Source organism: Pyxicephalus adspersus, chromosome 1 (genome assembly GCF_032062135.1).
Source record: "Pyxicephalus adspersus chromosome 1, UCB_Pads_2.0, whole genome shotgun sequence".
In the NCBI taxonomy this organism is placed as follows: domain Eukaryota; kingdom Metazoa; phylum Chordata; class Amphibia; order Anura; family Pyxicephalidae; genus Pyxicephalus; species Pyxicephalus adspersus.
The window spans coordinates 85,461,911-85,606,089 of NC_092858.1; the positions used below are offsets into that span (position 1 = coordinate 85,461,911).

Sequence of the window (144,179 nt, forward strand, 5' to 3'; positions counted from 1 at the left end):
TATATTTTAAAATGAATAAATATGCTTTATCGATAAGTTAAAGTGGAACAACAGTCAGTGTGAATTTATGTATTAAAATGTGACCACATACCTGTTTATTACAGGTAAACTTCAGAAACACAGATAAAATGCATGTCAGGGAACGGTTTTACTTTACTTGCCATTTTTTTCTGTCTATCCAGTACTGAAATTTACGTTGCTTTGCCACACAACACAGCCTCATCTGATAGGACAGGAGATTTTATTTTTCTTATCGGCTCTAGTTGAGCTGTGTACACTTATCAGATAACAGTTGTGTTTGTCTCAGGTGAAAAATCTGACGTGTAAATTGGTTCTCTGATGTAATTTATTAATCCCTATTTAATAAACAGCGCTGCATAATATGTTGGCGCTATATAAATCCTGTTTATTAATAATAGTAATATTATTATTATGGCAGGAATGATGATGAAGACAGCACAGCAGGTTGCTGCGCAATCATCTTCTCCCTCTCCACAGAACACAAGAGAACTATGTGTACAGTGCTCATTTGTTTATCCGTCACTGGAAACAATTATTAAAGATTGTTTTCAGCAGCCATTCTGTAAAGTCCTTTGGATGTCTGTATGGAACTTTACAGGCCTCTTCTCTGGCCTGGGTCTGGGGAGTAAAACCAGAAGCCTTAGGTCATTTCATTGCTTTATTTTGCAGTAAGTTTACATCTGTAACGTCCTAAACTTGGAAATGCTGCCAATGGGTCCCTCCAGAAGATCTGGTGACACTGGAGAACATGGCACTGTTTATTCTGCTGCAAGGGATTCTACACTGGAGACATGGCATGGATTATGAAGCTTCCAGGGATTCCTGACAACCACTATTCGCCACTTCTTTGACATTTACTGTTCTGGTAACCTGACCAGCGGTTAACAGCTGATTGTTAAAAAAAAAAGTATTTTATACTTCGTATAAAATTTGTCTAAACATCAATGGACAATGGATTGACGTCTACGTCTTTCTCTGAATGTGTCATGAAGACACAAACAATAAAGGTTGCACCCTGTATATAAACAACCAATGGCCATTATTAAAATATGTAGCAATTTGTTATCTTTAGATATACTCCAGTAGGAGATCACTGCTGATGAGAGGTAGTCATAGCAGGAGACATTAATAATAGCTAAGATCATGCAGAGTCTAGGCCTTCTCAAGTGGCTTGTCACAGATGCTGTGAATGCTCCATGTAAATAATTACACACTTACCAGGCTCCTTTTGTATGGTCAGCAAGCCAGGGGAGCCTTTTTGTATCAGTCTTGCACACTGGGGAGGATTCCATTGTTATATTATCAGCCTCTTCCTAATTATCCACTTTAATCAATAGAACCAAATGAAAGACTTTAATAAAAAACAGCTGTGGTGTGAATAGAAGGGAGGAGAAAATTACAAAACTAAAAACAGGAGATTACAGCTTTTTTTTAAATCATTCCTATTATTTTTTTTACCTTTATGGTAAAAGTATCATTATTTATATTGTTTGTGGACCTGGTTTAACTTAACTTAACAACTATTAACCTGTATGTGTCCACATAATTTGAAAAAGATCTGTTCACATGATTAACTGAAAAAAATGTAAAATCAAACAAAACAATGGAAAAGAAAAGGGGTAAAAACAATCTTGTTTTTACATTTTTTAATTGCAAACCTGGAAATCTTCAAGATCATGTAAGTACAGATACTAGTAATATGGAGCTCAGCATCCCCAAAAAGTGGTATTTCTGTGAACATAACATAGAGATTTCCTGATTAAAAAAAAAATTTTGGCACAGGGTCAATTTAGGCAGTACCAGTAACTGCAGAATTACAGTGTAGGGTCAGAAGTTATGTCAAAATTTCCTGTTAACAAAGCCACAATTGTAGCTGGTTTGGGGAAATGTGTCTTAAATATTAGCATGACTATTTTCTGCTTTTATCTAAACATCTATGAATATTTACTTATTTCTTACTTATAACAGGCCTTTGCAAGTATAACCAAACACGCAATAGTGCATGTCTTCGTCCACTATTCAAAAATGAGGACTAAACCCCTACTTTTTATTTGTGATGCAAGTGCGATGTGCTGGTAAACTTTGTGTTTTTAAGAAAGCTCTACAGTGCTTAAAACCGACCTTCAAAACATATTCAAAGTATTCATATTTTCAAAGTATTCAAAAAACTATTATTAATAACACTGGTCAACAAACATTTTCTTGCCAAACAGAAAAAAGTAATCTTAGGTTATGTTTGATGCACAGATTACAAATATGGTATTGGTTTTGTTTTCAATATTTTTATTAAATTTCCAATTTTACATAGAAAATTACAAAGCTGGAATGATATCATACAAACATCCAAAATAGTTAGTCAGAACAGCTTATGCATTACTAAAAATGCTGTGAGAAAAAAAATGTGGTAACATTCATGCACTTAACAAACACAAACTAAAACCAAACCAAGTTTGCCCAGGATACAGTAAACAAAATACAATAACATTACAGTACAGTGGTAGCACCTCTGAACTAAGTAAAATAATGAAAGAACCAAACACCCATGACATGTCACCCCCTCCACCACTAGTCCAGTGTTACCAGCCATTCAGCGACATCTGAGGCATGGAAGGCACAGAATACTACAGAGAATCTCTGAAATGCTTAATGTCAAAATATTCTATTTTCAGTATATTTACAGAATTAATCACAAAGAGGTCATTGAAAAACTCTATTTGTATGATTTCCTTTAATTCTGATGATCAGGACAATCACGTTGAAGCTCCAGCAGTAGTCTCTCATCATGTGTCTATCCCATCTGCCCTGATACCTTTCTTCCATCGCCTTTATATCTTGATGGAACCTCTCCTTGTTCCTCACTGAAATCGCCAAGGTTTTCTGGGCATTTTTGCAAATGGCTATGGAGATAGTGTACCTTTATGCTCATAGTAGCACCCAAATTTGTAAAGTTTAGGAGCAAGTTTTGTACCAGTTCTTCATAATTTTGTGGGTTTATGGTTACCCAAGAAGTTCTTGACAACCATGACATAGCTGTGCCAGGCAGAAGCTTCAGTATCAGTCATGTAACTTGTGAAATTTGAATCATTTTTAAGTTTCCGAATCTGGGGTCCATCAAAGATTCCTGCTTTTAATTTTTCAGAAATAAATCCTGGGAAGAATCCACAAATGTATTTGAAGCAATCACAGTCCTTGTTCAGAGCTCTAACAAATTGCTTCATTAATCCCAACTTTATGTGTAATGGAGGGAGAATGATTTTTTCTTTGTCAACTATTAGCTCGTTAATGATGTTCACTGCACCTTTTTTCATGTTTTCCCTTGGAGGCCATGTCACTTTTTTCCAGTGATCCTGCTTTGCTCTACTATCCCACAAGCAGGTGAAACATGGGTACTTTGTGTATCCACTTTGCTTTCCAAGTAGGAAGTTCTCCATTTTATTTCAACACATATGGACCATTAGTGCTCATGATAGCAAAGCTTTTGTAAGACCATTTTGATATTTTCATAATCTTCTTTAGGTTTTGTTGAGTGACCAATTGGAATTGATGCATAGCAGTTACCAATATGCAGTAAAACAGATTTCAAACTTCGAGTGGAAATGTCTATGAAAAGCTGCCAGTCTTCTGCTCGGTATTCTGGTACTCCCATATGGGCTAGTAGTCCAGGGATGTTACAACAGTACACAAAGTCTCCATCTTCACTGAAATATGGTAGGAGTGTCACCTCTCTTGTCCTATAAACCGTTATTTTAACTTCCAGTCTCAGACCTTTTCTTTTAGCCTAGATGCTAAAAGTTCAGATGCTTGTTTTGACAGACTTAGGTCACATATTAAATCATTGAGCTCTTCTTGGGAGAACTGCTGGTTTGATTAAACACTTCCTTCATATTCACTTCCACTGCTAAGTTCTGGATTACACTCCAAACCCGGTATATCCTCCATGTAGGATACAGGAATATCAGGGAGTGTACTGAACACTGGTATGGGAACATCAGTACCATGCGGAAGAGATCGTCTTCCTGATTCCAAATCAGGGTACTCCTACTTGTTTTTTTTTGTAGCAATTGAAACCCTTTACATTCACAGCACCAAAACAACAATTATGATTTTTGGGCTCTTGCCATACCATAGGTACACCAAATTTCAAACTTTTCATTCCATTTTTCCAGACGTAGACACTCTTTACAAGTTTTGCATCAAACTTCAGTGTAAATAAAGATTGATAATAATATGCTGTGTTAACATTTGTTGTTGGTAAAATCGTCTATTCTGATTCCTGAATCACAAGAATTAGAGCCAATTCAATGAAACTGATGTCATTTCTGGATTCAGCAGATTTGAAATACACTAAATATTTATTAAAAAATCAGTGGCAAGTAAAATTTTTTTTTTTGAGCTGTGTTAATATTATTCAAAAACCTAAAAGCAATACATCAAGTAAGTAAAGATACTAAGCATTTTTAAATGCTTCATGCAGGGCACACAAGTTTCTATGGATGGATTCTCAATCTTGCACATACACTATTACTACCACTTTTCTCTTTCATTTCTATTTTCTAACCCGGCAAACCTTCCCTTTTGTCACCTTTATGTACCACAGAAATGATTGCATGATTGATGTAACTTCAAATTCCTAGCATATGTGCTCCTAGTAACAGTAGGACCCCACTTGCATGGAACTTTACCTCTCCTACTGGCAAATGTAGAAGCTTTTCCTTTAATTGCTACAACCACCTAATCTGCCAACAGATTGCCAATATGACACTACCAGTAAGGAGAAGTTCAATCACATTTGTCCCTGCTATGCATCCTACAAGACCCCAGCAAAGGAGATTAGCCCAAATGTAAAGGATCTCACCTGGGAAGATGATTTTACCAATGATCCCATGTTAGCTCTTCAAGATGCCAATTTCAACCCAAAGATATTCACAAAGCTGACCTCAAGGTGGAAGTTATGATTTGCTATTCGCCATGATGTTTTTTTTTAACTTTTGCCACATTTAAAAATTGCAAACATATATTTTCACCAAAAACATCATTTACTTTTCATAATATATTAGCTCACAACTTGTTTTTCCTGCATTTTGAAGGCTTGATTGGTAAATAATTGGGGCCATTTATCATCAACCCTATCAATTATGGATTCTTTTCTTTCCCCAATTATTAGTATAATCCAAACTATATTGCACTTAAGGGCATTTATTGACTGTTTCTTCATGTCATTGGTATTGCCATCAAAGGAAACATATTCAACCTATGTTGATAATTGTGTTGTAGCAAACATGCTTTTGAAAATAGGGATTGTCCTTTTGATTACTTCCAATGATAAACTGGAAAAATATTAAATAAAATATTAATAAAGACATGTTCATTAAGGATGAAACTTGACTCATTAAAAAGTGGAGTTGAAACAGTTCATTGGGTTGATTCCAAGGTTTTATAATCAATCGTTTTTAGACGTGTGCATGTTTACATTATGATTTTTATTGATTTTCTTTGGTTTTTAGCTGGGATGCAGATTAGTTGTATGGATTTTCATTTGAGGTTTGTGTGTTGTTAAATCTTGTTAGTTGATTATCAGCCTGCAGCACATACACATTTTATGGGGAGAGATAACAATTTTTGGTAAGCACAGAGAGATGCTCTCTGTTTTAACTGGAAACAGGAGACACAGTTACCTAGCAACCAGACAGCTAACTGCCTGCTCTGATTTCATTTTGCTTCCTTTCCATCAGATCACATTACTAACAAATCTGTTTGCCCATTTCATATATACTTGCTTACATGTCTTTAAGAAACAGCAACAAAATATTTGGCTTTAGTATTTGAATGGCCAAACTAGGATGGATTTTGGCAATTTATTTTGTTAAGGTTGTCATACATGCCTAATTGGTTATTTCAAAACAATCATATCCTTAAGTTATCCTTTATTCCCATTTTTTTTACATCCAATAAAAAAAAAATATATATATAGGATATTGAATCACAACTTGATTTATGAAATCATCTAACCCAGTGTTCATTAACTAGAGGTTGCAATGAGATATTTGTATCTCTCAGGTTAGTTACCACTGACACCAATGATCTTTTTGACTATCTGTAAGGGTGGCAATCTTCCCACTGGCCATCAATTTAGGAGGCATTCTTCCTACTGACCTTCATGCTAATATACTGTGAGCTTGAGATATGGGAATTATAGCAGGGATTCCCTGAAGAAGTCTTGAAGACCTGAAAGACCCTGACGTTCCCCCATGTTAAAAACACTGAAACACTACTCTAAACAATCAGTGTCAAACTTCCTTACATGAGGAAGCTTACCTATTAAAGATTTACATTCACCCCCCTTTTAAGAAGGCATTACTCTATCTGAGGACACCTCTAGACCCTGAGAGTTTAGATGTGAGAAATCGATTAAAGTCTGACGGTTGTTATTCTGCCAGACCACTGATACCACAGACCTTTGTTAAAATGCACAGTCTATAAAAATGGAAGGTTATCCACCTACCTCCTCCAGTATCACAGAGACAGGTCTGCCATAACGGTCATGTAAAGAACTACAGTCCTGTGTATGTTAAACTCTAGTTACTTGGGAGTCAAATGAAAATGTAAAGGCAATTTACAAGGCAGAAACTATCTCTTACCTCTAAGCTCCAAAAGTCATCCTGGAACAAACTAAAGGGAAATAAGGTCTTAAAAAATAATATTTTTCATGTAAACCAGCGAGTATATATAATTATCTGACATTAAATGTGTAAACTGTTTTTCCATTAGATGGGTGTGGTTGGCAGTAACAGTAACAGGGCTTTCAAACAAGCCAAATCTCACATATAATGGTCCTTTTAAAACCAGACAACATGCATGTATGTCTACACATACAAAAAACAGTTGCTAACTATTTGTAATTATTGGGAAGCCCAGTTTTTCATTGACCATTTCTAACTTTTAGTTTAGAAATACAACATTTTTACTTGTAGTTTGTGATACTTCAATCAGCCTAATGTCTAACAACCTCATGCATATAGGCTATATGATTGTTACAATCAAATTGGTTGTTATCCATATTAGCCTAAGGGGCTTCAAATATGGATAAGTCAAATGGTTTTTATGTGAACCTTTAATTGGACAATTTAAAAAAAAGGGTGAAGCACCTCCTCTTTCTGTTGCTGTGGTGATCAAGAATGAATGGGAGCGCTGAGCCTCCAGGGATACCTATGTCACGCATTCTGGGAGGCTCCTGGCTGCTCTTTCTGCTCATGCCCAAGATCAGGCATTTGCAGAGGAGGCATTTTCCTACACTGAAGGGGAAAGAGATGCCGATCTCACACATCTGCAGTTAGATTGGTACTCTTTTCTCCCCTTTACAGCAGGGTACATTACTTGATATTGGGTAGTGTTGGTGTTCGAATTTGGGTTGTCCTTATATCCGACCTGAATATGGCTGTTCGAATTCGGAAAGCCCCAAACTGAAAAACATGGGATTTGACATGGGAGCAAATTCGTGTGTAAAAAAATGTGTTAAAAAAAATAGGCTTTAATGTTAAAGTAAATTATTAAATGTGTGTGATTTGTGTGACTAACTTTTATTTTTTTACAGGTTATCCCACAATGACAGCTCAAGTGTCATCAGGATTTTCCTTTCGCCAGCCAATCACACAGCACTAGAGGTGCCCCCATTTAGCCTCCAGTGCCCGGGGATACCGTGGGACTCCTGTGTTCTTGGATAGAGAATCTTTATCCAAGAACACATACTATAGTTACGCTAGGGCTGCAAGAGCAATCAGGGGAGCGGAGCTGTCAGCTACACAGTCCGGAAAAAAAACCCAAATTTTCCCCACATTGACTTTAATGGTGTTCGAATTCGACGTTCGATCACCCAAACAATAACGCCCTATTCGATCGAATAGCTGTTGAATTGAATAGTGAAATATTTGACCACTATTGATATAGTGAGGTAGCCAAAAGAAGAAAAAAGAAGCTTAAAGATGGTGCTGCCCAACACCTGGAGGGAGGAGAATTTCAGGACGACACGGGACCTGATCAAGGAAATCCATGAACTTGAAGGTGTGATTTTTTTTTTCAGTTTCATTCCGCCCTAAGTAAATTCTGTATCTATTGTACAATTAACAGAAGAACCAAATATATTTTTTATTGGTGTGGAAGACAAAAAACATGTGTTTAACCATTTCTCCTTTTGAGAGTACAAACACCAAGACCGGTTGCTACTTGCTTAAGGATTTATGCCTTTTGTTTAACATTTTATTTAAAAAACTAATAAATGAAACAGAACATGGGGGAAAAATGCTAATAATGTATGTTGTACAAATCAAGAAATTATTGTTGGTGTTGCTTTTAGAATGGGGAGCACTCTCATGGGGTTGTCATGGATGTAAAATGCAACTCCCACACCAATTACACTTTTGTGGATTATAGTCAACTAGATTTTTTTTGGGTACTGCAGTGTGAAAACATCAGTAGGCAAGTTTTGCCTGAGCATAACAGTCTGTCAGGTTATTAGTAAAATTTTTATTATTATTTGTATTTTATTATTATTTATATAGCTCCAACATATATCACTGTGCTGTACAATAAATAGGGTTCACTGAATGACATAGTAACTGGATTTGGCATTTGATAGGCCTTACAAGATATATACATGAGGCTTTAGTTGTACTTTTAGTTTTGTGAACCTGTTCCACTATTGACCTCTCAATACACTGGGAAACAATTTTCAATTCAATTTTTAGGCTTATTTACACTAAAATTGGTATACTGATTCTGAAAGTGCAGTTAGTTTTCTTCTATCACGTCAGGTTTTTTTCTTCAGGTTTCTCATTGTAAGTGCCTAAACAACCCTGATTCATTTTGTTATATCTGTAGCAGTTTCACCATTCCCAGTCAAAGGTTGAACATCAGCACATTTGTAGAGCAAGCGTATCTGGCATATTTCAAATTAAACTTGGTGATCAAGATAAGTCTTGGGCCCCTCATAAGGTGTGCAAACAGTGTGTCGAGGGTTTACGGATGGGGACATAGGGAACACGTGATAAGATGCCATTTGGTATACCTATGGGTTGGCGAGAGCCATGAGATCATTTCAGTGACTGGTACTTTTGTATAGTGAAAACTTCAGGAAATAAAAAGAAAAATAAATGTAACATAGAGTATCGTAGTCTACCATTGGCTATACACCCAGTGGCCCATTTAGTTGAAATCCCAGTACCGGTTTTCGTTACACTACCCTCTCTTGAAGAACATGATTATGGTGATAAACTAGGTGACAACAATGATGAAGAGTTTAAAATTGAAGAGGACTCTGTTCATAAGGGATTTGATCAGCATGAGTTGTATATCAGCATTCAAAGTGCAGCAATATATTACAAATCAAAAGTAGATTGAACATGTACAATTGTATACATGTAAAATTCATCATAGATTGCCTGCTGGCCAAATTGGGGTGGGAAGTGTAGGAGACTAGACAATTGATTTCTTTGTGAATAGAAACAAAGTATGAAAAAAAGGTGAATGTTGTTAGCTGATGCGTTTCGCCTATACTGGCTTCCTCAGGGGACTTGTGAACATCAGAGAGTAAAGTTGAAAGCGTGTGCAAGGAGTTCAAAAAGGAATCAGTACCGCAAGTGATTAATGAAAGAACATCAATTCCAAGTGGGGCGGGGCGCCTAATGGTGGTGCTGTTGTGAAAGCAGGCTGCTTTCCACACAACAGCACCACCATCAGGCACCCCCTCCCCCCATCAAGGGAGCACTGACTGACTAAGCATCAGAATTGATGTTCTCTCATCAATCACTTGCAGTACTGATCCCTTCCCACAAGTCTCCTGAGGAAGCCAGTGTAGATGAAACGCATCGGGTAACGACATTCAGCTTTTTTTCATACCTTGTTTCTATTCACAAAGAAATCAATTTTCTAGCCTCCTACACTTCACACTCTATTTTGGCCAGTGGTAAACAATCTTTGATGAATTTACATGTATACAATTATGAAATGTAACATTGTACATGTTCAATCTACTACTGATTTGTAATATATTGCTGCACTTTGAATACCCTGTCTTTTTTCCTCATCTTTATTTATTTGATCAGCATGAGTTGAGTGATTTGGCACATGATTTGGGACTATCAAAGAAGGCTTCAAAACTCCTAGCATCAAGACTGCGTGAGAAAAACTTACTTGAAAAAGAAAGGAAGGTATTGTACTTTCGAACAGAATTTTAGAACTGAGAGCGGCTTTGTGTATTGCCATAACATACCTGGTTTAATGGAGGAATTGGGAATTCCAATCCATAACTTAACTGATTGGCGAATATTCCTCGATAGCTCAAAGCGCAGTTTAAAGTGTGTCCTCCTTCCCAATGGCAATATATTTGGGTCAGTCCCAACTGACCATTCAGTTTCTCTTTGTGAAGAATATGCAGACATAAAGAGAGTCATTGAGTTGTTGCAATATCACCAACACAGTTGGGTAATCTGTGTTGACCCTAAAATGGTATGCTTCCTTCTTGGTCAGCAACGCGGATACACCAAGTATCCCAGTTATCTGTGCATGTGGGACAGCAGAGCTTGTGCGAGGCTTTGGGTGGAAAGGAATTGACCTCCAAGATCTGCCCTAAAACCAGGTGATCCAAACATTCTACATGAGCCACTTGTTGATAGAAAGAATATTATATTCCCGCCGAAAGGAATTGACCTCCAAGATCTGCCCTAAAACCAGGTGATCCAAACATTCTACATGAGCCACTTGTTGATAGAAAGAATATTATATTCCCGCCGGTGTGTATGATGGTCCACAGATTCGGCAGCTCATCAAAGATGAACATTTCATCAGGACAGTGTCAGAAGTTGAAAAGAATGCTTGGATATCATTCAAAGCCGAGAACTTTCTTAGAAACACACAAGCAAATAATTACACAGAAATTGTCCAGAAACTCTTGGAGAGCTACAAAATGCTTGGTTGCAGTATGAACATCAAGGTGCATTTTCTGCATGGCCATCTTTCTAACTTCCTGAAAAACCTTGGTGCAGTCAGTGATCAGCAAGTTGAACAATTCCACCGGGATTTGAAGGTCATGGAAGGATGGTAGTCTCTTCATTTCTGGATCCACCACCCAAAAATTAGTAAAAAACAAGTGTAAGATTTAATTCAACAAAAAATGTGTTCCCAAGCGTATTATTGCCAGTTTAATGGTGAAAGGAATTGACCTCCAAGATCTGCCCTAAAACCAGGTGATCCAAACATTCTACATGAGCCACTTGTTGATAGAAAGAATATTATATTCCCGCCTCTGCACATGAAACTGAGTCTGATGAAGCAGTTCATTAAAAGTTTGCCAACTGAAGGAGACTGTTTCAAGTACCTAATTTTGGCATTTCCTAGCCTGTCATTTGGAAAAAAGGCCGGTGTGTTTGATGGTCCACAGATTCGGCAGCTCATCAAAGATGAATATTTCATCAGGACAATGTCAGAAGTTAAAAAGAATGCTTGGATATCATTCAAAGCCGAGAACTTTCTTGGAAACACACAAGCAAATAATTACACAGAAATTGTCCAGAAACTCTTGGAGAGCTACAAAATGCTTGGTTGCAATATGAGCATCAAGGTGCATTTTCTGCATAGCCATCTTTCTAACTTCCTGAAAAACCTTGGTGCAGTCAGTGATCAGCAAGTTGAACGATTCCACCGGGATTTGAAGGTCATGGAAGGATGGTAGTCTCTTTATCTGATATCTCTTGCTGATTACCCTGAAATACATCAGTGCACAATACATTAGCCCTGCACTTTGGCTCCAGTGTGCACTGACCATAGCTCTGAGCACTACTGAATGTGATGACCACAGAAAGTTTTGACCACAATACCATGGTTGCAACATAAAGTAGACACTAATAGGCACATGTTCATCTTCGTATACCAAAAGTATCTTCGTATGCCATTTTGACAAAAATGGAGGGTACCCTGTATCGTAAAAAACTGGATGTGATAGCAAAAACTGGGTTCATGTCTGGATCCACCACCCAAAAATTAGTAAAAAACAAGTGTAAGATTTAATTCAACAAAAAATGTGTTCCCAAGCGTATTATTGCCAGTTTAATGGTACCTTACCCAGACAATCTCTCCTTGGCTACTCAAAGCTCTGATTTCTGTTTGTCTGCCACCACTCTAGACCTGCCAGTAGAACAACAACTTGAATCTACCAGCCCAGACCTTGGCATGTGAACAGATTGTTTATATGCTTCCCAGCTCTGTAACTATTACCTAGTATCCTGTCAACTGCTACCTGGGATTGACACAAGGCCAGTTCCTCTTGGGAGAGAAAAAAGGTGCACAACTTAATGCTGGTAACCTACTACAAGTAATATGAAAATCCACACTTTTTTGTCACAAAAGAGAAGGAATGTTAGATTTCAAAGTATAGCTTGACCATCTCTTAGAGTTTCTGCCATCCTTGTACTTTGCCACTGACAATTAACAAACTAATGCAATAGGAAGTAGCTTTCCAGGGAAAATTACTTCTTTTCAGCAAAATCAGTATAGGGACAGCCTTCTTAACTAAATATTAGTAGTTCAGTGCCCTTAATCTGAACAAAATATGATCCATGCATTTCCAAAAGGGAATGTGTTATCAATAAGCTGTATATTAGTGGCTGTACCACCAAATTTTTGGAAGCAGCCCTGCTGGATTTTATTGTCTTTTTAGTAATCTGTTGTATAGTTTATCTTCTTGATAATACTCTCTTTATCTTATATATCTTGCTGATTACCCTAAATTACATCTGTACAATACATCAGCCCTGCATTTTGGCTGCAGTGTGCACTGAACATAGCATTGAGCACTACTGAATGTGATAACCACAAAAAGTGTTGATCACAATACCATGGTTGTATCATAAAGTAGACACTAATAGGCACATCTTCAAATTCTAAAACTATCTATATATTGCTCTTTAAAAAATACTCAGACAGAAGATTTAGCAGTGGGCAATAAAAGTGTATTGTCAGGAAATGTTGTGAAATCTCTCCGGTACAAGTAAGAAATCTCTCAGTTACCAGTAAGGGATTCAAACTTCTAATAATTTCTTATTACCCTTATCATATTACACATCATTTTGCTACCACTAACTGCCTCTAAAAGGAGCTCGCATCCTTATGCCCATATTATAGTGATCTCTCATAGTAGTCATATAAATATATAGTCATATCTCCTTAACATAGTCCAATTTTGGGGATAATTACCTAACAATATGTTTATGTAAGGAAACCAAAAACACTATGCAGATAGTGCTTTGGTCAGATTGGCCTGATTTATTAAAGATCCCTATCATGTGTGAATCTGGAAGATCCAGCAAACGTTGAATGTTTTCTTGAAAACCATTTACTAAAAGTTGGCAAATGTTTAAATCCTGGACCAGATCCAATCCAGGATTGCTGGATAGGATTAGTGGAACTCATCTACAAAACTATGTTACCAAGATATATAGCCAGACTTGCTCAATATTTTCAAGGAAAGTCACCCCTGTGTCAACACGTGTTGATCATGTCCAGTAGTGCAAGACTTCTGGTCTAAGGTATTCAATTTCCTCTCTACATTTCTTAATATTAGTATTGTAGTGTAGTCTTAAGTTGTATGAGGCAACCATTGCCGAGCCGTATGCTTCTGTATTGTTTACACCATTACAACAGTCACCCCGCTCCGCGAATACGTATTCTCATCTGATTGTTTTATGTTATTTTTTTCTCAGATGATCTGTTAGGTAAGTGTGACCTTAACTTTGTATTTTCTTTATCTGTTATACTTAATGGCAATAAATAGTTTCATAACTATCATTTCCTGTTTGGTCTTAGATTCGAATGAAATAAACCCATAATGAGTGAGAAAAAGCAAACTAATATTTTACATTTCTTTAGTATTACTAAAGATAATGGAACTAATGATAATAGTAACAATAGTAATACTTCACTTAACCGTGAGCTGATCAATGAATCAGAGGCTACACAGTCCGCATCAGGCACTATTAGGAAGATCATCATTTTACAATTGTATTTATCGTTTTAAAAAAATTCATAGTAATGGTTCACAGGATTTAAAATTATGAATTTAGTGGTCTGTGGGGACCGCTGCTCTAGACTATGTGACATGGACTCTCCCTCTCCCCCCTCTTGATTTTCCTTCCCCTTAGAAGGTATTATCTGTACATACAACGTGGTCTGGATCATTTGCACTATATACGCACACGTTTTTATTACTCTTACCTTCTAATAAAATTAAACAAAATTGTTCATGAAATAGAAACATTTCAAATATATAATTTGCTTTTCAAGGAACGTCACCCCTGTGTCAACACGTGTTGATCATGTCCAGTAGTGCAAGACTTCTGGTCTAAGGTATTCAATTTCCTCTCTACATTTCTTAATATTAGTATTGTAGTGTAGTCTTTAGTTGTATGAGGCAACCATTGCCGAGCCGTATGCTTCTGTATGGTTTACACCATTACAACAGTCACCCCGCTCCGCGAATACGTATTCTCATCTGATTGTTTTATCTTATTTTTTTCTCAGATGTTCTGTTAGGTAAGTGTGACGTTAACTGTGTATTTTCTTTACCTGTTATACTTAATGGCAATAAATAGTTTCATAACTATCATTTCCTGTTTGGTCTTAGATTCGAATGAAATAAACCCATAATGAGTGAGAAAAAGCAAACTAATATTTTACATTTCTTTAGTATTACTAAAGATAATGGAACTAATGATAATAGTAACAATAGTAATACTTCACTTAACCGTGAGCTGATCAATGAATCAGAGGCTACACAGTCCGCATCAGGCACTATTAGGAAGATCATCATTTTACAATTGTATTTATCGTTTTAAAAAAATTCATAGTAATGGTTCACAGGATTTAAAATTATGAATTTAGTGGTCTGTGGGGACCGCTGCTCTAGACTATGTGACATGGACTCTCCCTCTCCCCCCTCTTGATTTTCCTTCCCCTTAGAAGGTATTATCTGTACATACAACGTGGTCTGGATCTTTTGCACTATATACGCACACGTTTTTATTACTCTTACCTTCTAATAAAATTAAACAAAATTGTTCATGAAATAGAAACATTTCAAATATATAATTTGCCATTTACGCTGCCCTATTTAAAGGACTAATAGAGATGACACATGTTCCTAAAGTCAAAGGATAACATCTGTCCTTTAATGAACCATCTCTGTTTGTCTAAAACCTAGCATGTTCTAGAGTAGATGGGGGAAGAACAACTTAAAGACAGGATGCTCACAACACCAGTAAATATTTCTCAAAATAACTGTGCATATTCTAATAAAGATTTGACAAGTCCACTAACTAATAGCAAAACTTTCTATCACATATTCTAGCTTGCTGGTATAGGAAAGGAATAGCCAAAAACTAAAGTGATAAAGTGAAAAGATTGTGTTGTGAAAAGGTCAGTCTTATTGCTGGCTGGCAAAGTTCTTGGTATGATTTATTCGTAGTATGCAGGTGACCCATTTATTTCTTTGCTAAATGTCCATTGATAGTATGTTAACAGACATGTGTCATGCAGGTAGTTACGGTATAGTTACGGTTTAATAAGACTCTTTACAGCCTTTTTATATTTCAATATTTTTATTGATTTTTAAAGTACAAACAATACAGAAAGACGAATACTTCTCAAATGGTTGAGAACAGCCATAACAAGGAAGTGGTTGACTTCAAATTTTCCTTACCGTTTTTTGAGCAATAAGACAACTAACACATTTTCAACTTTCCTAAAAACATTGTGGTTAATAAAAGATACCCCGATATAAAATTCCATTAAATGTCAATGCTACTTAAATTGCTGGATATATATTAAATATTATTTTTGTTGCAATATACACCACATCTTGTCTTTTTTTTTCAATACCAATCCATAAGAAATATCCTAGCAGCATGCAGCAGCTGCTTTTGCTCCTGACTTGTCTCATATAACATCTCTTCTCTCTTCCACTTTGAAACCACAGGGTGTACAGATAAAAGAAGCTGCTTCATTGGCCTCTTCCCTGGTTGCTATGGAAACAATATTCCTTTTGTGAGGAGGTGTGTCTCTGGTTGCCTTTGAGTTGTCAAGCAAATGAGAGATGTGCTGATCCCACATCCCCAAGAGGCTTCTACACACTATTAAAGGGGGATATCGATATGCAAACCACTGAGATGTTCAAAGAAAAATTATCCAACATTCAGCTTTCCAAAATCACTTTCACACATGAAGGTGCAGCGTATCAGGCTAAAGAGCCATAGGGGATATTGAGTGAGATTGAGCCTGGCTGGAAATTTTTATGGTACAATAAAGAAAATGACATGTTTGTTACTTAAGAGAAGCAGCAAGACACAAAATGATGGGGGGAAGCAGTGACATTAATAAAGAATGACTACAGCTGTACATTTGTAACATTTTTCATGTTGCTCACATGTACAGAAAACTCTTTCTCCCGGTTGCTATGGAAACACAATGCCATATAATACACTGCTAGATAATACTACTATACCAACCATTCCTGGTAACAGGGAACTTGTTCTGTCTGTCATGTCTTTGTCCTTTCAGACCCAATCACGCTTTATGTCTTCTCAGTTTAAAAAAATGGGGTCAGCAAAAAAACCTTCCATGTGGCATGAATACAACTGGATTTAATAATATTAAAGCAATATTTCTATTGTGTGAATTCCTGGCTGAGAAGACACACATAGATGAATTATTCACCCCTCTTCAATGTGTTTTTTTTAGAACATTCTTTAATTAAATAATATAAGAAAAAATCAATATAAAAAGGAAACAATTCAATAAAAGAGAGAAATGTACATTTAACCAGAAGCTGTCACAAGTTATATTTGCAGACATCAAATCCCAGTCCACAATCTCCACAGACTTAAATGAAATACCTAGGAATTTCTTAGAGCAAGGGCGGATATATTGTGACGCAGGGTGTGCAGCATGAGGGCCCCTGGACAGCCCTCAGCCAGCGGGAGGGCCCTTGCAGCAACCCACACGGTCATTGAGCATGTACTGCGAGCTGACGACTAAGGAGCAGTCGCCCACCGGTGGTCTGCAGTACATAACATCACAATAGGGAAGTTCCTCCCCCTTTGAGTGACATCCCACCCCCCGCACATGCGCGGTCCCAAGCTGATAATTTTAGTGGTCCACGGGAGGTTGGAGACCACTGGCATAAAGCACACAACACTGAAAACATATTACATACACAGCACAAATAAAAATAACAGTACATACAGCACAAATATTGATACATAAGATAAAATAATGCTAGGGTATACATGAGAAATGCAGGTTGTGTAAGCCTTTCATTTTCTATGCAAAACTAAAAATGCTTTGGCTATATATACATCCTAATGGAAACTTCTCCTGCACCAGAAGTGTCAAATTATTAGTCTCTTGTCTTGATATGCAACATATAAAATGCTTTGGAGTATATTTGTAAAGTAGTAAAGTTGTACAGTAGTAAATGAGATTAACCAAGCAGGCCCTGGTTGAGAACCAGTCACTGTCATTAAAGGCATATAGTCCAGGTAAATTTACCACCCAAGAATGTTTGGTGTATGTTAGGTTACCTGCTGTATTAAAAGTATCATTTAACTGCAATATAATTATTTAAAAAAGTATGTGAATAAATAGGCATTTAAATAAGTAAATACATAAATGAGAACCCTAATGATTGAAGAAAAAATCTGCCTTTGCAACGTGGTATGTGTCACAAATTAATGATGAAATTAACATTATTTAGGCCAACTCTAGCATCACTCTCAGTTCTGTGGCAGTATATGGCTCAGGGTTTGCATTCACATGTACTCAATGATTGTCCAAACCAGCTTTTCTCAACCAGGATTTCGTGGAATCATATAGTACCTTCAGTTGTTTCTAGGGATTTCTAGAGGGGTTTTTTTTTTGGAACTGTGGCTGATTGACTTTATAGTTAATGATGCCTGCATATTTCTAGGACCGGAGCCATGCTGAAGGGCTAGCTGCATGACACTAATGATATAAATGTGTCATTCTAGTCAACACAATGAAGCATTCTTTCCACCACAGCAAGATACTTTTTCCCAATGCCCCTAAATAATTTGGTTTTAGCAGGGGTTCCCCAAGACCTGAACATGATTTCCTTAATCTTGGATGAGATTGTTGATTTGACCAGGAGCTGATATGACTAGTGTAAGGTTCTTGTTTTAACAACTTGATTAGTTCCTTCATTTTAACAATAAAGTCATGTAACATTTCATTTGATTGATACCCATGTAAGTTGGATACTTTTTAAATTGTAAATATAAACACGAGAAACACATTATTTCAAAGTCGAAAAGAGAAATCCAAATGACTTATTTTCTGTAAATGTCATCTCTAATCAGCAGGATTAAATTTAGATCTGTAACTTTTGGATGTCATCTATATTAACAAAATGATGTTTGACAGCAATTATTAAAATCATGATTGCTTTAATTATTGCCTTGCTTTCCCATTCCTTTCGCTCCAACATTTGCTCACAAGCCCATGGTAAAACCATGTTGAGAATTTTTTTTTAATTCCTTTTATTTAGAGGAAAATATGAATATTAAACTTTTAGAACAAAACTGTTATTTGTGGTTTTATTTGCTTTTTCTACAGTAGTCTAATAAATGGTTCACATATGCCTTGTCTATTTAGAGAATGTCCAGAACTCTTTCTGTACCAGCCAAAAAAATATACATCACCTAGGGCTCCATTAATTTTTTCAACTTCTCCATTTATTATCTAACATTCCCTCGTGGGAATCTTTCAGGTTCTGGGGTTTCAATTGCAGTAACTGATTCCCACCAGGAAATGTTTGAGGGAATATCAAATTACCTGTTTTTTTAAATAGAACCCTTAGTCTTTCTAAATATATTTTTTGTTTTTATATCTATCGATCATTATTGGCTTCAGTGCCATAATGTTTACCTCCTACCTGTAAATGGCCTCACATTTCTCCTTAGAATCAAGCAATGTCCAGGTCTGTGGAGCCCTACCCAACCCCAAATCAAGGATAGATGGACCTTTTTATGGCCTTTGTAAAGCTGAGCAGTCATTCACAAACTCAAAGCCAACCCCTGTAGTCTTTTTATGAGTGGAGTGGTTTTTAGGTCAAGTGTGGCTGATTACCATTCAAAATGTGCAAACAATACTCCTTGCCAATCTCTCTCTATATTCAAGTTATAACAGTTTTTATACAGCAATATTTATGTGGGAGTTTAATTCCTAAAGCTGGCCTTACAGAGAGAACTCTGCATGACATAAAACATATAACTAGACTTGTAAAACATATCAGTAAGGTTTGGGTAGATATTTGCAAGAACAGAGTTTGTCTTGTAACTATAGTGACAAGCTAAAAAATTGTGCCCATTTTCCTACTGTTCTCTGTTAAAAGTGATGTTTTCTTTGTTCTTGGTCCTTGTCTGTAGTTACAGTATACAGCCAGACAAGCTGAGTACAGATGAAGTCATATTTCCACTGGCATGAGTCAGAATACAACAGAAAAATAGCAAGCATATCAGATATTTGTAAAGTTGCCCAGTGTTCTTGCATAATAAAAAACATTTTAAAATACAATAATATTAATATTAAACATTATAAATATTTTAAAAAAGCTAATGTGTTGAAAATGCAGTTGTTTTTATTATAGAATAAATAACAATAGGTATTTTGCTGGGGTAAAACAGGGAACACAGAGGAAATGACCCCCTGCACAGGAAAAAAACGAACTATTGCTGAAGATATAGTAATCCAACCAATAGGATGGAGCCAGGCACCATGGCAGGGAAACAGTGCTGGCCAGTTTCTAAAGATGTAGCATTTGCCTTTTAAAACATTTTGATCATTACCATGTTTTGAGGTTAATGCCAAATTCTAAACAACAGCCGCATCGTAATTATTTATCTCTTAGCAGCCTCATAGAGGACTAAACCTGCAAATCTTTAATGATGTTATCATCCAGCTGCATCCTCTTGTCTCATTCTCCTGTTTCCTGATATACACAAGAACTGATATGTATGCCTACCCTCCAGTGTGATCATGGAAACATCTGCGTCCAATAATCTGAGATAATAATAACTGTGCAAACTATGACAAAATGACCTAACACAAGATTGTTCAAAGTATATGTAAACCAATGTTTGGAATGATATTTGGAATTTTCCTTTTTACATCTCTGATTTCCGCCAGGTATAGGCTTATCCAGTACAAAGCTAGTACAATATTGTCTATAAATTATATTTTACAGGCTTTTAGACATGAAATTTCTCAGTTGGGGACTCAAGGTGCTGGAGGTGCTTCCAGCTGCCAGCAAAATTTCTACACTTTGCTCACTCTTGGCTAGTGAAACAAGTAGCTTGAATAAGTGGAGTTGGAAAACACAGGAGTTTGAAATCAAAAGGAGTTGAATCTTTAAAGTAACTACAAACTGTGAATAAACTTTTATAACTCATTATAACTTAATTAATATATATTGTAACTGGGAAAATGAGTGGCAGCAAGGCAGAAGGTTTTGTTCAGTGCACAGTCTGCCATATGTATGCACAAATGGAGCAACAGCTCCTAGTTGAATACTGCTGTGACAGATGTGAGCAAGTCGTCCTTCCGAAATTTCAAATTAGAAATCCAGAGAAGCACATTGCAATACTAAAATCACTGTATCACATTGTGAGGGGTCTCCTTCTCACTGAGCACAAAGTTAATGGCATAGATGTGGAGGGTGAGGTTATTCGGGATGAACATGTAGGGAGCTGGGTTACTGTAGTTAGAGGGAGTGGTAGGGGCTTACTAGAAAAGCAGTGCCAGCTCTGTGTTTGAGCACCCTAAAAATTTTGTAAATCTATGTGAAGATGTGCAGGTGGCAGACCCAGTGGTGGGAACCCTAGATGTTACTACTACCCCTAAGACGGGAGATCAGCCCATCTAGTAGGGGTGGAGAAGGCAATGCAGGACAATTGGTTGTCATAGGGGATTCTATGATTAAGAAGACTGATAGAATAGTTTGTCGTCGGGATTGCTTCAACCAAATGCTTTCTCCCTGGTGCCAGGGTTCAGCATGTGGTGGACAGAATGGTCAAATTACTGGGAGGGACTGGGCAGGATCCAGCTGTCTTGGTTCATGTTGAAACCAATGACAGGATATATGGAAGATGGAGGACCCTTAAAAATCAGTTTAAAGAACTAGGTTTCAAGGATCTCCAAGGTTATATTCTCTGGAATATTGTCTGTGCCATGCAGAACAAATGCAGAGGGAGTTTAGACAGCTAAATGCATGGGTTAAGCCCTGGTGTAAAAGAGAATGGTTTGGGCTCTCAGAATACTGGGCTGACTTTTCGTTGGGGTACAACCTGTATGCCAGAGATGGTTTGCACCTAAATGAAAGGGGGTCTGCTGTGCTATGGGAAAGATTTAGGTGAGTGGTGAAGGGATATTTAAACTAGGACAGAGGGGGGTGGGACAGTTAAATAAGGTGGCAGAAAGGTTAGTCAGGAGTCAGACACTAGTGAAGGGTGGATTGGGGATAGTTTGGGGGATAGATAATTGTAAGCAGCTTCCCATGTTACACAGAAACATTGAATTGCACAGTACTAATTGTACTAAAAAACAAAAGGATTTGGCAAACAGTGCTGGTAAAGGTAGCAATGGTTTAAAGAGCCTGTTCACCAATGCTAGAAGTCTGGAAAACAAAATAGGGGAGTTGGAAGCTTCAATTAATAAAGAGCATTATGATTTAGTTGGTATTGCTATCCTTGTTTTGTTCTTCACATTGCTGGGCTGTCAATATTCCTGGTTATACTCTTTTTCGTAAAGACAGAGTCAAACGAAAAGGTGTTGGTATCTGTCTGTATGTGAGAGGTGATCTGAAAGTGAATGTGAAATAAGAAATTGGGTGGAGAAGTTATGGGTGGAGTTGAATATGGGGATGCTTAATACACAGTTAATTATTGGAGTCTGCTATAGGCCCCCCAGTGCTAAGGTAGAACTAGAGAATCAACTATTAGCACAGATAATAAATGCTGCAAAAGCTGGCATGGTTTTAAAAATGGGAGATTTTACCTACCCCTACATTGACTGCCAGTACTGGCACTACAGGTACAGCAAAAGGGCGGAAATTTATGAATGTAATACAAGACAATTTTATGGTACAGTTTATAAAAGCCCCAACTAGAAATTATACTTACATCGCTTGGCATCGCTATTTGTTCACCAGTTCAGCAACCTTGATAAATGAACAGACTGTTGGTATATTAGAGGATCTGGAAACGACATCCCACCCTTAGTTTTGGTAAGTCTTATTACTTTCATCCCAATCCGTGGAGAACCCCAATGGCAGATGAATTTGATAGGTTCGGAACTTACACAAAATTTGGGTTGGGATATGTATGGGAAGGGCTTGTAAAACATACAACAGTCTGGGCATTACATGTTTTGTATGTTGCACCACTTTGAAACAAGTAAAGGCTAGCTGTTTCCATTTCTGGAGATCCCTCCTGTTTTGGTTCAGCCGAGGCAAAAAATTGAGGTCAACCGTGTGAGACAGGTTAAACGGGATCTGGACGTCCAGATAAGATATAAAAGTTTGGCCATTTAAAGGGAAAGGAGGGCGTTAAGGCCTCTTGGGTAGTTCTAGGGATGGTGATATTCAGTGCCTCCGACTTTTGCAAATTTATCTTGTAGTTAGATTATTCAGCAAACCTATGTGGCTCCAACCAAAGATTGGGAATTGAGGTAACGAGTGAGGTGACAAAAAAAGCAGGTCAGCTGCGTAGGCTGCGACTTTGTGTTCCATTTGTTCAACCTTCTCTGCTATACCAGGCGTATCCAGGAGCATTTTATTAAGCCTCCAGGAACTAGATCTGGGAATATTATTACGCGTAAATACTTAGAAACATCCAGAGAGGGGTTAAGCATCAGATTGAAATTGCCATCTAATTTTATGGTGCCCTGAGCAATTTCGGACAGGTTTGTGAGTATTTGTTCGAGTAGAGACAACTGATTGGAATTGGGTAGGTAAATGTTTACAAATGTGAATAGTTGATCACCGACACCGACTTGAACTATGAGGAACCTACCCTCTGGGTCATCTCCCAACTGAGAGAGAGACCAAGGCAAGGAGCCATCAATAACAAAATCATTATAAATATAACGGAACTGCTCTTAGGGAAAAGGGGAAGGAGAAAAGGAGGGGGGTGCAAGGTTGTCTACAAGGGCCGTTCTTCATGAATAAAAATGGGAGAGAATATTGTCCTTGTCAGGGTCTCCCCAGGCAGGTGGCACGGGATCACCAAAGCACAAAGTCTAAGTGACACCAGATCTTCACCAGGGCACCCTGCAAGGGGCGATGGACCAGTAGCCTTGAGGCCACTGGGCTCCTTGCTGCTGAGGGTCACCCTACCTGAGGAGGAAAGCAGGTGTGGAGAGAGGTGGCAGACCAAAAGTGTATTCCGGGCACAGGTCTGAGCAGGCAGCAAACAAGCTTGGTCAGGGTCCAAACACAGGTCAGGGCAGGAGGCAAACAAGCATAGTCAGAATACAGACATGGGTCAGGCCAGGCAGCAAACAAATGTAGTGAGTGTCCAGGCAGGGGTCAGGGCAGGCAGCAAACAGGCAAAGTCAGAGTCCAGGTACCGGTCAGGTCAGGAAATAGCAAGAGGAACAATGCAGAGTAGCAAGGTAGCTGGTTCAAAGTCACAGCACCAGCCTCCATTACTGCTGAGACTTAATACCCTCTGCCTCTTTAAGAAACTCCTGCCTGTGCTGTGTCAGTGTGAGCAAGACTGCCCACAGACATGTGAGACTAGGAAGTGCTGCATGCTAACTCAGGCAGAGACAGAGAGCGAGTGCTGCACTTGGCAGCTTGATGAGGCAGACATGTTAAAGACACTGCAGGACAGTTTAGTGGTGAGCACCCCGGGAACCTACAGATATTGTGACAGTCCTCAGAGAACACAGAACAGAAATGTTAATGTTTTAAGTCTGTTCTACACAAACACAAAAAAACTAAACACTGAAAAATATATTCCAATGGGTAATAAGTTTAAGAAGCTAACATTAAACCCTATGTGGCTCACTGCTAATGTAAAAAGCCATAAAGAATAAGAAAAGGGAATTCCAAAAATATAAAAATGAAGGATAACCTTAATCATTTAAAAACTATAAAGAATATAACAACAGATGTAAAAGGCAGATAAAATGTGCAAAACTTCAAAAAGAAAGACAGATTGCAAAGGAAAATAAGGCAAACCCCTTTTTAAAAAAAATAAATTAATAGCAAATATATAAGATCTGAGCATGTAGGCCTTAAAGGATGTCTCTGGGTTGGTAAATGGGGATAAAGAAATGGCGGACTTACTAAACACTTTTTTAGCCCTATGTACACAAAGGAAAATTTCAGAGCTTAAGTCAAAAATTCATAATAGCAATGTTACAAAATTAAAAATTGATATGACTGAGAAACAGATGGGCACAATTAAGGTTGACAAAGCACCAGGACCTGATGGATTACATCCATGTGTCCTCAAAGAGCTGAGCTCAGGGTTCAGTGTTGGGACCTTTACTGTTTAACATCTCTATAAATGATATAGAGTTTGGGGTTAAAAGTACCAGTTCTGTGTTTGCTGTTAACACCAAACTATGTAATGAAATTAAGTCCATACAGGATGTCTATAATCTACAAACAGACCTGGATGCACTGTTTGATTGGGCAGCCAAGTGGCAAATGACATTTAATACTGGGAATGTAAAGTTATGCACTTGGGGGCTTACAACATGTATGTTTCATACTGTCTAGGGGGAATACATTGGGGAAGTCAGAAATGTAAAAGGCTAAAAGACTAAATAACAGCATGCAATGCCAAGCTGCAATATCTAAAGCTAGCAAAATACTCTTCTTGTAATAAAAGAGGAATAGATTGCAAAGATGGAGACATTATCCGGCCCCTGTACAATGCATTGGTCAGACAACATCCAGAATATGCAGTCCAGTTTTGAGCACCAGTTCACAAAAAAACATTGTGGAATTGGAGAGAGCACAGAGAAGGGAAACTAAACTAATAAAAGGAATGGAGGAGCTCAGCTTTGAGAAAAGATTTTCTGAACTGAATCTATTCTCCCTTGAGAAAAGACGTTTTAGGGGGGATATGATCATCCTGCATAAATATATAAATAGTGCATATAGATAACTCTGTTCCCAACAAAGAACTAGAGGGCACTCTTTGAGTCTGAAGGAAAAGAAGTTTAAGTTCTGGATAAGGAAGGGATTCTTGACTTTAAGGTCTGTGAAAATGTGGAATAGGCTCCCTCGGAAAGTAGTTTCAGCAACTACTATAGAAAGTATTTTTTCAACCAGACTTACTTACTTACTATGTAACATCCTTTGGACTTGTCCTGCGATTGGCCCTTATTGGCAAAGGCGTGGTGGACTTTGTTTCTCTGCTATACCTTTTTCTTTCTTGGTATCTGTCTGTCTTCTGGGTTTGGTTAAGCATTTAGCAGGGAAACTGGCGGTGATAACGTTCCTGCGTGACTTTTTTTATTATGCCCAGGATTTTAATATTTTATACATTGGAAGAGATCTTCCCCACTCAACCTGGCTGCATGGAAGGCACTAGTTTACACATTCCTGTTCCATAGGGTTTCATATGCCAGTAGGAGTCAATTTGCTAAATTTAATAAAGTATGGGATTTTTGGATTGAGTCCATAAATATGTTGGCCAGATAAATAACAGGTTTGACTCATCCTTAGGTTACATTAATGTTTGTTGGGTAATTTCAGATGATATGGAGGCCGGGAAGGGGTGCTACTTATGTGAATGGCACTATGATTATGTGTGTGCTCCTGCAGGAGGTCATGACCTGTCCTCATTTTCTCTACTATTCATTACATATGTTAGTGTTCCTGTATCTTTTTATTTCTCTCTAGGTTTGTATAATTTTCAAAATTGTGGGTGGTGCAGAGGTGGGTGGAAGGGGTCTAAAACTTAAAATATTTAGGTTTCTTTAATATTGCTCCCATTATTAGAGTTTTTTGTTTGGGTATTGCCTTTATGTTGTGGTATTTTATGTTACTGTATATTATTAAAACCTCAATAAAAAAAAATTATGAAAAAAGTTTAAACAAGATTACAAAACTATTATGTAAACTTTATTACAAAAATTTAAAAATTAAAAAGGCATTTTTATTATCTCTTTACCTTTCCTTAAAAAAAACCACCTGCTGAGCCTGCCAGTAATGTACTTCTTCCAGAAGTTTTTCCATAAAAGGTGACATCTCTCAGTCTCCCAGTTGTGATTCTGTATTGTCAACACAGTGTTATCTGTCCCTACTGCAATATAGGACCTGCCTGATCACAATGAGTTTAGGAAGGAAACCCACTACAAGAAATGCCATGCATTTGCCCTGCAAAGAAGCAGCCGCAGATCACCATCACTGAGATGCCAAAACAGGATATATAAAGTATTTTATTTTGGAAGATGACGATTGTTTATGTTACACAGTGCTTTAGCAAACTAAACATGTCTTAATTAAAGTTTACATCTATTCAGTGAGCTTAAATAAAATTTACAGCCTGTCATAAAAAGTGCATCCTATCACTAATACTATTTAAAGCTTTTTACTTCATGGAAATGCAATGTGATCTGCTTAATTTACTTAATGATCAGCTGTCCTACTATAATGTAAATGTTTAAAATTAAATTATGTGCTATGGCAACAGCATGAGCTTGGTATGTGAGTGATTGTGATATTATGCCACTACTGCAATGTCATTTTAGGACATACAAAATATTCCTATTCTACAATGCATAATACACCAAAATCTCCAATTATATGTCTTCAAAACATTTATATTATTTAAAGCATACCTAAACTCAGGTTGAGAAACACTGATTTACATTATTTATACATTTACGGCGTTTTTTATACAGTGCAGTTGCAATGCTGTACATGTACCTGGTTTAACAGGCATTCATCAGTACAGAAGGTGTGTTTTGCTGGGAACATCCCCAATCACCAAACATCACCAAAGAAAGCTGGATATTTGTAAGGTATTTTGCCAATATGCAAAGGTGTAAATGTATCATTAATCTTACCTTTCTTTGCAGCTTAACACAGTTAATTTGGAGCGTATACCACGTGCCCTGTGTTGGGTAACTTTCCTTGTCTTCTTCCTGTATAATCACTCTTATTCCAACTTCTAGTACAAGCTAATTCTGATTGCTATGAGAAGCCAAGGTCGGATCAATCTTCTGCAGTGAATCAGGTGCCAATGCACAGAGGCAGAACTGCTCAATATAAACAAAAAAGGTCACATATTCTCTCAATCGTTGGTTTATATATACTTTAAAAACAATCTTGTTTTAGGTCATTTTGTCACAGTTTGCACAGTCGATCTCCAATTATGGGATGCAGATGTTTCCATGATCTCACTGGAAGAATTGACAATATCACAAAGAGAAAGTCTTGTTTGTCCTAAAACAAAATGTGACGACAATGATGAATAAACAGGTTTATAACAGAAATGTAAAAAAATGAAAGACATTTCTGTTGTTTACAGATACTACACTGTTTCTCAACAAGCAAGAGTTGTGTGTGCTAGAAAGGCTTAGCAGGGGGCCAGAAAGCAAAGTGAATACTCTATCCTAAAAAATTTGATCAATGTACAGTTTAGTTCAATGTACACAGTTGAGTATTCTATTACAAACTGGTTTAGTGGGGGGCAATGGAGAACTGGAAGTGGAAAATATTAGGTACAATGACAGTAAGTGAGGGCATATGAGTTTAATAGCAGTCAATTGGGAAGTGCATGGATGCAGTTGCAGTGCAGTGATTTTCAGTGGGGACATATGTTATGTGTGCTGTATAATTGGCAGTGGATAAGTGAACATCGGAGCATTGCCTATGAATGGAGAAGTGAGCAATTACAGTATCAGTGCAGTGTTGCACAGAAGTACAATGTTGATCAGCTAAGAAGTGCTTGGATGCAGTGTTGGGCACCCAAGAAAGGCGTAAGTGCAGCATTGGTCACCCAAGAAGTACATGGGAGCATTATTGTTAATCCACGATGTTTGTTGGTGGTGTAGAGTTGTTAAACTGTGAAATAGATATGTATAATGTTGGTAAGGTAAGTGTGTGAGTGCAGTATCAGTCAATCCTAATGTGTGCCACTTCCCCCACCTTAGATTGTAAGCTCTTTGGGCAGGGTCCTTTCCTCCACTGTCATTGTATCTGTCTGTCATTTGCAACCCCTATTTAATGTACAGTACAGCATATTATGTTGGTGCTATAAAAAATACAGTTTAACATTATAATTTATTAAGAATATTAATAAAATTAATATTCTAAATCTTAACCTTGGTGATCTTTGGTGAAATACACTGGTGCAATGTAAGCTCTGGATAACAAAAGCTTTACCTACTAGTATTATGAATGGAGTCTGTGAAACATCTTTTGATCTTCTTTAAATGCCTTAGGGCCATTTATCATTGTAATGTACACCTGTCATGAATGCAATGCAGTGATTGCAATGTTCAGGTTGCATTTAATGCAGATGTTTCACACATTTACTGGAAAGCATCCAACCTGAAAATATTATAACTCACAGCTGTATATTTAGTAAAAAATCTGAAATATAAACACATGGATAAATACAGAAGATCTAAAATCATTGTAAAAAATACAGGCAATAGATCTGACCAATATATTCAGCATTTTCACCCTGGGTATTGCATGAAATCTGATTTATGGTTGCAGTATAAGTGATTTAGCCCAAATGTTTGCCAGGTCATTGTCCATTTATTCATAAACTAGGGAAAATCTGAAAAAGCCTGCAAGGAGTGGCACAGTAACTGCAGCAAAGCCTTACATAGATTACCAAGGTTTTCAGGCAGTGCCCCCTACTGGTGAAACATAATGTGTACACAGTCTCAGGATCCAGCAGATACAATCTTTTCCTCCCCAGGTACTCTTTAAAACAGAAAACAGTATTATCGTCTATGTTATGCAATATTCACAGTTTATGTATAAACAGTATATAACAGTAGTACTGTATATAAATGTATCAGCTTGTTAACAGATTTCTGATTTGGAAGATGTAATGGGATTTGATTTTGAAGGTGCATTATTATTGTTTTGTCCTTTTACAAAGATTTTCATTACAGTTCATTTCTTTCAACAATAATTTATTTATCTGGTTTGTTTTAATGAACTTTTATATGGTAATATAAAAAGTAAAAAAAACGTGGAATGTTCCCCTGGTATTTTAGTAGTGTAATGAGTCACTATTATTTATCCTGGGTGACTAAACTATCTATACAATAAAAAAAAAGAAAAATACATAAAATAAATAAAGAAAAATTATCTAATGCCCAACTGTTGACATATCTCTAGTTAGAGTTAGAGACTCTAGTATTTAAATCAGTTTTCAACACTTTGGGTTAGTTTAAGGTACTAAGGTGCAGTTGATGCAAGATGGACTTCATATCCTACAGTGAGTAAATCAACCAGGGTTTTAGTGGAACCCTAGGGTTCCTTCAAAGCTTGTCAGGGGTTCATTGAGCCATGAGCACTTTGTGCTTTTCAGGTCAGTTTAACTGGTCTTTTTGGCTACCGAGGCACATTCTTCCTAATAGCCAGCAATCTAAAAGAATTTCTTCCTACTGACCACCCCACTAATTTGTACCGGAAGCAGGGGTGTAGTCGCAAAAAAAGAAGAGAGGGCACGATATGTGCCGGCCCCACTACATCCCGGCCTGTGTCACTCAGGGGAAGACACCTACCCCAGAATGATGTCATGATACCAGACTCTGCCCACTCATACCTGAGATGGGAGAGTGGGCCAATTGTATCCAGAGACACACCCTACCCACTGCCCAGAGCCTTCGATCAGTACGGGGGACATGGTCCATTGTTCTGGCCGGTGCGGCCTCCGCGGGGGATCAGGGGAAGGAGCGGTCAGAGCCGCAGACCACCAAAGACTTTGTAGAAAAAAAAATTGGCACACGTGCCCTCTCCCAAAAAAGTGAAGGCACGGCATTCCCACCCATGCCCACCCCACTACACCCCTGACTGTGAGTTGTACATATGGTAATTATGAAGGGCACCAGAACCTAAGACCAGAACATTATTTTAAGCGTTCCATATGTTAAAAAAGGTCAAAAAAGGCGGGCATTACAAGTCAACAATGTAATTCAAAATTATCCTTATTGGTTCAACAGGGATCAAAAGGAGCTACTCATATTATTGTCTTGTAATTTGGCCAAAACCTTCCTCTTTTTTTTATATTTAAGGACCTTATTTATTAAATATCCAACGGAAGAGTTGCAGAGGCATTCTATATTGCTCCATAATACCCAAGCAGTTTGAACATTCCTTTTACAGCTTTCATGTCCAACATATTTTCTTTCAGTGCAGGACTAATTTTACTGGCCACTATATGTCCTCAGGTATTTTAATAAATAGGGCTAATAGTTATTACTCCTAACCAATTTTAGTAATACTTGTATGGTTGTCTCCCAGATAGAATGGTTTGTTCTTGATGCAATATACAACCAGTTTAATCTAGAGAATGCTTTTTATCTGTGTGGTCTCTGGCATAGCCATGCTCTGTTGTGTCTGCCTAGGCAATGCCATTTGTATGACATTGCAAAAAGAAGGCTATTGAGTGTGGTCTATTTATTTTTATTTATGAAGGAGTCCATCATAAAGACAAGGATATAAATTATGAGTTAGTGTGTGTAGGTGATGGAATACCATACCTGCTTGTACCTTCACTGCACTTCTGAAAGTCAAACTTTTCTAGATTGGCAGTGAACCTAAAGATAGGTGCTAAGCCCGGCTGGGTGGAGCTGCTGTTACCAGTCAGCCAATCCAGACGGCAGGGATAGTTGTCCCCATCTGCCCCCTGGATCACCCAGCTTCATTGATGAAAGTGTATCCTTGCCAGCCTTGGGGAGTTTTATTAAATCAGTCCCAATGATGGATCATCGCACAGTTGAGCTGGTATAGTAATGTTGGATTAGAACTTGGATTGGTAAGAACACCAATTTAAACCCAGAAAAGGACAAATCAATGTTGCAATCGACTCTGACCAGATGTATCCAAATACTTCTATCACTGGCCATTCCTAAAGTCGAGACCATAGATATATACGAAAGTGCCAATATACATTACAATAGAGGAGAAAATGTGTGAAACAGCAATGCAGATTCCTGTCGGGATTTGTGTTTCAGGCTGGAAGAGTGCTCATTCCTGGACTAGTTAATGACCATAGTTGACAACAAGACAAGATGAAAAAAGAATAAAGAAAGCAAATAGCTTGGGCTTAGCAAAAGCCAAGCTAGGTGGGTTTAGGAAAGCTATTGTGGAGAATTCCCCAGTGTGGAAGACAAAAGGTAAGCCTAACATGCAATAATTAAAGCAACACAGACATTTTACTAAAATTCTGTCATAGTTTTGACCATATTTAGAACATACATTTTGGTAAAATACCATTTAGAAAGTCCAAATATTGTAACATGCCAAGGTAGGAAAAAATAGCAGATAACATGATGCAAATAAATTAACTTCTGTCTTTTAAAGATGTATTTCCCTTATTTTCATTTATTTTATTTTTTTTATTATTTCCATTTTAAATAATACCATTGCATCATATTATTTTAAGTATAATATCATCATGCTGTCATACACTTTGACAATAACTATAGAAAGGAGGCAATGCACTTGTATTGCAGTACCATTGCAGCGATTTTAATATTCATGGCATGACATAAAAAGCAAATCAGCTAATATGATGTCAGTTCTATATTAACTTCTTCTAGTCTGCCTGCCAAGATTTTTTGGCACAATCACACAGTCAGTCACCTGTCACTGTCTTTCCACAAGCACTTCCTCACTAGACTTACAGCAATGGAAACACTTTAGCGGCTTGTCACAACACCCATTATAATCTGTGTAAGGGATAGGAGCACTCATAAAGGCTGAAGCAGGAAAGGACAGCATTATAAGCTCTTATGCCATTTACCACAAAATATCATCTGCCAAATGGAGCAACTTACTCACTCTTTGCCTATTTCAAATACATCAGCAGTTTGACAAGGGCTTAACTAGAGTTTCTGCAAAACATTTGATTGCTTTGGGACCCAGAAGCACTTGAGGCCCAGTATAGTCTGGCTGCATAAAGATGTATGTATTAAAAAAAAACGTTTGAAAAATAAGCCGTTTCAATAAATAGAAGACATTTCAGACACATTTACCAGACTACTTTAAAGCCTGTGAATATACTACAATGTTAGCTTTGCTTTAGAAAAAAAAAGTTATAAAATAGTTATTTTATATAGGACTTCACCTCATTACTTCTAAACTTCAATTCCTAAATATGGTTTATTATTAATAGAAAATAATGATTTGTCTATGATACTAATCATCCCATTCCATAATACTTGCATTTCTAGATGTTATGTTATGTTTCTAGATGTTTATTTCCTGCACACACACAAAGTGAAGTAAAGGAGAAATGACCAATCAGGATCTGCATGTTACAGCTTAATATCCATGTACATTATGTCAGCTTCACTGATGAAAGTGTATCCACTCCAGCCTTGGAGAACTTTAATAAATCAGGCCCGCACCTCATGTAATTCTGTTACACAACATGCCTAATGCCTCACTTCTACAAATAAAGTATATCTGTGCATGTTTCTCCTGTTTGCAATTATCTAATCATGTGTTAGTAAAAATCAGTTTTAAAAAACTATATATATAAATACATAATTGTACATAATTAGATTTTGCAAAGAGAAAGTTATGTGAAAGTTCACTAATTTGCAATTTATAGCTATACTTTGAAAAGTGAACAAGCTCTAGTCTTATCAGTAAATTAACCCTATTGACTCCCTATTGACTCCTAAACTGTGCAGGCATAGTTACTGAAGAATACAAGTTATCATATCCATATACCAAAAAGTGACATGCTTTCTGCTGGCCACACTACAATCTTGCTGCACAACATGCTAGGTTTAGGTTGAAAGGTAATTAAATGAAAATATAATAATTACGATAATTGAATATAAGAAGAAGTGAATTTAAGGTTTTGGTCCATTTTTTTTGCAACCCATACACATTAAATTTAGTTGTACAATTTCTTTGTACTTTCCCTTGGAGTTATAAATAGGTATGCAGTAAACATGCCTACCTAAACAATCCGTTCACTTATGTAGGTCCTTGTACCAAATCCCTGTTGATCAATTGAAAGGAAATTGTACAATAATAATATAATGTGTGCTCTCTGTTATAATCTTCCTTGGTCTAGCATGAAATATTCCATTTATCAATGTTTAATACAGCCTCATCCACAAGAAGATTTTTATTCGAATGTGAGCACAAATATGTGTGGCCAGTTGTTTTAGACAAGGTACAAATAGTCTGCCAAGATTGGGGACCCCCCTGATAGTATTCTCTTGGTTTGTGAATGAAAGTGGACCTAAATGGTAAGATGTAACCCGCTCATGTGTGTCATGAAGTCAAGTTATATCAGTTCTGATATGTAGCCCACCCCCTCAGCCTTTCTCTGCTGCAGCAGTCCTGTGAGAGTGCAGGTGTTGATAGGAGAGCAGATGGTGAGTGGGAGTGGTTAGGAGTGTGACATAATTGGTGGGAGTGGCTAGGAGTGTGACATCATTGGTGGCAGTGGTTAGGTAGTAGTATGCAGCTGGCTGGGAATGGACGATCCTCTTATCTTCACAGCCCCAGTCTATGCTGACACCGAGGAGGCCGATGAGTGACACGTGTAATGTGACTCCACTAATCAGCCTCTTCCATTTCAGCTTCAAACCAAAGCTATAGAGCTGAAAGGATGGTACACTGGCATCCTTTGTGCCAGATCCTCTCAGCTCCACTGTCTAAAGCTGACAATAAAGAGACTGATTAATGGAGACACATTTCATGTGTCACTCATCGGACTCCTCGCTGTCAGCTAGATGGCAGTTGCAGAGCTAATAGGATCTTGCAGTGACAGCCAGCAGCACAAGTTAGCTATACATCTCCTGTCATTCAGCAGTAGGGACAGCGAGTGCTGGATGGATTGTGGGCTTTAGGCAGCATACACAAGTGCAATAATTGTTGTTGGAAAGGGTCTTTTACAATCCTTTCCTACAACAAAAGACTACACGATGCATGAACAAGTTCTGTACATACAGCACTGTTCTGCTTTATGGAGAGGGGAGAGGGAGAGCGACGGAGCGGCACCCCACTGCACTCTCTCCACTTCCAGCACGATCGTTCCTCGTTCAACGTCCATGGATCTGCCAGAACAATCGTCAAGGCGAGGGACAACGTTGTACACATGCCAGATTCTTGTCCGATATCAGCCCTGAGGGGATTATTGGATGAGAATCAACTGATGTGTGTAGGTAGCCTTAGTCTTATACTCATCACTGAACCCTGCAAAAGTTGGTTAAAAAAAAAAAAAAAAAAAGATTTATTTCTCTGATGTGTATTTGTTTCTAGAGCATATTTAACCCTTTATTACAATGGGTAACCAATGTGTTCATTCCCCAGGATGTGGGGGCAGATAGGGCTCTAATTAAAGGAGACTTCCAGATTCCAAACAAGCTACCCACCCACAGACCATTGGGACAGGCTGGAGTCTGGTTTTTGCCAAGGAGGGGACTTCACACTTTTTGCCAGATTCCAAGGAACCTTTTATGGATACAGGGTATGAACTCACAGCCCTATTTCCTGTCTGGGAAGGTCCCAAGGGTTGACCCACTGTGTTTTTTTTTTACTCTGGACAGTTTTCAGGCATAAAAATGACGGAAACAACTGCTTGCAAAGAACGCTTACACAACCATTTGCAAGCGGCATCAAATCAGATCAGTAGGCAAGCAATGCTGCTGCTTGTTAAAAAAAGGTAACAAATTAACCAAAAAAAAAAATATTTTAAAATTCTTTATGACCATCCTAATTACTGTTTTCATCTCATGAAACTGATGTATCTTTAATTTACTGTCCTTTTTTTTGGAATACAATTTGAATAGCATTTGTATCATAGTACTATGAGGAGAGTTATTTGTTCTGTAACAGCTTTATCAAAAACTTCTTAACGCAATTCACCATTCATGGCAAGGGCCCTCTTCTCAATTGTGACCATAAATACTGTTGTCATGTGAGCCCAGATGAGGGACAGCTAGTTATATGACCATGGACTTTGTAAAGCGCTAGGTAATATGTCAGCATTATATAAATACTGTGTAGTAGTATAATAATTTCCAGGGTTTCATTAGTTCCTTTCATTGAAAAAATCCTCAACTCAATAGCTCAAGCTTAAATTTCAACTAATTAAAAAAATGACTTTCCCCTTATCAGAGAAGCTCTTTAAGATGTTTCAGTCAACTAAAGAAAGCAAAAAGACTTTCACCTTTTGTTTTCCCGTCCTTTTAGATAGCCCACAATGATCTAAGAATAGATTCCATTGCTGTAATTTTATGAGTGACTGCCGATAAGTCATCCACTCCTGTGTGTACATTTCAGCTAGAGATATGAGGCATGTAGACAAATAGGTTTTTACTTAGACATCCTGCCCAATTTTCGCCATCACGCCTTAACAGCAAGAAGCAGAATGATGTACCCACTATACTATTCTATTGTGCCATTCATCTTGCCAAACTTTGTTTACAACAGCCTGGTAAAAACTTTTGGTCGACACTCAAGTCCAAGCATATGTACGTATTTACGTGTTGTACTGAACTTGTACTGAAGTACAAGCATTTGTACATGAGTTTAAGTGCCAGTAGATGTCCATAGTTTTTAGTACACATATATTATTGACAGAATTACTCTGTAGTAGCTTGGATGGGTAAAGACCAACATTAATATACATAATAATCCAGTACAAAGGTCAAACAGTAAAGTTTAATACTACAGACAAACACCATAATAAAGTGTATGACATGACAAACTTTCTTTTAATAAGTATTACATTTTTATTTTGATACAAACTTTTCTGAGCCAATCACATTCCTATACAATAATCATACTTAACCCAAAAACGTGCTTGTAACTAAGTTTTACTAGTGATAATAGTTACGCTAGTGAGTGGCTGGAGAGAATGGGTAGTTATCAGTGACACATACAGAAAACAATAAAATGGGTTATTGTTCTAGAAGGTACCACATACTCATGTCCTGTATCATATAGATATAATCACCAGCCAAGTGGTATCATGACAAAGAAGTCATACACATAAACACATACACTGAGCAATCCTGAGGACCATCAAAACGGTTCAGATAGTTTCCTTGCATTGCAGCCCTCCACAGTTTATTTTCACTACAAAGTGCATACTGGCTCACAGAGTGACAAGTAAAATAATCAATCGTTTGGATGCTTTAAACATCCCACATTTCACATTAGAACTACATTAAAACATTCAGGTATCATTTATTTTTCAAATTATTTATTTTTTAAATTTGCATTATTTGTGTAAAAACATGTGACTAAAACACAGTAAAGTAAACCCAGTGGTTTGTCTTTTATTTTTTGGCAGCTTCTTCAGGTTTCTTAGCATCCGATGTGCCAATCTCAGCGCGGCTTTGGAAAGTTACTGGAATAGTGATCTCTGCTGACTGGATTGCTGGCTTTGGGAGTGGTGACTCTACTGTCAGAATACCATCCGGGGAAAGAGATGAAGTCACACTGGCAATATCTACACCTGGGGGAAGACTAAAATAAAAACACATCATGATTCATTTCCTTAAATTACATTGTGAAAGCATAAAACACCTACTTTTACTCACATATACAGTAACTGTTTATTGACTACAGTTATATAGCATGTGTATATCCCTAATACATAGAACAAACATAATGGAATATTTGAAATCAAAAGAGAGAAAGGCAAATACATTTGTACCTAAGACAGCAGTATGGCGTGCATGCAAATGGCTGATTCATAAACTGACAACGATTGTGAAAGATGTCAAAGGTTAAAAAACAACAAATATACAATAACAAATATATATATATATATATATATATATATATATTTAGAAAATCAATAACATCTTCCTCTAGTTTTATATTATTAATATTTTTAAAAAACATTAGATTTATAACTATGGTAAAAACAGGGTTTGCAAGGGCCCAATATGTATGGTTTGCCTTGGTTTGAATCATGACTCAAGTCTATTTGGAGTGCTAATCTTATCAGGACTAAACCGCATCTGTTGTTCCCTTTCAGTTGCCTCTCTAGGCAACATGTGTCAGCTGATATCTAGTAACATGACGCAAATAACAATATACTGTATATGTTCATATATCATTAGACTTGATGACCTGAAGGAAATACATATGCTACAACTGGCCTGCAAGGGTCCTGGCTGACTGGAATGCAATTTGTCATTTACACTTTTGAAATTAATGTATTTACTGTGTGTATATACAATATATTTTACAGATCAATATGACAATGAGACACATTTTCTGATTGTTCACTACAGCAGTTTTTCTCTTTAGGAATGAAAATATTTATTATGGACATCTACTCACGTGTATTTTCTTGTAAAGCATCTTGAGATAAATCCGTGCTCATCTTGTTTCTCTTCGTGTTTTCCTGCAAGAAAAGCATTAAAACAATTTATGAATAATCAGTATCCCTTTATGGTAAATAGTCTTTGTCTAAATGAGCTCACATGCTACGTGGCATTAAGGTCCATCAGTTATGTTAATGGTGAACACTTTCAGCTAAATGATTTAAGAGCAAGCTAGTTCTGATTATGATACATCTCGTAATGCACTATTAAAGGGAGGAGAACAAGCCCTAGGGATATCATGAAAATGTGCAGTGTTTAATGTCATTGATGAATATTTTGAAGCTATTGAAGTTTAACAAAAGGACAGACATGCAGAAGGGTTTTTCGGGTAATTATATTGAGTCAGATATTTTTTTAGAATAGTATGAATCTATGATATTTTTACAAATGACATTACTTCAGCGTACAAAATACAGTTAGACAATTACGACAATTAAAAAACTGAGTAATCGGAATATCATACTATACAGATGCTTCTATTAATATGATGAAACATTCTAATTCAGTCCATAAGAGGTAAAGTTACTCGAAACAGTACACGTGCGATCTGTTAGTCTCCTATTTTTCCCAACGTGTTTCGCCCTAATGGCTACCTCAGGGGAACCCGAGCCTGATATACTATTGGTTAAAATCATTTAGTTATTGTTCAGAGATGGTGTCACATATACAGTATCTCAGGGATTTTTACAAAAACTACCTTGACTGAGATGATCTTTTTAGCAATAAAATATTCTTTTTGTGTGTGATCCCTTGCTACTTCCCCTCTATTAATTAGTTACTGGCTACTGATTAGTTTTAGAAAACATTTTTAGAATATTTTAGCATACAAAAACATCTCTAACCCAATAGTTTTGATTTTTTTTTCTTAATTTAAAGTTAGAACAGAACAGAAAATTGCTAATGTGATAAGCATACAAAGTTTTATCAGTCCTTACAGGAAGAAACTTAACCAAGTTATTATAATTGGGCACAACAGGGCAAGGAAGTAGAGAAGGTTTTATACATAGAAATAGAAGTACTGTATAGCATAAAATGATTTTTGTATGCTTTGATGAAGAAGGATAATGAATGAAAATGGTGTGTGAACAAGAGGGAGCCATGGTCATTTGCTTCTAAAGTACATGCTGATGGAACCTCCAAATAATATGAGTTGATTTGAGGTGTAGGTTACCTGAACCCAATGTATTTGAATAAAAGTAACCCAGAGAATGGAACAACTTTTTAACTTCCCATTTAAATATGTTGTGAAGTTTTTCAATTGCATATTATTTTTTACCTTTTCAAGTTATTGTCCTATATACGAGGTAGGTAATTTCCATATACTTCTAAAATGTACTGCAGTCATTTCTATGCATATAGATTCATTATTACATAGATTAAATATAGGAATTTGGATTAGTTTTATTTTGTTAGTTTTGTTTTGGAATGTTTGCTTAATTCATATATAAATATATCACATGTAAAAGCATTCTTATTACGTATAAAATGATGTGACCCTTGACATTGTAATCCTAATATAGAATAGCAGAAGTAATATGAACTACTGCAATCTTTATTTTTCCAAGTGGGTTAATGTTTGTATTGGAATCAGCTTTCACAAGCAGACATGAATCCTTGTGGGAGCAACATTAGCCTGGCCTCCTAGGTAGAATTTTCAGGTAGGGTTTCAGAAGGATATCAATAAGGTTTAGACTGAGGTTTAATTATGTATACGTTCATTAAAAATCTTGGGGCATGTTTTTAAAACATTATTTCTACATTTACTAAGTTGCTGTCACAAATTTAAAATAACCAATAGCGAATACTGTTTTTTTTGTAACCTTCAACATATGGCCTAAACATAGCCAATGTTACAGTCACTGGACCTGGATTACTTGCTCTATCAGGTGTATACTTGTTTCAGATTGAGTGCAAAATGTATGTGGACCCTTTTGTAAACTGCTAGCTCATTTCCCTTTGGTTGGCCATCAGTAGCTTGACAGAATCCAATAATATACACATTTTTGGGTCTTTTGTTTGCCAAGGTTGGATGGAAATGACATACAAGCAGAGCTGGGTCAAATTAACCATGATCATGTTCATCAAAAAAGAAATGTAATATTTTTTCTTTGCTGTTCATATGACTATACCCCAAAAAATGTGGATTACTAAAGAACAAGATCATTGTGGTTATATATGATGTTCACTTAGCAAAGTGCATTGGAAAGAATTTTAACCTAGCTTAGTACTGTACATCTTTAGTGACTTTACCCATCCTGTTATGTGCAGGCAAAAATCATGTTTTCACTTTGCCAAGTGTAATATATATATGTACATATAATATATATATTATTCTAAAAGAAAATAGTCTATGTTGCCTATAGCAACTTTCCTGCAAACAGTTTAGTAATGGTTGAATGGTAATTCTATGGAAAGATGCTGTTTGATAATGTAGTGAGCCCATGGCTTAGGAATTTCCTCCTGGTTACTTGATACATGAGGCTTGTTAGATGTCACCTCTATGTAAGATATAACATTATGTTATGCACTCACACCCACTGTTCTGCATTCTCTTCTAAATATTTCCCAAAATGCTAGATGTGAATTATTATAGAAATGTAGTGAAAATATCAGTGTTTCAATGCCGTTGTTTTACATATTGATCTGGAGAATGAAGTGAACAACTGTGGTCTTGTTCTACAGATTAGTAAAACTGAAAGTCAGTTTCAAGCCAATGTCCAATAGTGCTTATATCATCAAGTTGTTACAAACAGAAGTCTTTTGCTCCACATACATTATATACATTGCAACAAAATGAACTGCACCATTCTGCACTGTCGACTGAAGCCAACTAAAACATAGTATTAATATTTAATGTGCTGAGACAGTGCTATCCATTACAGAAATCACAGGGGCTGCAGCTTATGTTTCCCTATTCTTCCTCCATGGTGGAACATGCAGGAATGCCAATAGGTGACACTTGAACTAGTTTAGCCATCATGTATTAGAGAGCAGGGTCCTACCATCTTTATATTACTCAAGATAATGTCTATAATCTAGGTTAAAAGACAATTCAAACATTTTTCTTTAAATATTTTACCCCAGAAAAACAATTGAAAAATTGCTTTTAGTTGTTTGTTTAAACAATGTCCTATTTTGCTTTTAAATAATAAATGCAACTAGTACAGCAAATGATCTTTTATATTTATAAATTCTAATGGAAGATGACATAGAAAAAAATCATAGCTTCAACAGAGATCTTTCCAGCAATGTGTATATTGAGGAGAAGGACCAATGCTATAAGCCTATTTAAATAAAACTTATTATTTTTGATTTTGTAATGTTCTCTGACTTGAATCTAAGACTCACAGCTAGAGTGTCACTAGGGCTGATAAGGACCATAGACGCCTCTGACACTAGAGGTGTAAAAAATTGTCTGAGCATGTGGTTAAATATAGCTCAATAGTGTCTGTGATCTGTTTCCTTCCATTAACAGAAGATAAAAAAAAAAAAAGATGGGTGAAAAATCTTCAAATAGTATTCTCAGGTAATCTGCTCCATTCAATCATTGCCCACACAGTGACCCTGATTTACTAATGGAGTATGGCAGGTTTTTGCTTATCTTAGTAAATATGCCAAAACAATACTTACTTTGCAAGGAATAACCATTTGTGTATAAGGAAAATGAGAAAAAAATATATTTTATTTTATGTTATTTAATAACAGGGAATTGAGAACATATAACTTTCACTTTGCAAAGTACCAAATCAAGTACCAAAAAAATACAAGAAAATTGGATTTTTCTTTTACAATTGGATGACTGAAGTCTGCAGAGCTTCACTTCCTATTTCACTAATCTAAGAGAAAATACCCTTGCAAGGTGACAAATCACTTTTTTATATGAAAAGTCCTTTAGTAAATCAAAACCAATGTAATTTGTTTTCAACCTTAACATAGTACATATACATATACAAAAAAAAAATAAGCCCAACATGGTTGCATATGTATTAGGTAATCTGCCTGGATTTGGAAATTCCAAGTTGGAATTGGTATTTTTTAATGAGCTGTACCATATATATATATATATATATATATATATATATATATATATATATATATAGAACAGCTCAGCCAATTCAGCCACCAAGCGATTACAGCTGTCATTGTCTGGCAGCCTACTATAGTTGTCAATGACAAGTATCAGATCAAAACTTAGATTACTCAAATTCCATGCTCCGAGGTCAGAATAGCTTTGACTGCTAATATATATAAAAAAAATAAGTTGCACAAAAAAATTACAGGATAGCAAACCTAGAAATGTTTACAGTTACTATAAATAGCAATAAAAACAATAAACTGTTTACTTTACCTGACCTTTTTTGTATTTAGTATACAAAAAGTCATAAATAATAGAAATAGGAGACATTTTTTTGATAAGCACATCCACCTACCTGTGATTTCCACTAAACCATCTCTTGTTTTGACCACCAGTTCCTCTGGAGAAAAGTGATTGACATCTAAGCTGACCTTCCAATGGTCAGATGTTTGTTTGATCTCTGAGATTCCGCTGCTGAGTTGACGACTCAGTGCCCTGTTAAAATCGGGTACAGTTGCCCCTGCAGGAGAGGCTACGGCTGGGGTAGTAGGGGGAGCAGCATCCACTGACTGGTTGGGAAACAAACGGACATACCCTGGCCAACTGGTGCTAGGAAACTGGTACCAATCTTCAGGAATCCTTGGCATACCAAAAGACTGGTCAAACAGTCGGTGGGTACCTTGATACCAGTCTCGGAATGGATCCCAGCTTGGGGTGCGAAGGAAAGTAAAGGGAATTCTACGCTCTGAAGACATGGTTTGGTTCTGTAGGTCTGTTAGACAATCTGTCTTTGCTCTGTCCAGGCTTCAGTCTGTCATTGGCATTTGGAAGGTGCAGCTGTTTTATGGAGAGCCAGGCATTTATTTTTAGAAACTCGAAAGTGTGCGCTATTACTGGAGCTTTCACAAGTAGTTGTGATGGAAGGTTCTCGTTCCTCAGGCATAACAATGCAATGACAAGTCATTTATGAATATTTATGTATCATCAAGCAGAAAAGAAATATTCCTTTATAAGTAACTTACATTTTTGTAACTAAAAATGACATAGACACATTAAAAGGACATGTTGGCACAACAGCTCTTACTTTTATATGTCTATAACAGTGATGTACTGTATTAATGCAAAATATGCAATAGTTACTATCTTAATTGCTGACTGTCGAAGGTATTACAATATCATTAGAACTTTACTGTTTAATGTAAATTGCTTCTTTGTGTTCTATGATATTAGTGCCTAAAAGACTACATTGAGGAAACATTTCACTAGTTTTTAAATGCTTGGTTGTTGAAATCTCTAAATACAGCATATTCTATTAGCAAAGGTATCTTAGATTCTTAACCAGTGAAGGCTGCTAATATCAATTCAGTTCATATTGTAGACCAGATAGGCAGATGTTATTAAATCTGTGAATAAATTAAAAACTAGGTAGCGCTAAGAAAAAGAAATGATAATTTCCCTATCTGAATATTGAGGAAATAGTGGGAGGCAAGGTAACACACACCTACCTAGAACTTTCTGGACCCTCAACCCTAGGAGGAATATCTCCCACATTGTGCTTCCTTCTGCTATGCTGCCATTACTATGGGCTTTTGGCACACAGATTTTTCTTCCAAAACCACCAGCTTACATTTTCTCTGGCTCCCTGCTCTATTACGTGACAGTGCACCGGGGCAGGTTATGTGGCCTATCATTATTCTTCTTCTTTTTCCCCCTGGTATTCTGGGGATTAAAGAAATAGAGAACGGAGAGGCAACAGGGCACAGGCAACCAGTAGGCAGCAAACAGTAATGCATTTCACATCTCAAGGGGTCATGGAGGTGATAGCAATGCCCCTGGCTTCATTACTTTTGCATGCCTTCCTATGAAAACCTAATAACCTTGCAGCCACATGGTATGTACCCTGTGGTACCACATCTTACCTTAGCTCTGTTCAAAACTGTGGGTTGTGGTGAACCGCAGTAACAACCGCACCACAGAAAACTGCCTGCAGTACATTACAGCAGTATTTACTTATTAGTACTTTCTTATTTTACAAAGATTAACCTTACCATGCCTCAATGTACATCAGTGCACAAAAAACACTCATTGGTCATTAAATGTTTTCTCATTGCATGCCATACAGCAATTAGTTATGATAAGGATGCTTAATAGATACATATCATGGTAGAATATGGGTGATCCATCAAACCTGGAATAGATGTGGTCGAGGATTGAAAACATTTGCCTAATAGTAACAAAGGATTTTGTACTAAATCCATTCCAGGTTTGCTGGATCACCCGGGATCTGGTGGCAAGGGAGATAGTCAAAGTCACATCACTGGAGGGAGTATTATTGTCTTTAGGTCCACTTTAATATGCCCAGAGAGCTAATGAAGGTCTGCTATCCATGCTCCCTAAAGCAGAAATGAAACTTTGCTGCCAGTAATCTAGGACTACAATATTGTGAATATTTGAACATTATGGCAGATTTACCTGCCAAAGCATCCCATTATACCTGCAATGTCCCTCATTGCTCTTTTGCTGTCACTGATATCTTCTCCCTTCTTCACTGTCTCTTCTTTCATAAAAATTTGCAAAATTATTAGCACTTTTAAAAAAAGCAGGTTGGATCCACTTCATAAGCCTTCTGATAAAGCTTCCCTTCCAGGCATATAGAAAATGTGTGCAATCCCCACCCCATGCCACAATGCAAAGCTAAATTCCTCAGCAACATATTACCAGACCTAAGGTTGTCATGTAAGCTGGGGGATAAATGCGTACCCTATTGTAACTCTGGAATCAGAATCTGAGCAAAAGGGAAGACAAAGGGTCTCAGAAGGGGGTCTGCTATAAAGCTGTAAAAATTGCTGTTTTTAGTGCATATATGACAAATGAGCTTTTATTGACATTTTAGTTTAATGTCAATGTCCCATTTCCTAATTGGATGAGGTCATGGCTTTATAGTGAGCTTCATGCACATTGTAGGAATGGCTGCTTCTTTATGATGAAATAGATACTTCATACTGTTCCTAAGGGAAAACTATAAAAAATCCAATAGTAGAATGTATTGGTATTGTATTACAAAATACAACACTACAGTATGGAGAACAGTACACACTACATAGTGCTGGGGACCCGAGGGGACATATTAGGACATAGCACAACGACGTATCACCAATACAGGTGAAACATAAGTATACCTAGTAATATTAACATTATCAACATATTCTACATAGGTCATATGAAGAGTCATTAAAAGGCATAGCAAGAAAATAAAGAAAAAGACAGTGAGGAACAATCGGAAAATTAGAAATTATAGAGAAAGAGAAGAGAGAGAAGGAAAATAAAACAAAAGAGAAATGAAGACTTTATTAGCATGAAGTTGGAACTCCTTGTGCTACTGTATATATCCAGGTACTAAATGCATGACAAATGTAATTTATTTATACATTTTAAATTGTATTGTAAATTAGCAAACTAAGTGTCACCCAGTTAGGGTTTGGATTTACTTATTGTGGAAATATCTAATTTACCTAAAATGCTAAAGCTGGCAAAGGGCATCTGGCTGCAGTGATCTGTACTAGAGCATAATGCATGTTTGTATGATTCACATACAATATATAATAATATGGGTTTGGTGTTATATTATGTCTCCTATATACATTTTCTAACAACTTCAGTCTTTAAAAACTCAAACCAATAATTTTTTTCTGATGCTACATATACATTAGGTCATAGCTGAATCAGAAAGTTCGGTCATGTGTGAGTCACGTACCCTACATAGCCAGCATTCCATCCTATACTCAGCTGCTACCCTGTCTCATCTCAGTCACTGAGAGAGCACTTAATAGATCTACATGGCTAAACATAAAAGAAAAATGTCAGCTAACAGCAGTAGAAAGACACTAGTGATGAGTCAGACCAGACCAATCAGCAGATTGAGAATTTGTCAATCATACTGAATGTACTTTATGTATACAGATTCATACACTTTATGACTCATACATTGTTTAATTTCACTCCAATTACAGATCTACATGACATATTTAGGAGGGCCACAAAGTAATGAATCAGCAATTTTCTGGATTTGGTCATACTAGAAGACATCCTTACATTTACTAGACATTTAATAGAATTATTGAATGTTATATATGTTTAGATAAATATATAATTAGTAAAATTTAAAATACATCTATAGCTCATTTGAAACAACAATTCTCATATAATGTTCACATGGAATACAAGAGTAATAACAACTAATTTCTTGGCAACATTAGAGCCATTTCAGACCCGTGGGGAGCCACAGTGTCCTGTCTCTATCTCGATCCCAACCAACCAGGTTCTGAACTATGTTCTGCACATGGCTGCAGCAGTTCTCAAAAGTTATTTTTAAAAAAATTGGGGACACAGCCGCATGCGAAGTTGCAGTGTGGTTTGCCACTGTGGATGTAAAAGGGCCCCTGATAGAAAAAAAAATTTTTTAGTTTTCTATTTCTAATAGTTTTCTATTCACCTTTCTACTCACCTTCTGGTGAACAGAAACTTTCTATATATTAGTCGAGACACAAGGGTTATTTACAATAAAATAATAATGGAGAAAAAAAAAACGTTTATGTGGTTCCCCTTTGTCACACATATTTTAAAACTCAGAAAATAAAAATTGTAAGACATGAAAAATTTTTAGTTTTCCAGAAACTGACTACAGCAGCTCCAAATCATCTCAAAGAAAATATCCCAAATACACTGCCAGAAAATCAATGTCATGAACACATTTAGGTATCCAAAAATGTCATTTTAAGCATTATTAACTTGTAATGTACTCATTGAAAATTCATCCCTGCTTATAAAGCATTACATAAATACAATTGTTTGAGTGCGTTCAAGAGATGGCTTTCAGCCTCTTGCAATGGTTGTAAAATTATATCTTGCTAAGCTGTATTCTGTGAATTGTCGTCATCAAGTAACCACAGACGTCTGATTATGTTTGGACGACAGCAGTTCAGAACAAAAACTTGCATGTGTATTCCTTTGGAGCAGGTAAGAGGGAACATCAACAATACGTTTTCTGATCTGTCCCAGTGATTCTTCTCTCCATCAGAGATTGGTTGACTAGGGCATTATTTAGGGTTACAGTAAATTACATTTTATCCCCTGCTTCGAAATTCTTTTAAATTATTCTAAAGGCACTATACTTCTGAGCTAGCTTTTTTAGTAACAAATGGGTGATGTCCAATAGAAAATAAAATTACAATAGGAAGCCAGAAATTTTCTGAATGTGCTCACACTCTCCTAAAACAAAGATGCCTGGATTGCCTCTTGAATAAAGGGAACTAAAGGGACAAATTTTCTGCAATAAAATAACCCTACCTGCATGATTGCAATTTTTAAAATACACTCACCTGTCTCCAGGTGCTGCTACTTTCTGTCTTCTCTTCCTGGTTTGGATCTATGGCCATATTGATTAGCTGGGCCAGATGTACAGGAATTTAGCCCCAGGGGAAGTCAGGATATGCTGGGTATGCTGGCATCCTGCGCTGAGCTGTGTACAGAAGAAGAGAACCATCAGGCAGGTAAGTATGTGTTATTGTAGCAGGGACATTGCCTGGCACTTTCTGACAGACCGGCCTCATAGCAAACTTTTAAAGTGGAACTTCTGCTAGTCAGGGAATAGGCATAGTAATTATGGTTTTACTCTTATCAGCTCTTGAAATATCAATAAATGTATTCAGACATGTGGTAAGCATACAGTAGTATGTGGGAATATTTTGGCAAGACAGAGAGATAGCTTAAACAATACTGGTTTTCTTGCTCTATCATCCTACCCCAAAAAATGGGTAAGGAGGCCATCTAAGATGTAAATATGTTTTCATCTACAAGAAAACGAGCAAAACATAATTTGTAATAAGCCAGGCTGAGAAAGTACACAGGATTTCTGAATCCCTTTGATGTGTTGACTCTGGACCTTGTCAAGTCAAGTCAGCAAAGTGCTGTACACATAGACACATAAAAACTTAACACAGGTTATCATATTGTTAATATGTTCTAAACAGTAATAATAATATTCATATGTATACTAGAAGAGTATCTGGTTTTCTGTCAGTATAATAGTTCTATAATTGCTTTCTTTCTGGCATTAGAGTCTTCAGGAGCCCCCCTTCAGTTTAAGAATATTCATAGTTACTCGCTGTGAAGCTATTTTAAGAAGTGATGGATACTTGTAAAGCACATTGCTAACAAAGAAGAGCAACCACCTGTCTGCCTCTTTTTATTAGTCTGGTGGACTGGACTGACAGTTACAGACTCGAGCTGGGAAATTTGTTATATAAACATTAAAGTAAACTTGAAATTAAAGTTGTGTACAAAGTATACACTGTTTGTAACACACAGGTAAGTGCTTTAAAAATAAAGCACTATATTTAGATAGTCCGCCCGCCTAGTTCTTTTTACTGTTTGCAGCACATACATAATAGTGTGTGCCATGTTTAGCTATATACATGTTTTCTCTCTCCTACTTTGATCCTTTGTGGTATTTTGGTGCTGCTGATCTACCATACCTCTGTAATATCTGTTGAAATACTACTTGTAGTCTCCTTCAGAAGCCCAGACACCAGGGTAATAATGTAGGATCACAACTGAGAGAACCCTATAACAGGAAGTGCCTTCACCAGTTATTAGTAAAGTATGAATTTGAAATATATCAGAGCTTTTATTGATTGGGTTTACTTGGTAGAAGGAAGATCAGCAAAATACCCCTTTCATGCTGTCCCATGTGGACTTCCCAGGCAAACAGTGATGGATTTTTATTGCATGAATCCTATGCTGAGATAAATACAGGGACTGAGATTACTAAACAAAGTATTTTCACCATTGTGGTCATCAATATAGTGACTGGCAACCCCAATAGCCAACAGTGAGGGAAGAAGAGCAGAAAGGGCCAGGCCAAAGCTCAGACAATACAGCTGTGGTTGGCGTTTCAATAAAAAAAGCTAACAGGGTACTGGGTCATTCTACAAATGAATTAGGAGCTTCTTGTTGCACTGTTCTCAATAAACAGTACATTTCAGTTAAGTTTTGTGGGTTACATAATGTACAGACTGCATTATTACCAATGGGTTAAATACAGCACAGCACACAAAGCTCAGAGCTCTATGTTATACATACAGACTGTAGAGGTACACTATAGGTAACATGTTTATTGAGCACACAATGTGCATGATTCTGCAAAATGTGACTTATAGCACAACGTAAACTGTGCAGTGGGCCAGATAATGTAACGTCAGACACTGGGCCTGGTTTATTAAAGTTCTCCAAGGCTGGAGAGGATACACTTTTATCAGTGAAGCTGGGTGATTCTGCAAACCTGGAATGGATTTTTGTAAGCCATTTGTTTTCAATCCTGGACCAGATCCATTTCAGATTTGCTGGATTACCCAGGCTCACTGATGAAAGTGTATCCTCTCCAGCCTTGGAGAACTTTAATAAATCAGACCCAATGTGTATAAGACACAACACGTGTAGTCAACACCCTAGAGTATATAATGCACAAAATGTTGTACACAGTGCAATAGTGCAGAGTATGTAACGTACAACACAACTTAGTGCGTAAAGCAGGCCAGAGTGTATAACCCTGCTGTCATGATTTATTAAAGTTCTCCAAGGCTGGAGAGAATACACTTTCCTCAGTGAAGCTAGGTGATCCATCAAATCTGGAATGGATCTGGTCCAGAATTGAAAACATCTGCTAACAAACAGATAATGACTTTTAGGAAATCCATCCCAGGTTTGCTGGATCACTTAGCTTCACTGATAAAAGTGTACTCTCTCCAGCCTTCGAGAACTTTCATAAATCAGGGCCATTATCTCTTTTTTATACTTTGCCAGGGTTGCTCTCTTTTGGGTGTTTGAGTCAGAGGAAAGAAATGACTGGCCCTTTTTAGCATAGCTGTTACTAATATTCTCAATTACATAGCAATATTAGCAATGGTCTCATGCTATTAATCATTGTTCTCTGTAAGATGTACATTCTGTACACTCTGAACCTAGACAGGCTATTAATATTCTTATTAGGATCTTCTGATCCAGAATGCTCTATACTCTTCTGCCAAGCCAGCTTATTTATAGTAAAGTCACTGTCCAACATTAATTTACTGGAAGCTTCTAGATGGCCAACCAAAACCTAGGCATCAGCGCCATCTAGTGATAGGAAGAAGGCAATCCTTCCACTCAATACATATGTGCTACAATTCAGTTCATATTTCATACCTCAGTAATTTTCATTAGTCTGTGATTACATATAACATTTGATTAAAAATTTTCTGATGAATAATTCACAGCTAAATTCATATAATACATTATAATATAAAATACCAATATATATATATATATATATATATATATTTGATTACTCTTCTAATTCACTGCTCGTGCACTTGGTCACTTTATCTTCAGCATATTTAGCATTAAAACACCATGAAACTATTACCCATGTTTTTTCATTTATTTTTCAGTTTCAAGCTACCAAACATGTAAACTTTTTATTAAAACTCATCAAAACCACTGCAGCCCCAGTCAAAAGGCATTTTACTGATTTTGATAATTTCATTTCTAAATCTTGGGGACATCCATGGTTGGCAGATTGCTCCCCAATTATTTATATATAGATCCAAATCACTAAAAAGTGTAGGAATAAAGATCCATCCATGTGGTGCTGTCAATGTTCCCTTAGGTCCATGCTGGGTCCTAGCACCACAGTGAATTATCAGCGATATGAAGATATCTCAGTTGGTCATTCTTGGGGGGATATCTACCCATGTATGGACAGAATAACAATTTCCCCCACCACAGCATTAGGTATATTGTATAATCATAAATCTTTAGTGGGGATATCCAAATGTTTAGGTCTCAGGACAAGAGAATTGATGTTGTGCAGAGTCCATACATGCAGAATAGGAACAGATACAGAGAATTACATCTGCTATACAAGACAAGAGAAGTTGTACTGTGAGATGTTGATACATAAAGAATAATGAGCTTAGGGGTTAGGCACTGGAAAAAGGATTGAGTTAGACATCAAGAAATGGTGTTGGGGTTCAGATTAAGTAGCACTATGGGATTTTAGCACTAAACATGCAAAAATCAGACCAATGGGTCTCTCCTCTACATGCAGCCCTATCCAGTACAGTTTGATCCCAGTTTTGATGAGTGGTAGAACCAGAGGCAACTAATGCTAGACCTCTGTTCATGGCGGTCTGAATCTGGATGAATTTTCATTGCTTACAATGGGTCCCTTCACTTATGGGGCCACTATGGCTGAAATAAATTCTTGTAGCTGTATAAATGCCAGTAGTATAGTAAATCCTTTCTATTAATTCACAGGCATGGATAAACCTTTTCCTCCACATTTCCATGCACATTAAACTGTCCAGATATCTGATATAAGGTATTGATGGTAGAAGGATCTCTGTATACAAAGTGTACACGTTGTCTGTAAACAGTGTATTACATATTGTACATTGACAGCCATTGCTGAATGGTCTCCACACAGGTGCAATGGTTATCAGGATGCCAGTAATAGAGTCAGCTATAAGTGGCGGGTCAGGCACCTGACTCCCCTGCCTGCTCACCATACCCCCTGCATGTACCTGTTTGCACCTGCCCCCCTTGCTGATTAATCCAGGCCCTCCACTTGCACCTTGCCCCTTGCACCTTGCCCCTTGCTTGCTATCCCAAACCCAACAATTGCACATGACTATGGGCTGCACCGTGGCTCAGTGGTTAGCACTCTGGCCTTTGCAGATCTAGGTCCCAGGTTTGAATCTCTGCCAGGACACTATCTGCATGGAGTTTTCTGGTTCTCCCTATGTTTGTGTGGGTTTCCTCCCACATTCCAAAAACATGCTATTAGGTTTATTGGTTCCCCAAAAATTGACTTTACACTGTATTAAAGACATATGACTGTGTTAGGGACATTAGATTGTGAGCCCCTTTGAGGGACAGCTAGTGACATGACTATGGACTTTGTACATCGCTGTGTCAGTGCTATATAGATATAGTGTAATAATAAAAATGGCTGTTGATGGTTACCCAAGACCACTTGACTTTACTTTTGCAGTGGTGGAATTTGAGGTGCTCAGTACACAAAAATTCTGACTTGAATCATATCTGGTCAAGGCAGTTAGGAAATCCAACTAGATTTGGTGGCCAGATTGACTGAGCCCTAATATACCTGTCAGTGACAAGTATTGTAACGTCAGATTGGAACTTGGATTGCTCAGTGTCAAAACTGTACAACCAGCATTAACTTGAACTTTTAGACATGGGGGTGCCCAAAAAGTTTAGATAACGGGGCCCAAAAATTTCTAATGGAGGCCCTGTCACAAGTGTTTTCAGAATAGAGTCCAACTCCTTCCTTACCAGTATGGGACTTACAGATTCGGGAATTGGTGCCACCTCCCGTCAAGAGTGCACATCCAGGAAAAACTATTTTGCAGCTCTTGGAGATGTTCAAGATTTCTTCCTTAAGTCCTAATGAGTTACAAGACGTAATAAACCGAAGCATGATTGCCTGAGTTCATCTATCTCTCCATTCAGCCCCTCTAGACTGGATAAGTGACCCAGTTCTTTCTGCTCCTGTGTTTCATGGGAACCTTAGCAAGACCTTATCTCTGAAGTCTCTGAATTGTGGGGAATAATGCAGACTTTATATACTAGACATGACTGATAAATTATAAACTACTCATCAGGCTGCTTCACATGATGTAAAAAAAATAGGACTAAATGTGGTTACGGCAGGCTTGCACATAGAATGCCAGAGGGATAGAGACTAGTTACCAATAACAAATGTCTCTTCATGTTTTATGGATTTTTTTTAAAACTTCAGAAACTGCTGATAACTGGGTTTACAACCTGCCATAGACCTCAACTAGGAATTTGTATTTGTCTTTGTCCCTGTAGGAAGAAAATTTCACTTCCTATCCAGAGGTAAAATCTCCCCAGTAGGGACACAGACAACTATAAAAACCTGACAGAGGATGGACTCCCAAAGCTTTTATTTATTTATTGTTATTAGAGGGTTTAACCTGCTTGTGATCACTTTGTGGGGGGGCCAACATAGTAATTACATGATCTGGAACCAATTCATAACGTCCAAAATGAGTGCTGACATCCATTCATAGTGTTGGTCATTCGCTCCAACATAGTGGAAATGGTATTTTAATGTCCTCAGTACTAATGTAATATATAGATTGTGGGCAGAAAGAATTTTAAATGCAATAAATTGTTATATATATTTGACAAGTAAGCTACAGCGTCCTACTGAGGACATATTTTTAAGTTCATTTACTGTTTGCTTGGAATATGTAAATACTTTAGGATGATAAATTCATGACACCCACAGTAGAAAACAATTTGAAATAAAGTTTTCATTTCTATGCTGATTTATTTTAATTTAACCACCTAAAGAATACAATGTAAGCAGATTTTTACAAGCCCTGGAAAATGTCATCACTTCTACAAGTTTACTGGTCAGTGGAGCATTTGATAAATTTTTCTACAATGAACAAAATCAATTTTTTTATTTATAGGTATATACTTCCTTGTAAAGCGTTTGTATAGTAACATTTATAATATTTTAAAAACTAATAAACAGCACTGCAGCAAAATAAAGATTGCATAATAAACCGCCATTAGAAGAGCATTGTGATTATATTAGGACAAAAGACAAACCACTTTATAAACTAAAGGTCACTATTACTTTCCTTTTAATAATTATGATGAGCAATATTAAAGTTTCTCTTATCCCATCAATGACAATCCATCAAATCCTGGTATTATTGACAGTGGAGTGTCTGCATCTCGTGCTAGGAGGAAATTCCATAGTGTGGGCTAAGTTGGTATTTAGGGAAATGTCCACTGCATCAAGCTACATCAGTCTTTTTGAAAGTTTTAATTCATATTGCCAATTACTACTGTTATCTACCTAATGTTTTAGAAGTTTATATCCACCATTCTTGGACTTGTATGTATTGATTCTGAAAATGTGTCTATATATTCTAGTCCATTTCAGCACAATTTTTGCCTCCAATCAAGTGGATGCTGACTTTACATTATGTGGCCAATATTGATATTTCAGCGCCAGTCCTTTCAGTGAGTATGTTTCCTTGAAATCAGATTTGATCTTTTTTTGGTCCAAGGAAATCTCAACGCTCTTCTCTCATACCAGCAAGTTTATTTTCTCCTCCACTCTTGTTGCCAACAAATAAAGAACTTTCCCATGGCAAATATCTCAAATTATTAAAGTCACTGGCCAAATATTTTTTATCCATAAGTTTCCTCCTGTAGATGAATTACCAATGTTATTTTAAACTCCCCTTTTTAGACACAAGGACACACAGCAATGTGAATGATATATATTTTTTTAAGTCTTTTTCAGAAGGCCACTGCATAGGGTGACAACACTATAGTGAATTCTGTACACTTAAAAAAGCTGATATCAGTGTGTCCAATTTAGTACTGTGGTCTTGTAGGCTCATTGGGTATTTGCAGAATTAAAATAGGCCAAGTTTTGAAGATATGGAGGTTTTATATATTGATATTTGCATAAGATGACATTATAGAACTTCAGTCAAAAGATAAGTAAACTTTCCTAAATAAATGTCCATTGTAGTAAGGTCCAAAGTCTTTGGGTTCAGAATACCACAAAATGTGATCTGCCAAATCTGCCAAAACAAGGCAATGAAAAACACAATGTGGTCACAGGCAGACATCTATTCCTATTATTGTGAATTTTTTGTATGAACAGTAGTTTTACTTTATTCTTCACTTACTAAATAATGCTGCAGTCTTGAAGATGGCCATAAGATGTCACTCCAGAGGTGTAAATTGGAAACTGCTTTGAGGATTTCATTAAAAAAAATGTATGGAAGGATGGAGTACATACCGATAGCAATAATATGGAACACATGTCCAAATTCCAAATCTTTTTGAGTGATATAGGGCTTTGGATCATAACGTAACACTTGTAATTTAAACAAACAATTCACATAAGTTCCATAATGAATATAAATCTGCTTTGCATAATAGTACTAATTAAATAAATAAAAACATTGAGCACTGAGCACATCGAATACTGTTGTATTTAGTAAATGGCTCTGTTGGTCACTACTACAGTAACCACCAATGTAATGGGTACTTTTCTACTTGCCATTCAAATGTGGCTGTCAATATAAGGGCTACTTCACTGATTACCAATGCAAGGGAAGACTTCGTCAATGAGTAAAAAAAATATGAAATATGGGGGATGCTCATTCAGCTATCTTACTTTGTTGCAAAAAATAAATCACAAATATGAATTACGGTAACTGTTTTTTAATAGCTGAACATTCTTGCACTGTAAAACATACCTCCAAAATTTAAATGACCTTGTAAATCATGACATATGTTTTATTCATACTAAGTCAGGACAAATTATGGGATCATATGCACCTCTTCTGGTTTATGACAACTTAAGTTCTTTGAAACATGGACTTCACTAATGGAAACCAATATTCTTTATCAATAAATTTCCAACTTTCTTGCATAGCAATTGACAGATTAGGTTTGTAGGATGAGATTTGATGAAGGAGGTGACCTTAATATGAAAATAAATAACCAATAAATGTAAAACAAACCATACAAATTCTATTTTTGCATATAAAAAAATCTATGGTTTGTTTACATTTATTTGCGTATTTATTTTTAGATTAAGGTCAGCTCTTTTTTCTGAAGAAGCAAGCTTGACCTGAGGAACACATTGAATATATGAATCTTTTAGTGATGTTGTTTTTTTCCAGCATTTGATCTATGAATTTAGCCTTTCAAACTTAACTTGCTTCATCAATACTGGCTACCTGCTTGATTTGTCTGCTTTTATTATGTATTCTCTACATACTGAGTTGGTTGTACATTGTACATTAACTTTATGGATAATGTTAACAATTAATATTTGTTTTGATAAATATTTAATATGCTTGAAAAGTCATATTACTAGGCGAGAGATCTTGTTTGGACATATTTGGGATGTGGCATCATTTTTAAACACGCCATTAATATACCCTTATATCAGACCTTTTACCTGCCCTGAGACCTGTGTAGTAAATGGAAGCTTGATCTTTACAGCGAAAGCAACGTCACAAAAATCACCTAATCATCTCTATTCATGGGGCTTCAGTAACAGCACTGCCTGCAACTGTATGGTGTTGTTTGATTTTAAAGCTAAATAGGCCTAATGTAGTATAATTTCCCTCTCTTTAACATAGATGGAAAGAATGGACAATGTAAAAAAGAATACTACTACTACCAATAATAACTGAAAACAAACAAGCAACTGTAGCTTTAGTCAGCTTAGTCATTTCATGAGGAAACTAAAGTGCAGTTCACACTACGGGATATCTAATTCTATGAACTATGCCAATCAATCTTGTGTAAAAAAGAATCTGGTTTCTAAGGATAGAACTAGCCTGCCTTAAAAAGATCAAAGTAGCTATGAGAATTCTATCATCCTTATTTAACTCTTGCTGCCAGCTGATCAGCAGGGTTTTGTGCATGGTGACCCACTGTCCAGAATTTTATTAAATGCATTTGCAAAACTTTTCTATGAAAAAGGAAATAGCAGCATTTTGGTTTAAAAATTAGTCACTGATGTTCAGATTTATTCTAGTTGGGAAAAAAAAAACTTATAGTCTCTTGTTCCACTGGAGGAACACAGCAAATGGCATGTGAATCACATTGACAAATTTACCAAAGTCTATTCACCCTACTTGTGTTTGAGTGCAGTAATAGAAACAATCACAGCAGCTCTGTATTGATAAAAGTGAACAAAAAGAACTGGAAGAAAAAAGAGAGAACACAGGCACGTGGAGGGCTGAGAAAAGCTGTGTAATAAGAATGTAAATGATCTTTGCTGTTTAATGTTTTCCATTCTCAAGACTGCAGAAAAAACAACATTTACTCTTGACGCTTTAAATGTCATTTTTTAAAATGAAAATTTCTGTGTCGATTTTTTTCCAGCTTTACATTATTGATATAGACATCACTAAAATGTTTCATGAAGGCAATTCATGTTTTTCTTAGGACTGGGCTTCAAATATGTAGTTTTGACAATTTCTGGAATGATAATTTTTTGCTGTATGGAACATTAGATACTAGCCAGTATTTTACAGTTGTCACAGAAATGAGAAAGAAAGAGAAAATCTGTTTCAATATCCACTACACTTTCAATATCCACTGCACTAATTTTACTGTTTTATTTCTAGTTTTTATGTTGTGTGTTACTGGGATGGAAAACCAAAACCAAAAAGCAAAACAAAACACAAAGAAACAACCATTCTCTATTTAATAACTGTTCCCTTCTCAATTTTAAGTTCTCTACTGACCACGTGAACAATAACAGCACTGTTTTTTAAAATGCAATATTTACTTTGTATTTTCAACTAAACCTGACCTAAAGGAAACCATAGAAATACATAATGATGACTAGCACTTTCTGCCACAGAATATATAGATCTGCTTACCCAACTTTGTCATTTCTGTGACAGCCAAGTAAGTGATTCTAATATTTACTTGTTTAGCTTTGCAGTTTCCATTGTCATTACTCCAGCCTGGTTATTGGACAATCAGCCGGATTGGTGTGTTTTTGGCCAATATACACACATGTTAAAAGGGAAATGTAAAGCCGAGCAAGGAAATGGTAGATTACTTTTCTAGTTATGTTGTCTGACAAATTTTTGAATTACAAGAATATTAGAATGTTAAATCCTTTCGGTAAAATAGTTTACAAATATGTTTTTTGGCTACCAGTTTTTCTGAGCTCTTTTATATTTTACATAGTTTTTAGAAAAACATTCAAAGCTGAACCTCAACAAATGTTCACAGTAAACCTATAGTTTGTACATCCACACATCCCTCCAGATCAGAACAAATTCACTTTTCTATCACTTCCCAGCATTCCATTCCAGTGTCAGGAGCTGTAGAAGCTGTCCAACTTATACCAGACTATGGTCTCTTCTCATGGGACAGCACTGGTCTGACTGGCCTGACACTACACATGGAATGAATTAAATCTTCATATATAACCAGAAGTGCTGGATATTGTCTTGTTTTCTGGAAATGTAATGGATGAGTTTGGGAGTAAAGGAAAGATATGTGTTTTTGGGGAACGATGGGGTGTTAAAGTAGAAAGAAGTTGCATAGACAAAACAGAGGTTACTTTTAGCCAAACTGACCTGTTGTTTCTACATTTCCACATAGGAAACTTTTTCAGAATTAAAAGCATTACACAAACTTCTAATTTAGGGAAAAAATTTAGTTTCAAATTTATTTTTTGGGAGGGGTTTAAACTGAGGAAAAATTTTACCATTTACATAGAATATAGAATATAAATAATGTTTTAAAATAGACACTTTTTTCTTTCAGACTTCTAAAAATGCCAGATTGAAATGATGCAGCTCAGTCTAATTCATTTTCAATGTAACAAGCTGCTAAAAATGTACATTGGAGCTGGGTTTCCTCATTTAAAAGTCAAAATTTTGCTCAGAATGGGCTGCCTAGCACACCAAAACAAAGCAAAAAGGTGAATATACCAATTCTGGCAGCACACACATACTTTCAAAACAACTTTGTTGGTGTAATCAGAATTTAAAAAGAACCAAGCAAGGTACCAAAGATACAAAGCATTCCACAAAGTAGACATTTTAGTGGGTTTCCATGGCATTAGGAGAAATCTACTTACATATTGTTAAAATAAAAACCAATAGTCATATATATTAAACATAAAGTAGTTTATGGAAAATGCCAAAATCACATCACATTCAGACCTTTTGGGACGTTATGACAGGTACCAAATACAAGGTAGATAACTCCAAATAATTTAAACAATACATTTTAATCATACATTCTTAATGGCCATTAGTTGTACGCAGATTTTAACTGCATTTACAATGCAAAAAATGCAACAAATACAAGTATTGATAGGAGGGCTCATCAGAATGATATTATATATTGTGTTTTCTTAATTATTTGCCAGTTTTATTCGGTCTACTTACATTTTCTATTCACATTATCATCATCATCTTTAAATGCATACAGTTCAAATTCTGCAAGGGGGAACTATGTTCTACTAGTAATGAAAACATTAGAAGGGTATTTCTGTAGCCTTACCCATTATTTTTGTGTACAAAGGTAAAACTGACATTAGAAGACAACTTATGAAGTGAACTTCATTTATCTTTGAGAAACTATACAACAAATATATATTATATATATTTATTTCTAACACAACAAAATTAAACATAAGTTATTTGTTAAAAAAATTTCCTTTATTTCTTCTATATTGCAGCTTTTCAATAGTATCAATAAGAAGATGTTTTCTTAGTTCTTCTCAGTGACGTATTCATTTGGAAAAATGTCCATTTTAACTTAGGCAGAGGTTATATGTCCTTTCCATTTTCGTCTGTTGTTTGTTAGAGTAAATGATTTGTGCACTTCCCAGGTACAGAAGGCAAGCAGCATCAATTATCGATCAGTAAGTGCATTTCAGAGTGTTTTTTTGTTCATCTCGGCTCCAAGCTAAAAACAAACTAATCTTAAAAGGAAGAATTCAGCTCAACAGTCTGTAACCTTGTTTGTAAATTCCTAATCAAGTGGTTATCCCTAATTCTGACTCGTTTTAACATACCCACAGAACCTTGAGCTGGTAAATAATTGTTCTTAACTCTATGACAAATTTGAGAATAAATAAATACAAAATAAATAAAAATATAATAAATACATGATACTTCAGCCTAGGGAGTGACCTTAATGGGCCACTAGCTTTACAAGATATATTGTAAATATGGAGTGCTTATTTTATACATTTTATACGTTGTAAACATGTTTGTATGTGAAAAAAAACAAAAAACTGTACTAGTTGGTATAGGATGTACAACGGCCTTGTAATTTTTAATAATGTCTCTACAGTTTGAAAAGATAATAACTACAACTACGTTTCTAAATGGAGTAATACTCTCTGGTCCAACCCATGTGCATTAACACAATCAGTGATAACCTATCTAATCTAATCTAAAATCAAAATTGGGTACAGACTTTCCAGATATTATTCAATGGGTTACAGCCTTGCAAGTAGCCAAAAAAGGTCAGATTCCATCTTAACTTTACTGTGCTAAACTGTAAGCTCTTAAAGTGGAACTAAGCCTGCATTACTCACCTGTCCCCATTCTCTCATAGGACACAATCATCTTATTTCTTCACTTTCTGTAGAGGATCTTCAGCCATCTTAATTTGTGCACAGTAATTGGTTCATTCATTCCAAGCTTGCGCAGGGGAAGCCAGGATTTCTGGGTATTCTGGCAACTACAGCTGAAGCTGCGCAGCTCAGCTTTTAGCCAGATACCCTGAGTGATTATTGCAGAAGGAACATCGTCTGTCTCTTTCTGCAATAATGACCTGCCTGACTGTATATTCCTAAAAGTGGAACTCTAGTTCAGCTTTAAGTATAGCAGGAATCTGAGTATGTCCCTGCCTCTATATTTGACAATGAAGTTGTCTATCATAGTAATGTATCAATATTGAGTATTGGGGAGCTGTAGGGGGCAGGGCCAAGCGTGACCTCAGAAACTAAAGCAGATACTTTCAAACTGCAGATTGCATGGCTTGTGGATATCTGGAGAGCTTTACAGGGGGTACAACTATAGGTGTGTGCTGTTCAGGAACACAAGTTTAAAGGACGATAACTAAAACACAACATTTAGAAATAATTAGGCTCTAACAATATATTCTTACCTGTGTCTGTGTTTTGAAACAATGTTTTACTAAAAAGATAATGCTTTACATTGGATTGTGTCCAAATATACCCCAATAGCCAATAGCATGGAGTTTTATTTGTGGGTTTAGAATGATGAAAAGTATTTCAGATCTGGGGTCTGTTTAGCAGCTAATAAATGAAGGTTCTGGAATCTGATAGAACCAAGAATAAATTAAATCCCCTTTGTCAGTATTTGTAGACTACAAAAAGTTTTTTTGTGAAAAAAGGTAAGATCAATGCATGGCACACACATTATATGTACAGTCTGCATAAAGGGCAATGAATAATGCTAAAATGTATTTATACTTGGTGAAAATAACTTTTTTTTTGTGTGCACAATTGTTGCATGTTATTAAACAGGCAGCAGGCCTTCAGTGCAACTAAACAGAATATTCAGCCAAAATTTTACAAGCACTGTGGATACATCACACCTACCTATCTAGTAATTGTATTATATTTGGTTGGTAAACAGGGTACCAAGAAGGCCTTATATGTTTCATGTAAGTGTATATATTACACTCTGAAAAATGAATATGTAAGAAAACAGTGAAGAAAAATATGGGCAGTGGAAACTGAAGTTTGGTCTACTTATATTTTGCCTTTGTGGGCTACTCCCACTCCATCAACATTCTTAATAAAATTTTAAATAAAATCTACTAGTTTGTATTGCATTCCTTAGTTTAAGCTCAACAGTACCATCAATGATACCCTGTGTCTTCCTCTGCAATAAAGACAGATCAAAGATGTTTTGGGGGGCCAGCTGTTTCCTGAAAGAAACCCTGCCTCAGTATCCTCTTGACAGTCCTCAGACCTGATGGAAGTAGTGGGCTGGTTTTTGAGTGTAATGTGATTATCCAAAAACTTTTACAGGTGAATGTCAGTCGGGGAGGTTGTATTTGCATAATAATACCCTCATGTGATGCAAACTTTCTATAATTTAAAGAAATGAAATGAAATACAATATATATGAGGTGGGGCAGGGTCCACCGGGCTAGAGAGGACAGGGCCAGAACATGCTGAGCGTCATCCAGCTAGAAAATAAGACAAGCTCTCTCTGACATGTCTCTCTGACTTATTTTTATGCGTTTCTAATGCACACTGTGAATACTGTGTACAACTCTGCGTTACATAATTTAAGGTTTAGAGTTCAGCTTTAAAAATACAATAAATACCTAAGGGTGTAGTGTCATGACAAATATTTAATGTTTACTCCCTTTTAGAGTGCAAAACCTATGATTTATGTAATATGTTATTAAAAGACCTATGGAAAAAATCATATGACTAACTTAATTCAAATGAGCAACAGAATACTGTAAACCAAATAATACTTTTTTTACAATCTACTCCTACCAACTGCTATTATAAGCTAAACTATGCGCTCCTATGGCAAAAAGAAGATAACTTTTAGAAAAGCAATGCCTCTGTCAGATGAAAAAAACAGGAAGGTGGTTATCTAGCAGTAGTAGGCCAAGACATGTTCCCTTGATTGTGTGGGATGCCATGTACATACATTACACTGCTTTACTTGCTCACCAACTCTTTATGGCCATAAGGTCCTTTATTTGTAGATGATGCCACCATTGAATGCCAGGTCTCCAAGCAAAATCCATCTCCAGCATGGTAAAAACAACCACTACATTGAGCTTCATTTTTAGAGTGAGCCAAACAGGGACTACAAGGAATTTTTATCCTATAAACGTCTGATATTTCCTAATACATTGGCAGAAATTCTACAATTTATTAATGATATAGTAGCCGAGATCAGTAGGAGAAGAATGTTCCATTCCCATAAAGATACAAGACTGAATTTATTGTTAATGTGGAGTTGGTAATGCATTGTAAACTGCACTGTTTAAGCCTCCAGAACATTTTTAAAAACCTTAAAAAATGACAAAAAATATTATCCAGGCCAGGTTAAAACAAAAAGTGTGAAGATGGGTTTCTGGAGCCTAAATAGGCAAATATTTTCTTCATTCAGAAGAGTGCTCTATTTGTTGGCTTCGGCAGTAGGGGTCTGCACAGCTCAAGTCTAAAAATATCTTTTATAAGGGAAGACAGCGCTATACTTGCCTACAAAATTACAGTAGTTATCTTTTTTGCCACAAAAACAGCAGTAAATGCATTTTTGGAGATCACTTTTTTCCCTCCATCAGCCTTTTAGTGGCAGGGAATAGAGCACAAAAATATATACTGAACGAGAATTCTAAAGGTTTGAAGTCAAAGGGCATGTGCAGTCCAAGTTTTCTTCATTCATCTTGCTTACCAGAAGATGTCAGAAGTTTTCTTGAGCAAGTGTGGTACTCTTTTTCATCCTTTTTAGAATAAAACCTGAAACATGTTAAACTTTTGTAGTATGAATAAAAACTGTCGAAGACAAATTACATACATTTTTCCATGTGCTGTTTAAATTCAAACTCTGGAAAAGCACAATATTAGTAACAATATGATTGGTATGATGTCTTGTTGTAGGTCCGCCAACAGCAATTTTATTTATGCCAATCAGATAGGCCCTTAGACTCCCACTTTGTTGGTGGACCTAAGAGGGAATGCACAATTAGACAGTAATGTGTGTGAGAACGTTTAGGCAAATTATATTACTAGTTATCCACCTAGCAGTATATGATATAGGTGTTGCTGTTTACGCAATAAGAATAGCCTAAACAATGCCTTTAAAATTATCTTGTGAAACAGTGCAGCACGGTAACACAATATTGGAGATCACTTCTGCCAAAACACACAGAAAGACTGCTTTGTCTGTTTGGCTCCAGAAGAGCAAATAATATGCCTAGATAAAAAATACATACATACATTGCGATAATACACAATGGTATAAGTCCATGGTATTGACCAGTTTCATGCTCAAATCCATCCATGTTGAAGGATAAAGACGGCAAGCATAAGGGATATCTTGTGCTCTGGGAAAATGTTGTCATGCCATATAAGACAGCGGCTGGCCACAGGGTGGTTCCACCATATTTTAGGAAATGTGGGAAGAGTGCCCATACAATACTGAGTTAAAGATTTATAGAAATGTATTTACTGTGCCATAGTTTGCCACATGTACCTGAATGCTGAATATATAGTGCTAAGGGTAAACTAAACTAGGAGTAAAAACTAAACTGGTATATAACGTTCAGTAGCTCATATCTATGCACAAGACCAGTTGTTGCTAATGACTCAATATAGTTTGTGTACTGGTACCAATACTAATTGGGTACAGAATTAGGTATCATATGCATTAAAAACCCATTTTTTTTAAAAAACAGTGCCGACTGAGGCCCACTAAAGCAACAAGTAAATCTGATTTTCACCCATGCAGAGAAAAGCAACAGGTTCAAATGAATATCAGCCCCTACAACTGCCTATACTTTCCTTTCCTTTGCTGCAACATTTGTGATTGACTTCCACAGTGACAGAACCAGTACTTGGTATTTGACCATTCAGACAACCAGAACTTGCACATAGCACTTCCCTATCCTATGTAAGTTGCAATTGGGGCTTACCCAGAGCCTCTTCTCTTTTCTCATTGAGGCAAACATAATAGCTGGGAATCAAAGGGTAATTATATATAGGGAGCTGTGTAGGCCTTAATAACAATGAAGCTGCTACTTTACCCCACATATGCAAAACAAACCATCACTTTAAATCATCCTATACACAGTATATTGTAGATACCAGAGCTCTGGACTATTTTATAGTTGCCTATTCAGAAGTCCAGTTTTGACCTATATCATTTATATAGTTTGGGCACACAGATCCACAGGAACATTAAACTAATATTACAATTTAATTTGTTATACAAAATAAAATTAAAGGTTTAAATATATTTTGACTCTGCTCTCTCAGTGTTCTGAAATCTTACACCCTTGACAATTACCCATCGTCTATTTACACAATGAAATAATTAAGACAGTAGTGTAAGGACATCGAGCAAGGGTATACATGTATTCATTATGTAGTTTTCCAAAGGTCTTCAATGATTTCATATTTGTGGCTTCTGTGCTTAGAGGCTTTGGAATTAGACTAAAACTACAATAATCACAGTCTTCATGTACTTTGACTGTATGTTAGACTTTCTAGTTTAATGTGTTTTTTTTTATGATTGCCTTTTACAGAAATCATCCAGTGTGATTTTAGGGATGATATAGATAGTGTACCTTCAATATATATATTTATATATGTACATACATTGATCTATTTAACATTCCAACCCTCTCGATTTTCTTGAGTTAATACACAGTCTACTTCATGTAGTAGGTGTAATTAGTAGAAGGGTTCATTTGATGTGCAAGGCTTAAAATCCAGCACTTTCAGAACTGCTTCTGTAGCTGGGGCTTCGGCTGTGGCTGGGAGAACGACTCCGAGTCCGGCTACGGCTGTAGCTGCTGTAACTGTCATAGCTCCGGCTTCGACTACGGCTGTGAGAGTAGCTGCTTAGGGAGCTGGAAGATGGACTAGGTCTATAGTAAGGAATTGGGCGCTTCCGGGCACTAAAAATAAAGGATAACAATAGATAATTACATTTTTTGTCTTCATTAAAAGTTGTAGAAAGACAGAACATTAAGAAAAAATGTGTTATTGGTTAATAATTCACTGCAAAAACAGACAATTGTTAGAGCATTCTAACTTTAGATGTTACTTTTTTTAAGATTGTAAAAGTAAAGGGTGGTAATGGGTGCAAATCTTACCCCACAATGGTTTGTTTGGACAGATGCAGCAGTATGGGTACCAAGTAGAAAAAAAATATGATGCATTTGCACGGCAAATGCATATGAACGGCAAACAGGTAATCTATGGTAACCACACAAATTTGTAAGGCTGAGTTGACTAAAAAATAATATAACACTCCTAAGTGAACACTGGGGAACACTGAATGTGAGGGAGCCTACTTTAATGCCTTATGCTTTGCATAGACATTTTTATAAAAGCAAAGGTATTCATGCAATCCTGAAACTAACCCAACATACTGTGATTTACCAGTGTATTTAAAAATATTATTTTTACTCTGGTGACATTTGGCAGTTGCCTACTAGCTTCCCATTGTGTCTACCATTTATCATAGCTCATCACTTAGGATTGATTGTGCCATCAGATAAAATCCTTTTTAAATAGAACATCAGTTAAAAGGTTTAAAATACACACACACTGCTCATTCGAACTAAAACTGCTTACAGGTATATCCACAGCACTGATGTCACACAAAGAAAAGAAATGAGAAGATGAAGGGTCTCTATAAGGTAGTGACGGCCTGTCAGTTTACTGTTTTGTTCAAAGTGTGGTACAACCAGTAAGGAGGAAAGATTTAACCCCAACACAAACTGTAATATGGTTCAAACAATAATTTAACAATAAATGTATTCATGAGAAAAGACATCTGATATTGAGGTGTAAAGGTCATACAGTAGCAGCAGATGAAGAGGACCTCAGTTTACAGTAGAGAGAAGGCAGAAAGGTCAGATATGTAAGTTTGGGGTGTTGCCCTCCCTTCAAGGCAGCATGGAGCCAGGGAATATGTTTTCCAAGGAACTTAAGAAACCTCTAAGGTGAAAAGTGTCAACCAGCAACAAATAATTTTATTGCTGTTAAGTAAGTGCCTGATTTGTGGATTATGCGATTAGGATTCCATTATTTATAATGGTACAAATAAAAAAAATCTGTGCAGTGAGAAGCAACGTGAGTACTTCTATAGATTAGGTCTATAGATCAGTATGCACCCCTTAACACTCCTGATGTTTTAGGAGTGATCTAATCTCTGAAGATGTGTGTGAGACTTTTCCTACAAACTGCTTTGTGTGTTTTAAAGTCTCTCTTCCCAACCCTGTTGAAGTATTAATCCACATAGAATGAAGGCATGTACAGTGGTACCTCGGTTTACGACAGTATCTTGTATGAAATTTTAAGGTTACCAAAGAAAATGTGGATGAAATTTAGTTTCTGAAACTGAAAAGAGCTTCCAGATACGAAATTACAACACTGTTACAACATTGTAACATTACAACAATGTAACATCTTGCCTAGTCTTGTCTCAGCTCATCTTGTATTGGCTTGTCTTGTCTCAGCTCGTCTTGTCTTGTCTCAGCTCATCTCTGGTTGTCTTGTCTCGTGTCACTCAGGCTACTACAGTCTCAGTAAGCTACAAAACATCTCTGACTGCGTCTTGAGTGATTTCTGTGCTTTATTGTGATTATGTTTTTTTTAGTAATTTTTTCTGTGTGCTGTATACTGTGTGTGCTGGGTGCTGGTATACTATACGCTAAAAAGAGTCCTCATTAAAGGTAAAGTTTTTCTTGATTTAAATAACTGGTAATTTTTTTTGGTTATGAGAATGGGTTATTTCTATTTCCTTTTTTTCTAATGGCAAAATTTGATTCCAGTTACAAAATTTAGGATTAAGAAATGTTTTTTGGAACCAATTAATTCCTTAAACCGAGGTACCACCATAGTGTAGTTTTCACCAGTCACTAGATATGAGAATTCCTAAACAATTATATACAGTTCTGGAGGTTTAGGAAAATAAGATTTACCTAAATATTATTTCTACTCATCTCAACCCAGAGTTACCATAAAGATAAATATAGTGGTTCACAGTAAGTTCATCTCTGATGATCCTAACCAAATGGTAACCATACTACTACAATCGTATGAATAATACAGAATATTTTTTATTAGGTACATTTTTATTTCAGTCAAAGCTAGCATTAATAAAATGGTGTTTTATAAACCTTAGCAAAAATACTGGGAATGTTGAGAATTGTGATCGAAAAGCAGTCGAGAAAAACAATATAAGGGTATCCATTGGAACCATATCATATGTGGTCACCAAGATAAACTGGATGACCTTCCTACTTTGTTTGCTTCACATTATCCACACCTTAGAAAGAAGCTGAAATAGTTGATACAAGGTGTTAGTAGACAACTGAACCATTAAATATGAATATGTTAGTGTCAAACAGAAAGAAACTGCAATCCATTACAACACATGCCAAGGAAAACTACTTTAATTGGCATTTGGCCAACTTGTTTCCCTTTGGAACTGCAGAATGTTCTGTAATCACTATTTTCTTTTATTTGGCCCTAGTGCATTATGTTGTATACCCAGATGACACATACGTAAATTACAACCATGAACACTAAGCTATTTGTACATCTCTTACAACTGCTTATATGACAGGGTCCAGCCAACCATAAATGACACAATGACAGCAAAAAGCCCTCTTTACTTACTTCAGCACCTTTTTGACTTTGTGAAACTTGACACAATTTTTATTTTATGAACTGATTGTGGCTTAGACTTTATGCTGAAATACTGCAAATAATGTAAGACTACATCTTTCTGCCTGTCTAGTTTCATGACATTAAAAACATAAAATGTATTGCACCAAAATTGCAGTTCCCTTTTGCTTTTGTAAACATGTTAAAGATTGGCAAAAGCTGTGCAACATATATAGGACAAAGAGAAATAGTTGGTAAGAGGACAAAGCCAAATAACCATAGATCCCTGATTTGCAACAGACTGTAAGAAAACACAAATTTTGTGAGTGATTAGTGTTACAGGAGAAGGTACCATGTTTCAATAAACACCTGATTACCACAATAACCAAGAAGCCTTGCTGTAACGTACATCATGGGCAGCTGATCTTCAAAGGAAACCTTGTGGAATGGAATAGCATAAAATGATGTGACATACAATCAAACAGTTATACAATATAGTATACATGATTTCAAAGAGATACTTTTCAGTCGCTGAATGTTTTAAAGATATACAGTTTTACTATAACCAAACATGTTAGAATTATCAAATTATCAAATTAGTTGTTTTCAGCTCCAAGAACTTGCTGTGCTATACAGGTCTGTTATTGCTAATCTTGTTTCAGGACAGTTTAATAGATTTAGAAACCAATAAGGTGACTGATAAAATGTTACTGTGTGGCCTACAGTCTCTGTTCACTTGTTGAGATTTGCTAACAACTGTTTAACGTAAGAATCTACATAAACAATCTATTTAATACATATCGAATTATGTTCAAAATTTAAAATTTTCTATATATTTATATGAATGATGATGAATGGTGATCTAAAACATCATTTGATTTTCAAACAAGTCCTAAAATTAAATGAAGAAAACCTAGTTTAACAAATAAACAAAAATTATTTGGCCATGTATTTATTACATGTAGTTGTGTTATTATGTCGAATAACATAACTACAGTTAGGTTCATAAATATTTGGACAGAGACAACTTTTTTCTAATTTTGGTTCTGTACATTACCACAATTCATTTTAAATGAAACAATTCAGATGCAGTTGAACTGCAGACTTTCAGCTTTAGAACAGTGGTTTGAACAAAAAGATTGCATAAAAATGTGAGGAACTAAAGCCTTTTTTTACACAATCACTTCATTTCAGGGGCTCAAAAGTAATTGGACAACTGACTCAAAGGCTATTTCATGGGCTGGTGTGGGCAATTCCTTTGTTATGTTAATATCAATTAAGCAGATAAAAGGCCTGGAGTTGATTTAAAAGGAGGAAACCCAGCATCTGGTGATGTCCTTGAGTTCAAGACTACAGGCTGTCATTGCCAGCAAAGGGGTTTCAACCAAGTATTAGAAATGAATATTTTATTTTCAGCTTTTTAATTGCCCAATTACTTTTGAGCACCTGAAATGAAGTGATTGTGTTAAAAAAAGGCTTTAGTTCCTCACATTTTTATGCCATCTTTTTGTTCAACCCACTGAATTAAAGTTAAACGTCTACATTTCAACTGCATCTGAGTTGTTTCATTTAAAATTAATTGTGGTAATGCACAGAACCAAAATTAGAAAAAGTTGTCTCTGTCCAAATATTTATGGACCTAACTGTACATGTGCCAAAAGTGAATTGGGCTCTTAGTATTTGGTGTGAACCACCTTTGCAGCAATAATAATTTTAGCACTTTCCTCTGTACAGAACTGATTAAGCTCTTGGATGTTGGTTGGTTTCCTCATATGAAGTGATCGCTTTAGGTGTTTCCACAACATTTCAAGTGGTTTAAAGTCAGGACTTGCTCATTCCAAAACATTCACTTTATTTTTCTTTAACCATTTTTTGGTAGAACAACTTGTAAGTTTAGGATGGTTGTCTTGCTGCACAACCCACTGTCTCTTGAGATTCACTTCAAGGACAGATCCTCACCAGCTAATCTTTGCCAATTTCTTCTCCAGTATTTAACAAAACTCTCCTATTACCTTTTCATACAAATACTTAACATCCTTCCACCTACCCTTTTAGAAAAAGAGATGTACCCGGCCAACACTGTCACCTACTGTATATTTATGAGATTTTTCTCTATTCTGAGTGACAGCAACTTGACACTATGTATTCAGTTTTCTTCCAATTCTACCACTTGCTGTCCCTGTCTCTAAATCTTGTGAGCCCCCATGGTATGTATAAATATCCAATGAGATGCATTACACAAGCCATGGATTCTCCTCCACAATGGACTGCTTTCATGAACCACCCGATACCCAGCTGATGTCTAGCAAACAAGCGGACCAAGCATAGGAACTACTGATGTGCAGAAACTCCTAATCACCTCCTTATTGGACAAAAATTATAGTTATATAGTTTTAAAAAAATTGCACCCGCCAATCAAAATTTTGCTATATTGCCATCCCAGAGTCATACAAATCACATGATTTATTACACTTCGTTCCTGTGTATATGATGGAGGCTCCTAATTTGGAAGCAAGTTCATTCCATAAGATTGAGAGAGCTCACTGACTGGATCCTGGGAAAAATTCATCTTTAAGTAAACCAAGGGCGGATCTTTAAAAAAACCCTGCATTTTATGGATACAGAACTGATTGTCTGATATAGGAAGACTGATACTCTTAAGACTGATGGTCACAGAATTTTCAGCTTTCAGATTTCTCAGCTTACATAAACTGTCTTGGCCTCTCTGCAGGTTCCCTTTAAAACAACAACGATCAATTAACCTGTATATTATCCTAATTGGGTTGTATTAGTTTTATCTCCTGTCCCTTCTTATAATGTCAGCGATATGGCTTTTTCTTTTCTTCACATACTCTGACAAAATTTGTTAGTTATATTTTCTGGGCTACTACCTTCTCTTTCCTCGGATACCATCTATACCACCCTTCCAGTACATGGGAGTGTTATCTTCAAGTTTATCTCATACTTTCCGTTGCCTCAAATAATAGAATCTGCATGTTCATGTACATGAAAATTGAACTTTGAGGATTATGTTTTGCTTGGATGCTGTAAATGCTACATGTGGCCAAAGATATTTGTTGGCTAGATATTTCTGACCTATTGCCTGGTCTTAATAAAATGTTTCTCGATTTTTGCAAAATTACTTTGCCCTGCTCTTACCCCTGCTGTGTAAACTGTATTACTTTTTATATGTCCTAATGAATGCATAATAAAGACACATATGAACATAGATATGTATGAATATTTATTTATTTATTTTTAGCACTTTACCTTGTAATTCTTCGTGGTTCCATAAAGCTAGGGGAATCCCTCCTTCTTTTCCGAATAGGTGAATAACTTCTGGATCGACGACGGGGTCTTGCTGCTTCTGTGTCATTATGTCGTGCTCGATTTTCACTATCCTTGACCCTAATTTAAGTAGAAGCAGATTAACACCTAATAAACACTTTTAATTGAGTGTATATGCACATCCTTATTAAAATACAGATACAATTTAAAAAACTACAAAACACAGAGGATTTAATTAGTATTATTTGGCTTTTAAAAAGGAACACTAATAATATTTATAATGAATGTTTAAAAAAAGTGATCTACTAGTTGAAGATAATGTTTAATTGTAAAATATGAGTGGTTTTTAATAGCCATACTGCTTGAGCGGATTTTGAAATTGTGCTGAACAGTTTTACTGGTTACCTATAATGTAATTATATATGCAGGCACTATATTGCAAGAGGAACTGTTCATTCAGTCAAACTGTACATAGCAGTTCCTGACTGGATAATCCTTTAAAGGTAGTGTAATAGAGGAAAGGTACCAACTGTAAATCTATTTCTATTTTTGTTAATTAAGCAGCAAACTCAAAACTAAAGGCTGTAGAAAAGTAAAATATCTCAATATAAACCCAATTTCCTGTGGTATATACATGGGGTAATTGTTAGCAGATTTTTCACAAAATGTGAATCATACTGTTTTAATGTTTTTTATTCTAATCTGATCTTCAATGTTCCAAAGACTTAGTGTACAGTGTAATAGATATTCAATAATTTAGTCAGAATCTGTTAGTATATTTACCTAATTTAGGCATGGATATGTCAACAAAAATTATTTTCTTTATCCCTTCTGCAAATGCAGCTCAAGTACTAAACATTTAAATTATTTACATTTTACTAAACCCATGTTTAAAGTGTATGTGTATCTTACATTTTTCTTTGCTCTGTATACAAAGGAAAAATGTTAGTATCTATGTAATGTTTTAAAGTTGTCCCTATTTGGTAGATTTCCTCTATTTGTCTTGTGACCATACTTACTGAGATAAAAAATTACATGGAAATGCAAACAGTTTGAGTTGTCAATTTAACAAGAGATAAGGCTAAATATTTTATTGGGAACACTTATTGGCATAGATCTAAGAAAGAAATCCCCTCACTCTGTATGAGACTTCTTAATTAATTTCATGTTGCATCCTTAGTGCCAACGGGGACAAGTTGGGTTGCTATATAACAAAACCTAAACCGATTTTTTTGTAGACTACATTTTAATAAACTCTTTACCTGTTTAAAGTCTTCTTTTGTGAAGTAGATCGAGACCTGCTTCTAGCCATCCTTTTGTCACGTGACCTGGAGCGGGATGGAGATCGGCTGGAACTCCAGGAGCTGCCCCTGTGGCCGGTGCTTCTTGCAGGACTTTTTTTTCGGTCAGAATTCTGTCTAACATGCTTTACTGAAGACTCGGAGCAGCTATTCTGTCTACCACGATGATGCTTTATTTTTAGCCTGTGACATACAAATTCTAATTATTTTTTTTCAATATCCTAATAATACCTTTGTTCTAGTATATATAAACATGCACACAACCTGAAAAGCTAATGATATGCATTTATTCACAATGGATTTAGTTAAATCATGTTTAAAGTCTACTAGTTTATACATAAAATTTAAACATGACCTTACTTTTTGGCAGAAGCACCATGGTTTTTTTCCAGTCCTGTGGTATGTGACAATATTGACCCTTCAGAATCACTGCTGTAGCTTGTATGGCTTCCTGAGTTTAAAGAAGACTCCTTACGTATTCTGTTTCTGCCCCTGGAACGCCCATGGTGTCTATCTGATGATGGTGACCTAGAGTCTCGTCGATGCTTATCATCTGACGAACAGCGGCCACCTTTGCTTGAAGAAACAGATCTTGGGCTTCTTACATCACTGCGATTGTTACTCTTGTGTCGGCTAGGTGATGTTTCCACTTTTAGATGTGTCCGTTTTGATGGAGATACTGAATTCAGCCGCTGAAGAGGAAAACAAATAGAAATAGGAGAAAAAGAAAAGATAGGGAGAAGCTTTAGCATGACATTATCAGCACGGAACAGAAATGGTAACTCACAGTTGCATACAGCACGTTAACACAGAGATTCTACACTGAGACTATTTTTTCTGCTTAGCCTTCTGACCCCAACAATGCAGCTCATGCAATTTTGCATGCAAAACGCAACAAAAAGAAAATAAAAAACAAAAATTATTTCAAAGAGCGGGTAGGAGAGAGAGAGAGAAAGCTAAAATTAAAGTCTCACATAAAATATAAAATAATAAAAATCAAAATTAGGAAAATTAAATTTATGTAGATTACAAAAATATGGGTTAAATATTGTTTGGATAAAAAAAGAGAAAATTAATTAAAAAAAAAGTGAGGAGTGAGGTAAACATCTGGACAAAACAGCACAAAAACTGGTAGAGAGATTGAGGAGGGAAGAGGGGAAGGTAAAAAAAAAAAATAATAAAATAAAATCCACAAATGTTACTGAGAAAAATAAAATAGACTTCTTTAAAATTCATTTTAGTTTTTCTGAATTCCTTTATTTTGCCGGCAGAGTACTGTTGAGCTTTCATCAGCACCCTATGTTCTCAGTTTTGTCACACTGTGTTTTTTTTTTTTTTTTTTTTGATTTAAGTGCCTCTTGGTTAACATCCACTTACCAAGAAAGTGGTATTTCCTCCTTTAGTAGGTAAGGTATGAAGAGAAGGGAAAAGTGGGGCAACATAAGTGCATCATTAGATTCACAAAAATGCAAGAGAGATAGAGAGAGAGAAAAAAATAATAATAAAGAAAAAAACACACAAACCCACTTTCCTGGCCTTGTTTTTTCAAAATGCTTGGGGAGGCCAATCACGAGGTTTGAGTGACCTTAGTTAGCTATATACGGAACCTTTGCTTAACTAGTGTATGTTTTCTTAATGTAAAATCATTTTCTTGAAAAATGTATTGGATCATACATTTGTATCCAACATTTGAATTGAACAACAGTGGCTTTAAAATGTAAGAAATGTAAGTTAAATGCTGGATTATATATCATAAACAAGTAAAAAAGTATGCATGTCCAATATGGGGTTTATTTTTCCACAAATGATGTCAGTGCTAGCTTATTTTTGTACCTGATGTTAACAAATATCCATGACACCAGTAACTAACTATGCTAACTAACTTGGGCTTACAAAAGAAACAGTACTGATAAAAGTGAAACACATCCATAAGGAAGATTCTGGGGGTGATGTGTCAAGGTAATAAGGAAGCTCTACCTTGCCTCGTTTTAGTTCAATTTGGATGTTAACCAAATATTAGAGTTAAGATGTAACCACTCATGTGCTTTCTTCCTAGCTGGCAAAAGAAAATACTGCATATATTTCCTGTTAGGGCAATAATAGTTACATTTTTAAAACTTGAGGATCCAAGTTACAATTGCTATTTTTTACAGCTGCACAAAGAATAAATGTTAAGAGTCTCTGCTATTGACAATGGACAAAGAATGTAAAATAGAGAATCATTTTTAATTTTTCAAAGTAAATTTCTACTGCATGCTTCAACATTTTGCCCCTTTTGAGCCATTTCTAATATTTTGATTATCAATTAATCTGATACATCTCCCCTTTATCTTCAAGTTACAGTCATATTTGTAACGCAAAATATATTCTAAGAAACTGCACACAAACACAAGGAAAATAGGCATTACAAAATAGAGGTGGAATAAAGACCGTTTTCTAACAGTTAATTAAAGATTTACTGCAAAATGAACAAAAGTGTGTCGTATCTTGCAAATTTGTTAAATAAATTTTCCCAGTCTTGCTAAAAGGATTTATCTAACAAAGATTCTATGACTTGTTCCTCACCAGTAAAAAAATTATCAGCCACTTTTTAAAAAACTTAGCATATTAGGATTGATTTGATAAGAGGTTGTAGACATGAATATTTAGCACAACTAATTATCACTTGTAGTGTTTTTTTTTCATACATTTCCTCACGTTGTTGAGTAAAGTAAGTAAAATTTCCTACATTCACTAAACTAAGTAAATTATCCCTTGCAGAGTAGGTCTACATACCTAACTTCTTTAGTAAATCAACCCCTGTTTTTCAACTGTATGCTGGAAATAAAGACAACAAGGCACCAATATGTCAAAATCCGTCAGGAGAAAACAAAATATTAGCAGTGTGTTGATTCTTTAATCCCTGTAATTCCGATCACTTTTTTTTTTTTGGAATGACAATCTCAATTTAATGTTGGTACTGCTTTTCGGGGGCTAGAGAGGCAGGTTAGTTTGAAAGCAATAGACAATCACTGCTATGAAACCTCATTCGTGATAAGTAGCTCTGGGAGTATCTGTCTCTTCCTCGTTCTTCACTTTCAAGAGAAATAATAGTGTTCATCTTAGCAAAACTCATTTAGGAAAGGTTTAGCAGACACTGGTGTTTGGTGGTGGTCTGTGCAAAAATGTCATTTAGATAATAATATGACAAATGTCATATTAAAAATATGTCATTTAGAAGGAGTAGGTAGTAAATTTATAAAACATCATCACAAAAGCATAGGGTGTTTAGTTACCCGAAATGGTATTAACCTGTGGTAGAACTAACATTATGAAAGACAGTCCATGCCAGAAGCCTGTAGTTCTTAAATAGCAAAAAGCTAAAATTTAAAGTATATGACAAGCCAAAACTTTCTGTCCTGCTGACAAAGTTTTGACAAAGAAATTGAGGAAAATAATTTTTATGGACTCTGGACAGCACATGCGCGGGGAGCTGTGTATCAAATGGGTTAAAAAAATGTCCCCCAGAGTGACATCATGATGCCAGAACCCACCTACTCTCCAGAGAAACAATGCGAGCATGCGATGCATATAGGAGACGTGGTCCGCAGGTATGGCCGGTATGTCCCCCCCCCCTCCCCAAGCAGGGTCCTTTCTTGACCCCGCTGGGGGGTGCACTGGCCAGAGCCACAGACCACCAAAATTTTCTTTTGCTAAAATTTTTTTTGCTGATTTAAAGTATGGAAGTATGTTTGAGTATTTTTTATTTTTGTCTGTATTCTTGAAATTTTGATATCACATTGTCAGCAGGGCAGGATGTGACAACAAACCTATCTATCAGAGCCCTATATAGCAGTTAGAATACCAGAGTTCTGTTTTTAGAATGACATACACTCTAAAAAAGTCTGTGTGCATTTATACAGCTTGTTTCTTGAATGAAGAGTTCACAAACACTAGTAGTTTTTGCAAACCAGCAATAAAAATTTTGCCAAGAATTCAGCAAAGCCTGATCTTTACTATTTTTTTTTGTTGTTACCTCAAAAGAGCCTAAATTGAATAAGGGGTTTGCAGCTATATAGCAAGTTAGTGATTAGAGAGATATTGGTAAGCTAAACAAATGCTTAATGTTTACTTTGGGTTACAGAAGATACAGTATCGAAATCTAAAATCAGCTGGTTTTGCAAAGGTTTTTGCCTCTTTGGTCTCTGTAGTTGTAGTCAAGACTGAGAGACTAGGATAGGGTACCCTTGTTATAGGTCTATGTATCTACTATACACTTTAAATAAACAGGTGTGGTTCATATTCTAATAAAGGTGATTAATATTCTAAAATATATTTGTAATATTCTATGCACATTCAGTATTTCTATAATTTCTATGAACCTATTCGGTAAAATAATCAATGATAAACTGCATAAAACAAGTGTTAAGTATAATACTACTTATCTAACAGAATTTGCTAAAAATTTTCCAGGTCTCTTGTAAAGAAATATTTATTTCACCATCTTTTTTAACAACTTTCTTGAGTTTGGCTTCTATGACATTACTTATATGTCCGTGAAAATAATATGGTAGTCATTTACTGTGGATACTTGAGTAACTTCTACGGTCTGGTACTTATGGTGTCAAGTTTTGAACTTAACTTATTAAGCAGGAGCAATTGTAATTATACTTTAACTGCAATAGTCCATTTGTGAACAAAGAAATTAACCAATTAGAGCATAGAAACCATACTGCTGAAATGTACAATATCATGGTCTGAGGCAACTATAGTGAGTTTCATTTCTGAATTGCAACAGCAGCATGAAAATTAAAACATTTATAAAGTATTTTTTTTATTTTACTTTACTAGTAATGTGACAAGGAGGACATTTTGTTCAGCCTGGCTTTGGCCTATTTTCAGTACTCATACATGCCAGCTGAATAGGTACAGCTCCTGAAGAAAATGTATTAGTGTAGTTTCTCCCTGTTAGGCATGGTGTTAGAAAAGTTGTGTGAACCATGGAAACGTGTCTAATCGAAGATTGATATTTTTGGAGGAATATCCCATTTTTAGGGCATCTGCTTCAACAAGGAGAAGGAGCTGAAGACATCATGGCAGGGGCAAGGCCAGTACATTTTTGGTCTTGCTGCCATGTTTGCCAGTTGATAGGCCCTCTAGATGAAAAAAAAAAAACAGTTACATGATGATTGGGAGAATATAGCCTGATTGTAGGAGCTGATTTTTCATTATTTGGCTACCTGGCTAATATATGCCAGGTAGCCATGATACTGTTAAGGTCCCCTAAATAACAAAAAAATACATCTACACCTCAAATTTAAAAAAAATGGAATAGCGCAGGTTTACTTTATTTTCTATTGCAGAAGGGACATTGCATGTACCTTCTGCAATCAAGAGCCTGCCTACCTAAATTTATATTAGTTTTAATGTTTAGCACTGCCTTAGGAGAATTTCACCAATCATAACCAACTCAAAAATACAAGATAGTTTAACCTGTAAAAAGGTGGGGAAAAGGATATACAGATTGCTATATATCACCAAATCAAGTAATACGCAATATAAGAACATATATATCTGTTATCTAATAAATGACAAAGTGAGAGCACAATACAAGACATAATTATTTACACAGAATTACCATTTTGTATGTAGTGCACTTCTGAGAACTTTTGCGAACTTCTACCCAATATTTTTCAGATATATTAAAGTACATTTTCCCATCTCTATTTACCTTTTAAGTATATTCACCCATTTTAATTTGCGCAAAATGGATAAACAAACACTTTTGTTAAAAGAAATCAATATGCAAATTGTTGAATTTTAAAATTCTATACCTGGAAATGTGAATATTATCTTCTTGAGAAAAAAATAATACAATTCACTCATTTTTAATAAAAGTATTTCCTGCTAGGAAAACAACAAGGTCCTCTAGGTGTGTGAATATATTGATTCAACATTTTCAGGTAACATTAAAATCACACAGATTTGTGTGAAAGTGAAATGAATAGGAGGTTAAAAAAGGATTTAGGCCTCAGTGACCTATTAGCATGTAACCTCTAAAATCTCTATTGGCCACCCTATGCGGTATATATAAAAATAATAACAGAATTTAAAAATTTTGAAAGTTAGTCTGATTAATTTTTAATTAATTTCCTATTTCCTATTAATTTTTTTAAATTTCCTATTCCTTGTTATTTAATCCTTTTAATGTAAGGAGGATTGGAAAGCAAAATAAAACAAAAATGACATCCGTAAAATAAACTGCTTTAACAAATGCACATATTTTGAATCACTCTTGGCAGTTTTTAGAAATTAGTCTTTGCTACTGATATTTGTTTATTATGTCATTACAATTGCTATATAAAGTAAAGAATCATATGTATTTGATTTGATGTATTGGCCAAATTCAAAATGATAATGAGACATACATTTAAAATTGACTATAATTAGTAATGCTAAATAATGTAAACATCATTTAAATTTTAAAAGAAAAAAGTTAAATTAGAGTAAGCGTAGAACATCTGTCAAGATTTTATTGCTTTTCCTATCTACACTTTGACAAAGTAGACCTGCACATCCTTAAAATGATATTGTTCTTTTGCAATTACAGTAAATCAATGCTTTCATCCTGGACTGTGGGGAGCTGGCACTCAACAAAGTTTTCATTACTTTCTATATCATTGTGGGGGATTTCCTATCTCATCTTCCCAACTTATTTCCCATCTAGAAAGGAAGAGAAAATTTCTACAACTAGAGGATAAGGAAAACTGACATATTTTCACTTAATTATAAAATACTGCAATCTGACCGTAATCCCTGGCTTAGTACATTAATATGTCAAAGAGGTTCTGTTTTTCTTCTCTCTTCGCAAAATGAGAAAACAAGTGTAGGCACAAGTTCAACTTTAATGAGTTTGGCCCACAAATTAAAATGCTCAAGAACCACATTCAGTAGTGTGTGACATGTTGCAGTATGATTTGGACTGGTTGCTTTCTAATATATGTTGTGAAATTCACTAGTAACAGTGATCTGTGATTGGATATGAAAACATATCTGCTTTTGATGGGACATTGTTTTATCTTTCTAGTAGAATTATTGTTCAGCTTAGAGTCTGTTCTGGTGAATTGAGGAAAAAATTCTGAATTCAAATATCCAAATCCAACCTTCCTACATGCTGGTGCATTGTGTGGTGCCACAAATTATGCTTTTATTTGCTGACCAGGTGAGTGTGCACTCACTGGCTACTTTATTACATACCTGTTTAACTGCTTATTAATGCAAATATCCAATCAGGACAATCAGCTGAAGTTCAAACAAGCATTAGAATGGGAAAAAGGTCATTTAATTGAACATGGATGGTTGTTATTACCGGGCAGGTCAGTCTGAGTACTTCTGAAATTTCTGATCTGCTGAGATTTTCAATCGCAACCATCTCTTGGGTTTATAGAGAATGGCATGACAAAGAGAATGGCATTAAAAAAAAGAAAGTATTCAGTGGACCGCAGTTCCCTGGGTGAAAATATTTTGTTGATGCCAAAGTAACTGAAATGTAACAAAGTAACAGTACCTGAAATGACCACTTGTTACAATCAAGGTATGCAGGAGAGTATCTCCGAATGCACAACACATCAAACCTTAAAGCAGATGGACTATACACCACTGCTGTCAGCTAAGAACAGGCACCTGAGCCTACAATTTTCACAAGCTCACCAAAATTGGGTGAGAGAAGATTGGTCAGAATTTGGGGCCAACAGATGGATCCATATTGCCTTGTATCAATGTTTCAGGCTGGTGGTGGCAATGTACTGGTGTGGGGGAAATTTTCTTGTCACACTTTGGGCCCCTTAGTACTTATTGAGCATTGAATAAATGCCACAGACTAACTTATCATTGTTGCTTTACTACTACTCTTTACTACAATGTACCCACCTTCTAATGGTTACTTCCAGAAGAATAATGCACCATGTCACAAAGCTCAGAATATTTGAACCCGCTTTCTTGAACACAACAATAAATTTACTATACACATATGGTCTCCAAAGTCAGTCAGAGGTTGGAACGCGAGTCATGCCATTTGGACTTGAGTCCAACTTAAGTCACCTAAAAAACGACTTGCAACTCGACTTGGGGGTTTTGCCCAGAGACTTGCTTTCTCTGCTGACAGCTGAAGGGGACTGGGAGGAAGGCAGTGTAACAGAAGCCTCACTGCCTTCCTCCCTTCCCTCTTCATATCAGCTGTCAGAGGAGAAAGCTCAACTTAGTAAACTTAGAATGCAAGGAATACTGGGAGGAAGGCAGTGTTACAGAAGCTTCACTGCCTTTTTCCCAACCTTTCTTGCATTCTATGTCCACGGCTTTTCCCTCTGACAGCTGAAGGGGTTGGGGAGGAGGGTGGTGTTACAGAAGCCTCACTACCTTCCTCCCTTCCCCCTTTAGCTGTCAGAGGAGAAAGCTGTGGACTTAGAATGCAATCCTGTGCTCAAGAACAGGATCAGAGCTCTGTTTTTATATGGGGATAAATGAAGTGACCTGACTTGAGACTCCACTTGGAAGAATTCTTGGTGACTTGAGACTTGATTTGGGAGTTGGTGTCAATAACTTGGGACTCGACTTGGATTTGAAGGGTGACAACTTAGTCCAACCTCTGAAGTCAGTAGAACTCAATGCAACAAAGGTAATTTGGGAATTGGTAAAACAGGAAATTTGTATCATAGATGTGCAGCCAACAAATCTTCAACAACTTTAAAGTACTGACCAAATCTTCTCGCACCTTGTTTAATCTATGCCACAAAGACAAATGGCAGTTCTGAAAGCAAAAGGAGGTCCAGCCTCTTACTAGCAAAATGTACCTAATAATGTGGCCAGTGCATATTGAGAGTACTTAGTTGAATTTAATTCATAAATCTAATCAATTATACACAATCCTAAATATTTATTAATGAGTAACATATTTATACGCTACTCACTGTGCAGGTTAATCAGCTGGAAGTGGCGGTACCACCTCTGACAACCACCAGCTATTGGAAATGCTGCCCACAAACAAAAGGCAGGGAGCTGAACTGAATGTCAGAATGTTCAGATCAATTTTGCAATCAGCCCAAATCTGAACATCAACACTATTGACAAGAACACTGCATGCAAGGGCAAGGGGTATTTTTGTTTAGCCTGAAAATGCTTTTAGCTTGGGAAAAGAAAATGCAGCAGCATCTTTAAGACTGGCAGGATGGAATATATTACACTTTTGTTCTTGTGTTTAGTTAAGCTTTAACTAAAAAAGAAATTTAACAATAATCCATTTATGTATTGGACAAGTAGAATATTAGCTGAAAACACTTCTTACTTGTGTAACATTTGCATTAGTGATTGCATTTTGAATATTGTGTTCAGAACTATTAAAAAAAAGAAACCTAAAGAGATACAATTTTAACACATGCACCCTGCTTAGTCTCCATCATTGCTTTTATGTTTCTTCTATACTGTCATATTACATTTCCTTCACAACTAGATCTATTACGTGTTTTGCACGACCAAAAGACTTAAACTGCAGGAAATTCAGAAGAACCAAAGCAAAGTAAAAATACTTTCAACGACAGACATCTAGAAACTTGTATAAGCATAAGGTTAGACATGCTCCTACTGTTCAGGGAGCTATTGGTCTTATACCAAGTTTTAAAACAGAACACGGTGACCTGATAACTCCTTATTAAACATGATATCATATAATTCTAAGAAGTACAAAAAAAATCCAAAGACAACATTTATAGCTTAATGTTGCAGAATGATTGAATTGTAGCCCTTAGTATAACTGTAATTCTTTGTCAGTGAGAAGGCTTAATGATACACCAGATAAAGAACTGAAATAATGTATAATAAAAACTAAAAGAAATAGAAAATTAACATGAAAAATAAGCTATTGTGCTTGAACAAGCTCATCTTCAGATGTGAACGTGCAGAGTTAGATAAATACCTACCTTCTTTAATTGTCAGAGACAGGAATGGAACAATAACAGAAAAGAATAATCTCCACATTAGGAGTGCAGAATGGAGGAAAAAGACAATGACTCTTAGTAACGCGTTTCACATCCCTTCACTAGATTTAGAGTAGCTGTTCAAATTACATACATAATATATAATGTTATATACACCATCTTTTTTTATTTATTTTTTTCGGCTGAAGACATTTTTCAGGGAGGGAAGAGGAGGTGAAAAGAAACAGGTATGACACTTTTTTGGTTTCATTAAACATAATGTGCATGCAGTGTTACCAGAAAAACAATAAGGTTACGAGTCTTAGGCCTCCTAATAATACTGAGGCTCTCAAAAAAAAGTTAATAGAGTGAAACAGAAAGTAGCAGAAGTGAAAGCCAACCAGAATGAAATGAAAACTTGAATCTCTATTTAAAAGGGAAGTCAACTAGTCCCTCATTCTGAAATGGTGATTAGCAGGCTTTGCCTTTTCTATAGGCATAGGCATATTTTGGATATACAGATACAGAATTGGTGTACTAAATGTGAAGCTTACTGCAAAAGATGAAGAGCTATTTTACCAATTCAATCATGAGCATTATTCATTACCATTTACCAAAATACTTGCCTGGTATAAAAAATATGTACATATTTCACTTACAAGGTACCCTAAAATTATTTTTTTACGAATTGTTCTTTACTATTTTGCATAAATTATTGAAAATTTTGAGCTAAACTACATACTTATATATTGTTCAGAAACTTAAAAGGATCAAAAGCAAGTTTGGTAACGCCCATTGATACATTAAACAAGGAGATTAAGAACCAATAGGGTACATTTTATCATGAAGTAACTATAAGAGCCATTTCAGACAAAAGTCGCTTTTGGCTGTGGCCACAGCTGCAGCTTTTTGCAAATCTGGTTACCCACATTGCGGTTTTCCTCTCCCATAAGCAAAGCAGCAGTTTGTTTTGTACCTGAGAGCTGATAACTGTTTCAAAAAGCAGGTGTGAAAGAGCTCTTAAAGTTTTATCACAATGTACTACCATACTGTTATAATGTTCACCTCAGCAAAACTGAAATGAATAATATTAAACAAAAAAAATAACAGCCAATTTAAATAAACTTTTAAGAAGTCATTAATTATAACAAGGGCTATTTGGCCACGAGAAATAAGTAAACAAGTGTCATTGAATTCACGTTACAAAACATCAAAAACGCATATGAACATTTTTAAAGAAAATAATTCTAAAATTATTTTTATAAAAGGAATAAATTGAAACTATCAATCATTCAACCTGTCATATAGACATGTTTTTCTAAATACTTATTTTAAAATTATAAAGCAAATTACTTAGTGCGCTTGCCTAAAATGTATGATTTCTATACCTCATAATATCAGTTATCTTCCCTTTTAAATCAGCTACAAAAGTATAATCATGTATAGTTAAAAAAAATCTTCATTACTACTAAAAATGCCCACAATGACAGACACACAAAAAAAACAAAAACAAAACTCTAGAACATCACATAAAAAGGAAAATTGCATTTCTGTTATGAGAAAGAAAATGAAGAAATGAGTGAAAATACACTAATGAGACCACTGCTCCCTAATGTAAAGTCAAAGTTTTACCGATTTTCAAATGAGAGGCTAAAGAAAAACACAGATGAGATTAAAAATATAAATAAATTGTTTTACGTTATATTTGTCTAAATATACTAAGCAAGCATGCACTTTATCATAGTATAACCCATACATTATTAGGGGCTTTAATAAGACTTTGTTTCTTAAAGCTGTGAATACGTTTTGAGCGGATTCTAGTATATCAATGATCAGTGCCACTTAGGCACTTAGACAACCAAGTATAGTAAAAGAAGAAAGTGGGCAGGTAAAAAAAGAGAGAGAATAAGTCTAAAAGTATGATACAGTGAGGAGACAAAGCTTTTGCTATACCCAAAAAGAGAATGAATCAGAAGGAGTAACATAAAATATTTGAAAAACAGAAAGCAAAAGAACCAAGTTATAAATAAACAGTAGCCGATCAATAGACAAGGTCTTTATATTGTTAAATGTCTTCCAAGTTGTATTTTTCTTGAAAACTTTCCAATACCATACAAAAGCCTCTTTTCTTTGACAACTGGTATAAAGCATTTTAGAATACATCACATGTCTGTTTAAAGATGAAACATGCTTATCTGTATATATTTTTTTATCTGTATATCAATACTTTTAAAACACCCACACCTGTGTCTATATTTATATCTATATTTATGGCTGATACAACATAACATAACGTAACAGATAAGATAGGAATACATACTAAAAGCAATAATATGATTTCTAGTAAAAAATGTATGTTTTATTATACTGCAGATAATGATAAACACATTTCAAGCAATCAGTTTTAAATAGTAAAGGAAAGCAGGGGAAAGATTTTAAACCTTATAGGACTTCTTAAAAATACAAATTTTCTTTAATTAGTGCAACCTTTACTTAGATTGCATTTCAAACACACAACAACTAAAACAAATACAGCTAAATTTTGCTGAAATAAATCAACAAATACCTTTTGTTCAGCTTCTGCTTATACGAGTCATGCCCTTTAAAACCATATTTGTCTACGGCCACAAACGCAAGGCATCAACTATATAACACAGTCTGGACCTGTATTTCCTAATACTGATGTACCTGTATTTGTACCTGCAGCTTAAATACCAATAAAGGTCCATGCTCATTTGAATAAAATAAATATTGTCCTAGGATTTTAAAGTATCCAAACTGTTATATCGGTCAATAATGTATAACTAGTTTTGTATATTTAAAGCAGATTTTTATTTAAAGTATAACTCAACCTGTAGAAAAAATAATATAATAACAATTCTAATAATAAACAATCTGGCTTATTTTTTTACTTTCTGTTCATGTACCTGCAGCACAGGCATGGGTGCATATTCCACAACTGTCATGTTGAAAGGACTGTATATATTTTCATTGTTTTTTTAATTTAGGAAAGGATCATTTTTTCGTTACTGAAAGTGGCTGAAAAATAACTACTGGCTACTGTCCTTTAATAGGGGGAGTGGTAGGTGTTAAATAAATCCATCTTTTGCTAAGGCGTAACCCTTTATCAGGTACCCCTACCAGGTTGACTGTGTTGACAAACTGTGCGTTAGTGAATCATTGAAATTTGACTCAGAAGGCTACAAATAGAGAAAAAGGCATAAGATTTTTTCTTCCATAAAATTAAAAAAATTTTTTTTATGAAAAGGCTTTATATCTAATGAGAAGGAAAGATTTCCTCATTTTTTTAAATAAATTTTAAAGTTGGCCCGCGACTTTGTCTATGTTTTTAATTTTAGCCCTCTGTGTATTTGAGTTTGACACCCCTGGCCAAAGCCAGTACATGCGTGCATCCTCTAACACTGCAATGTTTAATTTATCAGGGAATGTGCAAAAGCTCTGCCATGCTGTGAGAGGGGATTTTAAACTAACACATATACATAGTTTTTTTTATCAAAACTTTTCATATGTGACTGCTTTGCAATAAGGTTTCCCATGTTACATTGGCATGAAGCATTGTATATTTAGGTAGCATGATTTATACTCATGATACTCCCCTGACTACCCTAACATCTCAAGCACATATAAGGCTAAAGTCACTATTTACAAATGATTATTTTGCAATGTTGTCTAATAATTAACTAATCATTCAATCACACTAAATGCAAGGATGAGTGTTTCTTCTCTTTTAAATTAGGTTTATAACCATTGAAATGTTTTATTTAGGTTTACAGACTGTTAATTAAATACTAGTGTTTTACAAATAAACCATCCAATTTATTGCCTAATTCAAATTGCCAATGAGCGGAAAATCCCATTAGGAAACAATTCTAAAATGATTAATATACTGTAATTGTGAGTACCCAGTCTGAGGAGAAATGATAAAATATCAACTCAAACAACACTCTTTTGACAGACAAAAACATGCTGTATTTCTAGACTGTTTAAATTGTAACTACAGAAATTAACAAAAGCTTTTGAAAAATGTTGGCATTTGTATGTAAAATTAAGAATAACTATATAAAGTACTATACCTTTAAACATATTGAAGTAGGTAAGGAGGTGTCCTTTATTGGATACATTCATATTATTTGGACTTCACTTAGCTTTCTAGCTATCTGGACCTCTCTTGACTTTCCTAATTACCCAGACCAAACATATTGACTGTAATGCACACATGCAAGAAGCTTCTGCAGAATACCTTAGCCAGCAACCATGCGTGAAGGTCTAGTACAGAGCCTGATCATAGAAATGACTAAAAGATTGTTCTCAACATGAAAGAACAATGCTTGTGCTTCCACTGAAAAGGACTCGCTCATCTACTCAGATAGCTGGCAAGGCTGAAAAATGGAGGAAATAGAAACAGTTGACTTCAAACATTTAAAGGTAAACCATTGTTACAACTTTGTGAACCCTGACACTGGTGTAAACTGTCAGGCAAATAGGAGGATCAGCCAATGGGCACAATTATGACCATAGCTTAACTGCGGGTCATCATCTAGAGAGTCCTAGTTATCAGAATTTATGTGGCAACAACAGGTTGGTGATTCCAACCTAATTGAAGCAGTATTGGAAGCAGTTTTGATAAGTGTTCAATTAAAAGTCTGTTAAATATAGTGTTTTTTTGTGTGGAAATATATAAAAATATAGTATGTGTTTTTTGAAGGGAGGTCCAGTTAACAGGAAAGTATCATTGTTGTATGTTGTTATGTTGTATTAAACATAATAAATTATGCTATGCTGGACAAAAAACTGCATCGATTGTACTTGCCTATAAAACAAAGTCTAAAATGCAATAACAATCAATAACCAATTGAATTAGACAAAGTACTGGACTTTGTAAATCTCCACTCTCTATAAGACTGCCATATTACATGGACCTATGTATTTTCCATATTACCAAGTAAATGTTTATGTTCGTAGAATAGAGGATTTTGTCCAATAATAGCAAAGAATAGAAATCCAAATATCCCTTCTGAATAATTAAAAATAAGGACACAATATTTGCAAATTCAACAAAGCATATGATGATGCAATGCTTAAGCAGAGGTACTATGCAGTGAAAACCATTAAAACAGTGAAAATCACAAGCTTGAATTTAAATGTGTATGTCATATGAGTCAACAAGTCAACTCTGTCCTTTTTTAAAATAACAAAATAACAAAAGATAAAAAAGAAAAAAACATTAAAAATTATATATATATATATATATATATATATATAAAAATACTAATTATTTGGCTTAATCTGAATAAATGTGTTACATTTATAGTGTCCTCTCCATGATGTCTAAAATAGGTGCAGACTCATCACCATCAACCTCCAAGGGGAATAAAAAACACCTGACAGTTGCTAAATAATAGTAACTTACCAATACTAAACTAATTAAACATACCAAACTGAGCAATAATAAACTACAGACACTGAAAACTTTACCCACATTAACAACTGTCCTGGGAATAATGAAATCCAAGAAGCATTGATATACCAACTGGGGGACACTTTATGAAGATGAACACAGGACAAGTCCTCTACTGGCAAGTCTTCTACTGGCAAGTAGAAAGCTGAATCATGGAATGGGCCAAGTCTTTGCCAGGAATGTTGCATTTTACATGTTACCCTAGGTTTTTGGATCTCTAGGACCCTGGAGAGGTTAAGCATTTATTAACAAATGATGGGTGTAATTAAAATAACAATCAATACATTTCAAATGTAATCACATCAGCAATGAAGTAAATAATATTTTTAAGAATGAATGTCATACACTTATAAAATTATTGTTTTAGATGAATTCAACCTTCTGAAACAAATGCCTTGCTAAACAGTATTGTAAAACATAATAACTAACCAGAAATATGGCATTTCAGGCATTTCAGGCTAATAAAGGAAAATTAATTGCAATTTAATGAAACTGTGTCACTGATGTACTGTATATTCACTGATGCATTCCCCTATGCTCTGGTGCAATACTTTTAAAATGCCTCCCAGTACAGAAATAATTTAATTATTCCTAACTGAAGTTCATGTAACTATTTTCCTATTTTTTACCAACATACAATTCATTGTTTGTAAACTCTGATGTAATATCTTTTAACTGTTATTGCTGTATTACTTGGAGTGAATTTCAAATTGAAATTCAGAGTATTCAACTATCAGTCATATTGCTAATTGCTATTTAACAAATAGTAAACTCATGATGTTGCTGGATCTTAAATTATGACTTCAAAGAAGATTTACTTTGTAAGAGCTTTTAACATATCAAATAATATTTTCATTACATCTTATTTTCTCTTAAACCATTCAAAGCTGCAGGACATACTACCTAAAAAAAATAATGATCCAAAAGTTGTTTTTAATAAAATCATCGTTTAATGACAGCTTTGACAAGGCATGGTAAAGCATGTTTGTGACTAGTGTTGGTGTTCGAATTCGGGTTGTTCTTATATTCAACCTGAATATGGCTGTTCGAATTCGAATAGACCCAAAAAACACGGGATTTGACTTTGTGAATTTGTAAAAAAATATGTGTAAAAAAAAAAGTTTATTGAAAGTGTGTGATTTGTGTAACTAACATTTATTTTTTACAGGTTATCCCACAATGACAGGATGATCCCCACGGCTGCACAACCGTGGAAATCCTGCTGTCAGTGTGAGATCCCCAGGAACTAGAGGTTAAATGAGGACACGTCTCCCCATTCATTCACCTCTAGTGCTCTTTGATTGGCTGAGGAAAGGAAAATCCTGATGACGCTTGAGCTATCATCAGGGTTTACCTTTCCTCAGCCAATCACTCTCACCTGAATTCAGTTCCCACGGTCACCGGGCTGTACTTATCGGTACAGCCCGTTGACAGTGGGAACCGCGGTCACAGCTGATTGGAGGTACGCGAGTGCATCCAATTGAGAGTGCAACTCTATTGAGAGTTCATCTGCAGTTCAGTTCCCATGGTCACTGGGCTGATAGACAAGTATAGCCCAGTGACTGTGTGAACTGCAGTCACAGCTGATTGGAGGTACACAAGTGCATACAGTCAGCTGTGACTGCAGACGAATTCTCAATTGAGTTTCTCCACTGAGAGTTCATCTGCAGTTCAGTTTCCACAGTCACTGTGCTGATAGATAAGTACAGCCCGGTGACCATGGGAACCGCAGTCACAGCTGATTGGAGGTATGCGGGTGCTTCCAATCAGCTGTGACTGCAGATGAACTTTCAATGGAATGTCCCCATTGAAAGTTCATCTGCAGTTCAGTTCCCACAGTCACCAGGCTGAAGGATAAGTACAGCCCGGTGACTGTGGGAACCGTGGTCCCAGCTGATTGGAGGTACGCGAGTGCATCCAATCAGCTGTGACTCCAGATGAACTCTCAATGGAGTTTCTCCATTGAGAGTTCATCTGCAGTTCAGTTCCCACGGTCACTGGGCTGATAAGTATAGCTCGGGGAGCGTGGGAACTTGCCGTCACATTACGCTGTTCCATATGTGTTCTTGAATAGAGATTCTCTATCTAAGAACACATACTACAATTACGCTAGGGCTGCAGGAGCAATCAGGGGGCGGAGCTGTCAGCTCTGCTCCCCCGATTGCTCTTTCAGTTTTTCACAGTCCCGAATAATAACCCGAATCCCCCCCCCCATAGACTTTAATGGTGTTCGAATTAGGCATTCCATCACCCAAAAAATATCGGGCTATTCGATCGAATAGCTGCCGAATCGAACACTGAGCTATTCGACCAACACTATTTGTGACACCCCGTAAATCTCTCAACACTTTCCAAGAAAAAATTGGTTTGCCCTTTTTAATTTATAATAAATAAATATTAGGTTGCAAGAGAGAGACGAGAACATAGATGTCCAAACTCCAAACTAAACTGAATTAAATGCATTTACAGAACAGTCCACAGATATCCTTTAATGAGAGGACAAGTCACTTTCCTAGGAATATTCAGCACACACACCTCAACTTTGATAATAGCAGAGAGCATTCAAAGGGGCTAGACACCATGCTTGTCTGGCCCATAAAAAGTTGTTTTGTTGCTGGGCCATTCTATTTCAGCATTGTAGAAGCAATCTTTACAAATAATAATGCCACAATTCTTTCTAAAGTCTACAATCCTAGCAATATGTAAAATAATTAAACCCCAGTGAAGGACTATAGATCATATAATGAAAAAATCAGATAAGACAGTACAGGAAAGCATACTGGGTAAGAATGATAAAAAAAAACCTTGAAACAAAGAGTCATTCATATATGTATACTTACATCCAGATGTTTCTCTACAGTGGAGCCATGCCCTTGACTTTGGTGACCATTATGACTGCCACTCTTGTGACCATTCTGCTGTGGTGTGGCAGATCTGCTGTGACCAGTGCAAGAAGAAGACCGGCTACGGCTGGATCTGTGGCTAGAAGCTTTATGGTCATCTTGTCTACGCTTAGGGCTTGGTCTACAAGTAATAAAATAAAGTAAAAACAAAACAATTACTTTACAAATCCAAAATGTATTTTAGGTCAGCATTTTAGCCCTATAAAGGAATAAACCTGAGAGAAGTAGGGGAAAACTGCCCCTTATGTGCACAAAATATGTCGGTAGACTGACAATGTATATATTCAGAGTAAACCTGTTCCGTTTCCACACTGCATGATTCAGAATTATGACTGACCACAAATCTTACATCTGCCCCATATATGTTTACAATTCATTTGAGCAGCCCTGATACAAGTCAAAATGTGTAACCTGCTTTTGGCATATATAGCTACCCACAGTTCATGGAAAACAATAGAAGACTACCTTTTTTAACTTAAACTTGTAATGAAAGCAGATTAAGCTACCAAGAATCAAAGAGGCATAGAGATGTTGCAGTGAATATGGAAAGTTATAATCACAGAGGGTCTCATAGGTCAGAGTAATGTACATGGTAAAATAGAGTAAAGAAATTGTCCAGCCATATGGATAGTTAGTCTCAAGTTTTAGCACCTTGCTCATTATTAGGAGGACATATGGTCTACTGATTTGGAAGGATTAACCAACAGGTCTGATAGAAGAGTGAACCAGGAAAGCAATGCCAATAGATTGGGCAAGAAGATATGTGTAGAAGATATCATCCACAAATAATGATATTGTATTGTGTATGTTGGCTATTTCTACCTTCTTGATATAAAGTGTTGGGCTGCTAGGGGTTCTAGGATCAGGATAAACAAGAGGAGATAAAGCACAGCCTGGTATAGTGCCTCTTCCAAAACTAAATAAATGGGTTAGGTTAAATACAAAGCCATTTTATTTTATTGTTGCAGGTGAGTTTTAGTAGATTGCCTGAAATTCAAGTCAGGAAATTGCCTGTTAGGTTTTAGAGTTATAGTGCTGCATTGAGCTTTTTAGATCTTTTGTGTGCTAAGTGATTATTGAGAATCGTGTTGTGGATGTCACACTCATGCTCTTCAATGTTTCATGCTCTGGGACAAACTCAACCTGATCTTTGTCAATAAAACAGTTCATGAAGGATTTTAGTCTATTAGCCAGAAGATAAGTCTTTAGCTTGTGCAAGGAAGAGGGTACTTCCCGTGTTTGGGTATAATTACGAACATGTGGCTATGACATTATAAGGGTCAAGTAACTATTCTTTTGTATTGTAAAGAGTAGTCAGAGGAGGAGCTACTTTGTCAGCCAATTAAAGAAAGTGCAGAAAAACATTCTGGACCTCACTTGTCTGGTTTGAGGCCCAATATTGTGTTCAGTACCTTTCAAACTGTTTCAATCTGTTACACAAGACCCCAAGGAGAAACCGTCAAAGTAAAGTAAAGGATGCTGGACAGAAAGTGTTATACAGACTTGTTGCATAGCATTAAAGGGTCTCCTAGGGTTGCACTCTCCAGTATCAAATGGAGTAGGAATGCCTATGTTAACTGTCATCAGGAGGCGTGTGCAGCAGATCCAGAATGTTGCCATCCAGGTCTATTGAGTCCATGTGTCCCCTTCCATGAAACAATATAAAGTTTTTTTTTTTTGAGCTTTTGTACAATTGTATCAGAAAGGATCTATGCCAAGCTGAAGGCCCTGATCTTTAATGACCTTGGTCAGCCTAAAAGGTGTATGAACTCCAAAACATTTAAGATGATTAATTTCTGCTATAGCTAACACAGTGTAACACTTTTCCACAATTGTTAACTTGATTGTTAACTTTCACTTGGTAAAATGAACACATACCTGCACGGGGACTTGGAGGTGCTGTAGTCGGAAGAAGGTGATGGACTGTGAGAACTACAGCTGCTGTGTCTGTGTGTTCTACGCACCACTGACCCACTGTGAGATCTGTCAAGACAGTACTGCAGTCAAGAAATTGTAAAAAGTATTTAAACAGTTCAAAACCACTGATCAATAAACACGATTTTTCAACACATGGCCACCCACATTTTTAGCTTTTGTGGAATACAGGCAGGCTGAAACAACTGACTTCTGTAAGACACTCCAGCGGATAGACTTGACTTCATTAGGTAGATTTATACCTCAATTAATGATGTGTAGCTAGGACAAAATAATCAGGGGACAATACATCTCAGACAGCAATAATAATACTTTTTGTTAGTAGTGTAGAAAATATTAGAATCTATTGCTTCTTTGATTTGGATTGATTATAGAACCACATTTTTACACCACAGTGACAGATTTTCATGTTTGGTTTGCTGTGTGCATACCTCAGCCAGCAACACATTTACTTTGACAGCCTCATTTCTCTTGAGAGTGCTGAAGATAATATTGGCTATTCACATCAAACTGTGATTCAAACCTGACTGTTAAAAGCACAATAGGAATTTTATATAATTGCTTTCAACTGATAAAATCCAGATTCATGCTTTTACCACTATGGATTACAGTGTCATACATATAACCTAGATGTGCTATTACAAATACTTAACAGATTTATATATACCAGGCCTTAACACATAAATGTGTCAGAATGCAATAAAATATATTGTATGTAATTTTCAAATGTTATGAAGATTTTTTTATTATGTGTGTCCAATTATCTATCAATATACAAATATTTTTTAATTTTAAATGCTATGTACATCCATCAGATGAATCTTGCCTGCAATGAACAGTTTGTGCAAAAATCTGACATGTATACAGCGGTCCCAACTGATCAGGAAAGATCCTGGTGCATTTCAATGGAGACACCGTGGGGTGTCACTTATTTGTCCTCCTCTTCATAGATAAGAACAGAGCTTTGTGTAAAGCTCGTTCATTCGTTTGTCACTGGAAACGATAATGAAAGATTGTTTTCAGAGACAATTATCTGACCACTGGATGTCTGAACAGGGCTATACAATTGTTAAGACATTTCTGAAGCTGTGTGCACTTTAAAGCCTGAAACAACACAATAAAACTAATTGTGAATGCAGCATAGTTATTTTGTTATATTTATTGCCTTTAAAAACAGATTATGTGTTGGTAATCAATTATTTATTCACTATGCAGGTATCATTATTTTTTAACTTTCTAAAATACATGTATGATGTGGGAATCAGGCAATAGATCATACATAGTTTAGTTTTTTGCATAATTATGGACACCCTTTACAGCTCACCCACTTTTTGCCTAAAGTTAAAAAAAAGAAAACTTTTATTAACATATAATTCCACAGAGCTGTAGTGAAGCACCTTCCTGCCAGATTTAAAATGCCATCCTCACCTTGGCACTATGGTTAGAAGATGGGATTTGAAGCATGTCATTTTTTTGTTGTCATAAAGTTTGATTATTTTTGTTTACATTAGGGTGTGGGTAATCTAAAGATTAGGTGGACATTATGCAAGGACCACTATGACATGTATTCTAAATAAAAATGTTGTTTTAAATCTTCTACAGTATGCAATTTTCATTACCAGAATCCATGGTGATCCTTTCATGAAGGTCCTTGTTCAGGCACTTCCTGTTATAGGAGCACCATTGCTCCAAATTTTATTTTTATAATATAACCCCCTCCAAAGGAGTTGTTTCCTCATTTCCACTGGTCTAACATTCTAACTGTCAGTAAGCTAGTCCTTTGCAATGATGTGACGATAATGATGTATCAGGAGTTGGCTGAAAGATGTTACAGGGGAGGTTTAGCAGTGCTGAATGCAAAAAGGGTAAGACTAATTTACAATGCAGTTAGCATCAATGTTTAATTAGTTGTAGGAGCAACAATGTTTGTTAACATTAAAACGTAGGTAACATGATTTGGCATCTTCTCAAATATAAATTTTTTTAGGTTTGCACCAAAATACCAAATTTAGCATTATTACCAAATGCCAAATATGTGACATACCTCTTCCTGTCTTTAGTTTTATCTTTCTTTTTGTTCTTGAGGCTTCTTGATCTGTAAGGTAACAAAACAAATATTCGTGTTAGTTTTAAAGTAGAAAATGTTCATTAGTTATGAAATGTATGTAATAGTATTAGTAAACGCACAATGGATGTGCCAAAACCAGCTTTTCCTGTACAATTATTAAAAGGAAATGTGAACTAACTAGTGCATGAATATTCATTATTATACCTAACTTCTTTACTCCTACCAACCTTTCACAGGAGTTCTCATGCAAAACAAGGTATATTCCGAAAATAAGGTAATACCAAAGAAACAATTTTCATACTTACCGGTGTTTGCCTAAAATGCAGTTAGGTTCTGGGGAAAATTCTATTGTTTTTAGTTCTCTTGATTATTTGAATTGTTGTGTATTAGATTAGATACATGGTGACTATGGTGGAAATCATTCCATTAGAACAGAAAAGTGATGAACACAAATACAAACAATATAAAACTAAAAATATTAACTGAAAAGGAATCTAAACCACCTCAGATTTCACCTAGTTCTAAAATTGCAGCCATCAAGCCTCTTATAGTATATCATTGGGACTCAATCATATACTATATCTGTAGGGTCTGAATTACACTGCCATGTTGTTAAAATGTAACAAGTATGGAATGGTGATATCATTTGGACTGTGGATTTGCACTTTATTCGCTTATAAAGAAAAAGGTTGACTTTCTTTTTGAAACAAGTTTCACAAAGCATTACTTTAGAGACATTTAAAACATTTTTACAGTAAAAAATTGGGGTTGATTTGCCAAAGGCACTTGGGCCATCTAGTTGTGTGAAAGTATGATCCCATTAATTCATCAGCATCAGTGTTGGTGTGTTGAGATGCACTGAATCAAATAGGCATCAAAAAGTAGTGAGCTGTAATGTATCAGAACACTTTTTGCACTGTACCACAAAATACGCTGAAAAGAAAAAGGGAAGAAATGCATCATTGATTTCAGTGGTCACAATAAAAACTCCCATATGAGTGTCAGTCCCCACAAAAATAAGTTTATGTAAATAAGTTAAATAAATATGTTAAATAAGTCAGTGACCACAGTAATAAACACCAAATTGGTGTCAATGCCCACAAAAAGCGCCCCATATTTGCATCAGTGGCTGCAATATTATCCCCCCCATCGATTGCAGGGGACACAATAAAATCCTTGAGCATTGGAGTTAGTGACCACAATAATATTCCAGCATTTGTGTCAGTGACTGCAATATTATCCCTTAGCACTAGTTCAATGGCTGCTTTCATAATATTCACATTTGTGTCATTGACTGCAAACTAAACGCCTATTTTATGAATGAACAGTCAATCTGCATGCTAAATGACTGGTTAGATTGCTTTGGCATGCATCTTTTTCCTTAAAAATCACAGCTGGTAAAATTGAATTAATGTGTTCTAAAGAATTTTGCAAAGTCTTCTTATATTTGAATTTTAAAACCACAATGTCAGCATATACTGCAGTTCCATGATAAATCTGCAATCTAATCTCCTAACTATATGCTAATAATTTAATTATGTGTCCCATCATTTTGTGCCATGTTTTTCTTCACTATCAGTATTTATTTTTTTCATTAATTTGTTACAATGAAAACTAACATATTCAATAAATGTGTATATTCCAGAAAATTATTTCAACTTTTTGCACCTACTAATGGAATTGCACAGAGCAGCACAAATAAACAGTTCTTTTAACTGTCCTGCTATTATAAAAATAGGCCTCCTTATTCCTCAGTTTGAGGCTTTAGTAACAATTCATGCAAAGAGAAAACAAATGTGATGCTAAAGTCAGAGAACTATACATCTACATACATCCTATGGTTATATCCAGCTACAGTTAAAGTCTAATCTCAGTTTACAGCACAGAAGAGGAAAGCACTTGACAGCAAAATAGCTAAGCAGCTAAGAGCGTATTTTCTTTCCTAGTCCAATCTTCAAATGAATAGTGCTATTTGTTCTGCTTTGCAGGTGCCCTATTTTCCAATTAGAGGTAATTTTCTGTTATACTTGTTATCATCTCTTCTGTCAATGGCTCCCACCCATTTCTTAGTAGACTATTGTTTAACAGTTATATTTGTACTGCCTTTCCTTCGCAGTATGGTTCTTTAGTAAGTGCTGCAAACTGCAGGCAATGACCTTGGCACCATAAAATGAACAGCTACACTTACTAGTGTAGAACCTATTTATTAGATCAACGATGCATAGACCATACAAAGAAACAAGAAGAAATAGACCAACTCTCCAAATCATACAAGTAAGTGTATAAAGTCATACAGTGTATACTGCTACTTATGTTATTGTGACCCACAGGTGGGTAATTTTTTATAATGTAATGGACAAAATAACCACTTTAATGGCTAGGTCAAACAGAGCTGCACCCATTGTAAATAAACCAATACAGTATATATGATGTACAGCTTCCTAGGTGGCTGTTTGAAATGTGATATATATATTTATCTTATTAAGAATAAGCAGAATATAAAAAAAAAGAAAAATTCCATTAAATCCAAGCTCCAGCCAAAACATTTTTAAACAGGTACACAAAAACAAAAACAAAAAACAAAGACATATCCCAATATAATCAGGAAGAATCAGAACTTTAAAAAAAGTTTTATTGTCATTTGTACCTTCCTAAGTTATGACTGATCCCTTCATTTCTTTAAATAAGTGTCCCTAAGAAAAATATGTTGACTGAAGTTAGGCTCCACAAATGGAATTATCCTTTAATAGAGCTTACCTATGAAAAATTCAAAGCATGCCTGCTTTGATACAGCATTTATTCTAATATACTACTACTATAATAGGCAGAGGCTGGCTGTTGCCATAGTAAGACTGAAGCTACTTCTCCCAGGTAACAATGTTATGGAATTATTGTAAAACCAATGCTGTGGTAGCCATTCAAGACCTAAAGTATGGAATAGGTCATCCTAGTTACATAATTTCTGGTAACTGCTAAAAGTAAGAGTTCATGAGATAATGACTAATAAAAATACTTGTAATTGTGCACATTTTTTCTCAGTTACATCAAATATGTCTGTAGGTGGTGAATGATCTTTACATTTTCCCATTGAAAGGGGAATGATGCTTTAATTGCAAGAGGGATGAAATTTTAATGTTGTCAAAGCCAGGAAAACATTTGCAATATGCTTTACCCTGTGATGACTGCATCAAGGTCAGACAGAAATAGAAGGCAATGATGGCCATGGGGGAAATAAGTTTCTTGCAATTTTAACTACTTTTTAAATGTAAAAACAATAAAAGTCCTTGCTATCAAAAGATAAAGATAATGTAGAACATAAATAAAGATATAAAATATGCATAATTCTAGTAAAGTTTTAAAAGTACAAATAATGTTCTTTCATCGGCCGGCCAGCTGTAACAATCTCCCCTTTGATTCTATGTGTGATTCTTTGATTCTTCTGTGTGGCCCAATATAGGCCGCTTTTTATGCTCTGAGAACATAACTCCAGCAACTGAATTTTATATATTATTATTATCTTGTATTTATAGATCATTGAATATTACACAGTGCTTTGCAAAGTCCATAGTCATATTAATAATTTTCCCTCAGAGGGGCTCACAATCTAATGTCCTTACCATAGGCATATGTCAATAACACAGTTTAAGAGCAATATTACGGCGAAGCAAATTACCCTAACTGCATGTTTTTGGGGATATGTCAGCTTTCATCCATGAATAGTAATTTATGTGACAGCATTGCCATACATTTTTTCATGTAGAATCCAGGGGCAGTTTGGTGCCTCCAAATTATTGGTGCCAATTACAAACGCTTGGGCAAGCATTTTTGCAAGCAGTTTCAGGCATTTATTTTCTAGGAAAATCTCCAAAATTAAAAAAAATAAACACATTTCACTGTGAAAGTCACTGGTCCAAGGATGTCACTGTGCAGAGATGTCACATATATAGAAATGTCACTTGTGCAGGGATGTCACTGTGTCATGTCATCAGCTATTCTGCTATACTGCAGCCTCTGCCTAAGCTGAAAGTGCCAACGGAACTGATGACTGACAAGCATTAGAATCACTCAAAGCCACTCCAGCAATGATGTAGGGTTCCAGTACACTCCTACCAAATGACACACCTCAAAACCACACCAACTAATCCACCCATGACTTAAAGCCACACCGAACAATGACACATTCCCCTAAGACACTGCAGGGGCGATAGGAGACCCTAGGGGTTAAACCAAAAAAAGCAAGTGCCCAAAGAATGTAGGAAACTTTTTGAAGGCGACAACCTAGCAACTTGAATAGAACTTGGGCTTATGATACCATAGTGCACTTTATTTCCTTCTCTTTTTACCAGAGTGGGTGATGGTTCAACATGGTGAGACAGAATAACCAGCTCTGGAGGGGGACTAAATAGTTTGTCCTGATTCTATCTGCAGTTGGGTTAAAGATGATTCTTCAGGGTAGGCTTTCGTCTTTCACACCCACATTACACAAATTTCTATTTAATTTTTGAAATGAAGTGGGCTGAAGCATCATTACAGTGGGACACACGGACACAAATTTCTTTTGACAACATTTTCATGAGTGCTTTTGTTACAGCACATGGTATATGTAAAGGATGTGTCCTCCTATCTCCTGGTCATCTTCTAATGTCCTTGGTGTTCCCCCAGCTTCAAACTTTGACTAGGTGGATCATGGATAAATGATCTCTGATGATGATAATTGAGCCTTCCTCTTATTCTTAATGGGTTCTGGTGTTAATAGACTCTCCACCCCATTATCCTTCTCATCCTTTTATCTCAACTTAGGTGATCAAATGGTTCCCACTTTTTTCTTTTCTGAAACCATATAATAATGACCTGGTTGTACTCGTAAATTTTCAATGCCTTTGTACTTTTTAAGATTGTATACTGGAATAATATAATTAAAAAAATAACCTACCTGTGTCTTCTTTTCTTTCTCGACCCTGAATTTGACCTTTAAAAAATGAATAGGAATACATTCAAAAAGATTTATGTTAATTTATGTTCTCTCCTACATATGGGGCTGAATATATACAAAAAAAGGATAAATGAAAATACTAAAAATAAGGAGATTAGTACAATAAACCTGTTCAACAAAATACAAAGAAACCTAATTATCTTTCCACTGAAAAGTGATAATTTCTTTTTTGTACTGTTCATATGTGGCTTATTAAGGCATTCCTGGAAAAACAACTATATCTTAGCCTTACACTTCAAGAAAGTATCTTTTTTCTAATAACAAGAAGCAGGTCAAACAGATGTAATTACCTTATTATACAGAATTTAAAAGTCTTGCTCATTAAAGATCAACAACATGTTTCACAAATCTAGCACAAAGTGCAAAGGTCATTACAGCTGCTATAACTGTCTGATACTGGACACATAAGACATATTTTTTTGCATTCTAAAACAATAAGTAACAAAAAATGAAACTAAACCTGGAAAATTGAGATATAAATAGCCAATACAATTTTTCAAAAGTCCACTATGGTAGATCTGAGGAAATACCTAAAAAGGTAAGTATAACATATTTAAAGTAAGTATATGATTTGAGTTGTAATTGTATTTTTATGTAAAAGTAATTTCTAATGAAACATTAAAATTGAATTTGTATTAAATACAGAGTTTTATAGATTATAGATTAGCCATTAGTGGGTTCTCAGTGGCTCATTTAATTAGAGATAAGATATGAGTGCTATATATAAAAGTATAAATAATTGTGAACAGGGGAAGAAAAGCAATGACTACTGTATAGCACTGCAAATTAAAAAGCAGAGACTATGTATATAATAAAGAAACATGATTTATGTTACTACCCAAAAATAGCATCTGAAATAACTATAACAAACGTGTAAAACATCAGTAGTTTGTAAAGACTTTTAGGCTTCCTATTTTGGTACACAGAAAGCCCCTGTGCTCCATACAGTTCAAATAACAGTAGACTTCAGTGCTTTTCCCCATGCTGCATGATTTTACCACACTGACACCTATGACTATTGTTTTTTTGACATTGCAGGTTTCTACAGAGTGGCCTTAAGTGTTCATCTATCATGTTAGTTTTTAGAATTTAGGCATTTTTTGAGTTGTCTTGTATATTGCTTCCTTTATTGTACCCCAATATATGGGCACTTTCTAAACCACCGGTTAAGATCTTTATCTAACTAAAGTCATCATCATCCCACCATCATCTTACAAAAACACTTTTTTTTAGGTCAACCTTTGACTTAATCCTCATCTTTGTTCCTCAAAAAAAAATCCTTGTCATATCAAATTTACTTGTGCAACAGTCCTTAAATACACCACATTCAAACTCAAGGGGAGCACCAATCTCCTTGCCCCATGCCATCTTATTATCTTGCCTTGACCAAGACAATATCCTGTATCCTGGTATTCTTCCCACTGAATTACTATTTCTACAGATCATCATAAATGCTGAAGCAAGACCTATGTATCCCTACAACTACTTATCTGCTGTTCCGCCTTAGAAATATTTTTTATAGATTTTATTCAACCTAATCATAAAATTTAAGTTAGTGTACACTATTTATGTGCCACCTAAATGTCTGATGTCATACATAAAAATCTTATAGCCACTCTCTCCACTTCTCTCCTAAGCTAATAATGTGCTTTAATCGAAACCTTATCTCATGCACAAATACTTCCTCTATAGCCACATTCCAGCATTTCAGGGAAGCATGTCAGCTATTCTCTTAGTCCTATCTTAGCAAGACTATTAGGAATGATGTTACAATCAGATTGCAGGCCCACTTCAGATGAAAATAAGCATAGGCATTGAAAAATGCTGTCTATTTCATACAAATATTATGTGAAAAGACTAAGACTCATCTGATTTGAACAGATAAAATCTTAAAATCCTAAAGAAAGGTTTTATTTGTAAATAATTGTGGCAATAATCAGTATAACTGGTTGTCATAGTGATCATATAATCAGGAAACCAACTGACAGACTCTCATACATTTATACTGGATTAGTCACAATGACATCAGATACATACATTGAATCCTAAACGTATATATATAAATTTCTATATGACCAGGTGAATGATTTTACCTGTCTCTTTTGTGCTTTTTGCCACTTTTCTTCTTTTTTTCCTTTCGCACTGGAGATGAACTATCACAACTAGAATTAAGAACAGATAACTCAGTCCTTAGCATACCCCCATCACATTCAGTAACAATAAAATAAAAATACAATTATTTGAGTAAATATCCATTTTTATAAGCAATTCTAGACAATTCCACATGGAAATTATAGTACTCTACATCCTGAATCCTGGAATGTCCAGCTTCCTTTATTACCAATTATATTAAAACATCCAAGCAGTTTCTGAATCTAACCAGTAAAAGTGACAAAGAAACTTTACTGGCACTTAGTAACATCAGATTTCTGGGCCTGATTTATTAAAGCTCTCCTAGGCTGGAGAGGATACACTTTCATCAGTGAAGCTGGGTGATCCAGCAAAATGGATTTGGTCCAGGATTCAAAACATTTCAAGAAATCCATTCTACATTTGATGGATCACCTAGCTTCATTGATGAAAGCATATCCTCTCCAGCCCTGGAGAGCTTTAATAAATCAGACCCTCTGTATGAAGGAGACAACGATTGGCAAACAGTATGTGCATTACTAACTGGTAAGCAATAAGAATTCTCTACATACTGTAGCACCACAGCTACAGTATGAGTGGATAAAAGTTTCAGGCCTTGTGCATGTTGGCTCTACTGTTTGAATGCTTTCAATGCTTCATTCAATTTTTATTTTGACTGTAGTACATCTCTCATGTCATAGACACAAAGCTCAGTTTGAGCATACAAAGAAGTTGGCTTAAGCTGCCATTATAATCTTCAAGGAGAAAGAACAGTAGGAATGTTTTTGTTGCATGAGTCACTGTATTTTTTGTTATATGACATACTACTGACTTCCTCACTCATAACCTCATCACATGCAAGGATACAAGACTTCTCTAGAGCTGCTCCAACTCTCTGGAATGGTCTTCCTCGTCCTATTCGGCTTGCTCCTACTTTCTGCTCATTTATGCAGAGAACAGTGGTCACCCTAGGCACGGAAACTAATTTAAAATTTTGTTAATGGGATTTTGTTGATGTCCATGTCTATATAATAATAAATTATTAGGTCTGTCTTATACTTACAACATAGAACCCTTGAGTTCTCCTTTTTTTAAAACTGAAGGCCAAGCAGACCAGAAAACTAATTTTTAGTTGAACAGAAAACTGTGGCTAACAATAGTAGGTGAATTGAAGCAAATAGAGGAATGCAAACAATTCAATAGGGAACATTCGATGTATTACAATACACCATTATAGAATGATTTACTACAGCATTCCTAGCCCAGATACACTTCCAAAAAAATCATGTTTAAAAGCAATCACATGTAAATCGACCCATCAGGATCAATTATGTGGATGGGGAAATGGCACTCACATCTAGCACCACTCATCATCTGGCTCTGATGGCTTGTGTTTTGATTTCCCTTCATTAGAAGTTCGGCCTATATAATTATTCAGTAAATTTACAACGGAAAGATGAAAGATTCCTATTTTAGAATGTGCTTGAGCATGTGACTGTCAGAATCCAGGTCCAGAATGTCTATATGTTGCAGTGCTTTATTACTAGAAAAAGTCAGAAGGCCAAAAACTCAAGCTGAAAAGCTCTTCATGTGATATGCAGGGCTGTCTGTCAGCCCAGACTCTCATCTGCTCTGCTAATCTCATCTCATCATTTAAAGTTGGGTTCTGGGCTTTTTTAATGGCTTTGTTATCATTATCATTATCAAAAGTTTACTAACCAACACAATGGATAAAGGATTAAAAGTCAGCTCCTAAGCAAACCTGGCTCTAGAAAGTATGCTTTACCATATTTTTTTCTATTGAAGATGTAGTAAAAAAGTAATGTGAAAAAAGTAATAGGAAAAGTTCTAAACTAGGAAGTTCCCTTAAAAGCAAATTAAACCCAGGACATCATTTTCTGGTAATTAAAATGACATATTCATGCTTTTCTGTCTTTCTCTACATTTCAGGTGCCATAAAAGTCTTCCATAAGCATGATGGATAATGGGCATGATTACATTTCTCTATTGAAACTTAAGATGAGAAAACAACTTACAGTATGAAAGTATGGCTAAAACACAGATTGCATCCTAATAAGAGAAGAAAAAGGTTTGGCAATAGACGTCACATGCATTGTCCATTTAAGACATTTATTATATCTTTTTAAAAAGAAAGACCAAGTATCTTGAAGTAAATATATTGGTCAATACCTACTAATGTTCTTTGCAGTCATTATTTGATTCTGCCAGTGACACTAATGCTAAATAGCTGCTTAAACCTGAAAATCTATTTCTAAGCCTGAAATATGCCTTGCAAAACATGTACCAGAATGTAAATGCTCACAAGGTGTCCAAAGATCACTTTAACATTTTGTGAACTATTAGTATATAACTCTAATAGTACATCATTGTGCAGTATATGAATGTATGTGCTAATATATTAGTTTTGACTTATATTGTGGATGAAATCCATGATTACTAGCTAAATAAAAGATGCTTGGTATTGCTAGTTTCCCCAATAAAAGGTTTGCTCTTGGGCTAACAATAATCCAGTGGCCTCAATGCTTTATCAAGCTCTGATCTGAAACAAGTATTGAAATCAGAGGTTCCAGCCTCGCTCTTACTTTATTTGCTACATGCTTGACAGTAATACAAAAACTAATAAAACCAAAGTCAAACAGTCAATTTGTATTTATTTGCAGAAGTAGGCAGTTGCGGTCTGCATATTTCAAACAGTACAGGTTTACTTTAATTCAATATGAAATACCAAGTATATTTCTTGATATATATATTTATTGTTGCATTCTGTCATTATATATATACTGTAATCGTATATGGCAGGGTACTCTATTAAATACCTTCCTAAGTTTTTTTTGCTATTCTACTTCATCTTATACATCATACTAATTGCATGTTTTAGAAAAACAAAAATGCTCACTTAATTATTTACCTTCATTTTTATTTATCTCCTCTGAAACCTGCTAGTATTTCCAGGTCCACACGAAAGCAGAGAGAAGAGACAAATTTGAGCAATCTATTCTTTTATTAAAAAAATTACACCATTTCGCTGGATGTCAGAATGACTCTTTTTTTTTTTTTTTTACTAAAAATCTAAACCTTTTAAAGCTTCTCAGACAGGTTATTCTGACAGAATGGCATCAATAATAATGCTGGCCTATCCTATCATAGAATGCAAAGAATCCTTAAATGTTATAAGTAGGCCTAAATATTTATTTGTCACAGCAAACAGAGCAAAAGACAGATAGCTCTACATATTTCCCCTACTTGTGTTTAAAAGTTTTATGAAAAATGTATACTAGTTTTGCATTCTTTAAGGTGTTTTGCGGTTTGTATACCCATTTATTTCTACAGTCTCTTTGCTTATTTTTTTCCTATTTCAATCACCAGGAGGGTGGCTACACTGCCTTGCCGGCATTCCCTGTAGTTCCAATGTAACCAGCTTCCCAGCTGGGATTACAGGTGCCCTGTTTCACCGTAAATAAGACAGTGTCTTATATTAGGCTTTGCTCCAAAATGCAAAAAATCAACATTTATTCAAATATAGTCATGTCATCATCTTCTGGAAGGAACATCATCATAACTCTTCAAACCCTAAATTCTATCTTAAATTTCTTGTGCCTCCACTTCCTTTAGAACCACTGACCCCAATTTCTCATGTAGAGATAGCTTTCCTTAAATGATCACCTCTTGTATTTATATATATTGTAGCCTATTTTAGGGAAATCAGGGTATGTGTGCTGATGCTCCAATTTTCGACATCAACAGGCAGCACAAAGCCACTCCCCAGCTCCTCCTATAAAAGCAGTAATTAACAGCAGGGCTATAGTAAGCAACTCCTTGACAGCACTGTACTTTGACAGCAGGAAGGTAAAAGTAGTTGATTACCTAACATCTGCATGACATGCACTCAGAAAGCACTGCAAGGAGACATGGAGCAATAGGGATATAATCAAGGAAAAAATAAATGTTTAGAGTAAAGGTAATAATAACGATACAATTTACTTGTATGAACATGACTAAAATGCATCTGCACCAGCTGCACAGATTTGCAAAAATTCTCAGGCTAAATACAGAGACAGTTTATTCAGATTTAATATACGGGTTCTTCTAATATATCATCCTCACCAGTATTGCAAAGGGATGAGTGTGGTGTTCTGGTACTGTGCCTAGTTTGCCAACTGCTCTGACAAAAACAGGGGGGGGTGGCTGTAGTGAAAGTTCCTTAATAACCAGCAACTTTGATATTTTTGATAGGTACATGAAACTGCCAATATTCTGTACACATCTGGTATCCACTGATCTAAGTTTACAACCTTTAGCTGAATCTTTTCTGCTGTACTGCTCACATCTCTGTTTTGTTGTTTATGATAATTACTGCCTATCAAAAACCACTTGTTTCTCATGACTGTTTTCATTTGCCACAGTCTGTGTTTAATTGCTAATGCTACCCAAAGGTTGTGTCCCAGATCTCTGATCTCCATCCTTCTGTGTTAATAATATATTGCTATAATGTACCTTTGTTAACAATAGCACCAATCACATACACTTTAATTTCATAGATTTTATTGCCTTACATTTTAAAAGTCTAAAAGTCTAAAAGTGAAAGCAGAAGTTGTTCTATTAACTCAAATATAACCCAAATAACATTAGCAACTCCTCAAAAGATAGGCTCAAAAATAGGCTGACAAAGACAAAGACTTTATTTGAACCCAATATTTTCAAGCAGGTAGTTCATAGATGGAAACCTATAAACATGTAGCACCTGATGGAATTTTGCACGTAGGATTATTCAGTTGGGGAAAGTTATACATAATACTCAAAAGTAATTTCTTCTAAAGTCACATAAACCGATAGGATTTTTTACTCTGAAGCCATGTAACCATAATTAAAATCTTAGTTCCATATAACCTTAGTTAGGTTTTGTCAATTGTATGCCTGAGATACTACATACTAAGATGTTCCAATGATATGTGCTAACTAATGCCAAACTTTATTAAATAGTGAAGTAATATGAAGGAAAGTGCACCTTAATACTTTGAACAAGTATTGTAACATATTTTTGGGTAAATTTCTTTTCCAGATAGATGTAGAATGATTTAAATGTGGTTAAACAGGTAAGCCGGCATTAACAACACGCCAGTTTGACAAATAGGAATATGTCGAGAGAATATTACATTACAATATATATTATATAAATGCAATCTTTCTAATGGCTCTGTACAATTTATGAACTCTCCTACATGGTTTTTGTTCAGATACAAAAACAATTATGTTCTATATAGTACATAAAATTATTAAATATACAACTGTTTTCTTTCTTCACTACGTACCTACAGCTGATCTATAAATGTTTGTGATACAGTGTGAGCAGTAAGAAATTTATAATAAAATTATTGCTATTCTCTTGCCCATAATAATATGTTTTAAGCATTGATGAAACTAGGTACATCCTTTTTTTCTTTTCAATAGGCTCTAGGTACTGCAGGCTACTTTAATGCATAGCATTAGAATATTTTAAAAAACCTTGGAAAGGACCCACAAACGTACTCTAAATGAAACAGTAGGGAAGGAGCTGGTATTACTGCGGGAGAAGCTAGCTTCCCTCTGCTTGGGCAAAGCCAAGGCGATGTTGGCAAAATGTAGAAGAACCTTCTATGAATATGGTAATAAAAGCAGCCGAATCCTAGCTAATTCTCTGAGGGCCCGGAGAGTGCGCTCTTTTATTCCCCTCATAATTAACAAAGAGGGTGAAAAGGTCAATCTAGTAAAAGATATAGCTGCTTGTTTTCGGGAGTATTATGAGTCCCTTTATAATATAAACCCAAAAGCACAAAGGAAAGGCTTTACCTAAGAGAGCTTGACTAGGATCAAAGACTATATAGCCAATTTTGGCATGCTGCAACTATCCCAAACTGATATTGAGGCCCTGATAACCCCTATTACAGACATTGAACTCTAAAGAGGCATAAAATCTACTGTCACAGGAAAGTCGCCTGGGCCTGATGGCTTTACTTTAAATTACTACAAGACCTTTCTGGGCATTCTCTCACCCTGGTTTCTGACAGCTTATAACTCGCTCCTATCAGAAGGGAAAATGTCTAAGGGTTCCCTTAGCGCCCACATATCAGTAATTCCCAAGGAAGGGAGTGACCCCTCAGTATGCACTAGTTATAGACCAATTTCATTACTTAACCAAGACTTGAAATTGTTTACAAAAATTCTGGCTAGTAGATTGCAACCCCTACTCTGTAAATTGATACACTTTAACCAAGTTGGGTTTGTCCCCACTAGGGAATCTAGGGACAACACCATTCGAGCGGTCAACTGGATCTTAGCCACCCAGCGATCCCAGGCCCCTGCCTTTCTCCTGTCAACCGACGCAGAGAAAGCATTTGACAGGGTGGATTGGCAGTTTATGATGCAAACCCTACAACATATTGGACTGGGAGACAATATGAGGTCCTGGATTGGTTCATTATACATCCAACCAATGGCTTCAGTCCAGAGTAAATGGCTTTTTTTTAAAATCTCTACCGATTTCTAATGGCACGAGACAAGGATGCCCCCTGTCTCCATTACTCTTCATACTAACCCTTAATTTCTCTGCGGAATCCCTTCCTCCACGAATATATTGGGATTACCCTTCGGTATCTAACCCCAGACAGGCTACATGTTATGTTCCCGGCAGAGTCGGGGCTGTGTTGGAGGTGTGGCATGCCAAGGGATCTATGCTACATATATTTTGGTCCTGTCCTGTACTTTGGGGTTTCTGGGCAAGGGTCAGAGAAGTTTGTCAGAAAATGTCTGTTCAGGAGATCCCTGAGGACCCGACATTTTTTCATCTCCACCTTAACGACTGGCCACGGAAAGTATACAAGAATTTGGTGCTTAGACACCTCCTGAATGTGGCCAAAGCCTGTATTCCGGGGCTATGGAGAAAGAGCAAATTTCCCACTGTTAAACTCGGGCTTCATAAGGTTAACGAAATTATGTTGATGGAGGATCTTACCTCTGGCATACATGATATAACCGAGAAGTTTTTATCTACCTGGGCTCCTTGGATAGCATTTCAGGAATCTGATGAATATAAACCCTACTGGGTCATGGATGTGTTAAATATTATGGCCTGTTTTCCTAACCCTTCCTTTTCTTCTTTATAAGTAAGGACTCCTTCACAGGTACCACCTCATCTGAACTGGACTAATATCAATGCAGCTGGGACTTTTTTGGATCTATTGCTACTCAGGACTTTTTGGATTTGTATAACCTTGGGACACTCTCCTTCCTGTTTAGTTCTGGTCCCCCCTCCACCAACTTCCCCCTTGAATACCCCCCCTTTTCTTTTGGTTTCCAACTGTTGTAATGTTTAAACATGTGTTAAAAATAAAATTAAAATAAAAATAAAATGTTAATAAAAAAAAGAACATTTTAAAATATTCCCCTTTTTTTGCAAACCTATACTTGTGATTTAATTAAACCAATGTAAAAAACGTGGTATAAGTGAAAAACACTTTTATCTGCAGTAATATTCCAACAACTATAATTTAAATTGATAAATAATATGCACATATTATATGTGTCCAATAATAAATATGGACAAATACTCCCAAATAACTCAACCTTATCATGTTAGTTGCTCTGGGTAAAGATGTTCTACCATTATGTCGATCTGCTGCACATATTTCAGTTTCAAATTACTACTTCATATTTCTTCAAACATTATTGGTGTGCGGCTTCAGTTAATCTTCATGTTTCTTTATGCCTTTATGAGATTTTTTAAATATCTTTTTTATCCAAGACTCATGATTCATGTACACATATCTGCTTTGAAATATACATATAGACAGACACACATGCACACACAAAACATATAATTTTTATCTTTTTAGGAGTAAATGTAAAACTATTTCCACTTGGTACAAAAGGTATTTCAACCCTGAAATGTTAAAACCTACTACGAGAAAATGTATTGCTGTAAAAGTCTCCAAAGGGGAAAAAGGAAGCAAGATCATAGTTCTCCCCAAAGGTTTTTAGCCGGTTGCTCCGCCCGGCTATTTGAATACCCCGCCCAGCTCTCGGCAGCTCTCATCCTCGGATGCACGGATCTCAGTGAGGCTGCTCCGTGCTCTGTGTCATCCATTCAAATGATTGCTGCCGTCGAGCACACAGTTCAGCCTTCATGTGAAGGAGACACAGGCAGCCCCGCCCCCATCTCCTAGTACGAGCTCTGCCTGTGACATGTATCCACCTCTAGCTCTGCATGTCATTCTGCATCCTCACAGCTCTGTGTGTACAAACCTCCATATCTCCTAATATGTATGTCACAATGATTTGTAATTTGCAGGGTGTACAGGGGACCCTCATAGATACTAGTTATTACAATATCAGCCCCCCAGCTTTAAAGAATTTCAAGATATGGGGGTCACAAATGTAAAGTTATGAAAATTGAACCTTGGGGTTGCTGTTTCAGAGAAAAGTGCAACTAGGAGTCCTAAATTGAAAGTGCAAATTGGGCCCGGGGGCCACTAACATAGCAAGGAGCATTGGGGTGGGGCCCCTAAATATATACCTACCTGTCACAAATCTATACCTAGAACACTGAAACAAGAAGTTACCGGATACCCGAGGCATAAACAACTTGGAGCACTAAATTTGCTGTGTTTTGCCACACCCCCTTTTTTACCACCCGGCTACAGCTTCCTACCACCCGGCTGAAAAAAATTTCTGGGGAGAACACTGAAGATGGTATTAAAATACTTTTCTAACTAGGTACGGGTTAGAATTTATGTCAAGCCTTTTTTAATGTCCCTGCCAACACTGGGAAGACTGCCTTCTTGAGCCAATGAAGGGGGTCTTCTTCACAGGAATTAAAAGGAAATCTCCCCAGTGAAGACACAGCAATAAAAGGCTGAGATTTTAACCCCCAGCCATTCAATCCATTACCAAGAAACACATTTGAGTTGGAGTTGAGCTTTAAAGCTGTGCCAATGCAGACAATTTCTTTTTAATTCAGCATACAGGATCAGTACATCAACTGTATGTATATGTTAAAATCAAAAACAAAAAATGTTATTATTTAATTCAGATGTGCACTTGATCCCTCATTTGTTGTCAATGACATGCTTAATATAATAAAGGTATTTATGTTACATTCATCATCTTGCTTGCTTACTGAAAAAATAGTCTTTATCAATTCATCTATATTTTATATTTCATGTCTAAATTTCTGTACAAGGCTGTTTATTGACTGATATTCCTGGTCACTCTTTATTCATGTTTAGAGATAATGTCCTTCCACTAAAATAAGGAATTAAAAACAAAATTTAGGCTACTGCATTGCAGTGAGTCAGTAATAGTTTCTAAACCTTGCCAATTTATCATTAGCTTTTCCTGGTGGCTGTGGTCCAGCAGGTTTGCCTGATTAAGTGCAGACATAAAGTGAACACTGGGAGATGGATAAGAAGTCTGCTCACCGACTCCTTTTATGTCCAGATTTCTTCTTCTTTCTTTTCTTTGGAGGAGGTGATACTGAGCTGCTCAGTCTTCTGTGGGCCCTAAAGGGAAATAACAAATACATAATGGTAAGAAGGCATGAAATAACTACATAGGCTGTCATTGTTGATTTCACTATAAAAATGCTAGATGCCCAGCTGTTGGGGCAGGATTTCTTCATCATCAATATAGGACATGATGAAGGAGGCTAGACTGTCAGAGGTGGCACACTGCCATTTGCATATCATGTTATTAATTGATATTATTACACTATGCCACTGTGTCCTTATTTTTACTGTCCCCAAAAACCTGGTATATTTTTTGTTGATGGTGTGCTATGTTCCTACTGTGTCCATCCAAGGTCCTACTTGTTGGTTCAAGGTTTAATGACAAAATGTAAACAGTCTGTCTCATTCAGCCAGTTAGCATTCTGTCTTACTGGTCAGCTGACTCAATCCAAGACATTTTGTCCTAAAAGGGCATAAAGCATAAATCCAGCCCTGCTAGCAGTTTTGCTGATCCAGATTCTCTAATACTTTTCAAATGACCAAAGACAACCATATTTAAAATTCGGAAAATTTTAGGAAAAAGAAATGGAATAGTTTGTTAAAGTAATGTGTTCCTGTGAACATATGTTTATTGAATACCTAGATAAATCCAAAAATCAGTGCTTTGAACTTCAGTACACGTAGGACCAACCCTGAGGAAGCCTGGATTGGGCGAAATGCATCGGGTAAATGAGGCTACGTCAAATACTTACATGATTGACGTTCCCAGCACATACTGTTTCGCCTAACGTAACTTTTTGAAAGATTTAACGAAAAACCACCAAGTAGGTGATTTGTGTCTAGCTAAATGGGTACCTAACTTCAAGGAATGAGACAGTACCTTATCTGAGAATCATGTTTAATACAAAATAATTGTCCTGCAAAAAAACCCAGTCTTTGGACTATTTTTACTTGGATATATCAAAGACAAGCATAGACATCAAGAGTACTGACTTGTTGCCCGCTTGTTTTTGGCAAAACAAAAATGCTTTGAAGGCTGGGAATCATCATTCCGGACAAGAATAATAAGGGTTTTTCAAAATAATAAGACAAAGAGCAATGTGCAAAGCAGAGCCCTACTAGTCAATTAGTAATCATTCTTTATTTATTTACTGACTGTATGTTTTGATACCACTCTAATTTGCTAACTATGACTTACCAATTTTATTATGTACCCATTCGACCCTCATCTTTTGTTTTTACCTAAGTTGGCTTTCTGCTTTAAATAAAAATAAAAACACTATCTTTAGAAGAGTATGGGGTCACAAGCATAGAATCCTACAACAATCAGGGATATTTTCACAATAAGGGGGGCTATTTTAGGACCAGGGTCCCCAAAATGAGTTTGCAGGTTTGGGACCCCCGGGGGCCACTTTCATGGCAACAAGCATTAGGATACTGCCCCAAACATAATTTTGCACGTTTACAAAACTTCAAGGCTGGGTTCAAACAGGTGGTGTGGTTGTGGTGCGGTTACCTATTCCTCATGTCATTGAAACCCAGGGGGAGACACTCTGTACCACTCACTACTGCCTGTGCAGGACTCTTGTGGCTAACTCCCCCTAAAATTGTATTGCTGCAGCGCCATCACAAAATACGAAAAACTATAGCTATTATACCATGCTATCCTGTCACACATATCTAGCCACCCACATTCTGTGATCCCTAATTTTTCAGGATTGGGGAACTGTAGGGACCTGAAGATGTAGAAGTAAGAACATTTTCCCCTTGGCTATGAAGTGCATTTCTCTGGAAGCATCCATTACAGAGTTACTGGGATTCAAAAAAGGTTAATGGACTCCTACAACTGACAGGACGCATTGTATGGTGTAGTTTCTGCTCTTTGGTACAGTAATGGTGAGCGGGGAGCAATATATGTCTGGCCAGCACTGCATCATAGCTTTAGTTTTGAATGTTGCATTAATAAAATGAGCATCAAATAGTGAGTGCAGAAATGTGTCATCTCTTTTATTTAGTGCATTTGCATGTTAAGGTTACAATTTAATTTAATTTTAAATTCTATTCTAGTTTTAAACATACATCCTATTTGCATTGTGGCCCGCAAATTTTATCTCAATTGAGGGCTTTGAAGTGTGAAACAATCCAGTTTCTGGCTAGATTTGGTATGTGGTGGTGTGGCCTTAAAAAAGTTCCCTGTTCCCCATCAGGTCCACCTCTGTTTACAAGTTTGCAAAATAGTACCCCAGATGAACTGAAGTTTTATGGGGTGTGGCAATCCCTAATATATATTATATACATTGGATTAGTTTGTAGAGTGGCATGGCTCATGCTATTGTTGCAATTAGATGATTGGTTAACACAATAGTTCACATAACACGTTTACCCCTCCAAAATATGCAAAATTTTGGGTCTGTTATATCCATATACCCAGCAACCTCCATTCAAAAAAACATGAAACATTTAATTACCCTCACAAATGATCTCTAAATAGACCTTTACTTTTTTTGGTTAAATAACACAGAACAATCAAACATGCACTTCTGTTTAATGAATTACAATGCATTAGACAAAACCCTAATGTAGTTCAACTAAATCATGCTATTTTTCAGCAATTGTGTGGATCACAAAGAACTGATGTCCTGTATACTAGGCTTGCTTTACTGAAGGTGAATATTCTTACATAATAAGTGAATGAGAATATGAAACTATTCAATTTTTCTGCCACCCGAGCATTTTTTATATTATCGGACCTATCCCCAACCTTTTCTACTAGGGTAAACTGTAGGTAATGCAGAGATCACCAACCTGTTGGTATAATCTGTATAAGCTACCCTAAATCAAGAAAAGTTTCTGTTTTAACAACCCCTTGCTAATACAATTTATTTCCAAAATAATGGACAGGCTATTTTACTGCACTGGTATTGATTAGAAAGAAACTCTTGTTACTATTTAAAGTAACTGAAATCTCATTCAAAAGGCAATCAATCTGTATTAGAAGGTTAAACGGCTGTTGCTATATGAGACATGCACAGGTAAGCTTTAGACTTGGAGAGATCTGTTGCAAAGTAATGTCACTTAACTTTTTAAAAAGGTTTGGTGTTGCCACAGTGTTTAGCACATGTATTTGGTAATTTTTCACACTAACCTAAAAGGTTCACAATATTTAGAATACAAAAGGTGCCTTAATCAGCATTCCTTACACAAAGTGCTGGAAATAGGAATTTTTAGGGCATATTTATCCTATTAAAAACTGAAGATGCATGGACGGCAACTTAGACACAAACATCACAGAATTGTAATCCCCAACTTAAATGAACATGATATTAAAAAGTAATTTAAAAAAGTGATAGGATAGAGGTGCAAAAGCTACAAACAAGTAGCATTTTATTTTGTTGTCTGCAAACCACTGGTTTTTCAATGGCTTCAGCCAAAAAAAAAAACAGTAATCCTTTAAAGATAACATAACAAAACCAGCTTTTGTTGCAATGTTTACCTTCAATTCACAATCCAGTCCTCGGATTAAAAGTAGTCCTAGATTACTAAAAGTGGCTTCAGAAAGTATTCAGACCCCCTTCACTTTTTTCATTTTCCCAATGTTGCAGTTTGAGACTACATTTGATTAATTTTTTTCTCATTAATCTATACTCCATAACCCCGTATTACAAGATGAAAACAGAATTTAAGCCCAATATTATATTTTTTTCTTTAAAGAAAAAAATGAAATATCACATTTACATAGGTATTAAACCTTTTGCAACAACACGTGAAATTTATCTCAGGTGCCTCCCATTTCGTGTGATCTCTGCTGAGATGTTGCTGCACCTTGTTTGGAGTCCACCTGTGGTAAATGAAATTGATTGGAAATGATTTGGAATGGCTTACACCTCATTATAGAAGGCCTTATAACTGACAATGCATATCAGATGAAAAACCAAACCATTAAACCAAAGGAACTGCTTGCAGAGCTAAGAGACATAATTGTTGCAAAACACAGATCTGAGGAAGGCTACAAAAATTTCTGCTGCACTGAAGGTTCCCAAGAGCTCAGTGGCCTCCAAAATTCTCAAATGGAAGATGTTTAGCACAACCAGGACTTTTCCAAGAGTTGGTTGCAAAGGTACAGAGAAAGCTTACGTTAAAATCTGTTCTACAATGCTCAGAACCCCAGACTAGGCTGAAGAATTCTCCATCCAACATGTCAACACAGTAGAGGCTTAGGGACAACCCTGTCAATGTCCTAAATCGGACTGAAAAAAGCCCTGACTTGAACGCTATAATGGCTGTCAACCAATGATCCAACCTGACTGAGCTTGAGTAGATTTCCTAAATAAAATGGCAAAAAATCCCCCAATCCAGATATGCAAAGCTTACTGCATCATACCCAAAAAGACTTGAGGCTGTAATTGCTGCCAAAGGCGCTTCAACTAAGTACTAGATAAAGAGTACTAAAGAATACTTACTTACCTAAATGTGGTATTTCAGTTTTTTCTTTTGAACACTTGAACACAAAAATGTCCAATGTTTGTTTTCACTTAGTTATTATCGGGTATTGAGTGTAAATTAACCTCCCTAGCGGTTCATTTCTTTCTGGATTTATGTCAAAAAGCGGGAACTTTTTTTTCATGAAATTTTTTTTTCATTGTAGGCCTGTAATTCATAGGCATAACTCACCAGAATATGTCCAAACAAGAATTTGAGAAAAATAAAGTTTGAAACACAAAATCATGTCATAATAATAATTGAATTTATTAATAAACTTTAAATAAAAACCACAAAAATCTGAGGTTTTTATGATTTTTCTCATAAATTAATAAACAACTAATAAACATCCCGGGTGTGATATATTTTGAAACAAGGGAAATGGTCAAAAGATGGTCAGTAATCAAATGCAGAGGTGAGTAATCAAATGTATTGGCAGGTAGTCAGTGCACTGTAACAGTGTATCTCTCACTCCAACCATCAGATAGATACTTGCTACTTTGTATTGGATTCAATACAGTTATTTGTATTGAATCTAAAACAAAAAATTTGAATTTCCCGCTGGCCACGTCCCCCCGGCACATGCACAGACGTCTCCAGTAAACTCCTCCGGTGACTCATCAAGACACAGACACGCTGTTGCAGGGGGAAGACAGGAAGAGAGGAGCCTGCAGGAAGATGCGATTGCTAAAGCGAAATGGAGGAGGACGCTGGCAGATAAGGTAAGTCTTTATTTATTGCTGCTTTACCTACCCCGAATGTGACTCGGGGTTACCACTTTTAGCAAGTTTTTTCTACCCCGAGTCACACTCGGGGTTACCGCTAGGGAGGTTAATTGGGGGGAGGGATTTAAACAATTGTAGCATTAGACAATATAACAAAATTGACTAAAGTGAAAGGCAATCTGAATACTATCTGAAGCCACTCGGTTACTAACATGAAATACACCTGCATGGTAAACCTGAGGCTCGAGATTTCACAAGGTTGGACCATGGGACAAGAGGACAGTCTTTTTGAGGGTCTCTCCACCTAGTTGAGCCTTGTGTAGGGCAACTGAGACCACTAGTTGAGAAGACCCTTGTTCCTTTGGCTTTATGGTACAAGCAACAACTGTAAGTGGCTCAGAAAGCATATGCTAGATTTTCTTTTTATTCCTTTTTGCACATACAATATTAGATTATTCTATTAAGATTAAGACAGTCCTGAGCATTGGTTTAGGCTGTTTCCATATTTTATTTTCTAACTGGGTATCTTTAAGGAATACAAATTATGCAAATACTTTGTATTCTAGTTATTTTCAGTAGGTTCTTTCTTCAATACTTGCTCAATCTCGTTTTTCATTTTCATTTTTTCAAAAGTCAAATTCTTCTACTCCCAGTCCAGCCCTCCTTTCTATTCTGCTTATCCTTTAAAGAGCTGCATTAATAATGAAAGTTATTACACAGCAGAGGGCAGGCATTTTTCAACATTTAAAGCATTTAATCGGGGCCCGTTAAAAATCAATCATCTTCAGTAGCACATAGTGAATAGCTTTATCTCATGTCCCCTGTGACCAGCAATTTGCTGCTTCAGTTCCTGCATCTTACCAGCAGACATTAAAAAAAGTCATCTTCAACGGTCAGAAAAAGAGCAATTGTCCTTATGAACTGTTCACCTCCATTGTGTGCTTGCAATGATATAGTACAGAGAACAAAGCACTTAGTTACACAAAATGTATACCATGTCACATATGTACATGTATACTATTACTTCATCTGTAAAGTGGTTAACTTTAAAGGAGTTGTAATCACAACAGCAAAATGTCCTTTTAAATAAAGAGTACTTATTCTTTACTGTTAATTTATAAGTACAGTTACCCACAGCAGTCAGTTAGCATCTGTCCAATATTACCCTGACTTCTACAGTACAGAGTAAATTCATATATTCATATTAGTCAGGGCCAGTGACTGAAGTGGGAAAAATGGGCAAATAGCTAGGGCCAGTACTTTCATTTTTCCATTTTCTTTTGTGGTCCATTGTTGAACTGCTTAAAATTGGCATAGTACTTTGCACGTTTCCTTATGGCTAAATTTGTGGTTCAGATGGGTTGCCTCTCAACTGCAGGTGTCAAACCTCGGCAGTGTGGGCAGAGCCACATCGACGGATTCTTCATGTCTCCTCCAGACCTTAGTGTGGCAGCTCTGACTAACTTCTAAGACATCCTCCTTCCCAGCCCTAGAACAAACAGACAAGCCACAGTTTGTCTCAATCAGTTAGGCAATATCACCCCACTCCTCCAGCATTCTCTTTTGTTTGTCTGCACTTGAGCCAAAGGTGCGGACTCTAGTGTCTGGAAAAGGACTGATTAGGACATCAGAACCAGGGAAGCTTATAGGCTTGTACAGAGGGTGGCTACCCTGCTGAGCTGATACTAATGTGCTGAAGTCGCAAGTTTTTTCCACTGGCACTGCACCAGTCCCAACATATGAAACTTGCAAGTTAACTTGTTGGTGTGTGTTGTTTTTGTTTACTCATACATTCATCCGTTCATTGTGCTACTGGTAGATGATTTAGGCTTATATTGCCTCACCTTTATATTTTGGACCAGGGCCCCATGTCATTCAATATATGACTATATATACAACTGATATTAGATGCTTTGGCTTACACCCCTATAAGCAAGTGTATAATAGAAACATTATTAATAAAAGGGTGTCAGAATATTAGGTTATAATAGTACTTGTGGTGCAAAGAACAACCGCTGGTCAAATAGGTATGACTTCAAAGAGTTTGCTGAATTCATAAAAAAACAGCAATGTTTGGCTATAGCAATGTTTCCCTTTCACACAGTACAAGCAGGAAAATTTGTATTATTGCACAATAGACCCTAAATGTCTATTCTGCAGTAAAGGACTGTCTGTTAACTCAATTCTCTGTTTGATGTGTACTTTTCTACTCAGGCCTAATTTGTTTTGTTCTGCTTGCACAATCCCCCCCAACAGTATAGGCTGGTTGAGGTATTTATGCAATACCCAAAAAAGTCTATCTTCTCCAGTCTTGGTGAGTTTTAATAAATCAGGCTCATTGTACTAACTAATTCTATTGTGCTTGGGATTTAGATGTGTCTACACATATATCTGCAGATTGTTGGAGTGGTGGAACAGTTTTATGCTGATTAGCTTAAAAGTGTACTGAGAATTTTTTGATTTTCAATTTGCAGACATTATTGGACAGTTTTTTCATCTGATCTTAACTAGCTTCCAGTTTTACTAAATTAACTTTACAGAAAGATTGAGTTTGGCTTTAATTTTGTAACATTCAACGCCTATGTTCATTGCTTTTAGAAACATCCTGCACCATCAATGACAAAAACAAACAGATTGGGGCTTAGAAAGAAGCCTATTTTCATGGGCTGTTAGGATATATCAGTCTTTGAATAAAGGAAAAAGAAATGGTGGAATGCTGCTAGAAGTGAAAGCATTCTCTAAATGTTATTTCTAATACATTTGAAATCAGAACATGATTACTGTGTCTTAGAATAATAATAGGAGCACACCTACAGAAGAATTCTGTGCAATTATTGTGGGGGCATTAAATTTCTAAACGGTAATGTATATGTGTGGTTAGTTTACATTTTGCTAATACTGAATGAAAAATTGTACTGTATGTTTATCCAAAGACACATAAACACTGTTCAATAAACTCTGGTATAGGTATGGCAGGTACCTCTAGATGATAAGTGCCCTCAGTAGCCAATAGTGAGATGCAAAAGTTAGGCAGAATTGGCTCCAGGAGTTGGTGATAGTCTGCATAGTAATGCTTGAATGCCATGATGAACTGGAGGTGCCTATTTTGGCACTTGACCTTTTATAAAACTGAAGGTTTGTTTTAAGAGAAGAATTGGATAGGACATATGCAATAATAATAATGTAAAATCATTACACCTATAATGATTTAGTAAAGTAAGCTGATGTGTACAGTGTCGTACACTCTGCACCTGTTTTCCAGTGGCGTTCCTGTGTTGCCACATAGTCAGAGGAGCTTCTGAAAAAGACTACAAGTGGAATGTGTCCACTGTTGTCACCATCAGGAAACCAGCACTGAAAAACAAGATGCAGCCATCACTGAACCACATTCATGGAGACAAGAAGTGGGTGCAGGAGACTGGCACAGCTGAGATGCAACAAAAAAAAGCTCATGATACAAAGTAACGTAAAATACTACCATTAAGTTAAGCTATGAATTTGTAAAAACAAAAATATGCTAAAATTTTTTCTAATCACTTTTTCTTTCTTAGTGAGTCTCTGCATCTTTCTATTCAATTGCCCCACTTGACGCTGCAATGGAGACTATTTTAAGACTGAACGATTTCTTGGGATCTGGATGCTTCACAGCTAGCTTAACCACCTGAGCGTTACACTGAGGTCTAGATTTCTGTACCAAAAGTGATCCACTGTTTTTCATGAAAATTTTTTTTGAAGGTCGGGCTTAACGGCAAGGAGGTTAATATGCAATTTACAATTGTGTTAATGTAGTTGCATGAGAAACAAGGAAGAAAATTGAACAACCTAAAATAAAGAGTTGTTCATGCTGTGGATGAGCATGATCAGAAATAACCAAAATAAGACAGCTGTAAAGAAATATAAAGGGAAGAACTAAAGTGAAGGACAGGAAGGGTTACTGTGACTCCACACATGTAAGAAACAAAAGGCACTCTTTGAGGCATTTTATAATGTATTTGGTATGTGCTTAAGACAATATAATATTTATATTTTACATTTCCATGTCCTGTTGCCAAACACTTGTACTTTTATGTATTTGACAATCGGTTTGGTTTGAAATAATTATAACAGTTTTTATAGATTTTGTTTTCATTTACTGTATTTACAATTTGGGTGTAACACATATCTGTGTTTTTCCTCTAAGCCTCTTGTGCAGTTGAATAGTTCAAGCAGCTTATATGTTCAAAGCATTTTCTACCAATATCTGGATGATTAATGTGTGTAGTAGCTGTAAAAAAAAAAAAACTGGATGATTTACCCATGCTGTGCTGGAAAAAAACACAATAGTTGCTTCTGCATGCCCAGCACTCACCAAGAGATTATGAGTTAATGATTTCAAATAACTGATAGAAAGAACCAATCAGTGCAGGATCAGCAGAGGTGGCCTTCTTACGTGCCCTGATTCTTTCAGTTAGAATAGATTTAATTTTTTTTTGAAGCTGCTGTCAGAGGCAACTCTCCAGATGCAGCATAAATGATAGAATAAATGAGAGGACTGGAGGTAAGGCAGAGCATTCAATTGATAATGTTTGCTCAGGAAAGACATCTGAAATGTACCATTACAAAATATCCTCTAAGTTTGTTTCAGTCCATAATTAAAAATGAAAGTACAGTGTCAAAACTGTTATTCATGTATGACATACTGATATGGGTCAAATTTCCTGAAGTGCGAAGGGGATAAAAAGCATTCTTTCACCCTCTGTGAATATTTATCTAATTTTAACAAGTGAAATTTTGTGAAAATCTTGACTGCACAATAAAAAAAAACAGTTGTAGCAGGAGTATTAGAAGAAATAGCAAGTTCCAAACATTATCTCAAGGGTTCTTTCTGCCAGATAAATGCCTTCCAACACTTTGCTTTCTGTCCAGATTTCTTATTGTCTTTTGCTTTCTACATTTGCACTTTGCTGTCATCATCATGACCTGTATTAGCAACCATCACTTTGTTTTCTTACACAAAACTCTGGAATTTCTTTACATAATTTCCATTACCCATGTTTTAAGAAGCCACTGTCTGCATCTGTAAAAGATTCTATATGCAGTTATGAGTGAATGAGTGTACTATCGACCTTCTGGTAATTAGTTTAGTTTCTTTGCTATGCTTTAAAGTTCTAACTACCGTGTTTCCCCGAAAATAAGACACTGTCTTATATTTTTTTTGGCTCCCAAAAACACACTAGGTCTTATTTTCGGGGTCGGTCTTATATTAGCCCCGGTTTACAAAATAGTGCTAGGTCTTACTTTCGGGGTAGGTCTTATTTTCGGGGAAACACGGTATATAGAAAGCAAAATATACACATCTTCCTTCTGTATATCGGAGACAATACAGGGCAGAGATGTCAAAGTCCAGTCCTTGAGGGCCACAGTTAGACCAGAACTTTCAAAAAAAGTATAAATTGGTTTAGGCTGTTTTATAAACAAATATTTTGTAAAACATTGTAAACAAAACCCTACTAAAATACCTGCTGTCTTGCCCTTAAAGACTGAAATTGGACAACCCTGATATAGGAGGACATTTTATTGATAGTACTGTTTTTTTTCCTAATCAGTAAGTTGAGGGTTTAACTTACTTTGATCAAATATCAAAACAGAATTCAATAGGGTTAATACGTGTAGATTTTCAACAAAAAAAGATTTTTTTGGTGATGATATAACAGAGGTATATTCATGTGCATCATATAGCAGTTAACTTCTGAATATCGGTCTGAAAAACATGTTGTAACCCTTTAAATGGATCATTAAATGTTGAACCTAATGTAGTTTCTGATGGACGTGGTGGCTGTATCACATTGATTAACATAAAATCAATAAAGATACAATCATGGGGCAGTTGAGCAAAAGGATGCTGTCACTTTGTCATCAACAGCTGTGCATGCTTCTTAATACCTGTGGACCTTAGTAATTTGGAAAGTTTCAGACATGCAGCTTTGCCCCTTAAAATATCTGACCTCCAGCTAAGGACTATAACTTCCAAACCCAACATTCAAAGTAAAAAATAACACAAGTAATCCTCTTTAAAACAGGCCTTTGAACTTAACTTGAGCATAAAGATGCCTTGTTATACCTGGGAATTAGGCTCACCCCTAGCCCCCTTTTGCTGTATCAAGCAAACTATGCACCCCTGTTCAGACAGATTTATGCAGACTTTGCCAGATGGTCTTCCTGCCCCCTCTATTTGTTCCACACACTTCTGATCCCCCTACTGCGTAGGACCTATTTCTAACCAAGGTTTTGTACTTTATCTGGAGCCACAAAGGGTATCAAGTAAATTGCAGCACATTGTCCCACATTTTAGATATTATCAAAGGGCTGCCTAAGTGGCACAGCTTTCCCACATGACTCTATTGTCCAGACAGCCCCAATGGGGGGACAAAGAGGCTCAGTCTAGCAAAGGGGTCACAATCACAGCCTTTATGAAGATTCCTTCCGGTTTGCAGCCCAAGATTACTTGTTCCTCCCTTCCATAGTCCTTATCAGTTTGGGATCGATTGAAACATCCTCCTGGGATATGTGTGGCACATTTGCCTCTTGCTCCACTTTGGGTAACCCATAGTTTCCTCCTGGGTTGGAGCCTGGCCAATTTAGTTAGTGTCTAAATAAATAAAGTTTATTCGAATAAAATATTTTTTTTTTGTAGGGTGGGGGACATTTTATCCAGGCTTTTATCCAGGCCATTTTTTAAAATAACGAAAAGGATGTTTTTTTTTGCACATAAAACAGAGAGAAAAATACGTTTGAAGCTAATTACTGGGTGTGTATTTGAATGTCTGGTAATGTAAAAAATTGGAGGCTTTTACTCTATAGCTCTCTATACTTCTACTCTATAACATCATAAGAAGATTAATAAGTAAGACATTAAAAATGATTGTGTTGCTCTCAACTAGGATATTACTGGTAATCTGATTATTTTAGTCATCTTGAAATTGCTTAATGAACTGGGGGGTTCTGTCACTGAGGCAGCCCTGATACTGAGGTGGGCTGAACTGAAGGTATCTGTGTTGGATGAGGTCTTTCACTAATGGGTCTACATTTAGTGGGTCTGTCACTTAGGCAACGTACACGTCAGATGATTCTTGCCCAATTCATTGCTTCAGGGCTAGATCGGAAGGGAATGAATCGGACACTCATGGATCCATCAACAACAAATTACTACAATACAAGTGAAGGAGAGAGAGTGCAGCAGGGTACCGCTCGCTCGTTCTTCCACTGCCCTCTCCATAGAGCAGAACAGCACTGTATGTCCAGCGCTCATTCATGCATCTTTCAGTTTTTTGTCGTTGGATAGGATTGTGAAAGACCCGTTCCAACGACAAATGGCTAACATGTGTACGTAGCCAAAGTGAAGGACTGCGCTAGGGAGGTCTGTCACTGAGGGGTCTGAGCTGTGCTATCAGTAGATGGGGTTCAGATTTGAGGGTGTGAGGTTCAATAAACATGTAATGCTATGTTGAATGCATCGGGTAATTGAAACTTTCTGCACCTCACTGTCAAAATGAATAATTTTCCATGCACATGCGTGGGGTTTGACCCATTCCAGCCTGGCCAAAGATCCTGAATCTAAAAGAAGACCAGGCAAAGATGTCTGCGATGAGCGTGGGAGAGAGGGGAGGTGAGTTCTGCTTTAGGATGTTTATCTTGGATAAACTAAGACACCTGTTTTACTCTATTAAGGTTGCCATAACTCTTAAACAATATCCAGGCCATAAGATCCTACCTTTTATGCATATACATAAAACACCCTAATGAAATATTTTCAGATTTTTGCATCAGCTGCAAAGATAAAAATGAATTATGCATGGAAAAAATGTGTTAATTCCAGAACACATATAATTGGTGATTTTACAAATTAATATCCATATATTATTATTACATTGCTAAAGAAGGAGGGTCAAATACGTTTGTATACAAACGTAACAAATATTTATTAAAATGCACAAATGCATATTCTCTTTAAAAATGTTCTAAAAATAAGTGACTATATAATAGATGTGTTCACTTAGAATACCATTTCTTACGTATTCAAGGAAAATTTTCATTTTATTTTTAAAACATATAGGAAAAGGATTGTTGATACATGAGCAGGTAAAGCGGTGGTTTGGGCTGATCTGGGTGCTATAATATACTTCATATTAAAATTTATTATGTAAAACACTGGCAAAAATCAGCTTTGATATTTTGGATAGAATGTATCTAAACAAATGATAAAACCACATTTGTTTTATCTATCGGGTCCTATCATTTAAAAAAAACTAGTTAAAAAGTCTCTGCAATATATGTGCTTAATACTATAGAGAACCCTTTTTGTTCAGACTATTTTAAGAACAATTTCATGGAAAATACTGGGTTCCAGTATTCCTACCAGTAAGACTGGATTTTCAAGATTTGGATAGAGAATGATATCTATAGGGAGACCCACTTTTTCCAACCTCCTAAATGGTGTAAGGTTGAACAAATTCAAACGGATCACTCCCTTCCCTGTTTAGATGTGTGGAGAAAAGTACCAACATTTTGTTTCTTCGCTGCCACTGGCACAGCAATTCCTTCGTCCCCTTGCTCCTTTGGATAGTTTATGTGCAACTGGAGACCCACTGAGAAGGGGTACTCTCTTATGTATACAAATTGCAGCTGTTGTCCCGCAATACTCCTGAGCCTTTCTTCCTAGCTAAATGGGAGAGGAACTTCAACATTAAGTTTACAAATGACCAAAAAGACAGCATACTGTACTATGGGCATAAGGCCTCGATTAGCAACCGATATCAGGAGACAAATTACAAATTACTTACAGGATGGTATAGGACCCCCGACCGGTTAGCAAAAATGTATCCGCATACCGTTGTGTTGGAGATGCGGACAGCACACTGGTACTTTATTACACATTTTTTGGAGCTGTCCTACTTTAACTTTGTTCTGATCGGTTGTGGCGGAGATTGTATTCAGATTAACAGGAATCTCCATAACTGAGCTCACCCTGCTTCATGAGTCGACGCTGTCGAGGAAACGTTATAAAACCTCTTTGCTAAGCCATCTACTAAACACAGCCAAAGCCTGTATCCCACGCTGTTGGATACAATTATGTTACAATTATGTTAGAGGCAATCTACTCCACCCACTTTACAGCAATGGAATTCCAGGGTGAATGATATAAAATACATCGAAGAGCTTATGAAATCAGGAGATCAGCCTCTTCGTAGGCTGGTCCGTACCTGGTTTTACTGGGATGATTCTAAGTGTTCGGCAGACTATATATGACTACTTCATCCTTATGTTTAGGTTCCTGGTGCTCTATGGGCATATCCACGCTCCCTCCCCCTCCTCACCTTACCTACCCTCCCTTACTGCCATTGTTCCCTCCCCCCTCCTACCTGAAGGGGTAAATAAGTATTGTTACAGGACTGTTTAGCTAGAGCTAATGTGAGCCATATACTTGTATAAGGAGTTGTATTTCTTCTTCTATCTACTCAGTTTAATTGTAACCAGATGGTGAAAATTCTAAATTCTTAGGAATGCCTTGTATGCCTTGCAATGTATGAAATAACACTGTATATGGCCAAAACGTAAACAGCTGTACGTGAATAACGACAAACCCTTGTATCCTGTATGTATAAAAAGACCGTTTTGTCAGAATAAAGATTAGAGAATATACTTAAGACCATACTGTGCGTGTGTGTTATTGGGATATCTCTACAGACGTCTGTCTCTGTGGGTGAAGGAGAAGTCAGGGTGCATTCGAGGAACTAGAAGTTGAAGCAGATCCTTTCAGCTGGGGGCTCGTTCCAGGATAGAGCACACAGGAATTCGGTGAGAACGGAAAGTCCCTGCCTTGAGGCTTAGGGGAATTCCGATCCTTTCCGAGACTCTCTGTTGCTTCTATCCTGAATCCACTTAAGATAGACTGAAAGGGAAAGTATCTATCTAGGGAAGACAGACTCTAAACTGTGGACTTATTTGGGAAGTCCCCAGAATTAAATAGTCTACTGGCCAAGTCTAAATAGAGGAATTCTTTAGGGAAGAATTTAAAAGAGGAATTCTTTATGGAAGAATTTAACTAATGTCTGCACCCTGGTTTCTCTTGTCAACCAATTTCTACCGCTTCTTATTTGTCGCTTTCTAATGCTCTCTTTTATGTTATGATGTTATGAAGCGTTAAGTAATTTCATTTTGTGCTGAAGGTAAGCAGCAAACAATACTGTGAAAACTGTACTAACTTTATTGTGCGTGTGTCCTGGAGAACCGTAAGACGCCCCACCACTCTGGCGAGGGGAAACCTGCTGACCCAGAAACTGGTGAATGCAAGATGAATGCAAGTTCAGTACAGCCAGTCCTGGGAAGAGTTCAGCTCTGCTTCCGTCTCAATTAAGTTACAAGAAATGAGTGCAATACAAGGAAAGGTCTTTCCACTCCCTTGGTATGTAGAAGAAACATGTAAGGGTTATGAAGCCCATGTCTGTGGCACAGACTGATTACTATTTAGTTATTCCCTGGGTGGATAATATGACAGGATGGATAGAGGGGATGAAGAGTATTAAATCCATTCCCTCGGAAAGGGGCTAATGACACCTTCCATATGGACATGGTTAAGGGGTTATGTTTAGGAGACACTGATTGTATTAAATATAGAGGGACGTCCTCTCCCTTTTCTTGTAGATTCTGGTGCGACTTGTAGCACTTTATGTGAGGATTATTATAGTGGTCCAAGAGAGAAAGCTGAGCCCTCTGTGGGAATTAATGGGATACTTACAAGATCATATAAAACTCCTCCTCTCTCGATCCAACATCCATACAATCACCAGTCAATGATCACACAACGTTTCAGGATTATTCCAAATTGTCCTGTGAATTTATTAGGGAGAGATTTGTTTGTTCTAATAAGGATGCAGTTGGGGATTAGTAAGATGGGACACCTACATGTCACATCCTCAGTCATGCTCATCCATGTACCAAACAGTAATTATTTCTATAGAATTATTTCTGTAGAATGCCAACCACAGGACCCGCTACTTGATAAAGCCCCTCCTGAGGTTTGGGCAACTACTGACCAGGATGTTGGCCTAATCTCTTGTACACCAAATAAGGCAATGCTTAAGCCTGGCACTGCACCTGTCTACATTAAACAATACCCACTTTCCCCAGAAAAAGAAAAGGGAATTGAGCCTATGTTGATGGAATTCCTAAGGACAGGGGTTATGGAGGAAATTATCCCCCCTATAATACACCTATCAACCCAGTGGGGAAGACTGACAATACATTTAGGTTTGTCCAGGATCCTAGAGCAGTAAACGCTCAGATCATACCCATAGCCCCAGTGGTCCCAGATGTGCCATATCTGCTATCAGCTATCAGCTATGCCCAAGAATGCATTTTTTTCTGTCCCAGTTGACAAGGAGACACGGCCACTCTTTGCCTTCACATTTAAATATCGCCAGTATACTTGGTGTAGAATGCCTCAGGGTTATCTAGACTCCCCTGGTAGTCTACTCCATTGTCCTCCAAGCTACACTGTGCCCTTGAACTGCCCCTCATGGTTCTGTCCTTCTACAATATGTGGATGATCTCCTCATATGTAGTTCTACTCGGGAGGCCCGCCAGGCAGACTGTGTTAGCTTATTACTGTGGTTATGTGAATGTGGACATAAAGTGGCAAAGAAAAAATTACAATGGTGTACGGAAAGTGTAGATTATTTGGGTTTTGTTCTCAGTAAAGGTGAGAGGAAAATCAGCCATGCCAGAATTACCGCCGTGCTGGGTCTGGCCCGCCCACAAACCAAGAAAGATATGCTAACTTTTCTTGGCATGATTGGTTACTGCCGCCAATGGATAGCAGATTGTTTCTACTATGATAATATTCTGAGACAAGCCACTAGGACTGATAAGCCTGATTTTATTAAATGGTCTGATGAAATGTTACAAGCTTATAGTCATTTGAAATGTGCAATGGTTTCAAGTCCTGGCTTGGGCCTACCCGACTATGGCGTGATGTTTCACTTATTTGCCAGGGTTGTAAAACCATGGGGGGGAGTTCTAACGCAAGAACATGAAGGCAAATTCTGCCCTGTTGCTTTTTTCTCAAAGGTGGTTCCCGTACAGGTTCAGGGCATGCCTGCGCATCTCAAAAGTCTGGCAGCCTGTGCCATGGTCGCTGGGATGGCCACACCTATCATCCTAGGTCACCTCACCACCCTACATACATCACACAATGTCCAGGCCCTACTTAAAAAAAACATACATACCCAACATATATCTGCACAGCGGTTGAGTGGCTATGAAGTCTTATTACTTTGAAATCCTCAACTTCATATTAAATACTCAGCACCCAAATTCGGTCCAATGGCTATACTAAATGCCCTACTTGGATATAAGGTAGAGCAGGATGATTTGCCTCCTCCCCACGAATGTACTGAACTCATACATCAACACATCTCACCTAGACCTGACTTACAGTCCACACCCATTGAAGGAGCACCTGATATTTTTGTGGATGGATCCTGTTCCCGCCCTAATGACAACACTTATCATGCGGAATACACTATGGTTCATCTCCCTGATGTTATTCTAGAATTGAATCCTATACCTTTTCAGTCAGCCCAAGCAGCTGAACTGATTGCCCTCACTAGAGCTTGTTGTCTTTTTGAGGGAAGAGATGTAAATATATACACTGATTCCAAATATGCCTTTGGGGTTGTACATGATCATGGGGTAATTTGGCAGAGAAGAGGCTTCATAGCTGCAGATGGGAAGCAAATTTCGCATTCCACCCTAGTACACGACCTCCTAGCCGCCATCCAATTACCAAGCAAAGTTGCTATTGTCCATTGTAAAGCACATACTGGCCTCCAAATGGACATAGCTAAAGGGAATGCCCTGGCTGATAAGGAAGAGGCCGCTATTAGACAGACAGCAACAGTTCAAATGCCCTCCCTAGATCCATTAAATTATCCATTAAAGTAGTGACGAGTTAGAATGGCAGTCAGTAGGTGCAGTACAAGACCCTGATACGGGTCTTATCTGCAAAGAAGCGAAACCATGTATTCCAGTTGCAAGCTCCCCAATTTTAATTGCACAATATCATGGCCTTGGCCATAGGGAGCACAGGCAACCACTGACCTCATTAGGAGAGATTTTTTTATACCAAGCCTTAGATCAAAGGTACAGTCCTATGTTTCACGATGTATTATATGTGGGGGTTTACGGATGTGGACAAAGGGAACACATGATAAGATGCCATTTGGTATACCAATGGTTTGGCGAGAGCCAGGAGATCATTTCAGTGACTTACTTTTGTATAGTGAAAACATCAGGATAACACAAGAAAAATAAATGTAACATAGAGTATCGTAGTCTACCATCAGCTATACGTCCAGTGGCTCATTCAGATGAAATCCCAGTGCCGGTTTTCGTTACACTACCCTCTCTTGAAGAACATGAATATTGTGACGAACTAGGTGACAACAATGATGAAGAGTTTGAAATTGAAGAGGACTCTGTTGATAGGGGATTTATTCATCATGAGTTGAGTGATTTGGCACTTGATTTGGGAATATCAAAGAAGACTTCAGAACTCCTAGCATCAAGACTGTGTGGGAAAAACTTACTTGAAAAAAAAAAAAAAAGGTATTATACTTTCGAACGAGAGAAATTGCATTTCTGCAGTACTTTAGAACTGACAGTGGCTTTGTGTATTGGCATAACATACCTGGTTTAATGGAGGAATTGGGCATTCTAATCTATAACTCAACTGAATATACATAAAGAGACTTAAAATGGTATGCTTCTTTCTTGGTCAGCAACGCAGATACACCAAGTATCCCTGTTAACTGTGCATGTGGGACAGCAGAGCTCATGAGAGGCTTTGGGTGGAAAGAAATTGGCCTCCAAGATCTGCCCTAAAACCAGGTGATCCAAACATTTTACATGAGCCACTTGTTGATGGAAAGAATATTATATTCCCGCCTCTGCACATGAAACTGGGTCTGATGAAGCAGTTCATTAAAGCTTTCCCAACTGAAGGAGACTGTTTCAAGTACCTCATTTGACATTTGCTAGCCTGTCATTTGAAAAAAAAAGGCCGGTGTGTTTGATGATCCACAGATTTGGCAGCTCATCAAAGATGAACATTTCATCACGACAATGTCAAAAGTCGAAAAGAATGCTTAGTTATCAGTCAAAGACATTGTCAAGGACTTGGGTCAACGGAAACACACAAGCAAATAATTACACAGAAATTGTTCATAATCTCTTGGAGAGCTACAAAATGCTTTGTTGCAATATGAGCATCAAAGAGCATTTTCTGCATAGCCATCTTTCTAACTTCCCTGTCATAGATAGTAAGAGATTGCAAACTATCTATTGTATCACTTGTTGGTGCTCACCATTGGTTGAGCTCAAACAATCCATGTTTTTTAGTTTTCCTGTTAGGTGTCATCACTGTTTAAATTTAATGATCTCTGAGGCTATGTTCACAATTGTGGTTTTCCAAACATTCAAAAGCATTTTTAATATTTTTACCAGGCAGTAGCATTTACAAGCAGTTATTTAGAAGCTCAATGCCCTTCTACAGGTGGTTTTGTTGCAAAACCACCTCTAAAGACTTGCATTGACCTCCTCATAAATGTTTATGCCAGTGTTTATAGGCATTTGTGGGTGTTTTTAAAGCAAGGAAATAACGAGAGCGGAAAACACGTTCTAACATACAGTAATCACCAAAAAAAGAAAGTCATTGTAGAGTCACTGACTTGACAGTATACACTGTAATATATAAATATATAAATATATATCTATTAATAAATATATACCGTATTTTTTGGACCATTAGACGCTCCGGACTATAATCTGCAACTGGATGCATTCCAAATTGCAGTGTTGAATTATTGAGTAAATATATTTTTATATATGCCTTATGTGTCCCAATTTAGGTGAGCACGCACTGAATGAAACCATGAATGGATGGCAGCAAGGGTCCACTGGATAAAAATATTATTTAGGGCTTTCTTTTCTATTGTTTCCATGACTGCTGTGCATACATAAACATCGACTCTGCTTCTATGTATGGTAAACTGGAAGGGACGCTCAGTAGTGCATTTCTGGAATCACTGTTACTGTGTGTAATGGATATATTCATCCAATTCCAGCACTATTTTTGTTACAAAGTTAGCTGTTGATCTGGGCTTTTTCTATATGTCCTTCATTTCTATTTTAAGTATTATCATCTGTGCATGTTGCCGAAGTTGATGGTTATTTAAATGATTATAAATAAAAATAGAGGCCTAAATAAATAGCTGCCTAGGATGACCAGTCAAATGTGTGACAGCTTTAATGGTATAATGCTAAAATGATAATAATAATAATAATAATAATAAAAATACGGACAAGAAAGAATAATTTTGTTTCAAAAATAACAGAAAATCTGTGCAAAGGCAAGATTGTAAAGTAGATATCCTGTCAACCCTCTGTCACAATATTTAATGTAAATCAATAACTTTCTGAAATGAACACTTGGCAGATTGGATCCCACAGTATTTATTGGCATTTGTATTTACTGCTGTAAAACAATTATTGGTGCAGAGTAAATTGGTAGATATTTTTAGTTCACATAGCCCAATTAAAAGCTAAAAATTAAAACTGTAGGTAGCATTTTCCTTTAAGGCAAGAAGAAGAGTTGGTGCCTAGGCACTAGGAACTGTGTGAAATTTCACTGATATAGACAATTGTTCGAGGGATTACATTTTTTGTTTACTGATCACTTTGTTCTTTAAATAACACAGAAAAAACCCTGTTAGATATCCAAACTTTAGCCAAATAGGCTGTGCTCTACTGACAGGAACACCCTTTAAATAATCTATAGTGGAAAAAAAAAATTAAAAATTGTGTGCATGTGAATATAAACTCTATATGCACATGTTTTCCTTACAAATTATTAAGTCAACTGGTATACAATGTACTCAATGCACCATGATGTCACCCATTCGTAAAAACTTCCTGACTGCTGTCAGTCAAGCAGTATAGATCTAATGAATCTTTAATCAAAAATCTAGCACAAAGAAACTCATTGAACAATTTAAAATTGTGCATTCATTTTTCCTATGTACACTTGTTTCCCTGATGTATTCACTATTTCAACGAAGAATGAATAAAGTTTATAACAATCTCTTACTAAAGTCTGTAATTGCAGGTACTGTGGAACAACTCAAATTCAGATTGCAAAAAAAAGCTGTAGTACTATCAGTTGGGTGTCACTATGCTGTCACCTTTTTTCAACCTAACCTACTTTGTAACTATGTAATCTTAGTTGGCCTGTATTTATAATAAAGATTAGAAGGTTAGCAGACTGGCAAATGTTCTCTGGGGGGGAAGAGAATTAGCTCAGGAGAAATCCAAAGTTCAGTGTCTTCAACAGTAATACAGTACTATAGTACAATAATAATAAAGTATGTCTATAATCTGAGCACAGTTCTATTTTAGGACGGTATATAAAAGTTAAAAAGTACACAAAATTCTTGATTATAAATGAATAAATGGCCTATATATAAAGGTGAACCATTTATGGTGCTACTAAATTTAGACTGATTTTACTTTAGTTTGTATAAGTTTGACACAGAAAAGTTATATCAATTTACAAAATAAAAAAGAATGAAACATGTGTCCTTTAGAAAAAATTGTTTCCTGTAGCTCCCTATAGAAATTAAAGCTTGAGTGAAAATCAAAGAGTAATTACCTGTAAAAATTATCAAAACGTATTTAAATTTCCAAAATATATATTTATGTACAGTACCTACTATTTACATTTAGCCTACAGTTTATTATCCAGTAAGGTATGACATATATAGATATATAGAAAACATCTTTCTGCATAGCTACTGTTTGTATACAAACACAACAAAAGGTTACCAAGATCACAATAGAAAATGCTTCATAAATCAAACAGCCACAGCATTTTGTTAAAATGCTATTCTCCCATGGATTTCTAAGGAAACTATATTTATTGCATTCAGTACACAGAAAAAAAAAACATTCACTCAATCTATTAATGCAACATCTTGCCTTGGGGAACATGCTAGAACTTACTGAAATTAAACGGTGTGAAGTAAACAAAATTTACAGATAAACTTCTGCAAAAAAAAGTGAGTGATTAATATAGGGGGTAATATGAAAAAAACTTTAGAAATAAACATTTCAATAAATCTGGCACTAAAATTACATGGCACCAAAGTAGCTATTGTTGAACATATGGCAGATAGAACTAAAGCCCACTTTTAACCAATGTTACCACAATATCTTAAAAAGAAAGGTACAAAGTTAAAATAAGTTACAAAAGGTTAAGAAGAATTAAACAAGCATGCCTACAGTGACATGGAACCAAACAGAATCTTTTAAAATTGTCCTTTTAAAAAGTGTCCTTTGATGTAGCAAAGATTTAATATTTTGAAATGACTAAGTAAGAGCAATGAATGTCGGGGATTTATTGGAAAGCCAATGCATTATATTTTCTGCAGATTCTCAAGACACTATGCCAGAACCTGCAAACATTTGTCCAAAACCACAAGAACCTGGCAGTTTTATCAGTGCGACCACTGCAGCTTGGATACATATTCAAGCATAGAGATAGCATTTCACTTTTTCTTTTCTTTGTTACCTGATCTACAGTCGCATTGATTTGTTTGAAACCACTCAAAATGTTATAAAAATTGCAACTTATGAGCCAATATATAGCCATGAAAATACATACACATGTTATGTATTATATGATAAATATGTCAAATGCTGTGCGGAGGACTCTGCCAATTCATTTAGAAGAAATGTATGATATACAAAGAGCTCTCATAAATTTCTAGATAAGATGTAAGAGTGAATAATTTACCAACCTTACTCAATATGCCTAATTTATTAAAGCTCTCCAGGGCTGGAAAGGATACACTTTCATCAGTGAAGCTGGGTGATCCAGCAAACCTGGAATAAATATCTTCAAAGTAATTTGCTATTTGCTAGCAAATGTTTTGAATCCATACGAGGTTTGTAGATGTTTGTAAAATTACACATGAAGATGAGAAGCATGCTAATTTTGTGGTAAAACAAAAATGAAATGAATACCTGCATTCCATTCCAAATCTAATTAATTCTATTAGTGTCAACGTGCCTAAAAGATATTTTCTTTTTGGTAAAACTCTTCATTGCATCCTAATGAATTTAAAAAAAGCTCAATAGCAAATCAGCCCTACTCATTACCTCTACAACTGTGAAGTGTTTGTCTTCATGTAAAACATAAATGGAAGTTTAAATACCTGCCAAGGTTTAGAAATTCAACTCAATTATGTAGCAATTACATTAGGGTATACCTTACGTCAGAGAAATGACAGCACTCAACATTGCTTTGATTGCCGAGCTTAATTTGAGGACAAAACACAATGCCATGAGCGGAATGATGAGCTGCATCAAACTTATCTCGTGATTTTAAGGAAGATACATCAATCATGGCTTGTTCTCTCTGTAGTGAAAGACCAACCTAGCATTAAATTCCGAAACTTTTCAAGTGAATAGGTAGCTGCTTTATTATCTTACGCTTGTATGGAGGTTGTTGATTTAAACTACTATTAAACCCTAAATACCTGTGTATTAAAAATCATATTGCTTCCTGCATCTGATCCACCTGAAGAGAATTACATGAAAGTAAAATACTTAGAAAAACTGTAGCCATGTTAAGGTGTAAAAGCTCTGGAAGTGTTTTAGCTTTGGTTTATTTTATTTGACAGAGATGAGTTTTGCTGCAAAGTGAACATTGCTAATTTTAATAAGTGCACTTGATGGGAAAACCCATCTAGCTGCAAGAATTCACAAAGATTTAGTATCTGCATAAATATACAGTACATTACCAGAATTTATGTTTAATGCTTTTTAAATAAGCAGAGGATGTACCATGCAAAAGCTCCTCTAGACCCCACACTGCAGGGGTTTATGAGTTAAAAAGTTCCACGGCTTTACTTGAGTATGTCTTTTTGTTTATTACTCTTATTGTAGTTTTTGTTTCCTTTGTTTATGTATTTTTCTTTATTTTTTGTTGAGCTGTTGTTATGGTTATTTTTTTTGTTCAACTAATAGAATATTGTAATTCAATGCAAAATGTAAAAATAAAAAAAATGTTGTTTAAAAAAGTCCCATAGTTCCTAAATGTTTCATTCTTCATTTTTTTAGAGTGTGAAAAATCCACAATAAAGTGCACACACATTTACAGGGGCATCTATTTTAATTAATTTACCCTTAAGAGTACTGTCAGTACTGCAGCTGTAAAAACCACCAAGTGGTGCCAGCTTATAATGTCTTCTAGAGTATCCAGGATGCTTGGAACCACAAAAGAATTCTACTCTGTAAATATATTTTTTGTAACTGCTGCACTCTGGGCTATACCCAGTGCACAGTCCTGGTAGACTGCATGGAGTCACATAGCCCATGCTACAGCTTCATGGTCTTCTTTCATCAGGTTGCCTAACTGCACGCTCCTATGGACAAAGAAAAAATCATTGGGAATCTCACCTCAGCTCTGTTATTGGACTTTCCAAATATGTCCTCTTTGCAATTCATTTTGCGCTTTTCCATATTGTGGCCCTTGTCATTTCTTTGATCTGAGGCAGTGATACCTATCCCTGGACTAGATTCTGTCTTTTTGAGTTGAATTGGCTCTCTCGAATTTTTTGGTGTCATAAAAAGAGATTATTAGAGCCACCGGCTTGCCACATGCTGGAATACTGTGGACTACTATGCTGGAATATTTTGAGGGCAATAGAGGATACCTAATCCTGCACCTTATTACTTATTGTTGTATCTCATAATGGAGCCACTGGCTCTTGTGGTTTTGTTTAGTCTAACTGGTCTCTAGCTCTCCCAGCCTTGCAAAAGCATCTAGTTCGGTCATCACCACCTCTGCAGACTTTCTTGCAGGACCTGGAATAGCCTTTTTTCTTGATATACTTTATCCATATCTCCTTCCAGGTTATGATTATACTGTGACTGTAGTGATACACATTGCTATCATGTTGCTCCTTGTTTTCAGTCCTTTGTATTCTGCATCTGTGTCTAATGTTTATCTTGCTCCTGTACTATCATATGTTCTGATGCTAAGTGACAGTACGCTGGGGGGACAGTGGGGTTCCCTCTTTGTGGATCAGTGGGAAGGGACTGAAGTTTATGCTTCAGCTATCTACCCCCCTCCCGGTGCTCCTATTCCTTATTGGCAAGCTCCTGGTGCTATCAAATAGCACTATGCTGTAAATGATGGCTCCCACTCCTAGTTTGGGTCTTGAGTGTGGAGTGGAGATGTGGAGTATTACAGGAAATTAATATACACATGAAATGTCTATACCATCATATACAAATGCATACTTTTACATGTTTAGCAGATACATGATTACTGGATTTGGATTCTTTTTAATTTTGGATGAAACAGGGTAGCTGTTGAAACCTGTAAGCTTGATGTTACTGTCTACAACTTCACTAGTGAAATGTATCCAAATAGTCCTAGTAATCCTTGTGATAGGAAAAAAAAATAAAGAAATCCAAAACTCTAGAACTATCCCTAGAAAAGGAGATGATGGGTAATCTTCCAATGAGGACATCTGTTTAATACCAGTTAAAATTTCCCATTACTATGAAGATATTTCCTGTCATTTCTTTGTGTGTCTTCAGCACAGGAAATCAATCAATGGGAATCCTGGAATGTTTTCGGTTTACTGCTACTTTTAAGCCCACAATATTACTTCTAGGCAACAAAAACATGAGTCTGATCACCTTATTTACCTATGAAAAAACAATCAAATATTTGTAGTCACATGTCACATGAACTTTTATGTAGTATTGGAATGAATGTTCTCCAGTAAAGCTCGGTGACAAGTAACAGGGAGAAAAGGATTATTTCATTTGGTGCAGCTCTGATTCATGCTCGCATAAATATGGCCTGAAGGTAAAATTTTAAAGCTCTCTTTGAAGATCAGCATGACTGAACGACGTGAGGAGAATAGAAAAATTCCCCGGCTTGATGTTCTGCTTCGCGCTGTTAGATGAAAGGAATAATAAAGGGAGTATGGACTGTTACAGCTTTTGATGGGATTTTTAAAATACGTAAATTGGGTGTCCAACTTTAACCCATATAATGATAAATAGGCAAGGAAGCCTACTTTTAAAAGCAGAATGTTTTAGGTTTCCAGCTACTGCTAGGAAAGGTAATAATAATTATTCTCAGAAAGTCAGAGGCTGTCTGGGCTAGAAAGCTGCTGACTCTCACAGAAGATTGTGGAATATGGTGGACTGCCACGTACCGCCATAACATATGGTTTGCCATAGCCATTAAAATTTCCATTACCATTTCTAAAGCATATGTAAACGTAATCACTACATTTTCAATGACGCTTTGACATGTTAATATCATTTCAAAAGTAATTTTAAAATTTTTAAAACTGAAACTTTTGTTAAAATATTAGGTGGTGCATCTGCCATGAAGCTCCTTGCTCAGGCCTTTCCTGGTTTAGTATGACAGTACTCTGTCCCTGTCTCACTACTTTTCTCCAGCTTAATTGGCTGTTTTAAAACACATCATCACAGGCATTGTCCGCTGTTGTCACCATCAGGAAGCCACCCCCCCCCGCAGGAGATCAGGAGAAGTGGGATACAGCAAAAAGATATTTTATTTAAAAAGATAGGAACTGTTTATGGTAAACAGTGATTAATCAAACTAAATTTATTTAGTTAGGTTTTACATAATTAGGTTTTACATCTACTTTAGTAATTGCTTAGGGTATTCTATGTGCACTATATGTATTGTTTATGTTTATTTGTATATTGAAGCATGGTAGTTGGATAGTTTCAATGGGAGCTATTTTGACTTTGGATCCTAACTTCTAAGGATCTTTTTCTCATATTGTGACTGTAAACTAAGTTAAATGACATAAATTAGTCCCAGTTAGACTCATTTTTTCATTGTGGCATTACAATTCACCTGTCTTCTCAGCCTAATTATAACAGAAAAATGGATTCAGACTGCCCTCATGCTGTCCAAGGTTTATTGATTCAACTCTTTTTTTTTCTCTTTCATTCACCTCTAATACTGTATATAGTGAAGTAAAGTTCCAGCAAGCCTGGAATGGATTTGGTCAAAGATTGAAAACATTTGCCAAACAATAAAACAGAAATAGTCTTTCTTCTCCAGTCTTTGAAAGCTTTAATAAATCAGACCACTGTAACAAGTTAAAGAGAATTTCTGGTTATACCCAAGAATTTTCTTTTTTTTTTAGCCAAGCAATATGTGCATCTAGTAAGTCAGCTTCCTATACTAAATATTATTTGCAAGCTATGAGCATTACTCTTCTCCATCCTGGAAGTTGACTAAATAAAATTGCTGCAAGCAATGCAGACTCCATAAAATAACTTAAAGTAAAAATTATGTTTAAAATAATAAAAATTAGAACCTCTTAGTTTGAAAAAAGATCACTTAGCTGCTGAGTACAGTGAGGCACACATGCGCTGGTAAATTTTTAGCATAATTCTGTAACAGGACAAGGTAACTCCTATGCCCATAGGTGGAACTTGTGTTGTCTCAAATAAGGCAATGAAGATGGGCAAAGACTGAAAGAAAGACAGGAAGAAAGCTGGGTGAAGTCAAAAGTGCCAACATCAGAAGAGCACAAGGGCATCTTTGTTAGGCAATCCTTTTTGGCAGGAAAGTTTGTCCTTAGTTATAAAATGTGCTGAGCAGAATATGGAAAAAACCTACTGTACACTCCTATTTAAAAGGAAACCTTCATAAACTATTGAGAAAATTAAAGCACAATACTACATGAGCATTGCCTTTAAAGCATGAGTTTAGCAAAATCAATGAAAAATCAAATAAACGAAAATCAATACACATAATAGCATAACCATTTCTGGATAATCTTTGCTTTAAGAAATTTCCCTGAAGCAATTCATCTTTATAGGATGAATTCAAATATGAATGTGTGAGGGAACCTGAAAAAAAATACAGAAATAGCAAAAACAAAGTATATAGGCAAACATTTCAGTACTAGCAGCTTTTACAATACATTGGAAATTATTTTTTCATGCGTCTGTCTCCCTGAACTCTAAAACTAATTTTATTTCAAGGGGTTTTATGTGTACTATGCCACCTCTCCCACCCCCAATATTTCTGAGTTATGAAATATGCAGCATAAATGCATAAATCATTTCTCATTTTTGTGTCATCAAACAACAGCAGTTAGAACTGCTGCAAAAAAATGAAACACGTTTTCTAAAATGTTAGAGCCGATCCATTCCAGGAACTTTATAATTTAAGCAAACTCCATATTAATTTGATGATTGTGCGAAATAAGGGTATGTACACACGTCAAATGATTTTCTGCCAATAAAAATGTGCTTGTCTCAAATGACAATCTGATATGTGTACAGCTGTCACCTAACGTCACTTATGGATCAATCCTAACAGATCCATGAACGCTTGAGGAAAAAAAGAGCACAGCGGAAAAATTGCGAAAGATCATTTCCAACAAGGAAAATTACATGTGTATACACAGGCTTAGTCCATTTAAGATAATACACATTTAAACTCTGATGATGGTGAAGTGTTCAGACAATGTGTTGTCTGTTTTATTTAGTCATTTGACAAACAAAAGTTTTCATGTACTCAGTTTAGTATTGGGTTCTTTATGCTTTTTCGGTTTGGATTTTCATTCTGCATACTCTAATTAGGTAAACCCTGTCTAGCTGGAGCAGTCTCACCAGCACCAATAAACCGTTTAGATTGGTTCTAAATAAAAACATCTGTTTGGTTAGAAATTAAAATACCTCCCATCTTCTGTTTCCAAAAGTAAAAGATCAGCCCCACTGCATAGATAAAAAAACAGATGCAACCTAATGGCTACTTCAGAATAATTGGTGATCTTCATCTTCTAAACATTGTTGACAGGCTTCATATTTCTATATGGATCACTGGAGCTGTTAATAAAATACAGCACAGGATAGAACAAGCACAGAAAATCACAAATTAATAAGAATGTGCTCCTGTGCATGCTGATGTCTGTTTTGACCTTGTTTATGTCAAATGATAGATTTCTGTTGCTTGTACAGCAATGCCCATCTAGAATAAATAGTAAACTGCTTCTGTAATAGTATAACATTATTCATCTGATGAAGCTTTATTTTTACCTGGTGAGCTTACCATTAACACTGCTCATTCACTGCACTTCTAAGGAGGAGCAGCTTTGTTAACTGAACAAGAAGTGTTTCGAGACGGCAGAAAACCTTTCCCTTTCCATATCAGCAATACATAGGAGGAAGGGGTTTTGTAATTCACAGAACTACCTTGGGTAGGGCTGAGAAAATTGGATATTTCAGTGCAGCAGAGGTACTTTTTTGTCAGCTCACTACAAAAAGGTATGAGCTTACTGCATGCCTGATAAGATAAACCAATATTTCTGAACTTATTAAATTGCTTTCAACAGTACATTTAAAATACCAAAGGATGAAGGAATTTTTATGTAGATAAATTATTATTATCCAGTATTTATATAGTGCTGATAAATTACACAGCACTTTACACAGTCTATAGTCATGTCACTAGCTGTCGCTCAAACAGGCTCACAATCTAATGTCCCTACCATAGTCATATATCATTACCACAATCTAAGGTCAATTTGGGGGAAGCCAATTACCTAACTGCATGTTTTTGGAATGTGAGAGGAAACCGAAGAACCCAGGGGAAACCCATACAAACACGGGGAGAACCTGCAAACTCCATGCAGATAGTGTCCTGGCAAAGATTTGAACCTGGGACCTAGCGCTGCAAAGGCCACAGTGCAGAGTGCTGCACTGTGGAGGACCTTTAGGTAACTAACCACTCACACCAATGGTCTTATAAATACTGGTGGCATTCATCTCAATGACCACCAATGTAAGAAACATTTTCCACTGACTATCATTGCAGTGAGGCTTGTCTCTTACTGACCATCAGTGTAAGGGGGCACTTCCCTCATGAACCACCATTCTAAGGGTCACTACCAGTGAGATCTGAAAGTTATTTCAATGGTTCATTTGGTAAAAGAGAACACTACTATATACTATATCAATTCTAGTAAGAAAAAATAGACTTACTAGGTGGCAACATAAAAAAAATCTAAAAAATTATAAAAAGTAAGGGAACACAGACAATCTATGCACTGTGGCTTTATGCACTCTATGCCCACTACTGGTATTCTGTGATGGATTTTATTTAGATGGCGATAACAGCATATGATAACAGAGTTTGCATTGTCAGAGGTGTTTAAAATGATTTACAACTGCAGTCAAGGAATATTGTTGTTCAGGTATTTGCTTAGTATATTTCTAATGTTGTTTCAGTTGGACAATTTCCCTGTACCCACACTGTCTCAGTTAATGTTTTTTTCAAAGTAAAAACTGCAGAAAATCAACCCTCTGTCCCGTTTTGTCGCTAATCGCCCTTCATTTATTCTGAGTTTTATCGACTTTTCAGGTGTGTAATCAATCATTAAATGACAAAATGAGAAAATGCCAAAGAGATTGATGGATATAGTGCGGGATAAATACTGTATGTTCTGAAAACATGAAGATTTTATTAAGTGGCTCCCTGTTTTGTTTGCATTATATTCTCACACTGCCTGCCATCCAGTATGTACAAGGCTTCAGTTACAGCAGTAATAGGTACTAGTGATTATCATGACTGGTAAAATAACAATAATATTATAAATATAATTTCTACTTCTGTGTTTTTGCAACATTAGGTGTAAAATTTAACATGTTGTAAAAAAAATACTTGACAGCAGACATCTCATTGTATGTAACCACTAAAACAAGCTAAAACATTCAGGAAGTACTGCAGAAAAAATTGAATAGCAATGAGGTATTACTACAACTACCTTATACTGTACTAAATACTGTATGTTTTAGTAATTAAAAACTGCACTTTAGTCCAGAATATTTAGAACTCCCCAATGGATGTGTGTGTGAAGTAACTATTTCCCCTTTTCCCCATTTATTGTCTGTGTGTGTGTGTGTGTGCGTAACAGGTCACAGGGCTTGACTGTTCAGGCTGCTGATAAAGCAGTCACTATGTTTCAAAATAGCAACACAAAACCCTAACACTAATGTATGATCTAATTAACATGACTTTTTTGGTACCAATATTGTACACAGAAAGCAATTCCTTTGTTGCTATCAACAGCAGTGTTCTGGTCACCCAGATGCTTTATTTAAGTGAAAGCCCAACCCAAGGTACAAATCATGAGCAATGTAGTTTTCCACGTTCACATGAAATTTTGTTAGGAGAATAGAGGATCCTGATCAAGACCCCATGCTCTTCACAGGCTTTGGGGAAGTCACAAACCTTTTTACTAAAAAGTGATATCTCATTTTAGGCTTTTTAAAGTGAAAATTAGTGACCACTCTGGATATTTTTGCCATAATGTGCAAATAGCATAATGGCAGGCCTGTTGTCACTGTTACCAATGCTTTAACCTTTTCCTGATCCTCATCTAAGTTCACAGTCTTTGATCATCTTCTCTGACTAGGTCAGGATGACATAACCCTACCACATGAGCACAGGGGGTAATTTACCCCAACAAAGAATGGTGCTTGGACTGTAAACTGAGTTGTGCAAAGCCTGCCATTCAACACTTTTTCTTATTGGGAGTTTCTTTCCACTTCTATTATATTAGACTAGTTAAATCAGAAAATTTAAGGATGATGAATAAAATTGTGCCTGGAAATAAGATTTCAGCTAGAGAATTGGGTTTACTCAACATATAACCCCTACCCCCTCTAAAAAAACAACAAATACAAAACAAAACTCTAAAAAGAAATAGTAGTAATCATTTAACAGGAACAAAGTATACAGTTCACTGTAGTATACATGGTATTGATTTTTCCTACCATTGTTGACTATCGTTATGGCAAAAGTACAGATCAGCAGCTCTCTATGGTTGTGTGTTCAACAGCAAGAGAACACATTTTTCTTCACAGCTACTGGAAATGGGTTTCCAGTCTCACACATAACTGAAATAAACAGTTCGGGTCCAGATGAAGGTAAAATTTAACCTCAGAGTTGAATATGTTCCAATGATATGTTTTCACTGTTTTTCATTATGTAATGTTGATATGTACATATTACCATTTTTAGATCAGTACTGGTTACTTTGTACTCTGTTATGTCTTCCCACAGTGTAGTAATCTGTACAAAATTAGGTTTTCTGTATTTTGTAAAAATTTCAATACAATATTTGTAACAAAAAATGTAACCTCGGGGAAAACTATGGGCAGTTTTGCCCCACAGGGTTCTATAGTTTTTCCTTTTAACTATGGACATCATTAGCTGCAAGCATCATGCATTAGGACAGCATAAATGTATGAATTTATGAATATTATCCACTGTATAGGTAGAGTATATTTATACATACTTATCCAAATGCCAGTGTTTTTTTTAACGTTTTTAAAAAATGGTACATCGGTTATATGTTAGTCTTGCTGAACTGACCCAGTTAAAAAAAGAGTAAAATGAAATAAGATACAGTGGCCTGTCAATTACTAGGCCTAACTTCTTTAGCACACTGGGATATATGCCATCTGGGCTAGGTGTCTTATCTATCTTAATTTCA

General features: G+C 36.2%; 2 protein-coding genes across 2 annotated transcripts; both read right to left on the reverse strand.

Moving 5' to 3' along the window:
- Window positions 1–36,507: 36,507 nt before the first annotated feature.
- Window positions 36,508–42,555, reverse strand: HSPB1 (heat shock protein family B (small) member 1). Its single transcript, XM_072416800.1, has 3 exons — window positions 42,090–42,555; window positions 37,616–37,679; window positions 36,508–36,790 (listed from the first exon to the last, which is right to left on the reverse strand). The coding sequence occupies exons 1-3, from the start codon at window positions 42,487–42,489 to the stop codon at window positions 36,601–36,603; spliced, it is 654 nt and encodes a 217-aa protein (XP_072272901.1). The 5' UTR covers window positions 42,490–42,555; the 3' UTR covers window positions 36,508–36,600.
- A 15,955-nt stretch (window positions 42,556–58,510) lies between these two features.
- On the reverse strand, window positions 58,511–111,761 carry SRRM3 (serine/arginine repetitive matrix 3). The gene is made up of 11 exons (XM_072407166.1): window positions 111,736–111,761; window positions 111,278–111,358; window positions 101,768–101,836; window positions 99,615–99,650; window positions 94,658–94,708; window positions 92,557–92,661; window positions 90,616–90,799; window positions 72,710–73,041; window positions 72,311–72,532; window positions 71,031–71,168; window positions 58,511–65,038 (listed from the first exon to the last, which is right to left on the reverse strand). Exons 1-11 carry the CDS (start codon window positions 111,759–111,761, stop codon window positions 64,843–64,845), a joined length of 1,440 nt encoding a protein of 479 aa, XP_072263267.1. The 3' UTR covers window positions 58,511–64,842.
- Between the last annotated feature and the right edge of the window lie 32,418 nt (window positions 111,762–144,179).

Excerpts from the sequence above, each read along its gene's own strand:
- HSPB1 (XM_072416800.1), bottom strand. The coding sequence starts at position 42,489 with ATGTCTTCAGAGCGTAGAATTCCCTTTACTTTCCTTCGCACCCCAAGC. Across the intron at positions 37,680-42,089 it reads TGGTTTAGTGGAAATCACAG|GAAAACACGAAGAGAAACAA; the intron begins GTAGGTGGATGT and ends CTTTTCTTGCAG. Across the intron at positions 36,791-37,615 it reads TGCTTTACAAGAAAATACAC|TCTTCCCCCAGGTGTAGATA; the intron begins GTGAGTAGATGT and ends TTTTTATTTTAG.
- SRRM3 (XM_072407166.1), bottom strand. The coding sequence starts at position 111,761 with ATGTCTTGGATTGAGTCAGCTGACCA. Across the intron at positions 73,042-90,615 it reads CTGTAGAGAAACATCTGGAT|CGGCTGAATTCAGTATCTCC; the intron begins GTAAGTATACAT and ends TTTCCTCTTCAG. Across the intron at positions 65,039-71,030 it reads GAACCACGAAGAATTACAAG|TGCCCGGAAGCGCCCAATTC; the intron begins GTAAAGTGCTAA and ends CTTTATTTTTAG.